General features: G+C 44.5%; 1 protein-coding gene across 4 annotated transcripts; it reads right to left on the reverse strand.

Annotated features, from left to right (window-relative positions):
* Positions 1-4,712: 4,712 nt before the first annotated feature.
* On the reverse strand, positions 4,713-91,608 carry LOC311131330 (myosin-10; the record flags this gene model as incomplete). Of its 4 annotated transcripts, none has more annotated exons than XM_084164254.1 (40): positions 4,713-4,920; positions 5,144-5,316; positions 9,531-9,639; positions 10,445-10,653; positions 11,095-11,218; positions 11,674-11,891; positions 13,249-13,410; positions 13,706-13,918; positions 14,305-14,517; positions 14,757-15,005; positions 15,769-15,921; positions 16,177-16,281; positions 16,448-16,654; positions 17,492-17,636; positions 17,913-18,125; positions 20,653-20,824; positions 21,271-21,394; positions 21,779-21,916; positions 22,131-22,337; positions 22,579-22,710; positions 22,872-22,980; positions 23,359-23,519; positions 23,694-23,763; positions 23,902-24,023; positions 24,262-24,455; positions 31,536-31,650; positions 32,601-32,774; positions 32,986-33,159; positions 34,153-34,305; positions 34,657-34,775; positions 36,150-36,245; positions 36,466-36,609; positions 36,891-36,989; positions 37,185-37,248; positions 38,496-38,588; positions 44,087-44,116; positions 49,642-49,744; positions 51,722-51,749; positions 75,715-75,871; positions 91,264-91,608. In XM_084164254.1, the coding sequence occupies 40 exons, from the start codon at positions 91,606-91,608 to the stop codon at positions 4,770-4,772; spliced, it is 5,967 nt and encodes a 1,988-aa protein (XP_084020380.1). In that variant the 3' UTR covers positions 4,713-4,769. The 4 variants fall into 4 exon arrangements, with proteins under 4 accessions (XP_084020380.1, XP_084020378.1, XP_084020381.1 ...); XM_084164252.1 differs by having other exon boundaries at positions 38,496-38,620; positions 44,083-44,116; XM_084164255.1 differs by lacking the exon at positions 44,087-44,116.
* Positions 91,609-111,557: the final 19,949 nt, after the last annotated feature.

Here is a 111,557-nt window from a genome sequence, read left to right on the forward strand (position 1 = left end):
CAATTTTACATGTAGAATCAGTTTGCAAATTATGGCTGGCACTCTGTGTTCAGAGGTGCTAAGTGCTCTCTTCCGGCAAACGCTACCGGTGTGTCCGTTCCTTAATGAAAACGACCCAGGAGAGGGAGTACGCTGTTTGCTAAGTAATTTAATTTGAATTAAGTCAGTGTTTTATTTTTTCTCGTCTAAAGCAGATTTGAGCATTTAATTTTTTTCGTTGTCTTGACTGTCTGAGAAAGGTAACGTTGTTTGTTAACTTGTCTCCGATGTGGGATAGTGTGTCCATAGAGTTGTACTGTTTTAAAGTCGCCTCTGCTCCCCACAACTGACTGTTAAGGTAGTATAGCTAATATTGATAAATTATTTGTAATTTACACAGGGATAAAAAAAAAAATGTTTGTGCCGGTGAGATTGAATGTGTGTGTGTGTGTACATAACCTACATATATTATTATATATTGTATTTTCTTTCCAGGTCAGTCTGTGCTATGTGTGAGTGTGTGCGAATTGCATATCCCCCTTTTCTCTGTTGTGTGTGTGTGTGTGTGTCTGCGCGCGCGTGTGTGTTTGAGAGTGAGTATTCCCCTCTCTTGCTCAGCGTGTCTTTGGTGCTGTATAATCACACTGGACCTTTTCTGGAGAAAAAACTTGAACTGTAAAAGCTAGACTCCTCTTTTGGAAAGAGGAGTGGAGCGTGAGAGAGGGGACAAAGATTGGAGATTGTAGCCTACTTGAACTTTTTTTTTAAATAAATAAATTGTAATTAATTTACTTTGTAAAAACCGCTTATCAACTCAAACACAGTCAAAACTCAATATAACAAAACGCCTTAGTTTGTAAGTTTCATTAAAGAACTATGCAGGACTATAAATGCTTCAATGCAAAAGTGCAAGTCGTCGCTTGGCTTTCAACCTCTTACTCAACTGTCAATGTATTTCTGGGAGTTGTTTATGTTTGTGTGTACCTATGTCTGACTCCTTTTCCCATCCCCCCAGACCTCTCCCTTCTCACCTACTGAATACCTCTCTTGAAACAGTTCTTACATACTCTCTTCCTATATCTGGGAAGATCTCAATAGCATACTCCTCATGTCCTCTCCTAGTCTTCTTCTCAAAACCCATTGGAGGAGAAGGTCAGAGGGGAGGGACCTCTGGCTTTCTTCCCGCTGTCTATCTCTTATCATCCTTCATCTCTCCTTCCAATGTCAGTATGAATGTCGACCAACTGCACCAAGAATGGCGCCAAAGATGAGTTTCCTAGCATATAGATGGGGTGCCTTGGTCAGTGTGCATGTGTTCGTACCAACCTTCTCTTTGAAATGTACCCATGACTGTTGTCGATCTGTGGTCTGTCAGGATGTCATGGTGAAAAGTTGTTTATTTCTGTGACTGGAGCAGGAGGTGACATTTTGAAGCTTTAGTGCTTTTGGAGCGGGTAAAGATTACATTTCATTGTACTGGTTACTTAATTCGGTCTCTTTTGTAGATTATTTTTGTGTGTCAATTATGGAATAAAATACAGTTGGTTTTCAGTAGGGCCGGAGTCATTTCTTTGTGGTCCCTTTCTTCCGTTCTCCATTGTGACAGCTGTCTTTCAAAAGAACACTACTCTAGTTCTGAAGGTAGGGAAAAACTACACCCTCGAGACACAATGAGACACCTAAAGGAAGTAAGGGCTCTATTCAATTCGTTTGCGGGTTTCAGCGTTTTTTTGTAACAATTTAAAGACAATGTTCCCGCGTTAAAGGTAATTTCCAGATTGAATAAAGCCTTAAGATGCTGCACATTTTTTTCTTCATACATTTGTCATAAATCCATGTTTTGTTCAGTCCCTCAATTATGTCAACATTCGTGTTCATTCGTGCCCAGGCCCACCCACTCAGATTGAGCAAAAAATCTGCTCTTGTCAAATGTTCCAAACAGGACATTGTCTTTTTACCTAAATATGCATCAGATAGAATTCATAGCAAGCAGTGCACTGGGTTTGTCAGATTTCATTAAATATAACAGAACAGATTTGGATTTATATTCACTCTCACCGGATGGGTTGCCAAAAAGAACTAACTGATAAGCAACAAATATGACTGCATTGAGGCATTTGCCACTGTGCTTCGATGGCTGTATGCACCATGCTACTGCCTATTTCATTTGTTCATTTAGCAAACAAGACATCACATAATCCAGTGTCTTTATCACAGTCAACACACCTATATTTGAGCTGTAATTTGCTTTAAAAATGCAACATTTTCTCAGAATAGCATGAGATGAGCTATAAAACTGCACATTTCCCTCTCTGCCCAATGGCAAAATTGCTAGAAGTTAGCTGCCCAGATTTATGCAGGCCCACCCGACAACACATGTCTGGTTATGCCGAAAATGTTGCATACCCCCAACATGGTGGAGAGTATAACATTTGGGTTCCCATGCAGCAGGTCCCTGGTTCGAATCCAAGAGTAGTTTTTGAATTGAATTGAAAGTCTCTAGGGGCTCCTCCGCTCAGGACAAACTGCAATCACATTATTTCTACAATGAATATGTTTTATTTTCTTTTACAAAAAATCACTGTAGTCTAGAAATACCGGAGGCATACAAGAAATAAAATGGCGGGGGGTATTTGCAGATGAATGAAAGCCTGGTCGTCAACAGCCAGTCTGAGAATAATAATAATACAAACACCAGTAAAACTACATCATGGATGTTAAAGCTTTTAACCAAATGAAATCACATTCTGCTCTTGAAGGGGGAGAAGAAGGCTCCACATCTCACATAGTTAATAGTAACACTGATTTCTGACCCCCACACACACACACACTACCTATGGAGAGATTACTACCAGTGTATGAACGGGAGAGAAGGTACGCACTGGGTATGATATGACGCACAGCAAAAATACACAAGACAAAGGGTTAGAAGAAGAAAAAGTCGTGTTTTGTTTTCCTTTCACCAGGTTTGCCTCGTAAGGTTTGTGTGTAATACATCCAGCATGTACACGTCTTTCTTTTTAATACAGGAGCACACCATGCATTACCCACTAATGCTCTTTTCTAGTGTCTAAGGCACTTTAAAGAAACATGTCATTACAGCTGAGCTAACATTGGAGTAAAAGTCAATGAAAGTGGCAGTTTCCATACATTACCCTCTTTTTTTGAACACTGAACAGAGATGCTAAAGGAAGAATAGAGAGCGCTGATGGATATGGACATTCTGCTATGTTAAGAGTCCACATGACTAGATGTAGTCACAGAGATATATCTCTATGGTTGTAGTGGCTTAATAGTTTTAGAGCTTTGAGATGCTATCCCCAGTAGAAGGCTGTCATATCTAGGAATACTAAGTGCTTGGTAGTTGGTGTGTCAGCGCATTATAAGAGAGTTGGCGGTCCTACTGTACTACCAAACCATGGCACAAACAGTGAGATGGCTGCCTCCCTTGCTCTGAGCGGTAGGCTTTACCTAGTCAAACTACACGTTCAATCGAAGCTCACACCATTAGTGTTGGACTAAGGGGCTGTACTGTACATCATGTGACCACTCAGAGAGAAGCATGGGGTTTCCTGGCTCCAGTTACAGGGGCATATGAATACTCATTGTGCAGTTACGTGCAGTTTCCAGCGATTCTCTGTGATACGTATGCCAGCGACCATCTATCTAAGCATACCACACTTCTCTGCTTTCAACCCTTCTTCCTGAACAACAGGAAAAATAATAGTGTTCCAATTGGTCAAAATACAACAACAAAAAACGTCAATCATGACCTATGCGATTCCTATAAGAAGTCAGTTACCAATTGTTTTTAAAGTGTTGTGACAAGATGCTGTAGCAAGTGGATAAAAGCTTTTCACAATTAAAACATTCTTTCCATTCCATTGTTTTCTTCCAGAACCGGTCAGATTGTGTGAATCCACCATCTTGTTTCACAGTAGTGTTTAGAAGCGGAATAATAGTCTGTACATCAGGAAGAGACTCATGCAATGAGAGAAGCGGAGGCAGTCCATTGGCTGGCCATTGACCTCTGCCCTATCGTTGAGTAGGACTATCATTGGAGAGGACAGTTTAGTTAGGCCTGCTTTAAGCTAGGGGAGAGATGATGGCTTTAGATTTGGTAACACACTTGTATTACAAGACAATGTTTTGTTTCATGTGTGAGGAGGACGACAAAACGTTACCGAGTTTCACTCCTTTCCTTGCAGTTTGGCGTGTAGGTGGATACACATACCATACATACTCATATGTACACACACGCACATACGCATAGTTCATAAGTAAAAAGCACTTGTACATAAGTTTACATATTCATTTAAGCGGAGCACATAATTCCACGCCTAGGGAGGACTATATTAAGATGCTTCAGATCGTTGGGACACTCGCCGGGCCGAGCAGCTAGCCAGAGTAGAGTAGGAATAATGTTAGAGTAATGTTAGAGTAAGGCAGAGTAAACTGCCCAAGTGGGAGTAATTGTTTTGTCATCCCCAGGAAGAGAGCATTTCTGAGGGGGTGGGTGGTCTGGGTCGTAATCATTAGAACACACCGTAGCAAAACATTTGAAAACGTCTTTCAACGGAAAATGAAAACAAGCGGTTTTTATTGGACAAGTCCAGGTAGTCCCTCCCCGTTTCTGACTGTTTTCTTCTGTTTTGGTGTCTGATGAACACAACCCTGGTTCTCCCTGCTGTTGACTCGTGGACAGGGACAGATGGAGAGGCTGAAGTGTTGTTGTCACCATGATGCCAGACAGGATAATCGATAGGGTTGGTAGGATTAGCAGGGTGCGTCTATTCAGTCTGGTTGGAGGCTTGCGTGTCGTTGTGGTCGCTGGAGCGGCTGTCGGCGTCATCATCAGAATTGTCCACGGAGGCTCCGTCGATCTGGAGCTGCCGGCTGCGGCCTGAACGGCTAGACGAGAAGCTGATGGGGCCTCCACGCCTGAGGAGGACAGGCAAATACATACATGGTTATTTATCACACCCACAGATCTATGTCAGTGTGTGTGTCCTGTTGCATCTATAGGCACGTTGATGAACATGTATGGGCAGTGATAACAATGAATGTCTTCTTTGTTTTAAAGAAACTGTCAGAGGGAATGCCGACAGGCATAAATAACTACAGTATGTGAAGTGTATATACAGCGTGTTATGAGAGGCTATACCTCAGGCGGTTCTTGAGTGTGTTGACCTCGCGGTTCAGGCCCTCGCTGGCTTCGGTGGCGTCGTCCAGCTCCCTCTGTAGTTTCCTACGGGAGGCGTTGGCCCTGGTAGCCTCCTCCTCAGCCTCCTCCAGCTGACGCTTCAGCTGCTTCATACGAGAGTTGGCCTTCTCCATCTGACGGGGAGAATTTGAATTTTATTGGCACAATTCAACGTATTTACATAGCAAATTCATAGGCCAATTCAAAATGAAAACACTGCAAGTGCAAGAGAGAGAGAGAGAGAGAGAGAGAGAGAGAGAGAGAGAGAGAGAGAGAGAGAGAGAGAGAGAGATAGCAAGAGAGGGATAGAGAGAGAGAGAGAGAGAGAGAGAGAGAGAGAGAGAGAGAGAGAGAGAGAGAGAGAGAGAGAGAGAGAGAGAGAGAGAGAGAGAGAGAGAGAGAGAGAGAGAGAGAGAATCTGGACTTCACCAAAGAAATCGGAAATACAGACATTGTCATCCTACAAGAAACATGGTATAGAGGAGACGGACCCACTGGTTGCCCTCTAGGTTACAGAGAGCTGGTAGTCCCATCCACCAAACTACCAGGTGTGAAACAGGGAAGGGACTCAGGGGGTATGCTAATTTGGTATAGAGCAGACCTAACTCACTCTATTAAATTAATCAAAACAGGAACATTTTACATTTGGTTAGAAATTCAAAAGGAAATTATCTCAACTGAGAAAAATGTCCTCCTGTGTGCTACCTATATCCCCCCACTAGAATCCCCATACTTTAATGAAGACAGTTTCTCCATCCTGGAGGGGGAAATCAATCATTTCCAGACCCAGGGACATGTACTAGTCTGTGGCGACCTAAATGCCAGAACTGGACAAGAACCTGACACCCTCAGCACACAGGGGGACAAACACCTACCTGGAGGTGACAGCATTCCCTCCCCCATATGCCCCCCTAGGCACAACTACGACAACATAACCAACAAAAACGGGTCACGACTCCTGCAGCTCTGTCGCACACTGGGTATGTACATAGTCAATGGTAGGCTTTGAGGGGACTCCTATGGTAGGTACACCTATAGCTCATCTCTTGGCAGTAGTACTGTAGACTACTTTATCACTGACCTCAACCCAGAGTCTCTCAGAGCGTTCAGTCAGCCCACTGACACCCCTATCAGACCACAGCAAAATCACAGTCTACTTGAACAGAGCAATACTCAATCATGAGGCATCAAAGCCAAAGGAACTGAATAATATTAAGAAATGCTATAGATGGAAGGAAAAAAACAATTAGGAAACAACAAATTCAATCCATTCTAGACAACTTCCTGGACAAAACGTTCCACTGTAATAGTGAAGGTGTAAACTTGGCAGTAGAAAACCTAAACAGTATATTTGACCTCTCAGCTTCCCTATCAAATCTAAAAATCTCTAACAGAAAACCAAAGAAAAGTAATAACAGTGATAAATGGTTTGATGAAGAATGCAAAAACCTAAGAAAGAAATTGAGAAACCTATCCAACCAAAAACATAGAGACCCAGAAAACCTGAACCTACGCCTTCACTATGGCGAATCACTAAAACAATACAGAAATACACTACGGAAAAAGAAGGAACAGCATGTCAGAAATCAGCTCAATGTAATTGAAGAATCCATAGACTCTAACCACTTCTGGGAAAATTGGAAAACACTAAACAAACAACAACACGAAGAGCTATCTATCCAAAACGGAGATGTATGGGTAAACCACTTCTCCAATCTTTTTGGCCCTATAACAGAGAACAAACAGCAAAAAAATATACATGATCAAATGCAAATCTTAGAATCAACTATTAAAGACTACCAGAACCCACTGGATTCTCCAATTACATTGAATGAACTACAGGACAAAATACAAACCCTCCAACACAAAAAGTCCTGTGGTGTTGATGGTATCCTCAATGAAATGATAAAATATACAGACCACAAATTTCAATTAGCTATACTTAAACTCTTTAACATCATCCTTAGCTCTGGCATCTTCCCCAATATTTGGAACCAAGGACTGATCACCCCAATCCACAAAAGTGGAGACAAATTTGACCCTAATAACTACCGTGGGATATGCGTCAACAGCAACCTTGGGAAAATCCTCTGCATTATCATTAACAGCAGACTAGTTCATTTCCTCAGTGAAAACAATGTACTGAGCAAATGTCAAATTGGCTTTTTACCAAATTACCGTACGACAGACCACGTATTCACCCTGCACACCCTAATTGACAAACAAACAAACCAAAACAAAGGCAAAGTCTTCTCATGCTTTGTTGATTTCAAAAATGCTTTTGACTCAATTTGGCATGAGGGTCTGCTATACAAATTGATGGAAAGTGGGGTTGGGGGAAAAACATACAACATTATAAAATCCATGTACACAAACAACAAGTGTGCGGTTAAAATTGGCAAAAAACACACACATTTCTTTCCACAGGGCCGTGGGGTGAGACAGGGATGCAGTTTAAGCCCCACCCTCTTCAATATATATATCAACGAATTGGCGAGGGCACTAGAACAGTCTGCAGCACCCGGCCTCACCCTACTAGAATCTGAAGTCAAATGTCTTCTGTTTGCTGATGATCTGGTGCTTCTGTCACCAACCAAGGAGGGCCTACAGCAGCACCTAGATCTTCTGCACAGATTCTGTCAGACCTGACAGTAAATCTCAGTAAGACAAAAATAATGGTGTTCCAAAAAAGGTCCAGTTGCCAGGACCACAAATACAAATTCCATCTAGACACCGTTGCCCTAGCGCACACAAAAAACTATACATACCTCGGCCTAAACATCAGCGCCACAGGTAACTTCCACAAAGCTGTGAACGATCTGAGAGACAAGGCAAGAAGGGCCTTCTATGCCATCAAAAGGAACATAAAATTTGACATACCAATTAGGATCTGGCTAAAAATACTTGAATCAGTTATAGAACCCATTGCCCTTTATGGTTCTGAGGTCTGGGGTCCGCTCACCAACCAAGAATTCACAAAATGGGACAAACACCAAATTGAGACTCTGCATGCAGAATTCTGCAAAAACATCCTCCGTGTACAACGTAAAACACCAAATAATGCATGCAGAGCAGAATTAGGCCAATACCCGCTAATTATCAAAATCCAGAAAAGAGCCGTTAAATTCTATAACCACTTAAAAGGAAGCGATTCCCAAACCTTCCATAACAAAGCCATCACCTACAGAGAGATGAACTTGGAGAAGAGTCCCCTAAGTAAGCTTGTCCTGGGGCTCTGTTCACAAACACAAACAGACCCCACACAGCCCCAGGACAACAACAACAACAACACAACTAGATCCAACCAAATCATGAGAAAACAAAAAGAGAATTACTTGACACATTGGAAAGAACAAACAAAAAAACAGAGCAAACTAGAATGCTATTTGGCCCTAAACAGAGAGTACACAGTGGCAGAATACCTGACCACTGTGACTGACCCAAACTTAAGGAAAGCTTTGACTATGTACAGACTCAGTGAGCATAGCCTTGCTATTGAGAAAGGCCGCCGTAGGCAGACCTGGCTCTAAAGAGAAGACAGGCTATGTGCACACTGCCCACAAAATGAGGTGGAAACTGAGCTGCACTTCCTAACCTCCTGCCAAATGTATGACCATATTAGAGACACATATTTCCCTCAGATTACAGCGATCCACAAAGAATTCGAAAACAAACCCAATTTTGATAAACTCCCTTATCTACTGGGTGAAAAACCACAGTGTGCCATCACAGCTGCAAGATTTGTGACCTGTTGCCACAAGAAAAGGGCAACCAGTGAAGAACAAACACCATTGTAAATACAACCCATATTTATGTTTATTTATTTTCCCATTTGTACTTTAACTATTTGCACATTGTTACAACACTGTATATATACATAATATGACATTTGAAATGTCTTTATTCTTTTGAAACTTCTGAGTGTAATGTTTACTGTTAATATTTATTGTTTATTTCACTTTTGTTTACTATCTACTTCACTCGCTTTGGCACTGTTAACACACGTTTCCCATGCCAATAAAGCCCTTAAATTGAAATTGAATTGAATTGAGAGAGAGAGAGAGAGAGAGAGAGAGAGAGAGAGAGAGATGAAGGGCAAAAGTTGATAGAAACTAGAAAAACAAGGATGGAGAAAGGAGACAAAAGTTTGGGACAGAGAAGAATTGAGAGAGAACCAAAGCTACAGAAGAGCGTTGGGTGGGAAGAGGAGAGAGAGGGGTTCAGCACAGATGACACAGAGACACTCCGATTATAGTGAATTCGTAGCTAACATGGCCTTTTACTCACCCTTTCTAAATGTCAGAACAGATTGTTCCCGGTTCCCGGGGGACCCGAGATGACCACTCACCTGCTCCTTGTACTGGTCGGCATGGCGACGCTCGTCCTCCACCTGAATCACCACCTCTTTCAGCTTCTTCTCCGTGCGTCGGACGATCTTATTGGCTGCTGCCCTCTCCCTTGTAGGAAAAAGTGATAACGGGAAAGTGTGTAAATAGTGTCACCCTGACTGACTCATATCTGATGGGGACATACATTTGCATCAGGATGCAGTAAAATATTCCACTCTTGGCAACCTCATATATTTTCAGCCCCCTAATGTTAAAGGTCCAATACAGTTGTATTTATCTCAATATCAAATTATTTCTGGGTAACAATAAAGTACCTTCCTGTGATTGTTTTCAATTAAAATGGTCAAAAACGAAACAAAAATAACTTCTTAGCAAAGAGCAATTTCTCAAGCAAGAAATTTGCTAGGACTATCAGGGAGTGCTCTGAGTGGGGAGGGGAATACTAGCTGTTATTGGCAGAGAAGTTTGGAACTCTTTCTTATTGGTCTATTAACTCATTTACCATCTGGTGATGTCACCAGGCAGGCCAAAACTCCATCCCACCAAACAGGCTGAAATTTAATGTCTTTATACTAAATGAGCATTACTATCATTTTCACAATTTCACAGTATTACTCCAACCTCAGTGTGGAAATATATATACACAGCATAGGAAAATCACGTTTTTGACTGCACTGGGGCTTTAAAGGTCCAGATTTTGAGTAGTTTGTAATCTGATTCTAGATCTCTGGTTAGGGGAAACTCCTACCTCTAGCGGTCTATCGAGTAGGGGTAAATCATTACAATGAGTGTATGAGCTAGAGACCACCTATTCGAGCCTACATTTAATTCTAGGTGACCTCCCATCTTTAAACTCTGACCCCCATTATGATGTCTATTTAGTACAGTATATCAGGTATAGAAGGCTTCTCACTTGGCCTCCTGCTCCAGTTGCTCCTCAAGCTGCAGTATCTTGGCGTCCAGGGTGGTGATGGCAGCCTTGAACTTGGACTTGACTGCCCCCTCCAGCTCTCCCAGCTTGGCCTTCAGCTCCTTGTTCTGCCTCTCCATCCCTTGACGGGCGTTCTCACTCTTCTGGGCCGCGCTGCGCTCCCCAGCCAGCTCCGTGTTCAGGGTGTCCACCTTGGGAGAGAAATGGGGATGAAGGGAGAGACGGTGACTCTTTGTCCATCTCTATATAAAACCGTTAGCTGTGGGTCCCAGAAAGTAGTCTGGTGAGGTACTTGTAATTAGAGTCTATAATAGACTACTCTCCAGGCCACAGAGAGAGTACTCTCTAGGCCACAGAGAGAGTACTCTCCAGGCCACAGAGATAGTACTCTCTAGGCCACAGAGAGAGTACTCTCCAGGCCACAGAGAGAGTACTCTCCAGCCAACAGAGAGAGTACATTCTATGGTCCAGGAATCGTCTCTGTGTATGAGTGAATCTCAAAAGTACTTTCCTCTTGTCCGATCTCCTCCTTAAAACGTCAAGAGACAATGCCGGTTTAAGGAGAGTTTTACCTGTTTTGTACCTGCATGATCTGTGTGTATGTGTTTGACAATGTGAGAGTTGTACTCTACCTGCATGGTGGTCTTGCGGAAGCGGTCGTTGAGCAGCTCCATGTTGCTCTGTTCCTCCTCTAGTTCCTCCTCTAGCTGCGAGATGCGGGCCTCCAGCCTCCTCTTCTCATCCAGCAGGGCCGACCTGACACAAACAAATGCATGATTCAGTGATGTGGTTGGTACAGAACACAGCATAAAGCTGCAATATCTAACTTTTTGGGCGACCTGACCAAATTCAGATAGAAATGTGAGTTATAGGTCTGTCATTCTCATTGAAAGTAAGTCTAAGAAGCGGTAGATCTGTTCTATGTGTGCTATTTCTATGCTTCCCATTCTCAGCCTCGTTTTTTGCGTCTTTTACTTTCAGTTTTGTACACCAGCTTCAAACAGCTGAAAATACAAGATTTTGGATAGATAGTAGATAGTACAATGATTCTCTACACAATGATTCTCTACATTGCTTGTTTTGTCACATAAACTGAAATTAGGCAAACTATAAAAATTTGAGCAACCAGTGATTTCTGCATATTGCACCATTAAATCTGTAAAAGATCATGCTTGAATTTGATCATTAATCAGGAAAATTTAGCTACTCACTTTCCAGAGGTGCTATTTGAGATCTCGTCGGCCAGCTCGTCTCTCTCCTGCTCAGCGTGTCTACGGGCCCTCTCTGAAGCCGCCAGGTCCTCCTGCAGCTGTAGGATCTCAGCTTCCAGGCCCTTGAGTTTCTTCTCGTTCTCCTTAGACTGGGCAAAGATCTCGTCACGGGATGCTCTGGCCTCCTCCAGCTCCCTCTGGTAGTCCTTCATCTGGGCCTGCAGGTGGCAGCAGCAAGACAAAGAGTAAGACCAACTGTCTGAGGCAACTATACAGGGTTAGGGATGAACTCCATTTCCTCAATGCTCCTCTATGGCAGCATTTACACAGGCAGCCCAATTCTGATATTTCTTGCCACTAATTGGTATTTTGACCAATCAGATCAATCTGTTGTCCATAATTGGGCTGCCTGTGTAAACGCAGCCTATCAGATTTTTTTTTAAATTCAGTTTTTCTTCCCAAATTGAATTGAAATGGAATCGACCCCAACCCCGCAGCTATACTGAATATAATAGTGTAAGGCCAGCGGGGAAGCTACAAATGAGACCAGACCAACTGGGACAACTAGAGTTTACAGCATCAGGGATGTAATCTGAATACAGACGTTGGTAGTGCTGGGCATATTGTGGTGAATTATTATTAATGAACTGTATAGTTTAATGGACTATGAGGTAGAACTGGGTTAATCAAGAGCATAAAGTTAGAATTCTTTGTTACTGGGCCAGGAATTGTATTGGGTCATTTAATTTCACTGTGTGGGTGAGTAGAGAGGGAATCTGCCCTAGGGTCAGATTGCTTGCTCTTACTTAGATCCATGGTTGTCTTATCATATCAAAGACTGAAACGGGCTTGGGACGTTTGTTTTTGTCTTCAAACACAGTGAAAAGAGCCAGGGTTGAACAGAGTTTAAACTAAACATGAGTGTTTTTGCAAGATAATGATTGATTGATTGTAGTACTCTGAACTTAATGAAAGTTGAGTTTAGCCGCTCTCAGAGACAAAGGAAGTGGGCGGAGCAATAAAAGAGCGGGAAAAAGGAAGAGGACTATATAAGATGGAGGGAGACCGTAAGGGGGTGTGCCACTCTGCAGACGGGTATCGGCTTTGTTGAAACTTTAATAAAGTCATTTTCTTGATGCAACAAAAACTCTGTAAGACCTTATTTGTAATAAAGTATAGTGGTTATTTTCCACAACATAATTCTAATCTAGGCTACATTAAAGCTGACTACACAGGACAGGTATGTAGTTGGTGGACAGACAGGCACAGATACCATACCTGTAGAGGCTACCGGTCCATTTTATTGATAAAAGGATACAGGTGTAATAAATAATATTGCTGATTATCAGAGATCAGACAACCAGGAGTTCCTAATTAATCAGGCAAAAAATATTAACATTTTCGGGTCGCAAAATTCTGGTAACTTTCCCAAACTTCCCAGAATTCCTGGTTGGAAGATTCTTGGAATTCTGGGAAAGTTACCAGAATTTTGCAACACTATTTATAATCTATTAATAGCTCAACAACACAATTTGAGGATGGACATGCAAACCCAAATCCTGTATGAAGTCTCACCTGTAGTTTTCTGAGCTGTTTGATGGCTTCATCTCTGGCCTTGTTGGATGCTTCTATCTGCCCCTCCAGGTCCTTGAGGTCCATCTCCAGCTTCTTCTTAGCCGCCACAGCCAGGGCTCTCTGCTTCCTCTCATCCTCCAGCTCTGCCTCCATCTCACGAACCTGGGGAAGGGGTCAGACAACAAGATATTGCAGAGAGGGTTGAAAACACCAAGTAAGTGATGAAACCTAGTGAAGTTTGGGTTCTATCTTGCTCGGATACAATAACAGTTAGGGTGAAGATAGATGGGGAGTCCACAATGAGTCCATAAGTTAAAGTTTTAGTCCTGAAGGGCCATATAATAAGGTGGTGATTATTTTCTCAGAGCTGTTGGCCTAGCTAAATCAAACACCTGAGTTTCTATTGGAGGTGTGCATGTTACTCCCCAAAAAGGGTCCTCTCTGCTTGCCTCTGTACCTGTTTGACCAGCGTCCTCTTCTTCTCCTCGTTCTGTTCGTCTCTGGCCTGCAGGTCCCTGTCAAACTGGGCCTTCATGGCCTGCATGTTGACCTCCAGACGCAGCTTGCCGTCCTCCGTGGCCTGCAGCTCGTCCTCCAGCTCCTCCAGCTGGGTCCTCATCTCCTCCACCTGCTGCTCCAGGGTGCGCTTCGACTTCTCCAGCTCATGGACCTACACACAGGGGGACGTAGAGAGACTGGTAGCAACAACATCTCTTTCTGAGTCTAAACTGTCATAAGGAAGCTATCCCATAGGATTAGTCAAACAAATTCTCACTCAAAGCAACATTCTTAGGTGGGTAGACAGCGTTCTTTCAGAAAGCTTTATGTGTGTAAGGTCTCCAACAAAGTTTGGGAACCACCATCAGCTCCAGTAACACCGCATTCTCACTCATTCTGTGGTGGGTGGATTGGTGGCCATATTGGAAGAAACCTACCAAAACCTGTACATTTTGGTTCTATCAATTCTCATTGGATGAGCCAAGTCTAGGTTTAGGACTGGGTTGTATAAGGTATTTGAGAAGCTTCAGCTCCTGTACGGGGGTTTAAACTACGTACGCTCTTGCCCACGTCGTCCTTGGAGCTCATCAAATCCTCCATCTCAGTCCTCAGCTGCTTGTTGAGCCTCTCAAACTCCTCCTTGGCCTCCAGGGCCTCGTCCAGAGCCCGGGCCATAGACAGAGCCTTGGTCTCCTTCTCCCTGGCCTCAGCCTCGGCCTTGTCACGCTCCTCAGCATAGCGGGCAGAGATGGTCTTCTCCTCAGCCAGGAGCTAACATAGAGGGAGAAGATTGTGATGAAGAAGGATAGCAAGTAAAGCCTTACCGGTAAGTTACGTTAACGAAGGCAATCATTTAAATCAAGAAATCACAAAAACTCAGCCATTACTTCATTAATGGCAGGTCAACTTTTATTTTGCAGAGAGGGGAGAAGGAGATAAGCAAAGATGAGAGGAGGGAGAAAAGGAAGAGAGATAGAGGAAAGGTGAGACAAATGGAGATGATACGATACCTGGTCGAACTTCTTCTGCTTCTTCTCCAGGTTGGAGACGATGGTCCTCTGGTGGTCCAGGTCCACCATGAGGTCATCCAGCTCCTGCTGCAGGCGGGTCTTGGTCTTCTCCATCTTGTCGAAGGCGGAGGCCTTCTCCTCTAGCCTCTGGCTAGTCAGCTCCATGTCCTTCTGCAGCTTCCTCTTCACCTCCTCCAGAGACTCCAGGGTCCCCACGTCCTCATCCAGCTTCTTCCTAGACTCAAACAGCTAGGTAGAGAAGTTCTTACATGAGGAAATAATGTTCACAGCTTTATGAGTGAGCATTTGATATACAGAAAATGACAGTGGTCTTTAAAAAAAAACCACATTACTGATATTATATTCAACCAGTGTTAGGGAAGCTACTATGAAAATATATTTTACCAAGCTACCAATTACTTCACACTGAAAGAAGTTAAGCTACACCAAAACTACCCTACTTTAAAAAGGTAGTTGACTACATCCAAACTACTTTGTGAAAAAGTATATCTAAATCTGAAATGTCATAGACTACAAATTGCAAGAATAGATCACTTTTGGGTCATATGTTAACAGAATGTGTTATTTAGCCTATTAAACAAAAACGACGTTCCAAGAGAAAATTAGGCAGGTCTAATGCCGAAAAATATAATAAATTATGGCCTACTTCACCCATATTTTATTTTTGCAAAATAAGTACTGTGTAGTTCCAGTACTTAGCTACACCACTATATGGCAAAAAGTAATTAACTACTGACAACACTACCTAGATTTGAATTTAGTTCAACTACCACCAAGCTACTGCAAAATGTACTTAAATTACTAGTTGAACTACATGTAGTTTACTTCTCCCCGACACTGTATTCAACTTATATCCAATACCTATTTCGTGAGTAAGGAATCTAGCTACCACAACCTGTAATGAATATCAATGGTGTGTGTACACAGACGGAAATCCTGTCCAGTCCTTCTATTGGCAGTGAAACAATAAGAATGCTAGTGGGGTCCATACCTGTGCCTGCAGCGTGGCCAGTTGTTTCTCCAGGTTCCTGCGGGCCTCCTCGTCCTCCTCCTGCTGCTCCTGCAGGGTGCTCTTGTCCTCCTCCAGTTGACGGATACGACCGCTCAGGTTCAGCTTCTGACGAGTCTCCTCCTGGAGCAGCTCCTACACACACACACACACACACACACACACACACACACACACACACACACACACACACACACACACACACACACACACACACACAATAAGACTCTGGAAATTAAGTTGTTTTTACAGATTGCCATTAGCTACAAGTGTCTCCAATAATGAAGTGTCATCAAAGGACATTTGCTTCCATAGCATATTACAATATCTACAACTTCGATTTAAACTATTAGAGCATGTAATGGCTTGGTGACGTATATGGTGTCTCACCTGTGTGTCCTGTAGAGTACTCTCCAGGCTGGCTGAATCCTTGGCCAGCTTGATTCCCTTTTTCTCAGCGTCCTCCAGCAGGGCGGAGACAGTGTCCAGCTCCGTCTACAGACAGAGGTCTATTAATATCTCTTCATATTCAAATGAAAACATATTTACTCAAATTTTGAGAAACCAATTGACTTCATCACATAGTCCCAGTGGTCTCCCCCCCTATGAGGGGTGTGATGACGACAGACAGACAGTGTGGTCCATTGACTTGCCCTCTAACCTGTAGTTTGTGTGTGCGGTCGGCCAGCTCTACTTTAGCCCTCTCTCCCTCGGTGGCTCGGGCCATGAACTCCTGCAGCTGAGCCTCCATCTTCTTCCTCTTGTGTTCTGACTCTGTCTTGGCCTGCTGTAGCCCCTTCACCTCGCTCAACAGCTCCTTGTTGTCACTCTCCAGGGTACACTTGTTCTTCTCCAGGTTGGACTTGAACTGCAGCGGAAAGAGGGGAGAGAGGGGTTGTGTTATACATTGGGGAGACAAGAGAATTTTACAGGGTATGTTGGGGAGATGGATGTTGGGTAGGCCCACCCTCTTGGCCTGCTTAGCAAAGTAGTGATAGTGTAGTGTTACTACTGTATGAGATGACGTTATGTTGACAGGTGTATTTTCTCAGGTGGCGACCAATGATTTATATATACACTAGATGACTGATAGAGGGCGCTGTGTTGAAGCCACCTTCCCGCCATCTTGGCACTCCCCCACCATTGTAAAAAATAATATTTTGGAAGCTATAGAAATGCATTTATTAATGTCTACATTCATGTTTGCCACGTTTATTCTATTACAGACACCTTAATGCATACCTTTACATTATATTATGAGCTAAACATAAAAAATGTAAATTAAATATAAAAACACGTAGTATACTTTTTAGAGTTTACTAATGTTACTGTCCCCATGACAACACATACATACTTAAATACATGTAATTCTGTCCTTGAAACATTTAATTTAAATACTGTAGAATTCCATTAATTCCTATGGAGGACTGCTCCTACTGGGGATTGTCAATATGGCTGACCGCTGGCTTCAAAGCCTCTCAATGGCCAATTCATAGTGTCAACAATCCAGGGTTTATATACATCATTGGAAGAGATCCACCCTCTTGACCTGCTAAACATGTATGTAGTGTTACTACTGTATAATGACGTTATGGTTGGTAGGTGTCATGTCTGATGGTGGACCTAGCCTCTTGGCCTGCTAAACATGTAATGAGATATGTTATTAGATGATTGACAGGTGTATTGTCTCTGATTATAGACCCACCCTCTTGGCTTGCTCCAAATTCTCAGACAGCTCTTCCAGGGCGGTGGAGTGTCTCTGTCTCATCTCCTGGACCTGAGACTCGTGGTTCTTGGTCTCCTCGTCGATGGCCTTCTTCAGCTCAGCCACCTCCTGCTCTCGCTTGGTCCTGAGAGGAGAGAAGGAGAGGAGAGGGGGGTTAGGAAGGTAGACCCATAAAAGACACCTCACTGAGGGGCTGTGTCTCTCCATAGCCCCATACAGATACACACGCAGGTACTTTGCTAAACTATGACAGTGCCACTTTTTCAGTGCGACCCTACAATGGTTCTTTATCAATTTCTAAAAGCACTGAATAAACATATTGGGACTACAGTAAACATATAAACGTATCACCGCAGCAGAGAGCAGTACATCTGAGGCTTGACAAGCAGTGTTCAAGTACCTGAGCTCCTGCTGGGCGGCGGTGGTATCCAGAGTGTCCTCCAGCTCAGTCTTCAGAGCCTCCAGCTCCTCACTGAGGTCCCTCTTGAGTTTCTCGGCCTTGTTCCTGGACACCTTCTCTGACTCCAGGTCCTCCTGCAGCTCTGACAGCTGGGCCTGCAGCTCCCGCACAGCTTTCAGGGCGTTGTTCTTCTGGGCCGCCTCGTCATCACCCCTGGTACACACACACACACACACACAGCAAACCATTAGCAAAATCAACATGGAAATCATTAGACTAGTTAGCTAATGCCAGGATACATTCCATTTGAATGAAGAGGTGAGAAATCATGTTAACTGTGGGGCGTTCATCTGAGCAGTAATTTGACAGTACCAGAGATATCCAAATGTTAGGATCATTTTGGGTAAAACCATGGAAACACAAAACTGGTACATAAAATCACTACACATTCTCTAAATCCCCCAAAATGTCTGATCATTTCAAAATCATACAGGCCCTAGCAAGTGAGACTGCAGTCTGGTAACAAAACCCCAGTGAACACAGGGTGGCAGTGTGATCGACCTTACAGCGGGTGAGCTCATGGAGGACCAGTGTGTGTTAGTCAGCCTGCCGTGTGTGTTTGTGTGTGTGTCTGAGAAGTGAGTTTCTTGAATGTGTCCGTCTGTGCCTTTCTCTGTCAGTAGAAATGCCATTGAGAGCGAAGCCATAATGAGATTGAATATGTGTTCTTGCTAGCAGTCAGGCTAGATTAAACTATTACTATTATTCTGGATTCACTCTAATATATCTACTCTGGATTGTTAATTGGATTTGTTCTGTCATTTCTTGATTAGAATTTTGATTATTTGTGTATTTGTATTGTTTTTGTAAGACATTCTACTGCACTGTTGGAGCTAGTAACATAAGCATTTCGCTGCACCTGCTATAACACCTGCAAATCTGTGTACGTAACCAATACACCTTGATTTGACTCCTGAGTCCTGCCTGCATTCCTTAGACATTCCTGTGTTACAGCTTCTGAAGAGGCCTGTCCCTTTGCCAGGACCAAATAATGACTCCATGTCCAATTAGGTATTACACACTGATGAAACCATGGATAACAATATAATAGCTACTAATGAGTCATTATAGTCAAATAGCAACTGTCCAGACTTTGGTAATACAATAGCCCCACAATTATAAACATTCATAGAATTCCAACTGAAATACTTTAGCCTAAGTGTAATGGTTTAATCCACTAGCCTATGACCAAGTGATGATTTCAGAAGGTCATATAGGACTGACTGTTTCCCATTGGCCTACAGTCTACACCTGAATTCGCCACATCCAAATGATTGGACTTCACCTTCATGCCAATGACCTCTTGTAGCCAGAGGAGGAACTCATTAGTATGTGGTCTCAGTTTCCCTAATCAAAAGGGACTTAATTGAATGTGACACCAAACGTGTTGCTTATGAATATTTTCCACTAAATTAGGTCTGAATTGGCTTTGGATTACAAAGAATGTTAAATTAACAATCAAGCTAGATTGAGGTAATACTTGGATGCAAGTTGACACTCTTTCTCCTTCTTCCAAGAGACAGGCCTTTTTCAAGCCATATCTGGTAATGTTTTCTTTTAATCCAGCAGCCCTGTTCAGAAGCTATTCAAAATAAACATCTGTGAAGTACAAACAGATTTCGTGACCAATTCCCTCTGAGGTGTGAGACGATCCGTCATGGCCAAGCTGAAATTCCTTTTCCTTTCCGTTGGAAAATGTAGTGAGAGACTTGGATGGGGCACATCATCAATCTCTATCAATCTGCCTCGGAGTGTGAGTGTGTCTCTAGTGAGGATGATAGCCAGCATACCAGCACACACTGCACTAAGGAAGGCATTGGTTTAGTTTAGAGTGAACCCATGCCACTGAACAACTAAGCAGTTGGACTGTGTGGCTGCTTTTAAATATTTAGTTCAAAGCCAACATGAGGGTATGTGCCCACATGAAAAAATACTATAGTATACTATGGTTAAATAATATTGTATTCACTGTAGTGTTTTTGCAGACTTTACTGTAGTATACTGTAGTATTTACAATCTACTGTACTGTTGGAACTAGTAACATAAGCATTTCGCTGCACCTGCTATAACACCTGCAAATCTGTGTATATACTATAGTAATTACTGTAGTGTTTTTGTGGCCTGTAGTATACTGTAGTATTTACTATAGTATCCTATAATATACTACAACATTATATAGTAAGTACTATACATGATTGAGGTATACTACAGTGTGTAGTATAGTATTCTACAGTATACTACAGAATTCTATAGTAAGTACTGTAGTATTCTATAGTAAACTGTGGTATTTTTAAATGTATGTGTGTGTGTGTGTGTGTGTGTGCCCGCTGGGTCTCAACTGCTTGCCCTGTAGAGTGGTCTGTTGCTATGGGGACAGGCGATGGAAGTGGGAGTATATGTGTGGGTGCACATTTAGCCGGTATGGTTTACTGGACCACAGTAGTGGCCGGGCAGGTTGCCATAGGAACAGGCAACCCCAGCGGTACAGGCTTGCATGGTGGGCAAACCTTATCTATTCATAATCTATTCCCCTTATTGATCCAGGTAACGTTCAGATAGTATATCCTCCATTTCATTTCATTTCACCATTTCAAAACATTTTATCTTGTATCGTGCAAACTGAACACAACCCATGAACGTTATTGAGAATCCATTTTGGGGCTGGAGGGGAGTATCTCACCTGGCCAGAGCGGCCTGTAGCTCCTCCTCCTTCTTGGCCAGCTGGATCTTGAGCTCCTCTATCTGGGCCTGCAGCTCAGCTATCTGGTCCTGGAGGTCAGTGGTCTCAGCGTCTAGCTTCCTCTTGGCCTTCTCCAGCTCCTGGCGAGTCTTCTCCTCCTTCTTCAGGCACTCTGATGAGACACACACACACACACACACACACACACAATGAAAATAGATGTTGGCCCAGCACTCAAAAGTATCCACTCCAACATTCCACTCAAGCAGTAGTAACCAGATTCTTCAGCTTGGTAAGCCATTAAGTCATTGTGGTGTCCGAACTGAAATGGAACTCCTATGCATATGCAGAATCACATTACCAGGGAAGTCTTAATCTTATCTAGTCTGTAGTCTTATCTTAATCTTATTTTATGCAGTTGAATGTCTGCCATGTTGAGGGAGTTACAGTAAGTTCTACAATTAATCTTTCCTGCATCCTCAAAACGCATTGGAGAAGAATGCCTGACGGGAAGGACCTCGGACCTTCTCCTCCAACACAGTTTGAGAAGACAGCGAAGAGAAAGAGAGCAAGGAATCGAGGAGACCAATTGAGGAAGAGCCACAGTGAAGCCTTTACCTTCCAGGTCCACCATCATCATCTCCTGCTTGTTCTTGACCTTGCCCAGGTTCTTGGCCTTCTCCTCCTCCTCCGTCAACTGGGAGGTCATCTCGGCCACACGGTCGTCCAGCAGCTTCTTCTCCTGTTGGGTGGAGAGAGGAGAGGAGAGATGTTAAACCTCTCTACAGTTTTCTACAACAGGGGTCTACAACGTGTGGCTCCAGAGCCGCATGTGGTTCTTCAGCTTCCCCTTTATGGCATCCTCTAATAAATCATTTGTATCAGATTAAGATCATCTTAAACATCTCTACTATCCCCTGTACCCTTTAGGGCTCTATACATTTCCAATGCCTAATTTATGCCTTTCGCTTCAATCAAACGCCCATTCCCATCCGCACAGGGTTCCGCGTTCAGTGTTGGGAGGGGACATTCGATATTGCGTCTTCTGGTTTCGTTCGAGAGGACCTAGCGGACGGTGTGGAAGCAGAGGGTGTAGATTAGGCTTAAGTGTGCCCTCTTCTCTGACCTTGAGGAACTTGGAGTTCTGGTCCTCCAGCAGTAGAATGTCCTCCTCCATCTTCTTGATCTTGGCCTCTGCCGTCACCTTCTCCAGCTGCAGCTTCTGCCTGGCTGCCTCCTCCTCATCTAACTGCTCCTCTAGATCCTATGGATAGACAATGGACATACATACATTCAACCAAAAGACACTCAGTATCTTCAGCACAAGGATATGTATTGCAATGCTGAAGTTATCAATAGTTTTAGTTAGAATGAATTCCATCTAAACCAACATTAACTCATCAACTGATGGTGTGTGTGTGCGCGCATATGTCCATGCTGCATCCATATGTGCATATATGTCTCTCTCTCTCTCTGACCTGGATGTGGGACTGCATCTTCTTCTTCTCGTTCTGCATGCTCTGGTTCCTCTCCTCCTCCTCCTCCACTCTGGACTCCAGGTCATGGAGGATCTCCTCCAGCTCCTGCTTCTTAGCGGCCAGGCGGGCCCTCATCTCCTCCGCCTCGGCAAACAGCTCTGTCTCCGCCTGCAACTGCTCTGCTAGGATGTTCTTCTCTTCTAGGAGCTGTGGGGGACACACAGGATAGAGAGGAAAGTTTACCTAAGCTACTTTATCCTATTAGAATGTCAAAGGTCAAATCTCCCCAAGCCCACTACTCAACCATCCAACCCAACCATCAAAGTTAATATGTTGTTTTATCTTCTGCGGTGTATATTTCAGAAGAATAGCTAGATTTATGTATGGAGTCATGGGAAGGGGTTCCATCCCTCTAGCAGGAGGACAGGCGCAGGAACTAGTAACTCACCTGTTGGTGTTTCCTCTCCATCTCCACCAGCTCTCCCTCCACCTTGCTCTGTCTCTCCTTCACCTTGACCAGCTCCTCGTCTTTGGCCAGCATCTCCTCCTCCTGCCTGGTCACCTGGAGCAGAGGCTTCACCTGGAAGACAAAAATAAAAAGAGGGTCACATCAAGGTCAGGGAAGGGAGGAAAGGAAGAAAGGAATAGAACAGGATTGAGAGAAATGGTCATTTGAATCCGGTTAACACTGGGTGTAGATGAGCTCTCACAGCACTCTCCATCAGTAAAACCCCCACTCACCTTGGTGAAGAGTCTCCACCACTGCCAGTGGCGCAGCTTGAGGTAGGCAGCACAGTTCCTCTGGAGGACCTTCAGAGCACTCAGCTGCTGCTGCTTCTTAGCAAATGCCCTGACGAGAGGAACAGATCCATAATTAAGAGAATGATATCACAAAGCTTTACTTAAGCTACTTAACTTGACCATAGCTGTATCCCAAACCATAACACATACAGTATCATTTTTACTTTATACAGTTTTAGCAACTTCATAATGTATCTGTACTTATGCCCAATTTTTTGTGAGTTGCATTGAAATCAAAGGGCATGAACATGCCTCAGTAAGGAGGGGGAAATTGAAACATACTTGACTGAGTGATAGGGGACAGAAAGTTGGGCTGCTGAGTCATGGTATTTACTACGCAAAGTGATTTGAAGTCTGGAAGTCTGGAAAGTCTGGCTATATAAATATTAATTCAGTTATGAATCAATTATTAATCCTAATGACTCACTTGCGTGCCAGGTAGCCGCGGCAGACGGACTGGAAGTAGATGATGATATCGGTGATCTTCAGGTCTCTCTCCTCCTCCAGGTGGGCCAGGACTCCGGTCCTGAAGAAGATCTTACTCTGGCCGATACGGAACAGGTTGGGGTCCAGTTCCAACGCTTGGATCTGTTCCAATACACAGGAGAATATGAGGAAATGGGGAAAATCAGCATGCAAATCAGATAATTTTTTTAATTGTATAATTTAAAACAGGGTGGTGCATTGACACAACTAATCTGTTCATGAGTTTGAACACTTTGCTCATTGTGTTAGTTAATAGATAACATCGGAAGCCCTTACCATCCTCTCACAGGCCTGTTTCCCGTCCATGAAGCCCTTGGGGATGGCATTAGGGGTCAGGATCTCGTACCTGGGAAATAGGGAGGTATTAGGAGTTAACACACTGGCATATACCCAGAGACCACTGTAATTGAAGGCAGTCTAGTCTGCTCACAGTGAAGACAAAGAACACAAGAACAATAGTTATGTGTCCTGTTTCCGTGGTTACCTCTGTCTGAACTCCTGGAAGACGATGCGGTTGGGGAAGCCCTGTCTGCAGATACGGATCCCCTCCAGAACTCCATTACACCTCAGCTGGTCCAGAACCAGGTGGGGCTCCAGCTTACCAGCCTAACAGGGGAGACAGATGAAGTGAAGCGTTAGAAATAAATACAAAATTCTGGTACAGGTGCAAAGACCATTACCTATTAACCTCATGTCTACAGAAGGTCTAGCGATCTATACTCAGAGAAAACCCTCAAATTAAGAGATCAATTCAAGTCTCCGCCCTTCTGTTGGCTATAGTATCAAACAGGAGGCCTGGTATGGTTAGACTGACATGTACAGTATGACAGGATATACTACTCACCCTCTTCTCGTGGTTAGGGATTATGCAGCGGACGAAATTGGGGTTGGTGTTCCTCAAGGTGGCCATGAGCTTGGTGAGGGACTCCTTGTAGAGCTGGCCCACCGTGCGGAACATGCCCTTCTTGGTCTTGTAGGTGGCTCCGAACGTTGTCTCCGCCATGCCCGCCACCTGGTCCAGGCCCACGATGCGGTCCACTGGTGAGGAGAGAGAGAAAGGGGTTAGAAGAGGGGGGTCGGACTTGGAGAGAGGTGTTGGGCGCTAGATCCCAGACAGACAGACACAGGATGCTGGAAGTAGCAGCAGCCAGCAGCAATGTGTGTCAGCTGCAGGTGTAGATTGATGAGGACCTCTAGGTATGACTGGCAGCCTCTGTGGATTTGTGGGTATGGGGCAAGGACAGGGCAAGAGGATCACCTAAAACTGACACTATACAGTAGTTTCCCAACTCCGGTCCTCCAGTACCCCCAACAGTACACATGTTTATTGTAGCCCCGGACAAGCATAACTGATTCAACATGTCAACTAACCATCAAGCCATCAATGAGTTGAATTAGGCCGTTTTTGTCCGTGGCTACAACAAAGATGTGTGCTGTTGGGGTTAATGGAGGATACTGCTATACAGTATACATGCTTGGTTCAAGGGTCTGTATTCTTAAACGTTCTTCAGGCTAGGTACAGCTGATGAGGGGAGAGGGATGGTTGCTAACGGCAAAAGCAGCTATTCTTGAGCACTATGTTCCCATACTACTCCTTTCAGCAATCATTCAAAGTGACAACCTTTTAGGATAACAAAACATTTAAGGCCTATTCTTTGGTATGAAACTAAAGGCATTTCACAGCCTGGGACATTTCCTACACATTGGCTTTTTTCATCATATTAGCACAATCTGCCAGTCAGTCACACAGGGCCATATCATATCCATAACTTCAGATTCACTACATGCCTTGTTTCATTTTGGCGTGTTATTATTGCTGGGCTTGCGTGTTGACAAGTGTCATATTTCCAACACGTTGCGTTGTTTATCCAAGAGTCCGTATGGGTAATTTATCAAAATTAAACCTCCGTCTATGTTATTAGGCTCCTAGGGTTTCAGGCAGACAGAACTCCAGGAATGTCCTACAAAGTTCCAGACTAGTATTCAGTCTGTAGATATTGTACCACTGTCACACCTGCTGTGTATCAATGTCTATAGTAATGTAAAATCGGGCCAAGAGAAATGCCAAATACTACATGTGGTTCCAATTCTCTGCTACATTGAAAAAATATAGGGGGAAATGAATGCCATTAATCTTTCCTCAGTCAAGCCTCAATTCTTTAATTCCCTTTACGCTTAAATATATGCCCTTGAATGGGATTAAAACCCTTAAGAAAAATACAGATTCCAGAAAGGAGCATTGGCTCTTAACCTTTCCACCATACCGCAAGGCCATAGACCATTTCTTCTGCCTCTCTTGAAATCAGTGACTTCAGAAGCTTTTCCTTTAGTTAGCCTGAGTTGGCTAAAGGCCTTCCCACACTGTACGTCGGATTCAGGCTTTTACGGTTATTACATTACAAATTAAAATGTTGATATCCACCTGGCCAGATTATATGATTTGCTTCAGTTCAGTTGTCACATTCTGCGATTGGCATGCAAGGCTTTGTCAGCCGACGTAGGCTACGTCAACTGCAGCGGTGTATTTGAGATGCACATGTGCCAGCACCAGCAGAACAAGCCTCCCTCTATGCTTATGTGCGAGTGAAGTGAGTTCTGAAAAACTGAAAGTATGCCTCTTATAAATAGTTTTCACATACGAACTTCATACACTACCGGTCAAAAGTTTTAGAACACCTACTCATTCAAGGGTTTTTCTTTATTTTTACTATTTTCTACATTGTAGAATAATAGTGAAGATATCAAAACTATGAAATAACACATATGGAATCATGTAGTAAACGTGAAAAAGTGTTAAACAAATACAAATATATATTTTGTATTTGAGATTCTTCAAATAGCCACCCTTTGCCTTGATGACAGCTTTAAACGCTCTTGGCATTCTCTCAACCAGCTTCATGAGGTAGTCAACTGGAATGCATTTAAATTAACAGGTGTGCCTTCTTAAAAGTTAATTTGTGGAACGTCTTTCCTTCTTAATGCGTTTGAGCCGATCAGTTGTGTTGTGACAAGGTAGGTGGGGTATACAGAAGATATTCCTATTTGGTAAAAGATCAAGTCCATATTATGGCAAGAACAGCTCCAATAAGCAAAGAGAAATGACAGTCCATCATTACTTTAAGACATGAAGGTCAGTCAATACGGAAAATCTCAAGAACTTTGAAAGTTAAATAAATGCTTCACAGAGTTCAAGTAACAGACACATCTCAACATCAACTGTTCAGAGGAGACTGTGTGAATCAGGCCTTCATGGTCGAATTGCTGCAAAGAAACCACTACTAAAGGACACCAATAAGAAGAAGAGACTTGCTTGGGCCAAGAAACACGAGCAATGGACATTAGACCGGTGGAAATGTGTCCTTTGGTCTGGAGTCCAAATTGGAGATTTTTGGTTTCAACCGCCGTGTCTTTGTGAGACGCGGTGTGGGTGTACGGATGAGCATGTGTATTTCCCACCGTAAAGCATGGAGGAGGAAGTGTTATGGTGTGGGGGTGCTTTGCTGGTGACACTGTCTGTGATTTATTTAGAATTCAAGGCACATTTAACCCTTGAATGAGTGGGTGTTCTAAATATTTTGACTGGTAGTGTATGTACGAACTCAGAATGAATTATGCCTCCCAAAAATAACATGGTCGCTGTAGTAGAACGTTTATTTTGATTGGAGATTTTGTGCATTTATCAAAATCCCATCAGGTAGCCTGATTCCAGATGTGTCATGTAACCACAATTATTAGGGAAATCGTTCTTCTTGCAAAGCATGTAAACGTTTAAATCAAACTATTATATTAATCGGACTATTCAGAATAATCGTATTATTGTGTGCATACTCAGTGCCGGCCGTGTTCCTATTGGCAGGGGCGGTGTGTTCAATAGGGCGATATGGGCGACGCACTGCCAAACGGGAAAAGGAAGGGATTTTTTTTCTAATCAATTATATCACGGCAACAGTAGTTATCAGTGTTGTAATGTCCAATCAGGCTAAAGTCGTGCTTCAAATGGCTCCCCCCCCTTTTGGGGCGATTTCAGTCAGGTTGAAAATCGCCCAGAAGTCTGTCATAGACTCCCATGTAAAATCTATTTTTTTCAAATTTCAGAGCTTTCAATACAATCTCTATGGGTGTCTGAGGGCTTGCACTTACGCGCTTTCGTCATACGTAACGTAACCATGAACGTAACTAAGAAAAGAGCGGATTGTGTCTTTGAAAGAAGTTCCTTTTTGTCGGCGAACAAATGAAGATAAATTGGCAACGAAACAATTAGGACCTCCCAGACCAAATTTAATAATTCAACAGGTTTCTACTAAAGGCGGAAAGTCCTACACCCGAGGATTTTCCAAAAATTGGTACGAACGAAAAAATAACATTGCCACTCAACTGGATGAGGGATACAGGCTAGCTGTCCGCCGCCACAACGATGAGGTTAGTGTTGATAATCACAAGTTTACTGGAGAACTGAGACCAAGTAGAGACTTTGGACAGGGTGGATATGGTATAATAAAGGCAGTTTATTCAGAGGTAAAGATATCTGGAATCGCGTGCACGGACCCGTTCGTCAAACTCTTAGGGAGCTATACATTAAGCCCCATTACTTACCATATCAGATAAGAGAAATTGCTGCAGCTACATATATTTTACATCCTGGCCCTACATAGTTCACTATTTGCATCACTTACCAAAATATTACATGTGGTCATATATGCTTGGAAAGTGGAGATGCCATAGAACGTCAAAAAAGTAAACATTGCTGGAGACACATTGCCGTTTTGGAGAAGACATCGCGTTTGCTAGCGAAGAGATTTGTTGTGGCAAATGAACTTGGGCTGGGAATTGCCAGGAACCTCACGATAAGATATATGCATTGCGAGTCTCATGATTCTATACGTATTGCGATTCGATACTGTGATTTTATTGCGCACCATATGTCTGTTGCAGAGGGATCAGAAAGCCATGAGAACGAGTTTTGATCAGTCATGGAAATAAAAGTGCTGAAAACAAATTGGCTCCCAATGTGAAAAGATTGAGAACAAGCTATGAAGGAACAATAATGGTGTTTTGGTGCAGGTACAGCCAACTAGCGCTAAAATATTGCGATATTGTCAATACAGTATATCGTAAAGTATCACTATGTAACTCGATTTCTTTCACCCCAATCCCTCAAATTAACGGTAAATAACTGAATTGTTTGCCCCACATTTAGCTAAGATGATTAGCTAGCCAGCTAAAATGTTTTATTTAGTTAGCAGTCGCATCTACAATAGTTTACTGTCAATAACATGTCTCCAAAAATGACGTGGTGTCTCCAATTGTGTTGACATTTTACAATTGCGATGCGCATCCATGAGTATCCACTTTCTGTAGCTCAGCTGGTAGAGCACGGCGCTTGTAACGCCAAGGTAGTGGGTTCGATCCCCGGGACCACCCATACACAAAAATGTATGCACGCATGACTGTAAGTCGCTTTGGATAAAAGCGTCTGCTAAATGGCATATTATTATTATTATTATTATTATCTGAAGAGAGCCCCGAAACATTGTGTGCAGACATTTTATGCAATAAATGAAGTAGGTTGAATCTAGTAGTTCTGATCTTCTGATTGGTCCTGATGAGTTGGGCGAGGTCCCCTCCAGGCTACTGTCACTGTTGCATTGGCTCTGAGTCGGGTTCTCTGTCTTCAAATGTTCAGCCTAAGAGAGGGGATTTTTGTGTGTGTGTGTGTGTGTGTGTGTGTTTAACAGTGATGATGTGTGTGTGTGTGTGTGTGTGTGTGTGTGTGTGTGTTTAACAGTGATGATGTGTGTGTGTGTGTGTGTTTGTGTGTGTGTGTGTGTGTGTCCTCAGAGCAAGAACTCGTGAGTTGGAAGAACTGAGAGGCCTATGGCGTGGGTGTTGTCCTTGGCCACCTGCTGACAAGGCTGACAAGATAGGACCCTTTTGTCCATTGTTATTGGATAGGAACAGAACTTATAACCAGCTCCTGACCTAAATAGATCTTAGCACAACATTTTACTCAACATATCATATTCCATATTCACTATAACAAATATATTTACTACGACATTAGCAAGAACCGCCACATCCTCAGCCGGCTAATCCAGTGTGTGAAGTTTTGCGGAGTGTTTGAGTTAGCTTTGCGAGGCAAAGATGAAACTGAGGGCTCCACCAACCCTGGTAAGCCAACACTTTTGAGATCAGTCAATAAATGCTTCTGGTATTGACTTATATGCTGCCCCTGTCTTCATGTTGTTGCTGGACATATCTTTTTTAAAATGTGTGTAGGTCACCTAAATCATCAGAAAAATTGCCCCCCCCTGAGAATTTTTTCAGGAGCCGCCACTGCCTATTGGTCAGTAACTGGAATCGGCTCGTAACACCAGCAACGCTGCACGATAAAGGCAAAACAATTCTGACACTGCCAGAACTTTGTCAGAGCCTACGACCGCATGTAGTGGTACTTCATCGTCAGACCTAGACCCTGTCACACTAAACGAGCCAAGACGTCCGACAATTGTTTACGACCTAAGAATATGCCCACGACGTGGACATTTTGTCTGCGACGGCAAAATCGTGGCATAAGACGGCTAAAATCACACAGTCTGTGCGGGCCTTAAGGCATAGCTGTGAGAACACAAGTCCCTTGTTGTTCCAGAGAGCAGAGTGTCTTTCTACCAGCGACCAGGCAAACTCTGATAACATTTTCCTTGTTGAACGACACCGATCTTAAAAAAGGATTACCGTATTTTCCGCACTATAAGGCGCACCGGAGTATAAGCCGCAGCAGCTAAATTGAATGATATTGAATGATCTGTACATATATAAGCCGCACTGGACTATAAGCCGCAGGTGTTTTAATGTTTAATTACCATATGTAAGGGTTCGTGCACAGAGGGGATTGTCGGGAAAGAGACAAACTGTCTCGCTCTCGTAATGTCTGTCTGTCTTGCTCTCGTTCTGTCTCTCGTTCTGTCACTCGTACCACTCTCGGTTCCACTTTTACTTTTGCGCGCTACCTGTCTCACTCTTTTCCGGCCTCCAGCTTTTCCTGCTGGAGCCCGCCGCTTAAAGGTGGGGTGCGCGGACCGGTCATAGAGCCCATAGAGTTAAAGTTGGTGGACTGTAACCTGTAAAATCCATAGATTTAGGAGGTCTTCTAGTGGCCGTTAGCTGTAAAAATCCATAGATTAGCTGCACCGTTATATAAGCCGCAGAGTCGAAAAATGGGAAAAAAGGCGCGGCTTATAGTCCGAAAATTACGGTAAATGGAATTGACCATACGGAACTGATAGAGAGGGTTATGAACACTGCTGGTTCGTTCTGACCATTTCCATCTGTCAAAAGGGTGGAACTTAATACAACGTCAGAGTCAATATCCCACTAGAATCAAGAACGGTCATCACACACATTTCGGAGTAGAAATTGTATTTTCTTCATGGTGTAATCATAAAATAATTAGAATTGAAAAACAACAATATGGGCTTTCAGACCAATTTAGTCTCAGTAGGCACTATCTTACGCTAGCAGGAGAAGAGCATTGCTGAAAGGTATTGCCGTCCATTGGCCTAATGACTACTATACTAGTACTGAGACATAGGCGACGACCAACAATGGCATGCAGCCTAGAAGCAACGGGAGCCTCTATATGGAGGTAGGCTACACCATGCTGCACTGCTAAGCCATGGACCTACATCAGCATGTCATAACATACAACTTAATCTATCTCTATGGACAACACCATGCTGCGCTGGTAAGCATGGAACCTTCTACAGCTACATTCATAACATTCACCTGGAGGCTCATCAAGACTAGTGACATTGTTCTGTATCTCTACGATACAGAGAGACAGGGGGATAAAAACACCTGACAGAAGAGAAAATAAAAACAGAAAAAGGCGAAAACAGAAAACAGAGGTTAGTAGGCTGAAGTCCGATTGATTATTATTAGCACCATGTTAGCTAAATAAGTAGCAAACATTGTACATTGACAATCCCTAAAACAAATATGCCTAAATGATGATGAATTAACCAATCTAACTAATAATAACTGTTAATCATCAAGCCAGTGCTAACACATTCCTTCTCTGTTAACCATCTGGACAGGACAGGGACCGGGGACTTAACTTACCATCTTTCCAGAGCTCGGCCACAAACTTGTCAGTGGACTGGTTGAGCAGCGAGGCCACGTTGTCATTCAGGGGGTCCATGTTCTTCATCAGCCACTCATCTGCCTTGTAGTCCACCTGAGAAGAGGAGAGAAGGTCAGAACCATCCAGGCCTAGAGAGATATTAGCAATAATTGCCCTTCAGGGATGAATAAAGTTTATTGAATTGAACTGTTGGAGAGTGGTGATATACAACAAAATGACTGTTGAGGTTCCAAATTCATGTTAGAAAGCGAAGGTGAGAGTTTAATGAGTTCAGACTGATATTGACTAAACACATTTTGACATAGACTTAAGTTTTATATTCTCATTGATTCATGGATTCACTAGGGGTGACATACGATTCCAAATCATTCCAGAAAAGTGTGTTGTTTAAAGACAACGTCTACATAATATTGAACAGATGCGGTTACGTTGTACAGCAGGACTGCCTGTACTGGAAAGGGTAGGGTCTCTATTGCGCAACACTGACTGGACGCTAGAGATACTACCCAAACCTCCTCCCACATATCTGATACATAAAACCAGGATCTGATACTCCTGCAGAATTGGAATACCATAGAGGAGAAGTAGTGCATCATCCTCTAAGTGTGAGTGCTGACGGCAGAGTGATCCAGCAGTCAGAGGTTGATAGGAACAGAATAGGGGCTAGTGATGGAACAGACAACGCCTCAGGACACATTATAACGGTGGCTTTCCAAAAGGACCTGGTGTGCCTCCAAGAACACTACAGGGGAAGGGCTCTGGGGTCTACAAGTACTGCAGATGACGTAATCCAAAATAACTTGTAAGTGCATACAATACGAGCGGGGAAAACATGAAAAATTGCATAAAAATAGCCCGAAACCTGTCTATAATACATCCCAGTGCATTGTACATGTTTAATCTTTGACTCAAGGAATATGGCAGAGCCATAAGTGGTTAAAGGGATAGTTTTCTGGATTTTACACCAATCTTTGGGTTAAAACCCAGAAAACTATCCTTTTAACTATCCTCCACCACCTATATGTAATCTCACCGGTCCGTACCTTGCCAGCGTAGTGGATGATGCAGAAGTCAGCCTTGTCCTTTAGCTGTCTGGGCTTCTGGAACTTGGGGTGGGTGCCCTGCTCCTGGACCAGCTTGTCTATGAACGTCTTGTCTGTGGCCTTGGGGAACCAGCACTCTTCATCCAACAGAGCCAGCACACCAGGAGGGTTTGCCTGCAGGATGACAGTACACAACAGGGCCGTGTTCAATAGGACACAGGAAGAAGTTAATCAACGGAAAACTAATTGTTTTAGTTAACTTTGTTTCTCACCGATTCACTCTGTTTCAAAACGTTAGCTGATCATTGAACATGACCCAAGTATTGACAACAGAACAACACCACAGGAGGACACACACACACACACTCACTAAACGGATACTGACCGGCCTCTCGATGAGGTCGATGCAGGGCTGCAGGTCCAGGCCAAAGTCGATGAAGCTCCACTCGATGCCCTCCCTCTGGTACTCCTCCTGCTCCAGGACGAACATGGTGTGGTTGAACAGCTGCTGCAGCTTCTCGTTGGTGTAGTTGATGCACAGCTGCTCAAACGAATTCAGCTACAGGAGAAAGGCATACAAATTGATTTGATATTTTCAGAACTCAGAAACTCAAGGAACTTTGTCTCAAAAGTGAAGAAAGCAGTAAGATGGATAATTTATTCATTCATCCCTAGGGGGAAATTGATTTGTACGGAGTTTCAGATATGTAAAATCAACAAGACTACATTATTTAATTTATGAAACACCAATGAATACCACTTCTCTATAGCCAAGTTGCTGAGATGCCTTCAGCTCAAACTGGCACCGGTAACCTACTGCTTTTTTCAGTCTTCATTTGAACTATGAGGGTTTTGTCTTTTTAACAAATAAGCCAAAACAATAACTGCAGCTGTTTGATTTTTGTTTGTTATGATTATAAATGATCCCAGGGATCGTGATTTATTTTCCGGTTCTTTTGGCTCAACATTACAACGCTGCAGCCAAGGCTCTTAGTGGGGAAATAAACAGCTGTCACAAATCAGAAGGGAAACAGAGAGTTTGGGTTGGAGATTTCAACACAAGATTTAGTGATCTTGGGCTATCGAGTGTTCTATCGACGACAAGGTTCATGTTAACAATGTCTGAACCGTCTGAACTCGCCTGTTGTTGAACTAGCATCGCATGATAACTATCGTCTATCAAGTCATAGATCAATTAATGACCTTGCTGTGAATGATATAAAACTAAATGAGGACAACACCCAATAGGCATTTTTAGAAGTGCTGAGATTCCCATAACTGCCCCTGAGGAGGGAATGGGTTCAAAGTGCAATTGGTCCACAGGATAAATTATCAGCTGTTCCCCAAAAATTTATATCAGATCATTTTCCCACGAAAAGCGTCCTTAGACCATTCAGATGACCAATTCCATAGACAGGATGAACTAAGCCAAACCAAGTCCCCTCTCTCTTCTCTAGCTATTTTCTCTGTATCTGGAAGAGATAGAGGGACCTTGTTTAGGTCTTATTTGCCATGTATTTAAGTACCTGTGGAGGCCTACGCATTTAAGTACCTGGAAGATCTCAAAGCCAGCGATGTCCAGGATGCCGATGAAGGAGGCCCCCTGGCGTTTGGTGCGGTCCAGGGCCTTGTTGATGCGGTGGACCAGCCAGCGAAACAGACGCTCGTATGTGGCCTTGGCCAGAGCCTCTACTGCAAAGTCAGCCTAGAGAGAGAGAGAAAGAGAGGTGGAGTGAGGGGTGGGTGAGAGGTGGAGCGAGAGAGAGAGAGAGAGAGAGAGGGGTGTGGGAGAGGTGGAGAGAGAGAGACAGAGAAATATGCATTCCTTATTAGATTGTCTTTCTCTGGTATGATTTGGCAAGTGAGTCTGCCATTCTCAGCCTTGGGGTCTCAGGGCTAGACATCTCTATTGTTGTAAATCTAACACAGAGGTGGACAGGAACCACACCCCACAGTACTAACATTATCCTGATCCAAAGTCAGCAGTACAGTGAGTCCATAGAGGGGTGATGAGTGAAGCAAGGAGAGCTTCTGTTATAGTGTGTGTGTGTTTTACCTGTTCTTTGGTCTGGGCCTTCTGGACGTAGTCTCGTCCCACCTTGATCCTCGGAGAAAGGATGGCCCGGGTGAACTCCATCACGTTCAGCCCCAACAGGTGGCACAACTTCTGGGCCGCTGGTAGAGGAGAGGAGGAGGAGGAGGAGGAAGATAAAGGAGGGGGTGAAAAAAGGGAAAACAGTAGTAACATTAAACGTTAGTGCTCAAGATGTGATTACAGTCAACACAAATAACTTTACAATACTCAAATATCCCTTACATAGACTCAAAGCAGTAGCAGGGAAAGAAGTAGCAACATTTGAGGAGTTAAACGTTATTAGGATATGATTATATATATATATATATTTTATAGACCCGACGGATAACCCTATAATCCTCCAATTCCCATAAACGCCATTGCGTTGGAAAACACACAGTAAAAGCCATAAAGACTTTCCATATGTGGGACCACCGCTTGAGACCACCAGAAAAGACATACCACTGGCAGCAGGCCACATCTCTACATGGTCAGTAGCTATGAATTACATTCTCCCCCTTCTGCCAGAAGTTGCTCACATTTGACCGTTAATGGTAAAGAATAATAAGTAAGAACTGAACTGAGTGACTGCCTACCCCTGCCAGTCCAGTACCTCTAAGGTATGCCTGGAGCAGACCTGGATCCAAATACTATTTGAAATATTTCAAGTACTTTGAGCATTTGCTCTAGTCTGTCTGGAGTGCCAGGTGAATGGGGTTCGCAATTTTGGGACTTTTCTATTGGTTCCATTGCAAAAGGCAAGCTCAACCAACCACAGCTTAAGTATTTGAAATAACTTAAATAGTATTTGAACCCAGGTCTGGACTAGAGCTCAGGGTAGGGGGTAGTTAAACGCACAGCTGTTTAGAACACCTGTGGGTTAAAAACACAGACTTGATTTAAGATGTGTCAAAACGGCTTTTATGATATTTGTCTTTTGGAACTGGGGAGATGTTTGAATTTTAAATATTTGTCACGGCGGGAGCTTCTGGAGAAGTAAGAATGATAAATCTGTATCATTTCCAGCGCAGAGCCTGCTAAAAACATCTGCTTCTGTCCTAGATCTGTTTTCCACATTTGGTAATAACTGGCTGAGCCACGTCATTGGCACTCACTTGTTACCCTCTCCTCTTTAAATACCAGAAATGCAGCAGTAACATATGCGGTTGAGTAGGCAATGTTTTATTTGTTTTTTTCTTAGAAGTAAAGTAGGGTAGTAAATATGAATAATGATGTTGTTTGAAGGTGGGTGACAGGGCCAGGAGAGATGGGAAGGTTAAATTGTTAGAGCTCTGACATCTGACTCAGGGTGGTTAGCACAAGTCTGGGAGGAAAATGAGGAAGGGGAAGATAAGGTCTGAACTTGAAAATGTGAGGAGCTTCCTTGACATCAATATATGTGACAACTGACAGGTGTAATGGGTGTGTGGCTGTACGTGTGTGTGCCGAGGGCACAGCTGGTCAATGTCAGCTACCTGTGTTCTCAGGCATAGAGGCCTGGTCTGAGTTCCTCTCCTTCTTGAAGATGATGTTCCCAAACTGAAGCACGGAGGAGACCACCTTCAGCATGGCTGCAAGCACAGAGAGATGAGAGAAATATTATCATAAACTTACCATGAACACCACACACTACTCTGTGTTTGTTGGAATACATAGAACTGTTATGAGCATGTATAGTTATAATAATGACGTAAAGCCCTTTCTGACAAGTGTTGATGTAAAAAGGGCTTTAAAAATAACAGTTGACAGACAGACAGATAGTCAGACAGATGAGAGTGAAGATCGTAGTACCCAGGATCTCATCGTGGGAGAAGCTCATGATGTTCATGGCCTCCATGGTCTCCTGGAAGTTATCTTTGTCCTGCTGACCAGGGACGGTAATGTTGCCGTTGGACAGGAAGCGGTAGCTGTTGAAGCCCTCCAGGAGCAGGTCCGCTAAACAGAGGAAAGGGAAATTATGTTGAGATAGGTGGTTAAAGGTCACAAAGGACAAAAAGCAAACATGCATTTTTGATAGTCGGCCCACTGACAGGTGATGTTATTGTGATACTAGGTAGTGAACAACACTGAGTCTGAGTGGGTTTCAAGACACTTCAGGCCAACGGCTAGAGAAACAATGTTCTGCATTTCAGAGGATGGCCTATTTTTTACAGAGGCCATATGGGTCCGGGTCATTGAAGTTATGCTGATGGTACATATCAGACTGATGTCCTTACACTTGAGATGTTCTCCTGCCCCACACAGCAGCTGGTAGAAGATGTGGAAGGTGCGCTCGTCTTTGGCTTGGCGAATAGCTCTGGATTTCTCCAGTAGATCTGTCCCATCACAGTCAAGGAAGTGCAGCCTTTATACAGTAAAATAAAATATTAACCCCCTTAGAGTCAATTTACGCAGCCCCGTGGAAATCTAATTAGCATAATAAAAAAATCCCCATAAAGATCTGTCAGTTTTGTAAATGATTCATATCAAAGCTTTTATGGAAAATTTAAGCTAGCTGTATGGAAGGATACAAGTTTCAATGTTGGCCCCAACGATGTATCCGGTGACATCAAAGTTGATCCGGATGAACTTTCCCTGCAGGGAGAGAGAAATGGGGGGTGAGAAAAGCAGACAAACCATATCACTGCATCCACATCTGCCTCAACCAGGTCTCACACTGTGCTGCAAGGCGTGCCTTTGTCTTCCTCTGAGTCACATCAAATCAAATCAAATTTCATTTGTCACATGCGCCGAATACAACAGGTGTAGACCTTACAGTGAAATGCTTACTTACAAGCCTTTAACCAACAATGCAGTTTTAAGAAAGAATACCAAAACAAATCACACAAAAATACAATATAAAATAATACGAAATAAAAGTAACAAATAATTAAAGAGCAGTAAGGCTACTGCTTACTGATTTAAGGCTACATTTAAGGCTACATTTGATTAGTCTGGTCCCAGAACTGTAAGTGCTTTCGTCAACTACTATTGTTGTGATACAATAGTCATATGAGTTGGCTAAAGCACATACACAGATCTGGGACCAGTCCAGGCCATTGTATTTTATACTCATTTGGCCACATCCCTCTTGGTCTCTACTGTCCTGGGGTCTGGAGTAGACTAAATTCCTCTTGGTCTCTACTGTTCTGGGGTCTGGAATAGACTACATTAATATTGGTCTCTACTGTTCTGGGGTCTGGAGTAAACTACATTCCTCTTGGTCTCTACTGTTCTGGGGTCTGGAGTAGACTACATTCCTCTTGGTCTCTACTGTTCTGGGGTCTGGAGTAGACTACATTCCTCTTGGTCTCTACTGTTCTGGGGTCTGGAGTAGACTACATTCCTCTTGGTCTCTACTGTTCTGGGGTCTGGAGTAGACTACATTCCTCTTGGTCTCTACTGTTCTGGGGTCTGGAGTAGACTACCCATGTGCATGAGGCTGTGATCTGACTGTGCTGAACAAAATAACCCTCTCTAATCTAAACTGGATCCAGAATCAAAGCAGGCAATAATGATTAGCAGAAATGTTGTGTCCTGCTGGAATGCTCCTCACGTAATAATAGGAGGATAATCCAATAAATTCCTCTCCATTGATTTCTCTTCCTTATCACATCAAGTTTCCAGGAATTTTTGGCAGTCTCCAACAAACAAACATGCCAGCTAAATCTGTTTCAAGTGCCAGTTGTTTGACCAAGAGATAGTGAGTGAGATGGCATTAGTGGCTTTTAGTAAGCCACAGAGGAACATACATTATAAACATAGGGAAGACTTCAAATTAAGCTCGATACTGTCTGAGAATGGCATTATTTTGGGGAAATATGTATACATTCTTTACTTACGAATCGTGACGAGTTGTCATTCTTCACTGTCTTGGCGTTGCCGAAGGACTCAAGGATGGGGTTGGCTTGTAAGAGTTGACGTTCCAATTCACCCTGAAAAACAAGAGAGATATTACAGCAAAGCACTGGGTCCAAACCAAATATACCCCCTTTCCCCAACTCAACTTTTTACAAATAACAAACACTAAAAAATGTAGACACAGGAGAAACATTTTTTCCAATACACACAATGACTGATCACCCTTCTAAAGTTTGTCAATGTCAATCCAACAATCAGATAGTGTCACACAGACTAAAGATCATGAAACATATGTCGGTGGACGGACACTGTTTCCCCAGTAATGTTTATGACCATAAAAACTAGTAGAAAAGAGAGTGAAACGACAGGTATTGTAACGCTGTAAAAGACAGATGTGATCAATGGAGCATGTTCAGGAAACCACTTTACAGTCTCTCTGCTCAATATCCTACAACAGTACGTACAACTAAAACTAAAGAGATGGGGGGATAGGGAGAGAGAGAGAGAGAGAAGAGAGAGAGAATCTCATTTCTCTGAATAAATTGGGCCTGTTCTGTGCGTTAATGACATGTGTTTCCTGTTGTCTGGTCACTCAGTATAGACCCTCTGGGTTTGGAATGGAATGGATTAGAACCTTGTTGCTCAGTGGTGGAACAGAACAGAACAAAACTGCAATGACTCTCTCCACACTGCATATGGTTCAGTTGAAGCTCAACACATTCACAAGTGAATGTTCAAACCCATCTGGACTCTGGGTTTGCATTTCCTTTTTCTATTGTGAGACCAACATCAAAGACATCAAATCAAATGTTATTCGTCACATACACATATTTAGCAGATGTTATTGCGGGTGTAGCGAAATGCTTGTCAAGAAAAATAAATACTGCAAAGTTGCTTAGGAGCTAGAAGCAGAGCTGCCATGTCTGTCGGCACCATCTTGATGATTGAAGCCATAGTCTAACCATCAAGCCTCCAAAATAACCTAATCAAATCAATCCCTGTTTACACTGTTGAAGTACACAGTACAATCATAAAAAGTACCAGTATACTTGTGCAACAGACAAACCAATAAATCTATCCACAGATGCTTCAAATCCACAGATGCCTCATATATTCCACAGTACACAGCTGTATTTCAGCATGGTGGTTCAGGACCTGTGGAGCGCTAGCTGCTGTGAGCCAGGCGGATGGATGGGTGCTGGATGAGTTGGGGCTAATGAGGCGACTCAGAGAGGAAGGCCATAGCTCTCCAGTTAGTGATTGAGATAGAGATCCTGAGGAAATGGACTCAACCGTTTAGCACACTGACAGATACTGGGGAAACAGACCTGTTTAACACACTGACACAAGCCAGAGACACACTCTATCCTATTGGCCAGAGACACAATATGTCCTATTGGCCAGAGACACACACAATCCTATAAGGAAGAATCAGTCATCATTAGAGATCCCGTTAAGGGAGGGAGGGAGCGGTGCTCTGTTCACTTCTCACACCTATCGTAGACCCTATCTGGCTGACTGTCAGGGCTGAATAGAATGTCCAATAAGAAACACTCGTTTTCTTCTTCCGTTGCTACAGTGTACCCTAATGGACATGACCCTGAGATGTTTAGATAGGTGGCTCATTATGATCCAATCCAGACCTCATTCTAGGCTTAGTCATGACCGGGGAATCCAAGATGGCCCACCAAAAAAATAACATGGCCCGTACTTTGAGTTTTTGTTTTCTGCGGCTAGGTGGGAATGGGATTTTCCCATTACGTCAAGCTCACCAGACACATTTTGATCGCTCAAGACTGAGGTGTTTTTCCAGGGATGTCTGTGGGATGAGTTAGGGGTTAGGAAATCAGCATTGCGTTCAGAAGTGAGACGCGTAATGTGATCTTTGGCTGCCAGAGCTGGGCCAGAAAGCCGACTGCTGTTTTAATTGAGCTTTCGTGCTGCTGAAAATTAGGCAGGAATGAATTGAATAAGCCCGTTCCATCCTCGTCCTGCCAGTGGCAGATTGCACAGAGGGTAAATTATAGCATGGTCCCAGATCTGTTAGTGCGGTCTTAACATTTCCTATAGTCATTGTCACACGCTGTCTCTATGACAACTTGAAAACACCACACACTTTAGAACAAACTAGAACAGAGGACATAATGGAGACTGTTTAATGTCCACAAGCTGCCAATCTCTGCCAAAGCTCAGTCTACAGACTGGGACCAGACTGGGGAGAGGGTAGGAACAAAGGGGTGATTACAAAACACCAGCAGGGGTCCACTTTAGGAGCATTAGAAGCTGACCCAGATTCCAGCGTTCCAGAGTGTGTTACTCTTGTTCTGACAGATTCCAGAAACCATCATTGCCATGTAAGGAGGCTAATCACTAGCCGTGCCAACAACTGACAGGCCTGGAAGACCTCCGGAACATGTATTGTACCACATAATCAGGTTTATGTGAACAAGAAGACCATAAAATTAATGTGGATGGAATGCGTTACACTTATTCTGACTGACAGTGTCTGGAAACCATCATAGCCACGTTAAGAGGCTAATCACTACAGTGACAACTACTGTATGAGGCCTGGAAGAACTCAGGGACATATAGTTGTTGTTGTTGTTAGTGTGACTGTGGACAATGCTATCGTGTACCACTAAATATCACGTTAACATTGACACGACTATGAAATTAATGTATATTTCGTGAAATAACTCCTCTCTATTCTCAATCTTTCCTCTGGAACTTGGGAAACATCCTTTGTAGCGTGTTCAACCTCACTTGTTATCAGTGTTAGGGCCTTTGGCAGTGCTTTGGCCCAGATTGTGGAGACTGGAGAGCCAGAGGAACAGTAAAAACTGTCCCATTAAATCTTCAAGGAAGAGGCCAGTTGGGGATGTGTGCTCACATCTGCTCCACAGACTAGAGTCAATGGACAGACATTACAAATCTCTCCAAGTCCACAAGCAGAGTCACTGCTGGACAGACATTACAAAACTCTTCAAGTCCACAAGCAGAATCACTGCTGGACAGACATTACAAAACTCTTCAAGTCCACAAGCAGAATCACTGCTGGACAGACATTACAAGTCATGTCAAGAGTTGCTCCAAGTCCACAAGCAGAATACTACTTCAGTGACTGTTGGAACAGTGCGACTTGTGTTTGTGGTTTGGGGAACAGGAACTCCTGCAGGGGAAGTGAGAATAACTTTTTATCTGTGTAAACTCATCCCTCATGGCAAAGCCGGGAGAGGATGAAAGGCTTGCAAAGACAGGAAGAAGCAGTTCTAAGGGGATTCATTAGTGATCTAAGTAGCACTGCCACTGAGATGACACGAATGGCAAAATCCACAGTCAACACCCCATGGTGAATTCAATAAAGTACGAAGATTAAAATCCCCATTATTGTCCCTGCTGGGCGGTCTGTGGCTGGGTCTGAGTAGACTAAGCAGAGGGGAGGATGTTGTAGGTCTTGGACCATGTCACGGCCCTCTCTCCCTGGGGGAGTCCGTCCAGCTGAGCTCTGGGCAGTGGTCCTCTTGGCTCTCCCTCCCTAGCTGCTCTCCTCCAGAGTCCTACTCCAGCTCCAGCTAGCTGGAAGCCAACTGACTATTTAGTAAAGCCTGCTATTTGGCAACACCAGCACCTCGCGAGTGAAAAGCTCTCCAGCAGGCTCACCGGGAGCCAAATTGGATGCGGGAGAGAAGTTTGTGACGAGCTCAATGTTATGACTGGAGGTCATATTGTTTAAATGGGATATGTCAGTTAGGAAGTGGGAAACGTGTTTATTAGTATGTATTAAACTAGTAAGTAATGTTTATTTCCCCGAATCTGAGATATTTGAAAGAAGCAGAGCCTACTATAGGTAAGAACAGGGACGCCATACAGTGCATGGAGTGGATTAAAACTAAACTAGTTTAGTGTCCCAAAAGTGATAGAAACAGAAGCTGCTATTGGGCCCCCATTGACACCCATAAAAGGGACAGATATACAGTATAGTACACAGAGACAACAGCAGTCCCTTCACAGTATATTGTGCCCATTGTGTTTTGAGCTAGTCTAGTGAGTGGAGTGCGGTGGGTGAGAGAGAGGTGAGGGAAGGGCTACATGCTACTCACATAGAACAGGGCTCCACTCTGTAGTCAATGGGCAGATTGTCAAATGTTACCATGGAAATAAACAGGTAGTGTTAATGGTCATGGATACTAAACACACATACAGGATATACATACAGTACATACACACCTTCTAAGACAATTACAGGTAGTACTCAATTCGGACTAGACTAAATAATGCATAAAGGCAAATGGTTTAAATGAACAGGGTAAAGAAGCTAGTTCATCACTAAATGAAATATACAGTAGTACACTAAAACAGGAAGCAGGGGAATGGATGGGGAATGGATATGTTATTCTGAAAGGCTCTATTCCAAGAAGCTATCTCACTGACGGGTGCAGTTCAATATGTTTCTCATATTAGCCTTGGGGCAGTGTGCCATAGTAAGCATCACATCTTTATTCAGAATACCGCTCATCTGCCCTCATGTGCCGTTTGCATTATCTTAACTGTATAAACAAGACCTACAGCAGCTGTTTGAAAAGCAAATAGTGAGTGCCCTGAGTAATATTAAACTAGTGAACAAACTACTGTAATGACAACCATAGCCAGACAGTCTGCTTTTCAGTAATGTCCATGAATTGACCCTGTGGGTGTGGTCTTGTTCTTCTATCCTCGTGGGGAACTGAAATGCCCAAATGTCCCCACAAGGATAGTAAAACAAGGAAAATTATCCCTTGTGGGGACATTTCCCACATCCCCATGAGGACAACGGCTACTTTAAGCTTAGAGGTTAGGTTTAGGGTAAGAATTAGGGTTAGGGTTAGAATTAGGGGTTAGGGGTTAGGTTTAGGGTTAGGCGTTAGAGTTTAAGGTTAGGTTTAGGGAAAATAGGATTTATAATGAAAATACATTTTAGGTCCCCACGAGGATAGAATAACAGGTGTGTGTGTGTGTGTGTGTGTGTGTGTGTGTCAGTTCCATCTTCAGAATATATGCCTTCATCTCTTTTTCAACGTCTTACTGCTCAACTTCTACTCTGCATTGTACTGTACAAAAATAGCCCACATAGTCCTGCCAAGCCTTGACTGGTGGCGACCAAACACTACAAAGGCATGCATTTGATTATGTTTAATCTAGTGTGGAATAACAACATTTACAAGCACATTTTACAGTACAGTACAGTGGATTGGCCAACAGATATACATGAAAAAGCTGCATTCACATAAATATTCATGCCAGATTTAAAGTTTACTTACAATATGATTATTTTCCGCCTGATAGAAAGAGAATCTGGGTCAATACCCAATATTTGTTTGTCTAATTTTTGCACAGATGTCAACATTTCACATACATGCTTCACAGTGTGCAAGAAAATAACCAAAGGCACCATTTCACAAAACAGGCTGTTGTCACAAAGAAATATATTAAATTGCCACTAGCTTTACATTACAGTAGGTCCATCTGAGAATAGAAAGTTAGTGAAGCAACATGCACATGAACATGGTGTTAATAAGAAAGTGTAAAGACTTGCCTGTAGTTTTACTGGTTTAGGCGACTCTGGCTGTTTGTTGCAAATAAACAAATGCAAATATGTTAGAGGGTTGTGCACGCCTGCACAAGCTACAGGAGGATGCGTTCACTTTGGCAGCTCACACATCATCATGGGATTGGAGCTTGTGTATATGGCTTCTTAACACATTTACAGGCATGTTATGCAAAAAACATCTATATATTGGCACATTTTATGAATGGGTTAATAATTATTATAAACTGGGTGGTTTGAGCTCTGAATGCTGATTGGCTGAAAGCCATGTTATATCAGACCGTATACCACGGGTATGACAAAACATTGATTTGTACTATTCTAATTACATTGTTAACCAGTTTATAATAGCTCCGGGTTGCGTCAGGCCTAAGAACAGTCCTTAGCTGTGGTATATTGGCCATATACCACACCCCCTCATGGATTATTGCTTAATGAGCCTACAGTGCCTTGCAAAAGTATTCATCCCCCTTGGCGTTTTTCCTATTTTGTTGCATTACAATGTGTAATTTAAATTGACTTTTATTTGGATTTCATGTAATGGACATACACAAAATAGTCCAAATTGGTGAAGTGAAATGAAAAAAATAACTTGTTTAAAAAAATTCTAAAAAATAAATAACGGAAAAGTGGTGCGTGCATATGTATTCACCCCCTTTGCTATGAAGCCCCTAAATATGATCTGGTGCAATCAATTACTGTCACGCCCTGACTCAAGGGACTTGTATTTGTTGAGTCAGGGTGTGTATTTTCTGTGTTGTGTTTGGCTATGTTGATTCTCTGTCAGATTTTAGTATGTCTAGATCTATGTTGGCCTGTGTGGTTCCCAATCAGAGGCAGCTGTTGCTCGTTGTCTCTGATTGGGGACCATACTTAGGCAGCCTTTTGACACCTGTTAGTTGTGGGATCTTGTTCCGTGTAAGGTATTGTTGTGTGTATGCTACCTTGGACTTCACGTTTCGTTTGTTGCTTTGTCGTGTGTTTAGTCGTCAATAAACATGAACGCATATCACGCTGCGCCTTGGTCCGTCTCGTCCGTAAATGATCGTGACAGAAGATCCCACCAAAATAGGACCAAGCAGCGTGTTCAGGAGCAAACGCCGGGAATTAAACAGGAGGTTACGTTAGTAGATGTCCTCCTCGGTTGGGGGAGAATCACGGAGGAGGAGGCCGTCCGTTACCGGAGGGCGATGAATGAGGATGCCCAGGTAGGAGAGGAGAAACGGCGCCAACAGTGCCGACGACGGAGACCCGAGAGGTAACCCACGGTGTGGACGACGAGGCAGCAGGAGGCAGCGACAGGGCGAATCTGCAGGTTAGGAGAGGAGGCCACCAGGTTACGGGGGCTATTGGTCCAGAGGGAGCAGGAGTTATTTGGTCAGAGGGAGGAGCTACAGGAGGCAATAAGGGAGAAGGAGAGTGTAGAGGCACGGCGAGAGGAGCTGGTTAGGCAGCAGAAGGAGCGGGGGTTTATAAGGGAACCCAGTCCCGCTCCTCGCACCAAGCAAGTGGTGCGTGTCGCCAGTCCGGTCCGGCCCGTTCCTGATCCCCGTACTAAGCCAGTGGTGCGTGTTCCCAGTACGGCCCGACCCATTCCTGCTTCCCGCACAAGGCCAGTGGTGTGTGTTCCCAGTACGGTCCGGCCCGTTCCTGATCCCCGCACTAAGACAGTGGTGCGTGTTCCCAGTCCGGCCCGACCCGTTCCTGCTCCCCGCACTAAGCCAGTGGTGTGTGTTCCCAGTACGGTCCGGCTCGTTCCTGCTCCCCGCACTAAGCCAGTGGTGCGCGTCGCCAGCCCGGTCCGGCCTGTTCCTGTCCCTCGCACCAAGCCAGTGGTGCGCGTTGCCAGCCCGGTCTGTTCCGGCCCCTCGCACCAAACCAATGGTGCACATTGCCAGCCCGGCCCAGCCTGTTCCTGCCCCTCGCACCAAACCAGTGGTGCGCGTCGCCAGCCCGGTCCGGCCTGTACCTGCCCCTCGCACCAAGCCAGTGGTGCGCGTCGCCAGCCCGGTCCGGTCTGTTCCTGCCCCTCGCACCAAGCCAGTGGTGCGCGTCGCCAGTCCGGCCCGGCCTGTTCCTGCTCCCCGCACCAGGCCAGTGGTGCGCGTCGCCAGTCCGGTACGGCCCGTTCCTGCTCCCCGCACCAAGCCAGTGGTGCGCGTCGTCAGCCCGGTCCGGCCCGTTCCTGCTCCCCGCACCAAGCCAGTGGTGCGTGTGTCCAGTCCAGCACGGCCCGTGCCTGTTCCACCGGTGCCTGGTCCGGCACCGGTCAGCTGCTCCACTCCGGAGCCAGAGCAATCCGCTCCACCGGGGTCCAGTCCTACTCCGGTCAGCGGATCCACTCCGGAGCCAGAGAAATCCGCTCCACCGGGGTCCAGTCCAGCTCCGGTCAGCCGCTCCACTCCGGAGCCAGAGCAGTCCGCTCCACCGGTGCCTGATCCAGCTCCGGTCAGCGGCTCCACTCCGGAGCCAGAGCAGTTCGATCCACCGTCGTCGGGTCCAGCTCCAGTCAGTGGTTCCAGTCCAGACCCAGACGTCAGCCCCTCTCCAGGTTCGGGGTCTCCCACACCAGGGTCCAGACAGGGCTTGGTACGTCGTGGGAGGAAGGAGAGGGGAAGCAGCGCGCCGAGGTCCAGACCAGACCAGGGGCGCAACAGGGAGGTGGAGAGTAAGTGGTGGTCACGCCCGGAGCCGGATCCGCCTCCGAGGCGGAATGCCCACCCGGCCCCTACCCTGTTAGGTTTATGTGGCGCGGTCGGAGTCCGCACCTTTGGGGGGGGGTACTGTCACGCCCTGACTCAAGGGACTTGTATTTGTTGAGTCAGGGTGTGTATTTTCTGTGTTGTGTTTGGCTATGTTGATTGTCTGTTAGATTCTAGTATGTCTACACCTATGTTGGCCTGTGTGGTTCCCAATCAGAGGCAGCTGTTGCTCGTTGTCTCTGATTGGGGACCATACTTAGGCAGCCTTTTGACACCTGTTAGTTGTGGGATCTGTGTAAGGTATTGTAAGGTATTGTTGTGTGTATGCTACCTTGGACTTCACGTTTCGTTTGTTGTTTTGTCGTGTGTTTAGTCGTCAATAAACATGAACGCATATCACGCTGCGCCTTGGTCCGTCTCGTCCGTAAACGATCGTGACAATTACCTTCAGAAGTCACATAATTAGTTAAATCAAGTCCACCTGTGTGCAATCTAAGTGTCACCACTAAGCAAGGGGCACCACCAAGCAAGCGGCACCATGAAGACCAAGGACCTCTCCAAACAGGTCAGGGACAAAGTTGTGGAGAAGTACAGATCAGGGTTGGGTTATAAAAAAAATATCAGAAACTTTGAACATCCCACGGAGCACCATTGAATCCATTATTAAACAATGGAAAGAATATGGCACCACAACAAACCTGCCAAGAGAGGGCCGCCCACCAAAACTCACGGACCAGGCAAGGAGGGCATTAATCAGAGAGGCAACAAAGATACCAAAGATAACCCAGAAGGAGCTGCAAAGCTCCACCACAGAGATTGGAGTATCTGTCCATAGGACCACTTTAAGCCGTACACTCCACAGAGCTGGGCTTTACGGAATAGTGGCCAGAAAAAAGCCATTGCTTAAAGAAAAAAATAAGCAAACACGTTTGGTGTTTGCCAAAAGCCATGTGGGAGACTCCCCAAACATATGGAAGAAGGTACTCTGGTCAGATGAGACTAAATTTGAGCTTTTTGGCCATCAAGGAAAACGCTATGTCTGGCGCAAACCCAACACCTCTCATCACCCCGAGAACACCATCCCCATAGCGAAGCATGGTGGTGGCAGCATCATGCTGTGGGGATGTTTTTCATCGGCAGGGACTAGGAAACTGGTCAGAATTGAAGGAATGATGGATGGCGCTAAATACAGGGAAATTCTTGAGGGAAACCTGTTTCAGTCTTCCAGAGATTTGAGACTGGGACGGAGGTTCACCTTCCAGCAGGACAATGACCCTAAGCATACTGCTAAAGCAACACTCGAGTGGTTTAAGGGGAAACATTTAAATGTCTTGGAATGGCCTAGTCAAAGCCCAGACCTCAATCCAATTGAGAATCTGTGGTATGACTTAAAGATTGCTGTACACCAGCGGAACCCATCCAACTTGAAGGAGCTGGAGCAGTTTTGCCTTGAAGAATGGGAAAAAATCCCAGTGGCTAGATGTGCTAAGCTTATAGAGACATACCCCAAGAGACTTGCAGCTGTAATTGCTGCAAAAGGTGGCTCTACATAGTTATGAATAGTTATGCAAGTTCAAGTCTTCTGATTCTTTGTCTTATTTCTTGTTTGTTTCACCCAAAAATATATTTTGCATCTTCAAAGGGGTAGGCATGTTGTGTAAATCAAATGATACAAACCCCCAAAAAATCCATTTTAATTCCAGGTTGTAAGGCAACAACATAGGGAAAATGCCAAGGGGGGGGTGAATACTTTCGCAAGCCATTGTATGTTTGACTGCCATGGTAATGTACCAGCATCATATCTGCATAACTACAGAAGAACCTGACCCTTTGGTGACCTCATGACATCACACAGCCCATGTCCACTGTCAGACACTGTTGTCCACTAATCATTACCCCCCATTATCATATGGATCTATCTGATATGAATTAACTAAGGTTGGAGTTAATCAACAAAGTACTGTAAATACCAGTGGATCAGACTGGCCTGGTTTTAGAGGGACATTGTGGATCAGACTGGCCTGGTGTTAGGGGGACATTGTGGATCAGACTGGCCTGGTACTTGGGGGACATTGTGGATCAAACTGTCCTGGTATTAGGGGGACATTGTGGATCAGACTGGCCTGGTATTAGGGGGACATTGTGGATCAAACCGTCCTGGTATTAGGGGGACATTGTGGATCAGACTGGACTGGTATTAGGGGGACATTGTGGATCAGACTGGCCTGGTATTAGGGGGACATTGTGGATCAGACTGACCTTGTATTAGGGGGACATTGTGGATCAGACTGGCCTGGTATTAGGGGGGCATTGTGGATCAGACTGGCCTGGTATTAGAGGTGCATTGTGGATCAGACTGGACTGATATTAGGGGGGCATTGTGGATCAGACTGGCCTGGTATTAGAGGTGCATTGTGGATCAGACTGGACTGGTATTAGGGGGGCATTGTGGATCAGACTGGCCTGGTATTAGGGGGACATTGTGGATCAGACTGGCCTGGTATTAGGGGGACATTGTGGATCAGACTGGCCTGGTATTAGGGGACATTGTGGATCAGACTGGACTGGTATTAGGGGGGCATTGTGGATCAGACTGGCCTGGTATTAGAGGGGCATTGTGGATCAGACTGGCCTGGTATTAGGGGGACATTGTGGGCCATACAAGTTGTTAACTCTCCTCTTTCATCAGTTATCCCTCATTAGAAAGACATACTGTTACTGTGACACAATTGATATGTATGGCCTTTAGAACAGGGCTTAGGAGGAGATCTAGCGGTGTGGTAGGGAGATAAATATGGGAGGGGGAATATAGAGAAAGAAAAGAGAGAAACTTACACTTACAGGAAGGCTGTGGTCTCTTTTTCCTTTATGGGAGGAAGCGACATGTGCAAGGTACTGGATGACCTTTTTAGTGTTTTCCGTCTTGCCAGCACCAGATTCACCTCTGAGAAGAGAGAAAACATACAAGACAGCTTCCTGGGTTAGTAAAGGGAAGGAATGACGTGTGTGTGTGTGTGTGTGTGTGTGTGTGTGTGTGTGTCAGAACTGTCTTTCTGACCGGCAGATGTTTTTCTGAGGAGATTATGGCACTTGGGAAACTCCATAAACAGTCTTGAGCTGGGGGTGAGAGAGCTAGCCAAGCTCTTCTCCCTGCAACTCCGCTAATCAACAAATTAAGTGAAAATAAACCACAGTTGAGTGGTTTATCGGATGAGGCGGTGTAGCAGGGCTTTTGTGTATTTATATGTGCTGTTTATTTTCTGTGAGCTAGTTTAGTTCAGCGGCTGTGGTTGAGGGTGGGACTCACGGACCCACAGCGATGACAGCTTTAGAGCTAGGAAGTGCGTTTTTGCAAGCTCGGCAAGCTGCAGACAGAATCCTATCCCCAAGTGACACTTACTGCACAGTAACATCAACACACAATGCATACCAGTGGTTTACCAATAGGTACTCATTCTACGTAATTGCTGGTGGTTAACATTGAACTTTCTTCCCGATCTCAAGCTCAATGCTAGGCTGCAAAATAAAACAAATGACATTGTGATTTTCAAATAAATGACAAGGCCCCTGAATCCTCACTGAGTGCAAAACCAATTACTATAACAAAGTCACATGTTGTTTTTCTTTCAGATTCCCCTTACCTGGCCATGTGGTGAAGTAATATGGTGGTCTAGATAGTACTATGAATATGCTGTATGGCTGATGAGTTGTGTGTTAGTGTTGAGCTCAATAACCACCGGGAGCAGAGGGTATTTGTGGCTGTGTCTGAAATGATGGGCTCTGGTCAAAAGTAGTGCACTATATAGGCAATTGGTTGCCATTTTGGACACAGCCCATGAGTGAGTGATTGCGTCAATGTCACTGAGGCGGTTGATATTCTCAGGGACTGACTTATAATCACATGGCATCTCTGTGCAGCGTTTACATTGCTATGACCACCGTCTCCTACAGTGTGTGTGTCACAGTCACAGAAACAAACAGTTGGCATATAAATGCATCATAACAGATGTGAGATTTTATGATAGTGTTCAAGCCACACTTCCGACATCCATCCAAATTCTTCCATGATCCCCCAGACTTAGTCATGTATGATGTGAAGCTATGAAAATATTTGTTGACTGGTGGCTTGTAGCCCTGGAGGCTCAAGGGACATTTTGAGTGCTGGTGGATCGGGTTCAGACCAGGGCAGGGAGAGAACACACACACTCTTGGAGACACTTTTCCATGAATACTCTTTCGCACATCATCGGTGTAGGCCTGTCACAGGGGCTTACGATGAGATGCCACGCTGACATTTGTCTTTGCAGCATTCCAGTCATCTGTAGATATTGGGCGCTAGACTGGAATACAGCCAGCGGGTAGGGGTTGTGTGTGTGTGTGTGTGTGTGTGTGTGTGTGTGTACCAGACATTTTCCAGATTCCATGCTCCAAGCCGAAGTCTCTTTCCCGTAAGTGTCTGTCTCACTGTTCTGTGTCACTGAGTTGCTCCTTTTAAAATAGCTATAGAGGCCTCTGGCCCTGGTCTAGTTCAATTCAATTGATTCCTCTTTCAACCTACTATCAGTGCTAAGTACATTAATGTCAGCTTCAATAGGCTACACTTTATTCTTAGTTGAATAGAGCTTCTGCAGGAATGCAATGCATCAGGTATTCTCCCATTTCATTTTCGGTACTACTAAGTGAGGAGGAGATGTGCATAACTAAGATAACTGAATCGTGAATGTTATGCAATTAAGCTGGTCCTGCATGGCCTTTCTAAAAAATCTGGTCCAAACTAGTGACGTGTGGTATGATACTATGCAGGCTGGATGCAGGGCATCAAACTGAGAATACATTTTCCTGTAAATGCAGCAACCCATGCAACACAACACAGACTGAGAGAAGAAAAGGGCTGAGCAGACATGGCTCAGAGGTTACTCACGTGCAAAGAATTGATTGGTCCTCTCGATCTGTGGAAGAGAGCGAGAGGAAGAGAGAGAAAGAGGGCGAGGGAGAGGGAGAGAGAGAGGGAAATGGGGGAGAGAGAGAAATTATACACAGTGTCATCATTTAGCAGACTCATCGGCAATGGCCCATTCCCAAAAATCCCTTCTTCAAACTGAAATGAGGCCTAGTACCAAATGTATCACTGGCTGACAGTGAAGTAATTTTAACAGAACATAGCCAACTTTACTGAGCTTGCCATCAAATGAGATACTATCTTCAAACCGGTTGAAGGTCATTCTCTGCACCAGGAACTAAATCTAATTTCACTAAACATTTCAAAAGCCTCAGGATGCAGACATTTCCCAGGTGTTCTGGGGCACACAAAATGGATGAGGAATCGAGCACTCTTTCAAAGGAAAGCTTTGTAGTGCCAAACCTCTGCATTAGAGAGATAAGGGTTGATAGTGTCCCTTGTCAGAAATTGAGGGAAGCTGAGCGTAAAACTGCTGAAAGCTACACTTAGAAAAAAGGGTTCCAAAAGGGTTCTTCGGCTGTCCCCATAGGAGAACCCTTTTTGGTTCCAGGTAGAACTCTTTTTGGTTCCATGTAGAACCTTCTTGTCAGAGTGCTGTGTGTGGATGAGTGAAAGGAATCAAGCGCAGGAACAAGGATGACTTCAACAGACTTTAGTAAGGTCCAACACAGGAAAAATGAGTCGCCAACCCAACCGGGCGGCGCGAACAATTACGCACAAACACAGTGCGGAAAAAACAAGAAAAGCGCACGCAGTGCGAACTCTCGAAAAATACAACAACGAGAGATACAAACTCCTCGGAGGCAGGCTGACAATTAACAATCACGCATAACACCTGACCCAAACAAACGAAACTAAATAGGGAACACAATCAAACACAAACAAGGGACAGGTGTTACAAAGAGACAAAACCAAACGAACATGAAACATAGAACGGTGGCAGCTAGTACTCCGGAGACGACGACCGCCGAAGTCCGCCCGAACAAGGAGAAGGAGCAGCCTCGGCCGAAACCGTGACAGTACCCCCCCCTTGACGCGCGGCTCCAGCCGTGCGCCGACCCGGGGCTCGGGGACGACCCGGACGACGCGGAGCAGGGCGCGCAGGATGACCCCGATGGAACTCGGTCAGCAGGGACTGGTCCAATATGTCCCTCCTTGGCACCCAGCACCGCTCCTCCGGGCCGTACCCCTCCCACTCCACGAGATATTGAAGACCCCCCATCCGGCGTCTCGAATCAAGGATGGACCTCACGGTGTACGCCGGAGCCCCCTCGATGTCCAACGGGGGCGGAGGAGTCTCCTCTATCTCATACTCCTGGAGTGGACCAGCTACCACCGGCCTGAGGAGAGACACATGGAATGAGGGGTTAATATTCCTATAGTCAATAGGCAGTTCTAACCTGTAACACACCTCGTTCAACCTCCTCAGGACTTTGAATGGCCCCACAAACCGCCGACCCAGCTTCCGGCAGGGCAGGCGGAGGGGCAGGTTTCTGGTCGAGAGCCAGACTCGATCTCCAGGTGCGTACACAGGCCCCTCACTGCGGTGGAGATCGGCGCTCGTTTTCTGCCGACGGATGGCCCGCTGCAGATGTACGTGGGCAGCGTTCCATGTTTCCTCCGAGCGCCGTACCCATTCATCCACCGCAGGGGCCTCGATCTGGCTCTCGTGCCAAGGTGCCAGAACCGGCTGGTACCCTAACACACACTGGAAAGGGGTTAGTTGGGTGGAGGAGTGGCGGAGAGAGTTCTGTGCCATTTCGGCCCACGGAACGTATCTCGCCCACTCCTCCGGCCGGCCCTGGCAATAAGACCTCAGAAACCTACCCACCTCCTGGTTAACACGTTCAACCTGCCCATTACTCTCCGGGTGGTAACCCGAGGTAAGGCTTACCGACACCCCCAACCGTTCCATAAACGCTCTCCACACTCTGGAGGTGAACTGGGGGCCTCGGTCAGACACTATATCCTCGGGTACCCCGTAATGCCGGAAGACATGGGTAAACAGAGCCTCAGCGGTCTGTAGGGCAGTGGGTAGACCCGGCATGGGAAGGAGACGACAGGCCTTCGAGAACCGATCCACAACGACCAGGATGGTAGTATTCCCCTGTGAGGGGGGAAGGTCGGTAACAAAATCCACCGAGAGGTGGGACCAGGGTCGTTGTGGAATAGGCAGGGGTTGTAGCTTACCCCTGGGCAAATGTCTGGGCGCCTTACACTGGGCACACACCGAACAGGAGGAGACATAAATCCTCACATCCCTAGCTAACGTTGGCCACCAGTACTTCGTGCTAAGGCAGTGCACTGTCCGGCCGATACCCGGATGGCCAGAGGAGGGGGACGTATGAGCCCAACAAATGAGGCGATCGCGTACCTCGAGCGGAACGTACGTCCGACCCACTGGACACTGTGGAGGACTTGGGTCGGTGCGTAACGCCCGCTCGATCTCGGCATCAACCTCCCACACCACCGGTGCAACCAGACAAGACTCTGGTAGTATGGGCGTGGGCTCAACGGACCTCTCCTCCGCGTCATACCGCCGAGACAGAGCATCTGCCTTCCCGTTCTGGGACCCAGGGATGTACGTGATTTTAAACACAAACCGGGCTAGACACATAGTCCAGCGGGCCTGGCGAGGGTTCAGTCTCCTAGCTTCCCGGATGTACTCCAGGTTACGATGGTCAGTTAGAATGAGGAAAGGGTGTTGAGCCCCCTCGAGCCAATGCCGCCACACCTTTAGGGCCTGTACCACGGCTAACAGCTCCCTGTCTCCTACGTCATAATTCCGCTCCGCCGGACTGAGCTTTTTAGAATAAAACGCACAGGGACGGAGTTTAGGTGGTGTGCCAGAACGTTGGGAAAGAACGGCCCCTATACCGGCCTCTGACGCGTCCACCTCTACCTGGAAAGGTAAAGAGGGATCCGGATGCGCCAACACCGGCGCCGAGGTAAACAGGTCCTTCAGTCTCCCAAAAGCCCTGTCCGCCTCAGCTGACCACCGCAAGCGCACCGGACCCCCCTTTAACAGAGACGTTATGGGAGCTGCCACCTGTCCAAAACCCCGGATAAACCTCCGGTAATAATTTGCAAAACCCAAGAACTGTTGCACCTCCTTCACAGTGGTTGGGGTCTGCCAATTACGCACAGCTGACACCCGGTCTACCTCCATCTTCACCCCTGACGCAGACAACTGGTAACCCAGAAAGGAGACCGACTTCTGAAAAAACAGACATTTCTCTGCCTTGACATATAGGTCATGCTCCAACAGCCTCCTCAATACTCGGCGCACCAGGGCTACATGCTCTGCTCGGGTAGGACTGTACACCAGAATGTCGTCGATGTACACGACTACTCCCTGTCCCTGCATGTCCCGGAAAATCTCATCGACGAAGGATTGGAAGACTGAGGGAGCATTCATTAACCCATATGGCATGACTAGATACTCGTAGTGTCCGGAAGTCGTGCTAAACGCTGTCTTCCATTCATCGCCCTCTCTAATGCGCACCAAGTTATATGCGCTCCTGAGATCCAATTTTGTAAAGAACTGCGCACCGTGCAGTGACTCCGTCATAGTCGCAATCAGAGGAAGTGGATAGCTGTACTTCACCGTAATCTGATTGAGACCGCGGTAATCAATACACGGGCGCAGACCTCCATCCTTTTTCTTCACAAAAAAGAAACTCGAGGAAGCGGGTGAAGTGGAGGCCCGTATGTATCCCTGTCTCAGAGACTCAGCGATGTACGTCTCCATTGCCTTCCTCTCCTCTTGAGACAAGGGATACACATGGCTCCGCGGGAGAGCTGCTCCTGACTGGAGATCTATCGCACAATCCCCCCGTCTATGAGGCGGCAGCTGCGCCGCCCTAGTTTTACTAAACACCAGTTTCAAATCCTCATACTCGGGGGGAATATGCAGTGCTGTCATTAGATTCGGACTTTCCACCGAGGTTGCCCCTATGGAAACACCCAGACACCGCCCCTCACACTGGGCAGACCACCCTTTAAGAGCTTTCTCTCGCCACATAATAGTAGGGTCATGGGTCATCAACCAGGGAAGGCCCAGCACTACCGGATACGCAGGAGAGTCAATCAGATAGAGCTGAATCGTCTCCTCATGACCCTCCTGCGCCATCATTTGAAGGGGTGCTGTGACCTCCCTAATCAACCCAGACCCTAACGGACGGCTATCTAGGGCATGAACAGGGAAAGGCTTATCAACTGGAAGGAGGGGAATCCCTAACTCAATACAAAACTGGCGATCTACAAAATTCCCAGCTGCGCCTGAATCTACCAGCGCCTTATGCTGGGAACGAGGTGCAACCTGTGGAAAACAAACAGGCAAGGTTAGGTGAACGACAGAAAGCTCTGGGTGAGTAGGGCGCCTACTCACCTGGGGGGACCCCCCAATGCGTGACCTGCCTTCTCCTCCACCGGGGGACCCTCCCCAACACCTAGCCGCGGTGTGCCCTCCACGGCCACAGTTAGTGCAGGGAACGGCCCCCCTCGGGTTCCTACTCCTCCGTTCTCTAGCGCCAGCACCCCCGAGCTCCATAGGGCTCGGCTCGGAGGTGCTGGAGAGTGGAATGGGCGAACCCCACCCGGGACGTCCACGGGTGGCGAGCAGGGTATCCAGCCGAATGGCCATGTCGACAAGTTGGTCAAAGGTCAACGAGGTGTCCCTGCACGCCAACTCTCGCTGGACGTCCTCCCGGAGGCTGCAACGGAAGTGGTCTATAAGGGCCCGCTCATTCCACCCTGCATCGGCCGCTAGAGTCCGAAATTCCAAGGCAAAGTCCTGGGCGCTCCTCATCCCCTGTCGGAGGTAGAACAGACGCTCCCCCGCCGCCTTCCCCTCTGGTGGATGGTCAAACACAGCACGGAAGCGGCGGGAGAACTCCGCATAGGTAGTGGTAGCGGCGTCCATTCTCCTCCATTCGGCGTTGGCCCACTCCAACGCCTTGCCGGTGAGACAGGAGATGAGGGCTGAGACGCTCTCGTGTCCCGAGGGCGCCGGGTGTACGGTGGCGAGGTAGAGCTCCACTTGCAGCAGGAACCCTTGACACCCGGCAGCGGAGCCGTCGTACGCCCTCGGGAGCGAGAGCCGAATCCCACTGGGTTCCGGAGATGGGACAGGAGGACTGACCGATGGGGATGGTTCGGTAGGTGGGGTCGTGGGTACCCCGCTGGTTTCCCATCGGTGGAGAGTGTTCATCACCCCCTCCAGGGCATGACAGACCTGGTTAATCCGGTCCTCCTGCCCACGAAGACGTTCCTCCATACCTGCTGTTGGCGCGGTCGCTCCTGCTGATTCCATGGAATGATGCGTGATTCTGTCAGAGTGCTGTGTGTGGATGAGTGAAAGGAATCAAGCGCAGGAACAAGGATGACTTCAACAGACTTTAGTAAGGTCCAACACAGGAAAAATGAGTCGCCAACCCAACCGGGCGGCGCGAACAATTACGCACAAACACAGTGCGGAAAAAACAAGAAAAGCGCACGCAGTGCGAACTCTCGAAAAATACAACAACGAGAGATACAAACTCCTCGGAGGCAGGCTGACAATTAACAATCACGCATAACACCTGACCCAAACAAACGAAACTAAATAGGGAACACAATCAAACACAAACAAGGGACAGGTGTTACAAAGAGACAAAACCAAACGAACATGAAACATAGAACGGTGGCAGCTAGTACTCCGGAGACGACGACCGCCGAAGTCCGCCCGAACAAGGAGAAGGAGCAGCCTCGGCCGAAACCGTGACACTTCTGTGGAAAGGGTTCTACATGGAACCCAAAAGGGTTCTACCTGGAACCAACAAGGGTTGGTTCCTTTTAGGGTCTAGATAGCAACTTTTTTTCTAAGACTGTATGTATGCTATGTCCTTCATGTGTATGTAGCCTATGTGAAAACAGTTTACACATGAACTCATCGAACTCAGTCAGACCACGGTAGGCGTAATACTGCAACCAAAGGCCATCTTTCCCTGTATTTACAGTCTTGTTATTTTAGAGCCCTGTATCACTGAACTGCAGGGCTGATGACAGAAACACAGCTCTCTAGGAAGAAGGCAGAGCATCAGTGTGATTTACAGCCAGGTGGAAAGAGAGGAGAGAGAGAGAGAGAGAGAGAGAGAGAGAGAGAGAGAGAGAGAGAGAGAGAGAGGTTACAGGTACAATATACAAATTCATATTCAGTTCATATTGTATTTACCTGTGGGCTGCCACTCCAAAAAGAAAGAAAATAATATTTAGAAAAAAGGTACATAAATACAAAGTATTGATCATTATGATCAAACTACAGAGTAAAACAGTTATAATACATTTAGTATGTAAAGAATGATTGCTAGTAGTCCAAGTGATTGCCACCAGATCATGTTTCTAAGACTTAATTCCTCGCACTCCTATAACACCACATAAAGCACTGTCTACAGAACGCCACCAGACCAAACTGACACAATGGGAGGCATCCGATCAGTCCCCGGAAGCAGTGAGCTCCAAATGAACCCAAGGTCGTGGCTGCCGGCCAGGTTAGGACCAGAGAGTGGCAATAGAGAGGAGCGTAGGAGGGTGGTGAGGTGTGAGGTCATGGGAACCAACTGTGGTTTGGCTGCCAGCATCCGCGCTGGGCCTCCAGTGTTAGGCAGGATCTCCTCCTCAGGCCTCTCAGCTGTGTCACATGCCTGGCAGAGCTGGAGTACCACAGATAAGACAAAGGCCATCAGCTCCCTTCCCTTCTGGAGTGAGTCCCTCCCCCGGGCTCCGGTGGCTGGCCACTGACGCCAGATAGACCTTTGTGGTCAGTTCTGGCCGTGAGGTTGACGAGGGCTGGGCACTTGTCACCGAGGCAGAGCATGGGGCTGACCCACAGTAAGGGGCATGGGGGTGACCCACAGTAAGAGGCATAGCATGGGGCTGACCCACAGTAAGAGGCAGAGCATGGGGCTGACCCACAGTAAGAGGCAGAGCATGGGGCTGACCCACAGTAAGAGGCAGAGCATGGGGCTGACCCACAGTAAGAGGCATAGCATGGGGCTGACCCACAGTAAGAGGCAGAGCATGGGGCTGACCCACAGTAAGGGCCCAGAAGTACAGTTTGGGACTGTACATAACCCATCGTATTTACTAGCAGCGAGCTAGTTTAGAGAGGGAAAGGTGGGAACATAACTGACCAGATTTCCCATATGAAGTTTCATAGCCTAAGTGCCATTTGCCGAGTTATCAGATTGGACTATATAAAAAAAAAAAATAGACCATGACTGATACAGCATAAGAGAGAGAGAGAGCTGCTCACGCAGTCAATGACTCATCAGAAGCAGAACAGCATCATAGCCCTGAAGACAGCCTTCTGTCCAATCTGTATCTGTACCGAGGAGGAGAACCTCTATGTTAGATCGGCTTTACCCCTGAAGACATCAATAACCCGATGGTGTCTGGGAATACATGCCAATCCAATCTGGGAGAATCATGATGCACAGTGGAAAGGTGAATGGAAAGGATTGTGGTGCATTATTATTATATTGGCTCCTATGAGGTACCACAGTCAATAATTCAAGATAGGGGTGCATCTTTTCACCAAAGGAGTAACACTTGTCTCTAGACTAAACCTCATCAGCTTTTCATGGACATCAATGACTCAAATGATTTCATTTCCAAATATTATTTGATTTGAGGATTATTCATACACATCATGCATTTTTCTGTTGTTTATTATTTGTATACTTGTTTGACCTTTTACTGCATTGTTAGGAGCTAGTTACATAAGTATTTAGCTGCACCCGCTCTAACATAAACTGTACGTGACCAATAAACGTTGATTTGATTAGATTTCTTCATTATCTCAGGAATTTCACCCCGAGCTACGAGATGGCTAGATGAGTGCACAACAAAGCATTCCGATGAATTCATGTGACATTTGGAATTGTCGCTGTGATGTAACAAGTGATGAATTTAACGTGTCATGTTCAAATCTAGCAGGTCTTCACCATCTCTTAGGAACAGAGACAGAGGTGCTACTGGTTTCCATCTTTGTCTGACACAGTGAGTTTGGGCTGCTGCTGGGCATGCAAGTAGGTACTGTACATCTCCTCTCCATTCATCCTCACTTAGCGGGTTAAAAGGGGTGTGGAGAAAAGTCTTGACGTGCAATAAAAGTAGTTCTACAACGAAAGTAGCAAAACAGGAATCTGCTTATTGTGGGCAGCCAGTCATATTAATGTTTGCTTTGCATTATATTAATTATTTGACGTAATACCATAATCATGTTTTTGACCACATCTGAAGAACTACATTGGAAACAGGTTGATATTAAACCAGACGCAGAAGCGGGACATGTTTTATTTGTTTCTCCCTCCTCCAAATGGGATTTCCCCTCTTCCTTCTGAGCTGAGGCCAACAGCCTTCCACCGTCTCCGCTACAGATTCTACAGATGGTGGCTGGCCACTGACATTTCCCATGACCTCTTCCTGAGTCACTGGAAGTGACACTCTCTCTCGGATATTAAGGTCTTTCACACCCCTGGACACGGTAACGACACAAGCCTGGACGCTCTCGAATTCCATTAATTCATGCCAATGTTTCGACCTCAACAACCTCTCCAAGATCGTAAAACTCTGATGACTATTTGAGGGGTAGAAGCCATGGTGGGCATAAATAGGGAACCAAGCAGAGCTGTTATTTCTGTAACATTGCTTTATAGCCTAGTCATAAGAACCGTTGTGTGGGATTCACATGATTGGTAGTGTTCTTTCCAGCTTCACATGACTTGATTATTTTGGATAGCCTCAAGAGGCTGCTCCATGGAATAGGATAGGATTGGTTGTTAAAATATTTGAAGAGAGTATAAAAATGATTATAAAACCTATTCAGTTGTACAGTGTTTGGCCAATTATTTAGTAATGGACTGTCTCATGGGAAGGAAAAAGGCAGTACCAAAAGTTTTGTTATTAATGTTCAAAATAATATAATAATTACTTAATAATTGATAACCTAATTAACAAGTTAACCACTAGGCTTGGCTGGATGACTCCACTTGAGCTCCTCCATACACCATAGACCAAAAAAAAAAAAAACATACACACGTCACTGTCTTTCAAACCTGTGACAAAGTGAAAAATTTGAGGACATTTTGGGCTTTGACGGGAACACAGTGGCTCTGCATGTGGCGTTTGCAATGGAGAGGAGAGAAGGGTAGTCCCGTGTAGCTCAGTTGGTAGAGCATGGCGTTTGCAACGCCAGGGTTGTGGGTTCGTTTCCCATGGGGGGCTAGTATGGAAAAAAAAGAGTGTCTGCTAAATGACGTAAATGTAAGGGAGGATAGGAAGAGGGAGAGAAGAGCAGAGAGGGGCAGAGGGAGCAGATCTCAGCCCACGGACAGTGAACTCATTGTGAGCCTGTGGTCTGCTGGGCCTGGGCCAGCCTCCGCTATTGAAGGCTGATGTCGGCATTAAAGAGAGGCAATGGAGTAGAAACACTCGCCTCAGAAAACCCAGCTCCAGAGGTCGCTTTTGCTGTTAACAAAGTGGCTTTGAAGGAGGATGACCTCAGAAACCAGTTTGATATAAATAGAGGTACAACACATCAACTGGGCCGTGGTGGATAATGAAGACAAACTGGTGGTCTGTAGCTTTAATTGAGGATAGTCTAGTTTTCATCAGTTTAAGAAAAAAGAGAGAGGAAAGTCTCACAATGAACTCTGATAACTTATAGCAGATGTACTCTGCAACAAATAAAGGCATCATCCAAGTGTTGTGTGGTGAGAAGCAGTATGTCAGTCAGCAGATACCAGAGTCCAAACCAGAGTAAAATGAAGATCATTGTTGGTTGGCCTGGCTCCTCCAGGGGAAGTCCCAACCGGCCACGAGACAGTGTGGACAGGGCCTATCTCACACTGTGGACTGTAGGCAGACTGCTTCACCATTACTACACCCCCTTCAGATCCCCCCTGCTGGATTAATGTAGCGACCAGACTCATTCCACACATTCCAGTTCACATCCCTGCCAGCCACGAGCCTCAAGCTCAATTCTAATGGAAAGTGTGCTCATGCTGGAATTAGAACGCATATGAGTGAGAGAAAACAGACGGGCCACGAGCATCAAAGGCATCATAGCGCGTCAAATTAGAAAGCAAGTCTATTTTTCTTGTGTCTACGTGGAGCAATTCTGGTAAAATAAGCGGATAGATTGCGTGGGGTCATTTGTAGAAAAGGGAAGATCATTACAGTTCCTCTATGCTAAGTAGACTAAAGATGTAGTTTAAAATGTATTGAGCAGTAAGCTAAGGTTTATCAGTCAAATAGGCTACATATTTGAAAACAATTGCAGCCTAACTGTGTTGATTGCGATCATAGGCATATAGACAGGCTACAGCTGGAAAACTTGAGGACTGTTTACGTAGAAGAATAAGACTTGGTTGTTTATAAACAACTCGGGTTTAGCACAGGCACGGTGGCTCCCGTAGGACATCTAAGGTGAGTCAAAAGTAACTAACAACAATAATTCCCAGGGGCTTCACAGCGAACATATATAACTGTTTATTATGGATTTTCGTTGGCATACGCTATGCCGTGTGCCCAAATTCCACGCCGTTGACGGGCGTCTCTCCATGTGATTTCGGCTTCACTCTAGACTCGAAGGCAGAATGCAAGCCTTTCGTTCACATTTACTATATGGATGGACGACACTTGTACTGATCATGTATGGACAAATACCTGGCCATGTACGAAGAACACCTGTACTGACCATGAATGGACAAATACCTGGCCATGTACGAAGAAAACCTGTACTGACCATGTATTGACAAATACCTGGCCATGTACGAAGAACACCTGTACTGACCATGTATGGACAAATACCTGGCCATGTACAAAGAACACCTGTACTGACCATGTATGGACAAATACCTGGCCATGTACGAAGAACACCTGTACTGACCATGTATGGACAAATACCTGGCCATGTAGAAGAACACCTGTACTGACCATGTATTGACAAATACCTGGCCATGTACGAAGAACACCTGTACTGACCATGTATGGACAAATACCTGGCCATGTAGAAGAACACCTGTGCTGACCATATATTGACAAATACCTGGCCATGTACAAAGAACACCTGTACTGACCATGTATGGACAAATACCTGGCCATGTAGAAGAACACCTGTGCTGACCATATATTGACAAATACCTGGCCATGTACGAAGAACACCTGTACTGACCATGTATTGACAAATACCTGGCCATGTAAAAAGAACACCTGTGCTGACCATATATGGACAAATACCTGGCCATATATGGAAAACACCTGTGCTGAACATGTGTGGACTGCTCCATCCATTTGACTGACTGAGGAACATTGGGTGTTTACAGCCTTTCCACATTAAAATGAGATGTGGGTTTTGTTGCCTTGGCGTGCACATTCAGAAGGACTAGGCCCAACATCATAAAACTTTGTTGACAGTTTGACTGTAATTCAGCAAGCTGGGGAGCGAAGGATTGCTGGAATTGGCCAATTTTGCAGTCTACAATGTGTGTAGAGGCATGGAAAACCTATCCCATTAAAGCATTAGAGTGGCCTGTTTATTAGTATAACACCTCAGGAGCAGTTATAAGCCTGTATATCGGGCAGGACTCCAGCAGTTCTTAAGGGTCTAGTAAAATTATACTGTATTTACACTGAGTGTACAAAACATTACACTTTCCATGACATAAGACTAACCAAGTGAATCCAGGTGAAAGCTATGATCCCTTATTGATGTCACCTGTTAAATCCACGTCAATCAATGTAGATGAAGGGGAAGAGACAGGTTAAAGAAGGAATTTTAAGCATTGCGACAATTGATACATGGATTGTGAATGTGTGCCATTCAGCGGGTGAATGGGCAAGACAAAATATTTAAGTGCCTTTGAACAGGGTATGGTAATAGGTGCCAGGTGCACCGGTTTGAGTGTGTCAAGGACTGCATTGCTGCTGGGTTTTTCACACTCAACAGTTTCCCGTGTGTATCAAGAATGGTCCACCACCCAAAGAACATCCAGTCAACTTGACGCAACGGTGGGAAGCATTGGAGTCAACATGGGCCAGCATTCCTGTGGAACGTTTTCGACACCTAATACAGTGAGGGAAAAAAGTATTTGATCCCCTGCTGATTTTGTACGTTTGCCCACTGACAAAGAAATGATCAGTCTATAATTTTAATGGTAGGTTTATTTGAACAGTGAGAGACAGAATAACAACAAAGAAATCATGTCAAAAATGTTATAAATTGATTTGCATTTTAATGAGGGAAATAAGTATTTGACCCCTCTGCAAAACATGACTTAGTACTTGGTGGCAAAACCCTTGTTGGCAATCACAGAGGTCAGACGTTTCTTGTAGTTGGCCACCAGGTTTGCACACATCTCAGGAGGGATTTTGTCCCACTCCTCTTTGCAGATCTTCTCCAAGTCATTAAGGTTTCGAGGCTGACGTTTGGCAACTCGAACCTTCAACTCCCTCCACAGATTTTCTATGGGATTAAGGTCTGGAGACTGGCTAGGCCACTCCAGGACCATAATGTGCTTCTTCTTGAGCCACTCCTTTGTTGCCTTGGCCGTGTGTTATGGGTCATTGTCATGCTGGAATACCCACCCACGACCCATTTTCAATGCCCTGGCTGAGGGAAGGAGGTTCTCACCCAAGATTTGATGGTACATGGCCCCGTCAATCGTCCCTTTGATGCGGTGAAGTTGTCCTGTCCCCTTAGCAGAAAAACACTCCCAAAGGCATAATGGTTCCACCTCCATGTTTGACGGTGGGGATGGTGTTCTTGGGGTCATGGGCAGCATTCCTCCTCCTCCAAACACAGCGAGTTGAGTTGATGCCAAAGAGCTCCATTTTGGTCTCATCTGACCACAACACTTTCACCCAGTTCTCCTCTGAATCATTCAGATGTTCATAGGCAAACTTCAGACGAGCATGTACAGTGAGGGAAACATGTATTTGATCCCCTGCTGATTTTGTACGTTTGCCCACTGACAAAGATATGATCAGTCTATAATTTTAATGGTAGGTTTATTTGAACAGTGAGAGACAGAATAACAACAAAAATATCCAGAAAAACGCATGTCAAAAATGTTATAAATTGATTTGCATTTTAATGAGGGAAATAAGTATTTGACCCCTCTGCAAAACATGACTTAGTACTTGGTGGCAAAACCCTTGTTGGCAATCACAGAGGTCAGACGTTTCTTGTAGTTGGCCACCAGGTTTGCACACATCTCAGGAGGGATTTTGTCCCACTCCTCTTTGCAGATGTTCTCCTAGTCATTAAGGTTTCGAGGATGACGTTTGGCAACTCGAACCTTCAGCTCCCTCCACAGATTTTCTATGGGATTAAGGTCTGGAGACTGGCTAGGCCACTCCAGGACCTTAATGTGCTTCTTCTTGAGCCACTCCTTTGTTGCCTTGGCCGTGTGTTTTGGGTCATTGTCATGCTGGAATACCCATCCACGACCCATTTTCAATGCCCTGGATGAGTGAAGGAGGTTCTCACCCAAGATTTGACGGTACATGGCCTCGTCCCTTTGATGCGGTGAAGTTGTCCTGTCCCATTAGCAGAAAAACACCCCCAAAGCATAATGTTTCCACCTCCATGTTTGACGGTGGGGATGGTGTTCTTGGGGTCATAGGCAGTATTTCTTCTCATCCAAACACGGCGAGTTGAGTTGATGCCAAAGAGCTTGATTTTGTTCTCATCTGACCACAACACTTTCACCCAGTTCTCCTCTGAATCATTCAGATGTTCATTGGCAAACTTCAGACGGCCCTGTATATGTGCTATCTTGAGCAGGGGGACCTTGCGGGCGCTGCAGGATTTCAGTCCTTCACGGCGTAGTGTGTTACCAATTGTTTCTTGGTGACTATGGTCCCAGCTGCCTTGAGATCATTGACAAGATCCTCCCGTGTAGTTCTGGGCTGATTCCTCACCGTTCTCATGATCATTGCAACTCCACGAGGTGAGATCTTGCATGGAGCCCCAGGCCGAGGGAGATTGACAGTTATTTTGTGTTTCTTCCATTTGCGAATAATTGCACCAACTGTTTTCACCTTCTCACCAAGCTGCTTGGCGATGGTAAGCTGCTTGGCGATGGTCTTGTAGCCCATTCCAGCCTTGTTTAGGTCTACAATCTTGTCCCTGACATCCTTGGAGAGCTCTTTGGTCTTGGCCATGGTGGAGAGTTTGGAATCTGATTGATTGATTGCCTCTGTGGACAGGTGTCTTTTATACAGGTAACAAACTGAGATTAGGAGCACTCCCTTTAAGAGTGTGCTCCTAATCTCAGCTCGTTACCTGTATAAAAGACACCTGGGAGCCAGAAATCTTTCTGATTGAGAGGGGGTGAAATACTTATTTCCCTCATTAACATGGAAATCAATTTATAACATTTTTGACATCCATTTTTCTGGATTTTTTTGTTGTTATTCTGTCTCTCACTGTTCAAATTAACCTACCATTAAAATTATAGACTGATCATTTCTTTGTCAGTGGGCAAACGTACAAAATCAGCAGGGGATCAAATACTTTTTTCCCTCACTGTATAGGTCATGCCCTGACAAATTGAGGCTGTTCTGAGAGCAAAAGGGGGTGGAAATCAATATTAGGAAGGTTTTCCTAATGTTTTGTAAACTCAGTGTATGTTCTCTTTGACATAGCCTTCATGCACCAATCATCTCCCCTTTCTGTTACTGTCTCATTATAAAACTGTGATTGGTTGAGGCATTATGATTGGTTGAGAGGCGTTCTAAGCCTGCAAAGCTGTCTTCGACAGCAAACAGCTGGCAGGCGGTAGGGATTTTTGCACTGTTCCTCTGTGCCTGGTCCCTGTTAGCCGTCATCTGTGCTTAAAGCAGTCAAGATAACACTCACAAAGACAAACACTGAAGAGTGGCTGCTTGTGAATGGGGTCTAAGAGGCAAAGCCCTTGGCCCCTGAAACGGCCATTAAACAGCAGTGGCAGGGCTTCTGATATGGGCAGAACCAGGAGTTGGTCCTCAGCCACTGACATCGACTTACAGATGGGAAAAAAATAAATAATAATATAACATTTTTGACATGCGTTTTTCTGGATTTTGTTGTTGTTATTCTGTCTCTCACTGTTCAAATAAATCTACTATTAAAATTATAGACTGATCATTTCTTTGTCAGTGGGCAAACGTACAAAATCAGCAGGGGATCAAATACCTTTTTCCCTCACTGTATCTTTTCCCCTATTGCAAGACTGACCTGAGGGAAAGACCCAGCAGTTGAAAGTCTGTGACAAAAAAGTTGCCTATTATTAAGAGCTTACCAAGGCCCTGAGGACATTGAACAGGGCTCATTTACTGTATGCTAGCTCTGCCAAAAGCCAATCCATGCTGGATGACAACACAGAGAGGAATTCTCACTGTGAGCACGGCACATTGCATATTTCTTTCAGATGAGTGGACAGCCAATGTGGCTCAGGCCACATGAGAAACAGAACCAGCTGTCCCGAGACGGGACATCGACCAACCGCACCGCGCAGGAATTTGGCGGGTAGTGGTTTGAAGTGATGTTTCATTAGTCACACAAACTGAGGGACTGATTGTGACCTCATCTACAGCCTCCCGGAGAGAGGCCAGCCACAAGACTACCTGCCGGACCGTCAGAAAGGCCCCCTTAGAGCACTGGAGACCGCATTCCTTTAACAACCAGGGCTCAGTCCAAGCCAAGGCCAAAACAAATGGGAGAAAGAGGGTCTGGGGCTCCTGATAGGAATACAATGGCTTCAGGAGCCAAGATGAAAGGTGCTTCAAAGGGAGAAGCATATGTAGCATACTGAACACTTTGGACGCCATGGAACGTTGAGAGGGTTCTTGTGGACGTCACTTAGACAGAGGTGACATTTCCCATCCCTTGTATCGTTCAATCCAGCCCTGACCGAGGCTGAATTCCACAGGTGAGATCAAACGCATTCCTCAATGTTCTACCATCATTCCTCTCTCTCTATCCTCAAATTGTCACTACAGAACCCAAATCCTTACACAACAGAAAAGGGATGACTTGGCTATAGCTGCAGTCAGTCTCACCCTGCCCAGGACAGAAAAGGAAACGGGTAATCGGCAAGTCTTGCCTTCTCAGTGTCCTGTGTGGCTTCCTTCCTCCCACGCCCAGGGTCATTAGGAGTCCACTCAGCCTCCTCCCGCCTCCGCAGACAATGATTTATTCTTAATTCACCCAGAGGATATACAGCACCCCAATGGCCACCCCTGAATCCCTTGCCATTTACAGTGGGGGAAAAAAGTATTTAGTCAGCCACCAATTGTGCAAGTTCTCCCACTTAAAAAGATGAGAGAGGCCTGTAATTTTCATCATAGGTACACGTCAACTATGACAGACAAATTGAGGAAAAAAAATCCAGAAAATCACATTGTAGGATTTTTAATGAATTTATTTGCAAATTATGGTGGAAAATAAGTATTTGGTCACCTACAAACAAGCAAGATTTCTGGCTCTCACAGACCTGTAACTTCTTCTTTAAGAGGCTCCTCTGTCCTCCACTCGTTACCTGTATTAATGGCACCTGTTTGAACTTGTTATCAGTATAAAAGACACCTGTCCACAACCTCAAACAGTCACACTCCAAACTCCACTATGGCCAAGACCAAAGAGCTGTCAAAGGACACCAGAAACAAAATTGTAGACCTGCACCAGGCTGGGAAGACTGAATCTGCAATAGGTAAGCAGCTTGGTTTGAAGAAATCAACTGTGGGAGCAATTATTAGGAAATGGAAGACATACAAGACCACTGATAATCTCCCTCGATCTGGGGCTCCACACAAGATCTCACCCCGTGGGGTCAAAATGATCACAAGAACGGTGAGCAAAAATCCCAGAACCACATGGGGGGACCTAGTGAATGACCTGCAGAGAGCTGGGACCAAAAGTAACAAAGCCTACCATCAGTAACACACTACGCCGCCAGGGACTCAAATCCTGCAGTGCCAGACGTGTCCCCCTGCTTAAGCCAGTACATGTCCAGGCCCGTCTGAAGTTTGCTAGAGTGCATTTGGATGATCCAGAAGAGGATTGGGAGAATGTCATATGGTCAGATGAAACCAAAATAGAACTTTTTGGTCAAAACTCAACTCGTCGTGTTTGGAGGACAAAGAATGCTGAGTTGCATCCAAAGAACACCATACCTACTGTGAAGCATGGGGGTGGAAACATCATGCTTTGGGGCTGTTTTTCTGCAAAGGGACCAGGACGACTGATCCGTGTAAAGGAAAGAATGAATGGGGCCATGTATCGTGAGATTTTGAGAGAAAACCTCCTTCCATCAGCAAGGGCATTGAAGATGAAACGTGGCTGGGTCTTTCAGCATGACAATGATCCCAAACACACCGCCCGGGCAACGAAGGAGTGGCTTCGTAAGAAGCATTTCAAGGTCCTGGAGTGGCCTAGCCAGTCTCCAGATCTCAACCCCATAGAAAATCTTTGGAGGGAGTTGAAAGTCCGTGTTGCCCAGCGACAGCCCCAAAACATCACTGCTCTAGAGGAGATCTGCATGGAGGAATGGGCCATAATACCAGCAACAGTGTGTGAAAACCTTGTGAAGACTTACAGAAAACGTTTGACCTGTGTCATTGCCAACAAAGGGTATATAACAAAGTATTGAGAAACTTTTGTTATTGACCAAATACTTATTTTCCACCATAATTTGCAAATAAATTCATAAAAAATCCTACAATGTGATTTTCTGGATTTATTTTTCTCATTTTGTCTGTCATAGTTGACATGTACCTATGATGAAAATTACAGGCCTCTCTCATCTTTTTAAGTGGGAGAACTTGCACAATTGGTGGCTGACTAAATACTTTTTTCCCCACTGTAACTGTAATGGCCAGCAGAGAGAGGTTTGGTCACCGCAATAAACACTTAAAAGTTCAAGGGGATATTCTCTAGCTTCATCAATGTGGTACAAAGTAGCGTTAGTATAATGATGGTGGAGTGTTGGCATAGTGATGATGGATAATTTGGCTCCGCTGGCTTAATGCCAGCTTTTTTGAAGAACCTTAGAGGAGAAGGGCCATAGAAATAGATCATTGTCAGCATATTCCAGAACTTTATAGGTTTATGACATCAACCACGCTCGTATTATATCTCTAGGGAAAATGGCTGTGTGCTGCAGTATTGCCGGGCCTGCCGTGGATCTCAGGGGAGGCTATAGAAACAGCTAGACCTCTGCTCTGTCTGGAGGGCACGGTCATTCAGGTGCTCAGACTGCAGAGTGTCTGCAGGGACATCCTTCCCATGTTTGGCTGGAAAAATCAGAGGAGTGCTGAATCTGCTGAATCCATAACATATGAGAAAAGCAACAGAGCAGGCTAACTCAATCCATGCTGTTCCAACTATTAGGCTAATAAAAATCCCATGGTCCACTCTTGGGAAAAAAGGTGCTATCTAGAACCTAAAAGGGTTATTCAGCTGTGCCCATAGGAGAACCCTTTGAAGAACCCTTGTTGGTTCCAGGTAGAACCCGTTTGGTTCCAACTAGAACCGCTTTGGGTTCCATGTAGAACCCTTTCCACAGAGGTTTCTACATGGAACCAAAAATGGTTCTACATGGAACCAAAAAGGTTTCTCCTATGGGGACAGCCGAAGAACCCTCTTGGAACCCTTTTTTCTAAGTGTAGAGGAAATTAGGGATTGAATTTGATTAATTACATTAAACAGTACCATAATTCATCTAGTACTTTCAGCATCCAGAACTGCAACTGGTCAATGTTCTTCTGAACCAGGTAAAAGCAAGAGAACAATCACCAAAACAACAGATTCAGAAAATTGTATCAAGCCTGTATTTTCTTGGCTCCACTTGGAATTCCTTAAAAAAATGTAGCAGGTCTGTTTTTCAATAGATTAACAATAATCTCTGTGTGTACTCAGTGTGTTCTAGTACTCACAGGATGGACGAGGCGGGCTAGGCACAAAGCCTTGGATTTTTTTCAAAATAACTTTGGCCATGAAAACCATTACAGGTCTTATTGGTACCAGGTGGATCAAGGGATGCAATGGGTCCAAGATCGTACACACTAGGCCTACATTGTAATAACACAGCCACAATCACTTTGAGTCTAGACCGTACATTGTACATGAGGTCTCCATCCACAGAAACGTTCCTCCACACCATTTACTTAACATTTCTTAATCTTTGAGACTATTATCAAAAGACATTAGTTATTGTCCTTTGCACACATTTTATTTGATTGATTCATTTAGTGATGGAGAGGGTTCCTATGAGAGAAATGTAGGCTTATTGCTCAAAGCTTATGAGAATATAGATCTGCCTTGAGTAGACCTAATGGCCTATTCAAAAACAAGGGAGAGTCCTTACAGAGGCCATTCTTCTCTTCACTCTCACAAAGCCTTTCTGTTGGACAACTATGTTGCTGAGGGACAGTGTTGCCGTTGATGCAAGTCGAGTCCACTCTTGAAATCCCCATGCTGACATGGCCGTTTCTTCTCCCAACTAACACATGGTTTCATTCAAGAGAACATCAGCGCTTTGCGTTTCTTAAGTTCCAGAAATGTTCAAATTAGCCCCTTTTTAACTGACTGGACGCCATCAGTCCAGAGCAACGAGGGAGATTATGGAAAGTATCTGGAGAAGTAATCAATGGCAGATGTGTGGGTCTAGTTGTGGTGGGGGGAGGCCAAGTTAAACAACCCAGACTTTGTAACGTTACACCTCATTTAACCCTCCATCTGGCCATAGACTGGCATCTCAGAAATGCTGGGATAATGACTGGACAATTTAGCCATTAACTTGATTTGACTATCTGGAAGTTGACTTCCTTGGATGAAGATGTGAGGCCTAAAAACTGTGAAGATGACAAACTGCCCAGGGACTACAGATGAAAATTTGCCGGCTGGCTAAATCTGGCACAGTTGCAGAAATGTTGACCAATGTGCATTGTTCATGTTAAGTACACTTAACCTAATAAATGACATGAAGCAAATGCCTGTTCCTCGTGGCTAAATTTGAATGTCCAAAGTGGTGTGATACTATCACCACAATCACAACATTTAGGGATGCAATCATGGCACTGAGATAATGCTGTGATGATATCCATAACACTATGCAGTGATCCAGTGACATTTTCATACAATCAGTACATTTACATTTACATTTTAGTCATTTAGCAGACGCTCTTATCCAGAGCGACTTACAGTTAGTGAGTGCATACATTATTTTAATTTTTATTTTTTCATACTGGCCCCCCGTGGGAATCGAACCCACAACCCTGGCGTTGCAAACGCCATGCTCTACCATCCCTGCCGGCCATTCCCTCCCCTACCCTGGACGACGCTGGGCCAATTGTGCGCCGCCCCATGGGTCTCCCGGTCACGGCCGGCTACGACAGAGCCTGGATTCGAACCAGGATCTCTAGTGCCACAGCTAGCACTACGATGCAGTGCCTTAGACCACTGCGCCAGGGTACCAGCGCCTAATCACTGAACTGAATCAGGTTATAGACCTGCTCAGGGGCAGAGCAGCAGCTGGCATCCGCTAATCTCCAACCTACAAACCTCCTTTTGAGCCAAACCGCTGGTTGGTCCTCTGTAGCTCAGCTGGTAGAGCACGGCGCTTGTAACGCCAAGGTAGTGGGTTCGATCCCCGGGACCACCCATACACAAAAATGTATGCACGCATGACTGTAAGTCGCTTTGGATAAAAGCGTCTGCTAAATGGCATATTATTATTATTATATTATTATTGGCTGGTTAGCCATGATGACTATACTTGCGATGACTACCACTGCGACAAGCCTGCATAAAAGTGCATAGGAACTGCAGGTCCTGAGAGGTATCCTTTCATTTCTAAATTGGTTATTGGTAGAAACCGATGCCTCATTTAAATGGGTGAAATGAAGCGAAAAAAAAACAAATTATTTGGATTTGGAATGGCACTTATTCCAAGTCCAAGTCTCCAGTCCCTGCCCCCCACCCCTGCATCCATGCAGATGCTCAGGGTGAGAGAAAGCTGGAAGGTGTGAAGGGGGTAATGGGAAAAACTCACTGGGTCATGGGAAAGGCAACAAAAGTATGATTGGGGAAGCACTATGTATTTGCATGCACATGCAATGCCCGATAGTGGCATTACCACATGAGGTAAAGTACTTCCAACCAGTGTCTTTGGAGAGATTCTTCAGAGGACACTACTTGAGGTGTCAATGCACACATTCTCCACACTGAGAGGGAGCTTCCTCCTTGTCTACACTGACACTAGGCAGGGCCTGCATGACGGGACTGCCCAACTCGTCAAAACCAACCCCCACTGGACGGACAAGCCCTCGCCACAAAAGGTCCCATTGTCCCATTGTGCTGCCAAATGCAGGTCACCCTCTCTGCTCTCACTGGTCTGGTCCCAGTCACAGCTCCCAGCCTGGGGTGCCTCCCAGCTATTTCAGGCAGAGGGAAAGAGAGACAACTCTCTCAGACATCTCTCTATGATGTCTGTTGTGACAGTCATGGGATGGTGCTCCATGATGTGCATTCACACCAATCGCACAGCCTTATTGACATCCAGAGTTTGTCCATTGATAGTGTAGCTGGGGAGCTGCCCCTCACCCCAAGATCCAGAAAAAGAGTTAAGAGGTCAAGAGGAGCTGTGCAAATACAAACACACGCTGGTGTAAAAGATGGGGATACATTTGAGTGGGAGAGAAAGGTGGACTGGGAAGGATTGTTTGCTGCCTGGAATGATATGTTGGTTTAGTCAGGTGTCTGGGACAGGACAGATAACAGGTGTCTGGGACAGGACAGATAATGTGGCTATTTCTACTTGGAGTATCAAATACAAAAGACATCAAATAAACCAAATGCCAACGGACAAAAATGTGATCAACAAATTCCAAGAAAAAAACGAGCTGTTCAGAGAAAGCCAAGAACCTTGGCAATTAGGGTGTAAAGCAATGGAAAAAGATGGAGCATGTGGTTTGAAAGTACCGATAGGTTATTGGCACTAGAATGGTGGAGTGAGATAGAGAAATGGGTGCTTTCTTTAAGCAGCTTCTTGTAAATCAGTTCTGCCCGTCCCTATTTTTCCACTGATGTGAGGAATATGAGCTTATGCAGGCTTCTCCTGCTGGGAAGAACCTATAGGCTAGTTGACGCTGTAGGAGATAAGTTCTCGCTCATCACGAACCCCTGGAAGACTTATGGTTGAGAAAAACCAACCCAAATTGGATGAAGTATATTATAAACTGGATTTAACATCACATATAGGATTGTGAATCTACTTAAGTCACATGGATTCGACCTTCTTGAGTTCTGAAATCAGATGCAATTCTAATAAAGCTTTTGGTGTATGTTTTTCTTCACTCAACACTTGCAGTGTATCAACATACTCTGACCATGCCAGAGACAAAGTCAAGGCCTCTGGCAATCTGAAGAGGTCTGAAGTGGATTATCTCTGCAGTGACTAAAGGCTTTGGGTTCTCAGGCTGATATTTAGACCCAGGACCTCTCATTGGTGCTTATAGCCCATAGTGGTGCTGATAGCCAGAAGTGCATAGTTCTGAGGTTCTGAGGTATCAGAAGAAAAAACTGTCGTCCTTCACTTCCCCTTTCCACTGTGCTCCCCACGTTCCAGACATTGCTTGCAAAATTAATTTCTCTCTGGAGGTGGAAATATAAACAGAGAAATAAGACCAGCTCCTTTGGAACAGTTTCCACAGAGGCCTTTTGATGCCATTTGATACCATAACGCTTGAGATGCATGAATTTAGGGCAACTACTACATAATACAGAGTTGGCCAGTGCACTAAATCAAAATAATTGGGGGTGACTTTAGTATGCAACAAACCATGGTTCAGCTGATGGTTTCAATTTAGCCTTCTAGTGAAATGAATGGCCCTAAAGTTGTTGAGACTGAGTAGTAATCCCTTCAATCACAGGGCGACTGTTAAACAACTTTTACGAGCATTGGCGACACGTGGTGTGTTTTGTTTTGGTAACTTGAGATCGAAAGCCTTGAGTATTGTAACAGTAGAGCTAACGGAGATGCCCTGCCAAATGCAACAGGGGGAAAAGTTACATTTTGACAATTTACAGAAGGACAAATAAAATCAAATACAACTAAAATGATGATATAAAAGGCCTAATACCTGTTCATCCCTGTCACCTCCTTGTTCGGGCAGGTTTCGGCGTTCGTCGTCACCGGCTTACTAACCACTGCCGCTCCATATATCATCATTCCATTTGTCTTGTCTTGTGAATTACACACACCTGGTTCTTATCCCCTCATTAGTCTGTGTATAAGTGTTCTCTCTGCCCCCCTTGTCCTGTGATTGTTATTTGTGAGAATAGTGTAGCTCGGTGGAGCTACTCTCCCTTTGTATTGCCGGGGTAGATATTTCCCTTGTGCCTTTATATTGTTGGAGTATCCCATACTGTGTATTGCCAGGGTAGATAGCTTCCCCTGTGCCTGTTTCCGTGTGTCGCTATCCAGCGTATTTGTGTACGACGGAATAAACTTTGTATTCAGTGATTTACCCTCCTGCGCCTGACTCCTTCTATCACACTCATCACAATCCCCTAGCAACAGTTTAAATTGAAACACAACAACAACATCTAGCCCTTGGGGAACCGGCAATGTACAATTAACATGACAAATTATCCAATCAGGCTCCACTTAACATCACAGACCTGGGAGATAAGTGCACCTGCCACAGTGGAAACAAGGCTGTCCTAATACCTCCCGGTTGAGTGCCTCTCAACCGAACAATAACAACAGCCTTAATCCCAATACAACCGGTTAAATTGGCTTTGACTTTCTGGTTCCAGTAGACTGAATCAGATCATTCATACAATTTCACTGTGTAGCAAACATATGCGCATATTTTGTGCATTGAGATAAAGGGAGGGATATCCATAACCAATTGAGACTTACCTTGGAGCATGCATCTGTACGCAGACTCTGAGATGGCGTAGATGTGAGGGGGCATCTCGTGTCTCTTCTTGCCCCTGTACATCTCAATGATGTTCTCCGAGTAGATGGGCAGGTTTTTGTAGGGGTTTATCACCACACAGAAGAGGCCAGAGTACGTCTGCAGGAGAGAGAAGATAATGTCATTCAGTGTGAAAAACGGGAATCTGAAGACGCATATATATCGTATATATCACGTTTTTTTTTTTACATTTAATAATACAGGTTTGCCAGGTAAAGAGAAACCATCTGAAACAATTGTGGGCTAGTCAGCCTTCATGTAATGAGAAAGATCTAACAAATCCCTTCAGTCCCCCACAGGGAATCACTACTATCACTAGTCGCTAATGATGATGAAGCAATCATTGCCCTTTTTTCCCTCTCCCTTGTGGGGTTGAAAAGGAGTGTGAACTGCTTAGTGGACAGAGACTACGCACAAACAGAGTAATAGCCTGACCTTGGCTTGTATGGTGGTGGACGGACAGTGAAGATGTGAAAAGATACATACAGGTAGAGTAGAGGGAGAGCGAGAACAAAGATCGTTGCTGGGCTGTATCCAAATAGCCTAATGATCAGTTTGCTGCTACAGGCACTGAGTTTAAAACATTATCATCATAATGATTATGCATCATAAAGCCACTGTGCCCAATGGCTGGGATTTATTTTCCCTTATCTCTCACTTTCCCCCTGACCTCCAAAAACTGGTCATTCAGAAGCAGTCACTGTGATATAGATGCTGCTAGGTGGATGGCTGCCAAAGTCCTGTACCATTTAAGATTCCTCCCACATGGCACTCTCGGCTTCCTCCTCCTCTGCCTCCAACTCATTGCATCCGGCTGAGAGGGTGGCTCCTTATTCAGTGCAGTGAGGGATGCTGCTGCGCACAGTCCAATGCACTCAAGTCAAGGAATGAGTTACGCTGTTTGTGATGCATTGTAATAACCCTAAATGGAGAGCAACAAATCTGATCTCTTTAACAGTAATGCAGATCTCTAAATGGGGGTCGAGGCAGTTGCGTACAAAACTGCCATATCATCCCTGCAGTGTCAGAGTCAGACGGGGGGGGGGGTGGCAGGCCGGTGGGCAGGCCAGGAGAGGGTTAATCCCCGTCTACAGTCTGCCGGCTGGGATATTGCATTAACCGAGTCAGAGAGGGGGGACGGGTGACTATGCAAAAGGGTCCATTACCCAATCAGCCTTTCTCTCTCTGTCCATGCACCCTTTCTCTCCATCTCTCAGTCCCTCTCTCTTGGTCAGCCCAAGCTTGGCTGGGCGGCAGAGACACATTCCTGTAATCATGTTGTCTGTGTGTTGGGGTAGGGGAGGAAGAAGACAGGGGGCTGCAGAGGGGCCCAAGGTCGGCTAACCCAGTTGCTGAGCTGGAGCAATGGCGGTGTGGCCGCGGCATGCTGGTGGGGGTGGGGGGGGGTGTAGCGGCGGGTTCCTAGCCTAAAGCCCCTTGCAAAGCTTAACGCCACGGCTGTCGCCTGGCTGGAGCGGGCAGTGCGATTGTGAGTCATACACACTCCTTCTCCTCAGGGAGAAAAAAAACAACGTGTCTGCTCGCAAGCTACAGTTGAAGTCGGATGTTTACATACACTTAGGTTGGAGTCATTAAAACTTGTTTTTCAACCACTCCACAAATTTCCTGTTAACAAACTATAGTTTTGGCAAGTCAGTTAGGACATCTACTTTGTGGATGACAAAAGTAATTTTTCCAACAATTGTTTACAGACAGATTATTTCACTTATAATTCACTGTATCACAATTCCAGTGGATCAGATGTTTACATACACTAAGTTGACTGTGCCTTTAAACAGCTTGGAAAATTCCAGAAAATGATGTCATGGCTTTAGAAGCTTCTGATAGGCTAATTGACATAATTTTTGTCAATTGGAGGTGGACCTGTGGATGTATTTCAAGGCCTACCATCAAACTCAGTGCCTCTTTGCTTGACATCATGGGAAAATCTAAAGAAATAAGACCTCCACAAGTCTGGTTCATCCTTGGGAGCAATTTCCAAACGCCTGAAGGTACCACGTTCATCTGTAAAAACAATAGTATGCAAGTATAAACACCATGGGACCAGGCAGCCGGCATACCGCTCAGGAAGGAGACGCGTTCTGTCTCCTAGAGATGAACGTTCTTTGATGCGAAAAGTGCAAATCAATCTCAGAACAACAGCAAAGGACCTTGTGAAGATGCTGGAGGAAACCGGTATAAAAGTATCTATATCCACAGTAAAACGAGTCCTATATCGACATAACCGGAAAGGCCGCTCAGAAAGGAAGAAGCCACTACTCCAAAACCGCCATAAAAAAGCCAGACTATGGTTTGCAACTGCACATGGGGAAAAATATCGTACTTTTTGGAGAAATGTCCTCTGTCCTAATGAAACAAAAATAGAACTGTTTGGCCATAATGACCATCGTTTTGTTTGGAGGAAACAGGGGGTATCTTGCAAGCCGAAGAACACCATCCCAACCGTGAAGCACGGGGGTGGCAGCATCAAAAAATTGATGGCATCATGAGGAAGGAAAATGATGTGGATATATTGAAAAAACATCTCAAGACATCAGTCAGGAAGTTAAAGCTTGGTCGCAAATGGGTCTTCCAAATGGACAATGACCCCAAGCATACTTCCAAAGTTGTGGCAAAATGGCTTAAGGACAACAAAGTCAAGGTATTGGAGTGGCCATCACAAAGCCCTGACCTCAATCCTATAGAAAATTTGTCGGCAGAACTGAAAAGGTGTGTGCGAGCAAGGAGGCCTACAAACCTGACTCAGTTACACTAGCTCTGTCAGGAGGAATGGGCCAAAATTCACCCAACTTATTGTGGAAAGCTTGTGGAAGGCTACCCGAAACGTTTGACCCAAATTAAACAATTAAAAGCCAATGCTACCAAATACTAATTGAGTGTATGTAAACTTCTGACCCACTGGGAATGTGATGAAAGAAATAAAAGCTGCAATAAATCATTCTCTCTACTATTATTCTGACATTTCACATTCTTAAAATAAAGTGGTGATCCTAACTGACCTAAGACAGGGAATTTTTACTAGGATTAAATGTCAGGAATTGTGAAAAACTTAGTTTAAATGCATTTGGCTAAGGTGTATGTAAACTTCCGACTTCAACTGTAGCTGCTACGCCTCTTACCACAGGGGACTTTTATTGTACTGTATTTGGCTGCAGCATGACTGGTGCTTGTGGAATTGTGTTATATGGTATAAAAATAATGCCAATATGCTGAAGGTCATGGTGAATGGAAATGAGCCAATCACCATCACCATGCAGAATGTGATGAACGGTCACTTTGAGACGACACGTGGTGCAGTGATTTTGGGGGATATCATGGTGTGCATTAGGGGAGGGGTGGGTAGGTCACCAGATGGCCAGTCTTTCATATGTACACAGACAGATCCCTCCGACAGACAGAGATATGCTCTAGCCTGGTCATGGGTCAGCCACAGCAACAACAAGCTCAGGAGGAAGCAGAGATTTGTTGTTCAACCAAAATCAAATCAATGTTTACGCAGGTGTTATAGCGGTGCAGTGAAATGCTTATGTTACTAGCTCCTAACAATGCAGTCAAATGTCAAACAATAAAAATGTAAAGAAAAATACACAAACAAAAAGGAAGTAATCAAGAACGGCGGGATGAATGTTCTTGAGTCACATTGGGGGACTAGGTAGCTTTTTGGAGAGAAAAAAATTATGGATGCAAGGGTCACTAGCAGGGGGTATGTGGCTACACAGGGGTAACTAACATTCTAGTGCGATTAATCTTGGTGCACTGGTCGAGGAGTATGGAGTTATGGAAGAGATTCCTGCGGAATCCACAGATCCCCACATATTTGGAAGCCTCACCTTTAGCTGGAAGCAGAGTAGGGCAAGGTGGCACACCACACCACCTTTAACCCCTTCCCCTTGCCCCCCACAGTGGGCACAGCGCCAGGCAGACGGATCAGCGCCCCGGCCGGCCGGCGCAGCCTAGACCAGACCCACAGGCAGCAGCAGGGTCGGGGAGAGAGATGACTCAGCTGCCCAGTACTGGATGGCAGCCCCTGGGGAGTACTTGGGGGATTAGTGGGGCTCTGGGTCTGCAAACGGGGGCAAGACGTGTAGGAGGTATATGAAGGGAGGGAGGCCTGGGCCAAGAACCTGTCCCTCGCTCTCTCAATACAGTACAGACCGGGGTGAGACGCCTAGCTACAAGAGCCCCAGCCAAGAGCATATATGTCTCACACAGCACAGTGCCGTAGATGGAGGGAGGCGTGGGCCAAGAACCTGTCTCTCAGTACAGCAAAGTATTGTACCCAGATAGCCAGGCTGTGGTTAACAACAGAGAACTCTGACACAGTTGACTAGGTTCCCAGTTCTCCGGAAATGTCCAAGTGGTCCCCCATGCCAAGCCCAAGCTGAGCGTAGCTGAGCAACGGCAAGAGTTGAGGGCCTCTTCATTGAGAGAGTGGATGTTTCATTCTCATTCTCAACATTGTTCCGTCTGTGAAGCTTAGCTCAGTGCCACTCCGTTTTTATTGTCATAGCATATTGAAAAGAGGCGATGATTATGGAGAATAGGATTTTCAAAGGGTTTAGAGAGAGTATGGTCTAATTTCGTTCACAATGAGCAGTGCTTCATTTCCAGTGCTCCAATAGCATTGGGGTCTGAGTGTGGGAGGAGACCAACGGCGCACTAGCGCAGAGCAAGCAGTTCTGCTCCATCTACACAGTGTGTGTGTGTGTGTGTGTGTGCACGCGCAGTGTTTGCATACTGATCTCTACCTCATACTAATCCCAGCGGGCCTGTGACCAGGCTGCGGTCTGAGGCATGAGGCAAGAAAGGAGTGGTTTGGGTCCCATCTGTCTGCTTATGGGGACTCAAAGAAAATATTATCTTAATATTTTTTGTGTGAAAAACATAACTGACGCACTGGTTTCAATTGAGAACAGAGAGACCCATGTTCCAGTGAAAGCCAGGCTTAGGGGAGACTGAAGAGGGGATGTCTGCAGATGAAGTTAACCAAGCATCAACTCAAAGTTCCAGGCCTTGGGCCATCTTCCCAGTCTGCATTTCGGTTTTAGACTAATCTTTTAAAACATTAAATGCACTATGCATTATGTGGGTTGAATGATGTAACAACAATTAGTAAAAGTCCCAAGATGGTAGTGACTGCCCATTCCTGCTTATCACTTATTAACCATAATTTATTCACATTACTTTAATAAAACATTTCAGTTGTTGTGTATATTACGTTTGTTTTATTTGACTTTATTATTTAATTCCAAGTCATCATCTCATCTCTATAGAGCTGCTGCCTATGCTGTCTGTTAAACTTACTATTTTAGTAGTTCTTCAAAGTAAATAAGGCATGCTTTTATGACTGCTGAATACCAACTATCAATCATAGATCATGTATTTTCAAGTAGAGATACCTCGCCAAGCAACAGCTACTCTCTATATGCCCTCACAATCGCACAATCGCTCAGCACTACCAAAAACACATCTGGAGGCAAGTGTCCTTCCTTACCCTTCAACAGCCTCTGTTCACTACGCACTTGGGCACATCAGCTTTGAGGGTTGAGTCAGCGGCAGTTTCAAAGTGGGACTCTTCCCTATGAAATGTCCCTGGCCTCTACTGTATTGGATTGCAGGGAGGGGACCTTGACCTGGTCGGCACACTTCATGCTTATTAACATTCTTTGGCTGAGAGTTCTACAGTTCTCAGCCTCTGACATCCTATCTCATTAGCATAGGGCTGCCAGGAGTCAAGAACCTGTGGCACCAGGAGAGTTTAGGATTGGCAGAGCTCCCTGTGAGGCTCTGTGTTGATGTTTTATGAATGGAGTGCATATAGAACCTATTTTACAAGAATGAAACTGCAATGTACAGCCTCACAAAAACAAACCACTATCCATCAGCCCCACCAGAGAGACAGAAGAGCTTGGTTCTTTTACACTGTGACCTGAGAGTCATTAAAGTCACAGGATCAAACAACAACCAAAACCTAGGCCTATATAATATCCTCTATACAATATCTATATCTATATCTATATATATATATAATATCCTCTATATAATATCTATATATATAATATCTATATATAATATCTATATATATATAATATCCTCTATATAATATCCATAAAAGGAGGCTGGATTACAATTTTAAAAGAGATGGAGGGAGAGAAAGAGATGGAGGGAGAGAAAGAGGGAGAGAGTGAGAGACAGGGAAATGGGAGAGCGATAAAGACATCCAAATTAGGCTTGGGCAGTATACCGTATATACAGCGCCTTCGGAAAGTATTCAGACTCTTGACTTTTTCCACAAAGGGTCTGTAAATAAGGTATTTTTATTTTATTTTATAAATTTGCAACAATTTCTAAAAACCTGTTTTCGCTTTGTCATTATGGGGTATTGATTTACAGTCTTATTACAGCCTTATCAATCTACACACAATACCCCATAATGACAAAGTGAAAACAGGTTTTTAGAAATTGTTGCACATTTATAAAATAAAATAAAAATACCTTATTTACAGAGTCGGAAGTTTACATACACTTAGGTTGGAGTCATTAAAACTTGTTTTTCAACCACTCCACAAATTTCTTGTTAACAAACTATAGTTTTGGCAAGTCGGTTAGGACATCTACTTTGTGCATGACACAAGTAATTTTTCCAACAATTGTTTACAGACAGACTATTTCACTTATAATTCACTGTATCACAATTCCAGTGGGTCACCCAATTTATTGTGGGAAGCTTATGGAAGGCTACCCGAATCGTTTGACCCAAGTTAAACAATTTAAAGGCAATGCTACCAAATACTAATTGAGTGTATGTAAACTTCTGACCCACTGGGAATGTGATGAAAGAAATAAAAGCTGGAATAAATCATTCTCTCTACTATTATTCTGACATTTCACATTCTTAAAATAAAGTGGTGATCCTAACTGACCTAAGACAGGGAATTATTACTAGGATTAAATGTCAGGAATTGTGAAAAACTGAGTTTAAATGTATTTGGCTAAGGTGTATGTAAACTTCCGACTTCAACTGTATATATATTTGGAAGACCCATTTGCGACCAAGCATTAACTTCCTGAATGATGTCTTGAGATGATGCTTCAATATGTTGACATAATTTTCCTTCCTCATGATGCCATCTATTTTGTGAAGTGCACCAGTCCCTCCTGCAGCAAAGCACCCCCACAGCATGATGCCGCCACCCCCGTGCCTCACGATTGGGATGGTGTTCTTCGGCATGAAAGCCTTCCCCTTTTTCCTCCAAACATAACGATGGTCATTATGGCCAAACACTTCTATTTTTGTTTCATCAGACCAGAGGACATTTCTCCAAAAAGTACGATCTTTGTCCCCATGTGCAGTTGCAAACCGTAGTCTGGTTTTTTTTATGGTGGTTTTGGAGCAGTGGCTTCTTCCTTGCTGAGCGGCCTTTCAAGTTATGTTGATATAGGACTCGTTTTACTGTGGATATAGATACTTTTGTACCTGTTTCCTCTAGCATCTTCACAAGGTAATTTTCTGTTGTTCTGGGATTGATTTGCACTTTTCGCACCAAAGTACATTCATCTCTAGGAGACAGAACGCATCTCCTTCCTGAGCGGTATGACGGCTGCGTGGTCCCATGGTGTTTATACTTGCATACTATTGTTTGTACAGATGAACGTGGTACCTTCAGGCATTTGGAAATTGCTCCCAATGATGAACCAGACTTGTGGAGGTCTACAATTTTTTTTCTGAGGTCTTGCCTGATTTATTTTGATTTTCCCATGATGTCAAGCAAAGAGGCACTGAGTTTGATGGTAGGCCTTGAAATACATCTACAGGTACACCTCCAATTGACTCAAATGATATCAATTAGCCTATCAGAAGCTTCTAAAGCCATGACATCATTTTCTGGAATTTTCCAAGCTGTTTAAAGGCAGAGTGAACTTAGTTTATGTAAACTTCTGACCCACTGGAATTGTGATACAGTGAATTATAAGTGAAATAATCTGTCTGTAAACAACTGTTGGAAAAATTACTTGTGTCATGCAAAAAGTGCATGTCCTAACCGACTTGCCAAAACTATAGTTTGTTTACAAGAAATGTATGGAGTGGTTGAAAAACGAGTTTTAATGACTCCAACCTAAGTGTATGTAAACTTCCAACTTCAACTGTATACATATAAAATAAAAATAAAAATGTTTTTACATAATTATTCAGACCCTTTGCTGTGAGACTCGAAATTGAGCTCAGGTGCATCCTGTTTCCATTGATCATCCTTGAGATGTTTCTACAACTTGATTGGAGTCCACCTGTGGTAAATTCAATTGATTGGACATGATTTGGAAAGGTACACAGCTGTCTATATAAGGTCCCACAGTTGACAGTGCATGTCAGAGCAAAAACCAAGCCATGAGGTCGAAGGAATTGTCTGTAGAGCTCCGAGACAGGATTGTGTCGAGGCACATATCTGGGGAAGGGTACCAAAAAATGTCTGCAGCTTTGAAGGTCCCCAAAAACACAGTGGCCTCCATCATTCTTAAATGGAAGAAGTTTGGAACCACCAAGACTCTTCCTACAGCTGGCCGCCCAGCCAAACTGAGCAATCGTGGAAGAAGGGACCTTGGTTAGGGAGGTGACCAAGAACCCGATTGTCACTCTGACAGAGCTCGTAGAGTTCCTCTGTGGAGATGGGAGAACCTTCCAGAAGGACAACCATCTCTGCAGCACTCCACCAATCAGGCCTTTATTGTAGTGGCCAGAAGGAAGCCACTTCTCATGACAGCCCGCTTGGATTTTAAAGACTCTCAGACCATGAGAAACAAGATTCTCTGGTCTGATGAAACCAAGATTGAACTCTTTGGCCTGAATGCCAAGCGTCACGTCTGGAGGAAACCTGGCACCATCCCTACGGTGAAGCATGGTGGTGGCAGCATCATGCCGTGGGGATGTTTTTCAGCGGCAGGGACTGGGAGACTAGTCAGGATCAAGGCAAAGATGAACAGAGCGAAGTACAGAGAGATCCTTAATGAAAACCTGCTCCAGAGCGCTCAGGACCTCAGACTGGGGCGAATGTTGACCTTCCAACAGGACAACGACCCTAAGCACACTGCCAAGACAACGCAGGAGTGGCTTCGGGACAAGTCTCTGAGTGTCCTTGAGTGGCCCAGCCAGTGCCCGGACTTGAACCCGATCTAGCATCTCTGGAGAGACCTGAAAATAGCTGTGCAGCAAAGCTCCCCATCCAACCTGACAGAGCATGAGTGGATCTACAGACAAGAATGGGAGAAACTCCCCAAATACAGGTGTGCCAAGCTTGTAGCGTCATACACAAGAAGACTTGAGGCTGTAATCGCTGCCAAAGGTGCTTCAACAAAGCACTGAGTAAAGGGTCTGAATACTTACGTAAATGTGATATTTCCATTTTTTCTTTTTTATAAATTAGCAAACATTTCATTATGGGGTATTGTGTGTAGATTGATGAGGGAAAAAGAGTAAGGCTGTAACGTAACAAAATGTGGAAAAAGTCAAGGGATCTGAATACTTTCTGAATGTATGCACTGTACATATACCGGGGTATTTGGAAATAGCTCACAGGATGGTTTTTCAATCCCGTCAATACTATTGAAACTATTTCTATGAAGTTTAATACATTTGTATATTTGTAGCTACTTTTTAAGTTAATACCTGCACTCAACTTGTGCAATACGTTAGGAGATAAAGAAGATTGCGTTCTTCATTTCACCTGTCACATAAATTTTCATTATGAAGCTTACCCGTAGTCCCCAGTCACGTGGTGTTTGTTTACAAGCACACAACAATGACAGACCGGAGCCTTGTGAGTCACTCACTGTTGTGCAGCACACGCCAGGCGATCTAGTTACATTCACAACTAAATGTTTGCCAGCTAGATATTTTATAACTATTAAGTTAACTGTCTACAATGTGCTAAATGCACTGCAGTTGTGCATTTGGTTTGCTAATTTAGTGGTTTGCTTCTTTGTTGAGTAACAGCAGAAAATCCCCGCCTGGATCAAGAGCAGGGTTTCCGTTAGGAAAATGTGGCGTTGGACATTTGACCGGCACCATTTTAATTTACTGGACATTTGATAAATTTACCGGACCCATATCCATTGGGTGCATAACCTGATTAGGGCGTCCACCCATGGTGCTCAGAATGACAGAAATAATATTTATATTATGGTAATTCATTTTAACAGAACATGCAAGTTGAGGATGCAACGACGTGCGTCCTTCTTACTGAATTCCAATGAGCACTTTGAAGATTTACTTTTCCTCAGCCAACAAGATGAGTAACAAACAGCAAAATCAAAAGCCCCTTTCAATCTACTACCCCCCATACTAGAAAGGTTTACCTATTCTATTGGTCAGCTTGTAGAGAAAGAAATAGCCCATTCCACTCTGGGACAGTTGTGAGACGATAGATCCTAAATTCATACAACCAGTACTAGGCTACATAAAAATAAAAAAACATCTAAAGCAATGAGTCTGATGCAACAGATCAAAACATTTTGCGTAAAATGTTGATAAACTATTATTTCTTCACATTATAAGCACAGCAATGCGCACAAGGCAGTAGACTACGTGTGATTCTTTGTTTCATAATGCAATTAGCGGGAAAATACTGTTCTCAAACTGATAGAGATGAAAATATATGTTAGAAATTTAGAAATAGGGGAGATCTAATCCAACTAGCATGGGTTGCTAAGATCTAATATGCAACAACTAGCATGGGTTGCTAATATGACTAGGATTGTGCCTTTGGCTACTGGACAATGAAAGAAAGTTGAAAACCAATAGAACATGAGAGAAATAGGCTACTGGTTTCAATGGCATATGGAAGTCTTTATAAAATAATTGCCTCCACGGATATGGTCGGATTTTGCCTAGGCTACTTTGAAGCAAGGTAAAACATGCCTCATAATATGTAGTAAAACGTTCAGGTTTTAAACAACTAAGTATATGTTTTCAAAATGCATACTGGCTACAGCTCATTGTAAAGTGTTGTGTGACGCACTGATGAAGCCTGCCTTCCGTTGCCTAATTATTTGAATGGCGAATGGGAAGTGCGCTTCAATTACCGGCTGAGAAATAAAAATAGTAGCTCTTTTGAATTTTGGCCATCAAAGCTATTTTCAACACACGATTGCATTTAGAATTGTTGCGCAATGATTGGGCTTATAAAAGCGTTGTCTGACAGATTTTCCGCTCAAAGGCTCTGTATCTGTATGCTATGCGTGCTAAATAAGTTATATAACAAATATACACAAGCGGCAATTTCATTGCACTAAATTATGCAAATTAACCTATAGATCGATAAGCATAACCAGTCAAATGTATTTCCATCGTCTAGTATTTCTATCAATGAATAGGCTAAAAATGTCGCTATGGGATTTTTTTTCTTCTCCTGGCCAAGGACAATTGGCCGGTGCCAATTTTATTTATCGGCTTTTCTATTTTTGTATCGGCCAAAAGCCGGCTATTACCAGCTAACGCAAACCCTGATCAAGAGCCTTGCTGTCTAATGTTTGTTTTGTGCGTGCAGCAAACTGTGAGTAGCATTTTTTTGTAAGTTGTATAACTTTATGAGCTGGGATGGCTGTCCTGCAAATAGTTTAGGACAGAAACTGTATATAATGTTTGCAATGCTCTCGTTAGCATTTAGTTAGCATTCTCTATAGGATTTTACATGTACCTGTTAGCATTGCTAACCTTCGGTTTAAAAGGCTCAGTTGCGTAGCCTAGTGGTAGCCTAGTGGTTAAGAGCGTTGGGCTCTTAACCTTGCCCGAGCCGGCAAGGTGGAAAAATCTGCCGTTCTGCCCCGAGCTTGTCTGATACTGTTTGATGAATTATTAAGACACACAAATGACTTAAGAGGGAGCCTGATGGCCACGCTGTGTTAAAACAATATGACAGCGTGTGCCTTTGTGATGGGCGCATGTTGTCTCTCTCGCTCCTCCCTGCTGCAGCGAACAGGCAGCACAGCAAGTGTTTATTGCGCTGAAGCTGCAACATAATTACAGCCATTTTGTTTCTCTGACTGAAGAGTTATATTACCAAAATACCTAATTTGTATTAAAAATAAAAACATTCCCTGTTCCCTCAACCCTTGCTCTCTTTACGTGAAACATGTATGCATTGCATGCACGTGACCAATAGGTTCTGACCTATAGCCTATCATAATCACATAAATAAATTGGTTATAACAAACTCCGAACATCGTAACACGTAACAGCCAAATGGATGCGGAGGACATGAAAAAGAAAATCAAAACACGGGAATGTTTACTGGTTGCTCAGGAGGGAAAAGGGAATTCAGATGTGTGGAAGACATTTGACTTAGTTGTGAAAACTACTGGAAATCAAGAAAAAGGAGGGTATAGGAGCAAGCGCTGTGTGAGTATTGTGTACCAAACAGGTACTGTTAGATTACAATATTATAATTTTTTCTGACCATTTGGAAAAGTGTAAACGACACTAAATAAATTATAAATGTACCAGAGTCTGTTCTAACAAGAAAATAAATAAATATATAAAGCCTTTAATACAGCAAAGAGTAAAAACAGTTGCATGCATTCGTAAATTGTGGTTTATTTATTGTTTAGGCTAATTATCCAAAGCTCCCTTTGTTATTTCATTTAAAAACTAAAATGCTTGATTGCATTTCAAAGCATGAATGACTCGTATGCTGTGTGATGACATGAATGAACAATTGATTGATTGATACTGTGGCCTATATATTGAAATATAAGTTACGGTATTAAGACTAAACAGGACCCGCTATTAGGCCTATAGCGCGATGGTGGTTATACAAGGCTACTACTATAAGAAGCCTACATTTGTTTTGATTTTAGTCATCCAGAGCAACTTACAGTTGCATTCATCTTAAGATAGCTAGGTGGACAACCACATATCACAGGCATAGAAAGTACATTTTTCCTCAATAAAGTAGCTATAAGTAGAGTCAGAGCTAGAAAGGGGGGGGGTCAGGTTTTCTTTGGTGGGGGGGAGGGTGTCGAGGTAAGGAGGATGATTATTTAAGATACTGTTTGAAGAGGTATGGTTTCAGATGATAATGACATTACTTATTATAATGGTGACCATAATAATAATTGTAATAATAACAATAAGAAGAAGGATATCAAGAAAAAGGAGGGTATAGGAGCGAGAGCTGCGTGCACATTATGTGTGACAAACAGGTGCTGTTTGATTACCATATAATTTTTCAGCCCGTTTGGAACAGTGTAAACAACAGTAAATAAATGAAAAGTAATACCAGAGAATCTGTTCTAACGAAAAAAGTGTTGTAAAGCCTTTATTACAGCATAGCAAAGATTAAAAACAGCCGAATTTGTGAAATTGCTTTATTCTACATTTTGAGGTTCCGTGAGGCTTGGTGTTCACGGAATCAGTAGGCTATTAAATAAACACTCATTCTGGCAACAGAAGCAGGATCTGTCTTATTGGTTATATAATGTAGATATATATGGATGATTTATAAAGCCAGGCACGTTTAACAGTTAGGCTATTGATTATAGACCTAATTAAGTTGGGGTTTCCTCTCTCCTCAATTTTCTTAGACAATTAAGCCAAGGGATGTTTCCTCATTTCCTCACTCCGCTGCTGCCTCCGCCGCATTGTTCTCAACACCAATATGCATGGTTAACTTCGCCATTATTCAAATAGCAACATATAGGGAAAGATGCCAATTCAACGGCACGCTGAAGATTACGTTTTAGAACCACGGACAGCGACCGCTATCCCTCACGGGAGAAAGCGCATTTGTTATAAAATTATATTTATTAGTGTTGCACCATTATTCTTACATTATATAACCATTTACAATTTCAGTAGCACATGTCTTAAGAGTGATGGACTGTGCCATCTCCGTGGCCTCCGCAATGGATTAGTCCACTGAGACAGGCGCAAAATAGACAGGTGTCTTGTGCACCATGAAAAATAAAATCTATTTACGACCAAACAATCGACCAGTCGACTAAATGGGGTCAGCCCTACTTGACAGGGAGTTATTTTCTAATCAAGTAGTGGGTTTGGTACAGTACTACTGAAGGTCAAAAATATGCCAGTTATTCAGGGACAGCTGTTGCTTATCTGCTGAGAGACAAAGAGCCCTGTGATGGCGGTACGGTTAGTCTGTGTGAATGATTCAGCATGGGCCTCCCTCCCTGGCTGGCTGATTACTGCATAGACCAGGCCCATTGGCAGGGAGCCATTACATTAGCACTACTAGCCACATGGATGGATGGAGCACCGACAGGGCCTCACTAAAGCCTGGAGCTCGCTTAGCAATCCAGCCCCAGCCGGGGAGTGTGTTGGACGGGGCATAGGGTTTGGGTCGAGAGGCCTTCTTGTCATTTCTAGCAGGGCAATTACTATGACAACATGGCCCGCTTTGTTACTAGTAGTAGTAACCTCCCTAGCCCTAAATCAGGGATCAACAAAAAATTTTATTGAGCGGCTGGTACATAATTACAAATCATTTATAGCAAGAAGCTCAAACTGATATAATATTTGACTAAAACATAATCATTTCAAACCTTGCTTACATTTGTATAGGATCCCATGTGTCTCTCTATTATGTGTGGGAATACTTTAACAGATTTCCAAAATTAAAATGACTTGGAGCTGATTTCCTGGTGTTTTAACAGTATTTTAGCTATGTCCAACAATAAAACAAAATAAAAAATAAAAACCACATTTCTTTTTTTATCGGGCCGCCAGTTGGTTAACCCTGCCTTAGAGCATTGGAGCGTGTTAATGTTTGTTATTGAGAGCAGTCAGGGTTAAAGGGCTTATAATGCAACCCATGGGAACTAATGACATATTCCCACATCAGCCAACATGCCATTAACTAGGACCACTCCACAAGCCTCAGAATCCATTAAAAAATAAACATTAAATCCCTCATACATCCCCTCATATTGCACCTTGCAGTGAGTCAATGTGAGTGTGAAAATAAAACCTCTGCTTCATTAACATTCCAAAATGACCTCATCCCCCAAGCTCTCTTACTGCCTCTTATTGCAGCCACCTGGGGAGAGAACCACAGGAATAGCTGGTGCCGTGGAATTGTGGAGGCAATCACAGTTGTCCTCCCTTCTCTCTGGGTCTCAGGCGGCCAACTGACATTCCATCTATTCCAGGAATGCATGTCATGTCACTAAGTGGGCCGTAATCACAGGGGAAACACTGGTTATCTGGGACATTGCTTATACCATTGCCAACTTATTAGAACCTGGAGTATGGTGGTATATCTAAGGACAAATGGTTTTGGGGGTCTCTGTGGGTTTGGTATTGGACAATGCTGATTGAAGTGATGGGTAGTTGGGTACAATATCCCAAAAAGGGGAGGGGAAAGGCTACTGGTCCACTTCAATAAGATACCAATGTAAGGTAAAGAAGCCTACTCCTGATTTTCTCAAGTCAGAAAAAGCAGGACTTCTATCCTACTTACGTAGATGAGGCCCGAGTAGTAGCGGTCCTTCAGGTTGTGCAGCACTGAGGCCTCGTTCAAACACGTGAGCTCGGCCATGTCCTCCACCTTACTGAACTTGGGAGGGTTCATCTTCTGGATATCATCCTTGTTCACCATGGCCTTCTTGCTGTTCTCAGCCAGCTCCACCACCACCTCGTCGCCGCGCTCCTCACGGATGCTGGCCGCCTCGAAGCCGTGGCGCTCCGATGGGATCCATACAAGTTTCTTGGCCGTCCAGTCGGCCTGCGTGGCCGGGTTGTAGACCACGGCGCGGTCCACAAAAAGGTACCGCTCCGGGTCCTCCTGCCCGCTCCGCTGTGCCATCTCTGGGGTAGAACCAGAACACACTAGGACACCTGGACGGAAGACACAAACAGTTAACACATTGGTTGAGTTATACACATTATTTTAAAGACTCAGGTTGACCCCTAGCCCCTACCTAAAGCTCTCCTGTAGATCTATTGATGAATATAATAATGTGATGCCCAGGGGTAGATTTGGGATACAAAGTACCGGTAATCCTCAATAGAGGAACAGTTTAAGGCATTCTCAAGTTACTGATTGAAGAGGTCTAAAATGAGCCTGGATCTCCTGCTTCCTGGATTGTGGCATCCTACCAGAACACTGTCCAAGATGAGAGGGGACTGCAGGAGTAGTAGACCCTGTGTTATTATGGTATTATTACACTAAATCCACCATTGAGTAAAGAAAATCCTCTTCCTTTAAGGGTTAGTAACAGGAATTCCAATGTCTGGAAGGTGATTCTTCACACACTATCTTTCCTGTATTGCTACTACACACGCCCTGCATGGTCTCTTATCATTGCATATAGCCTATCTGAAAAGCAATAAGGCACACTGCATAGTTTCTCCCATCTAGCACAAAACCAACAGCCTTGTAAATCCAAACCAAGTCAAATGTGATACAAACATGTGAAGCCAGCTGGGATTTCTGGCTGTAGGTGTCTAGTTAATCTGGAGCTTAAATACCAGAACAATAGACAGTTTAGCTGAGTTCTGAGGTTAGTCTCCTTGTAAATCAGACTCTCTCCTACAGTAACACACTCCCAGTCCCAGTACAGTACCCTCAGTGTGTCCCTCTCACCAACTCCCTCAAAAAGAGAATTTCCTCAGACAGAACACATGAACAGTTATCTCCCTGATGTCTGAGCCAAGCTATGTGTGGGTAGACTAGAGGCTCTCCCTCTACAGAGATAGATCCACGGTCTGTCTGTCATACACTGCATATGTATGACTTCTTCCAGTTCAGCTAGGCTAGGGATTGGAAGGGAAAGCCAAGAGGGAAAGCTGACCCTAGGTCAGTGTTTGGAGAACACTTCAGCCTCCTTTGCATCATGACTGCAGAAAAACAACAGCATGTATCCTCGACTGAAGCATCTAGGGAGGAGTGGAGGAATTACACAGTCTTCCATGCAGCCCAGCCCTGCTGAAATGCTTCACAGACCACCACCGCCAACTTCTGTATCAGTATCTAGTGTTTACAGAGGCTGATTATGCATACTAGACCAGAGTAAATAGGAAGAGGCAACCAAGCACACTTCCTGATCCAGGTAGTAGCCCTGTGCCATGTGATCTCTTACTGCGATAAGAATGATTGGGATATGATGTAATCAACTCCGATAACACTATCTTATTGTAATAGTCTATTACTGCTGATATGAGATTTTCATCATTTCTGGACTGATAGCGGGAGAATTTTCTGAAAAATATATGAACTTTTGATAAGCTTGCCTATGGCTTGAGTAGATTAGTCTATACTTGAGAATATTGATAGAAAATCAAGAGATGTGTTGACGCCTGTCACTCAACTGGGCAAGCCAGCTCCAGCTGATGATGGCTAGCAGGGTGTTTACACGGTGTTGTTTAAACCCGAACCTGGGCCAGATCACTGGATAGAGGAATCAGGGTACTGATAAACGCAATGTCGTGCCACTGCTTAAAGCCGAAACTGGGCCAGATCATTGGATAGAGGAATCAGGGTGCTGCTAAACGCACTGTCGTGCCACTGCATCCCCGTCTCAGAAAACCGCTATGATATTATGCTGACCGCAAGCCAAAGCAAGTCATCCAGCCAAGGCATTGCCAGCCCTTGTTGAAACTACCAAGCCCTTCGCTGATAAACGTGCAGAATAAACGTGGTTAGAAGAATATGCATTGCCCACATCAAACTGATTATTGCTGTACCTAATGTTAGCTAGGTAAGTTCACGTTAGCTAACATAGTCGCGGCAAGCTCTGTATTTAGCTGCATTGATGAGCATAGTTTTTACAATATTGCATTTCTAAATAAAAGTGAAACTTCTATTATCATAACCGAGCAGTACCTTAAATATTTAAAATTGTATTAGCAGCTACTTTAGCATATGTTTAGCATGAGCTAAAGCAATGAACATCAACAGGACTCAGGAGTTCTGATGCAGTTTAGGCTCCTCGCGCTGCATGCATAATCACTGTCTGTGGTGTGGCGGGTGGCTAAAACGTATAGCTGGAAAGAAATGCATGAATTTTTCCTTTAATGAGCATATCAATTAGTTTGTTATTATGAAAACGATAACTTAATTCAATTGATGATTATATATTTTTTAAATCTAGAAGATTACATTGAAACAATTGAGCATGTTAGCTAGCTAGCTAGTTTAGTGTCAGCTAGCCAGCAAGGTTGAGGTCCTCCATCGTTGAAAAGTCATGGCAAAATAATCCGTTAGCCAACTAGCCACCCCGGCATCCCTCAGAAAACGACTCTAATAAACTCACCTGGTGCAGTTGATAATGAAAGTCAGACACTTTTATGAATACACTGATAGTAAGCAGAACAATGTAATATTCCTCAGTATTCTTTGAATTTTCTGCAAATATTCCCTTTTTTCGGCCGCTTCTCATCAGTGGTACACCCGCACCATCCAACTTCTTCTCAACCAAACTCGCCATGCAGCACTTTTCTATTCCCGCCTCTAGGACCAGCCGTGTGGCACACCCACTATTCAAAGATAAAATATGATTGGATTCCACCGCCTGAAGTCTACAGGCGATTGGTAGAAATTCCTCTCATTTGAAAACCTTGATCTAATTGATCGTCTGCTCGAGCCATGACATTTCACCTGCAGACCGGTGGATGCTGCCCTGAGAAACTTGCAATGAATAAATTGGATAATAATTGGATAATATCAAACGAAAAAGGCACATTCACTGTTCTTTGACATGTCAATCACACATCACATCCTTTGAATATGAATTCTCCATCCCATCAATTTTGTTTGCACCTTTCGACTCAAATTATTGTGATGAAGTGGTCAAGCATCTCCCACATCAAAAGGACTTTCAATTGATTATTACACCCAAATTACGATATTCTTCCGTGAACAGCAAGGTACATGTATTTGTGGGATTTGTAGCATATCAAGTAATGTGATATGGACCAACAACTATGTCCCCATTTATTGTGTAGACTTTATAACCCTTTATAATCCCCTATGTTAGACTAGTCTGGTCTGGATTAGCTAATAATGTAGCTAATACATTTGTATAAAACGATGAGAAAGCAACATCCCATCATCACAAACCAGAAGTGTTTTGTCCACTCCTTGACTACTATACTGAACATAAATATAAACGCAACATGCAACAAATTTAATGATTTTACTGAGTTACAGTTCATATAAGGAAAATAGTCAATTGAAATAAATAAATTAGGCCCTAATCTATGGATTTCACATGACCACCCAATCAGAATGAGTTTTTCTCCCACAGAAGGGCTTTATTACAGACAGAAATACTCCTCAGACGATCCTGCAGGTGAAAAAGCCAGATGTGGAGCTCCTGGGCTGGTGTGGTTACCCGAGGCCGGTTGGACATACTGCCAAATTCTCTAAAACAACATTGGAGGCGGCTTATGGTAGAGAACGTAACATGAAATTCCCTGGCAACAGCTCTGGTGGACATTCCTGCAGTCAGCATGCCAATTGAACACTCCCTCAAAACTTGAGACATCTGTGGCATTGTGTTGAGTGACAAAACTTCACATTTTAGAGTGGCCTTTTATTTTCCCCAGCACAAGGTGTAATGATCATGCTGTTTAATCAGTTTCTTGATATGCCACACCTGTCAGGTGGATGGATTATCTTGGCAAAGGAGAAAAGTTCACTAATAGGGATGTAAACACATTTCTGCACAGAATTTGAGAGAAATAAGCTTTTTGTGCGTAAGGACATTTGCTGAGATCGTTTATTTCAGCTCATAAAACATGGGACCAACACTATATTTTTGTTCAGTATACATTACCAGCCACAGGCATGCAGTGAATGAACGTTTGCCACCCTCTAGTGGAAAAAAGCTAAAATTTACACCGTTCTGTAAATGTTGGAAATAAACTGAAAACTGACGTGACTTTACACCTTACTGTCAGTAGAGGTCAGAGTAACTTTAGAAATGGAGAGAGAAACAGCTTGAGACTCAGTGAATCTGAAACACAGAGACTTGGTAGGCTACTATTACTTCCTATAATAAGTGGTCTACAGTATCATTAGTGTTTTACAACAAATGTGGATATGCCTGATTGGCGAGTCTAGTCGAAACCTGAAGCAGTTGCACCTGCAGGCTTTACAGTGCTCAGTCACTTACACACCTCGCTAAACAGGAGTGTCTGTATCTTGTCCATCTACAACTGTTTAATGAATACTAATTGGCAGGTGTTGTACCTGTTGTACTAGTTCACAGGAGCCGGTTAGTAACACATGTTTAAACGCAGACGTCCCTTTGTTCATAGGTCATTTCATACGTTGTAGGCTATCAACTGTGTACTTACCTGCCTACTGTTGTTTAAGTCTCTCTCTCTTTCTCTCTCTCTCTCTCTCTCTCTCGCTCCTCTCTCTCTCTCTCTCTCTCTCTCTCTCTCTCTCTCTCTCTCCATTCAGATGACGCAGATGGGTGGATGACTCACCATGGTCTCTCAGGACCAGATATTTTCTTGCCGTTCATTCTTTCATCCTCCTCACCGGGCCCTGCGTCACTGGCCTCTACATGATGTGCAGTCATTAAGCTCAAGCCCCGGCAATCGTTGAGAAATGCCATTCGTTAAGGCCACCAAATCCCTGTTCTCTCTCTCTCTCTCTCTCTCTCTCTCTCTCTCTCTCTCTCTCTCTCTCTCTCTCTCTCTCTCTCTCTCTCTCTCTCTCTCTCTCTCTCTCTCGCTCTCTCGCTCTCTCTCTCTCTCTCTCTCGCTCTCTCTCTCTCTCTCTCTCTCTCTCTCTCTCTCTCTCTCTCTCGTCTCTCTCTCTCTCTCTCTCTCTCTCTCTCTCTCTCTCTCTCTCTCTCTCTCTCTCTCTCTCTCTCTCTCTGTCTCTCTCTCTCTCTCTCTCTCTCTCTCTCTCTCTCTCTCTCTCTCTCTCTCTCTCTCTCTATCTCTCTCTCTCTCTCTCTCTCCTATCACTCAATAACTCAAGGAAGCATTACCATTCCTTTGCCATTAGTGTTCAGTTCTCCACGTCTGAAACATGGTCCAACTGAAAAGTACTGAACTAAAGACTAAAGTACCAACTAAAGTACTGCCTCCCTACTGTGCTAAGAACAATCTAAAGGAGCGTTTTGTGTTTTTCTCTTTCAGGTTTGCTGTGTTTTGATGTGTGTTTTGTCCATCGATGAGGTAAGGACAGGGTAACAGAAGATTTCTGTGTAAGACTCTTTCTCGTCCGATTCCATCCAATGGTTGAACCACAGAGACTAGACTGTTCACGCCTCTTCTTTCTTTAACCACATGGTTTTTGTTTTCCCAGTAAGCACGGATTTTACCAGGTCCTCCTCTCTGTGACAGGTTTCTTATCAGGACATGGTCTCCGGGTTCCAGTACTGAACTCCATGCACTTTGATTGCAGTAAACTTCCTGCATCAAAGTCTTCAATTTCTCTGCATATCCTGCACGAGACTGTGTTCTTCCTTCTTCTTCTCTCTGTAATATCAGGCCGATTGGCAGTATAGAATCTAGTCCAAAGAGAAAGAAAAAGGGTTGACTCATGTACAGTTGAGTTATAGGCATGAACAACTTTGTTGAGGTAATCCTTCCAGTTCGGTTTCTGAATTTCTTCCAGTTTACTCAGCATACCTAACAAGGTTTTGTTGAAGCATTCTGCTAGATTTGATTGTGGATGGCATGGGGTCGTTCTTGAGTGATGTATCCCACTGTAGTTTTGCAACGTTCTGAACAGTTCATTTTCGAACTCCCTCCCCTGATGGGTAGCCGAAACAAATAATTATGTCATCGAAGAGCTTGCGTGCTGCAGTCTTGCTGGACTTGTTCGGTGTAGCGTAAGCCTTGGCAAACTTTGTGAAGTGGTCTACCATAAACAGAATACATTCAATACCACCTTGCTTCTCTCCAGGTGAAGGTAGTCGATTGAGATCATCTCAAATGGAGCAGATGTTTTGATGCTTTGCAATGGTGTTCTTGTCGTTCTGTTTGGTTTCTTTTGCTTCAGACAGCGGCAGACTCTTGTCACACAGTGTTCCATTTCTTCTCTCATCTTCGGCCAAAGGAAGCGTTCTCTGGCAAGAGAAACCAAAAAAGTGGCGTGCCAGAACTGGTGTGCCGGGATTGCCTTTTGCAAGAACTCTCCGATGTGCGTCCGTGTTCAGTCAAGAACTCCTATGACTTGACTCCACCCGACCCAACTTGGAGATAGCTTGTCCCTGGTTGGGCTGCTATAGACACTAAGCCATATAGGCCTTGTTAATGAACATTCTGAAAAAGTTTTACTGTGTCTCTCTCCACACGTCTTTCTCCACATTCAGTGTAAAACAAAGCATGTGACAACAACATAGGTGAGATGTGAGATAAACATGTAGAAGACAGTCGGCGTGAATGTCCCTGCATTACCTGCAGGGACATTGGAGAGAAAATGGGATGTGCTTTATTTGTGTCTATTTATGAATTGTGAGCTGTAACTGCCAGCTCGTAAATATGGCTTCTGCCCTTTACTATTGTGCTATCACTGTGAGATGGAATTATACTAGTAGAGCTCTGCTGTGTTGATGCACCCAGTAGGCTGCTGTTGATGCACCCAGTACTGTAATTAAAACCCATGGAGCCTACAAAGAGTTAAAGTTTGCGAGAAGCTAAATGTATTATAATTCCGTTTTTATATGCCTGGTTTTATCAAGTACATATATCATTCATAAATGTTGATCTCCTCTGAATTTTAAACGATAGACCAAAGCAGAGAAAATGCAGAAAATCACATTCAAAATCACATTCAACAATCTGACCCTGTCCTGAAACACAATTTCAGATTTCTCCATCAGATTAATGTCAGTTCATGTTCAATTTCCCCTGAGCCACAGCTATGCCTGAGTTTCCTTTTTTGCCACCAGAATTAATGAAACTGAATCAGTTTAATCATTAAGCCACAATGAGCCGCGACAGGGACATTTTAGTCAGGCACCGCTTAGGACGGCCTGAACGAGAACAACGCCACCTCTTTTGTGCATTAGGGCTTTTTAAAATAAAAACCCACATTTGTTTCTCATTGAACTCCCCTGTAAAATAGACAAGATAATAAATGTTCATGATCTTGATGATAATCTCAACCTTAGTGTGGAAAGGTTAAAGTATGAGTGCCTTTTAGTTTCCACATGTGTGTGTGAACTTTGAAACAAATTGAAAAAGTCATTAAGCATAAACATTAAAATTGATCATTTCAAACATATGATTGCATATGACAAGTTGTGTGTGCTGTGGGCATGCAATATCTGTAGTAGGCTTACCATTGGGCAAACAAATGCACCTTAAATCTAACTGACAGCTAAGACATCTCCATCAACTAAACCATGAATGACATGCAGGCAAGCCTATACATAGCAGCATCTTGTTCCCTGATGAAAAATAATGACTTTCCCAGATACATGTTAACGTCGCCGGTTGTTGGCGTGTTGCTAAGGAACAGTGGGGAGTAGGAGCCGGGTGTGAAGGCAGCTAATTGCAAAATGCACATAAAGTAAGTACATGTTCCTAGAAGGTTAATGCCCCCCGTAGTGTGTGTGTGTGTGTGTGTGTGTGTGTGTGTGTGTGTGTGTGTGTGTGTGTGTGTGTGTGTGTAAGAGAGAGAGAGAGAGAGAGGTCTCTCTATCCTTCCTCTTTAATAGTGGCAAAAGGATGCATTATGGTGAGGAAATCAGCAATGTAATCTAACTCCATTTACTCTACTGTATTTTAAGACATCTAGGATAGTAAGACGTTTTCTCTTCTTCCATAAATACATCTGGAGAATGAATGTATAGAGAATGTATACTAATAGTAATCTAACTTCTTTAGAAAGAAAAGGATTTATCACAAATTTACAAAAAAAGAAATAAACTCAAGACTGAAGGTTTGAGCGAAACAGGGTCTGTCTTTGTACAATCGATTGGATGAAAAATACATACATTTTTAATGTCAGCTGATCAGAATCTTCAACCAAGATTCTGATTGAGGCACACTGAACAGAAGTCAAGCCAGAACCAAGGTCGCTAGCTGGAGGGAGGGAGGGCGAGAGAGAGAGAGAGAGAGAGAGAGAGAGAGAGAGAGAGAGAGAGGAAGAGAGAAAGAGAGAGGGGGGGGGGTGGAGGTAGAGAGAATCAATCAGATAGTTGAATTACCCAGCACGGTACTGAGGTAGAGGGGGTTTGCATCGCTTTTTTACTCATGCAGCGTAGCCAGATCATTTAAGATTAGCCTCCAACAAAATAAAATCTAAGATAATGCATTGGTGCAACACGTGGTCAATTATATGCTTTTATCAGATAATTAAATTAGTTGAGGTAGGAGGGGTACTCAACAGTTAGGAAAGCTAACTCTGAAATTGTCCACAGGAATCAATAGCTCAAATAAGTGACTCATGTACATGACATGACTAATGTACATGTACACAGCAAGGGCATGTGGGTTCTGGTACCCATGGCGATGCAAAGTGTGTTTGCCTGAGACCTGAGGATGAGTCATCCACCGTCACTGCAATGCAGCACACTTCAGGAGAGACGTGTCGAGGAGTGTGTGTGTGTTTGTGTGTTGTGTGTGTGTGTGTGTGTGTGTGTGTGTGTGTGTGTAAGACAGAGTAACTACCTCTGTGTGTGTGTGTGTGTGTGTGTGTGTGTGTGTGTGTGTGTGTGTGTGTGTGTGTGTGTGTGTGTGTGTGTGTGTGTGTGTGTGTGTGTGTGTGTGTGTGTGTGTGTGTGTGTGTGTGTGTGTGCGTGCGTGCGGGCGGTGTGTGTGTGTGTGGCATGCCTTAGCACACCATATACACTCTTTTCTCATGCCTGTTGTCATGACAATCACAGACACCGTCAGGACCCCAGGATACTATAGAGGTTGGGTCAAGGGTCAGATGGTAACACTTGATGGCCAATCACCATCAAGACTGTTCCCTGTAATTTGTTGACATCTCCATTAGGCCACCCACCTTGACAGTGTAAACACAGATACAAAACACATCTACAACTATCGTCTGGCAATGCACGGCCTCGTAAGCCATTATCCATGTGAAATACTGATCAGGTGAAGAGTTGTAAGAGAAACCCAGCATAGTGAACACCAACACTAGTCTAAAGGATCTAACTAGCGACTCTGGCTATGGAGGATATAACAGAGACTGGACCACACACACACACACAACACACACAACACACACACACACACACACACAACACTGAAATCATATTATTCAAGACACTTCATTCACATAGACTCATCGCCCAATACCCTCCTGCCTATATAAATGAAATGAATCTATATTATTCAAGGGACTTCATTCTCCTGTAAATGATAGTCACATCTCTTAATGATCCAAGGTGATATCCAGTGCATATCAGAGAGATACCCAGTGTTCTAATGATGACACCACTCATTGAATGATAATAGCGTATTCAATGATTAGAGCAGCCAAATGGCTCATTACCTGGTTGACTTCAATAGAAGATTTCCATAAATGTCAAGGACATAATACAAATAGGGAGATGAATGTAGAGTTATATATTTGCAAACAAAGCAACAGTAGGCAGGCAGGCATGCGGCACACACACAACACACACAACAGATGTTTTCGGAAGATGGGCAGGGACTCTGCTGTCCTAGCTTCAGGGGGAAGCTGGTTCCACCATTGGGGTGCCAGGACAGAGAAGAGCTTGGACTGGGCTGTGCTGATTAGGAGCACACACACACACAACACACACACACACACAACACACACACAACACTGAAATCATATTATTCAAGACACTTCATTCATATAGACTCATCGCCCAATACCCTCCTGCCTATATAAATGAAATGAATCTATATTATTCAAGGCTCTTCATTCTCCTATAAATGACAGTCACATCTCTTAATGATCCAAGGTGATATCCAGTGCCTATCATAAGTATTCACCCCCTTGGATTTCTTCACTTTTCATTGTGTTACAAAGTGGGATTGAAATGGATTTTATTGTCATTTTTGTCAACGAACTACAAAGAAGACACTGTAATGTCAAAGTGGAAGACAAATTATAATATTTTATAAATATTAATGAAAATAAAACACTAATGTACTTTGATAAGATGAGATTGAATCAAACTACACCGGCGATGATGCTCGTCGGATGTGGTAGGGCTTGAAAACTATTACAGACTACAAAGGTAAGCACAGCCGCGAGCTGCCCAGTGACACAAGACTTCCAGACGAGCTAAACCACTTCTATGCTCGCTTCGAGGAAAGCAACACTGAAGCATGCATGAGAGCACCAGCTGTTCCGGATGACTGTGTGATCACGCTCTCCGTAGCCGATGTGAGTAAGACTTTTAAGCAGGTCAACATTCACAAGGCCGCAGGGCCAGACGGATTACCAGGACGTGTACTCCGAGCATGTGCTTACCAACTGGCAAGTGTCTTCACTGACATTTTCAACATGTCCCTGACTGAGTCTGTAATACCAACATGTTTCAAGCAGACCACCATAGTCCCCGTGCCCAAGGACTCTAAGATAACCTGCCTAAATGACTGCCGACCCGTAGCACTGACGTCTGTAGCCATGAAGTGCTTTGAAAGGCTGGTCATGGCTCACATCAACATCATTATCCCAGAAACCCTAGAACCACTCCAATTTGCATACCGCTCCAACAGATCCACAGATGATGCAATCTCTATTGCACTCCACACTGCCCTTTCCCACCTGGACAAGAGGAACACCTACGTGAGAATGCTATTCATTGACTACAGCTCAGCATTCAACACCATAGTGCCCTCAAAGCTCATCACTAAGCTAAGGATCCTGGGAATAAACACCTCCCTCTGCAACTGGATCCTGGACATCCTGACGGGCCGCCCCCAGGTGGTAAGGGTAGGTAACAACACATCTGCCTCACTGATCCTCAACACGGGGGCCCCTCAGGGGTGCGTGCTCAGTCCCCTCCTGTACTCCCTGTTCACCCATGACTGCATGGCCAGGCACGACTCCAACACCATCATTAAGTCTGCCGACGACACAACAGTGGTAGGCCTGATCACTGACAACGATGAGACAGCCTATAGGGAGGAGGTCAGAGACCTGGCCGTGTGGTGCCAGGATAACAACCTCTCCCTCAACGTGACCAAGACAAAGGAGATGATTGTGGACTACAGGAAAAAAAAGAGGACTGAGCACGCCCCCATTCTCATCGACGGGGCTGTAGTGGAACAGGTTGAGAGCTTCAAGTACCTTGGTGTCCACATCACCAACAAACTATCATGGTCCAAACACACCAAGACAGTCGTGAAGAGTTCACGACAAAGCCTATTCCCCCTCAGGAGACTGAAAAGATTTGGCATGGGTCCTCAGATCCTCAAAAAATTATACAGCTGCACCATCGAGAGCATCCTGACTGGTTGCATCACCACCTGGTATGGCAACTGCTTGGCCTCCGACCGCAAGGCACTACAGAGGGTAGTGCGTACGGCCCAGTACATCACTGGGGCCAAGCTTCCTGCCATCCAGGACCTCTATACCAGGCGGTGTCAGAGGAAGGCCCTCAAAATTGTCAAAGACTCCAGCCACCCTAGTCATAGACTGTTCTCTCTGCTACCGCACGGCAAGTTGTACCAGAGTGCCAAGTCTAGGTCCAAAAGACTTCTCAACAGCTTCTACCCCCAAGCCATAAGACTCCTGAACAGCTAATCATGGCTACCCGGACTATTTGCACTGCCCCCCCCCCACCCCATCTTTTTACGCTGCTGCTACTCTGTTAATTATTTATGCATAGTCACTTTAATTCTACCCACATGTACATATTACTTCAACTACCTCTACTAGCCGGTGCCCCCGCACATTGACTCTGCACCGGTACCCCCCTGCATATATAGCCTCCCTAATGTTATTTTATTTTACTTCTGCTCTTTTTTTCTCAAATATTTTTTGTTGTTTTATTCTACTTTTTCATAAAAAATAAATGCACTGTTGGTTAAGGGCTGTAAGTAAGCATTTCACTGTAATGTCTGCACCTGTTGTATGCAGCGAATGTGGCCAATAAAATGTGATTTGATTTGATTCGATTCGATTCGATATTCACCCCCCTGAGTCAATACATGTAGTCTACTTGGGTAAGTCTCTAAAAGCTTTCCACACCTGGATTGTGCAATATTTGCCTATTATTCTTTTCAAAATTCTTCAAGCAAGGTCTTGCCATAGATTTTCAAGCAGATTTATGTCACAACTTAATCACTTAGGAACATTCACTGAATTCTTGGTAAGCCACTCCAGTGTAGATTTGGCCTTGTGTTAGGTTATTGTTCTGCTGAAAGGTGAATTCCTTTCCCAGTGTCTGGTGTAAAGCAGACTGAAGCTGGTTTTCCTCTAGGATTTTGCCTGTGCTTAGCTCCATCCCATTTAATTTCATCCTGAAATACTCCCCAGTCTTTGCCGATGTCAAGCATTCCAATACCATGATGCAGCCACCACCATACTTGAAAATAAGGAGGCAGTTACTCTGTGATGTATTGTGTTGGATTTGCCCCAAGCATAAGGCTTTGCATTTAGGCCAAAAAGTGTATTCATTTACCATGTTTATTTTTATACTTATTTTCATTCTGTAATTGAGGTCATTATCGTGGAGTCACTTCAATGTTATTGATCCATCCTCAGTTTTCCTATAACAGCCATTGTAGCGGTTTTAAAATCACCAATGGCCTTACGGTGACATCCCTAAGCAGTTTCCTTCCTGTCTTGCAGCTCAGTTCAGAAGGATGACTGTATCTTTGATGTGTCTGGGTTGTTTAATACATCATCCACAGCCTAATTATTACCTTGACCATGCTTAAACAGATATTCAATGTCTGATTTGTTATTGTTACTCATCTACCAATCACTCCCAACTTTTGAGGCTTTCGAAAAGCTCCCTGGTATTTGTAGTTAAATCTGTGCTTGCAACTCAATACTTGACCGTGGGACCTTACAGATGTTGTATGTATGGGGGACAGAGGAAGTGGTAGTCATTCAAATATCATGTCAACCCTTATTATTTTACAGAGAGTCCATGTAACATATTCTGTGATTTGTTAAGTCATATCTTGTACATTTTACTAATTTATGCTTGCCTAACAAAGGGGTTGAATGCTTATTCAACGACTAGATTTTAGTTATACATTTTTTATTAATTTGTAAACAATTGTAGAATTTTCTTTTCACTGACATTATGAAGCATTTTTTTTTATTTCAATGACAATTAAATCTATTTCAGTTTCACTTTGTACTGCAACAAAATGTGAAAAACTTAAAGGGGGGTGAATACTTATGATACCCACTGTACTTCAATTACCAGTAACTCTCTGAGTCACTCAGTTCTTCTGCAGACCTGTGTGAATATTGCATTCTTGTGACCAAAACAACATTTGCATTTAGGTGTTGATATAATGAGAAGAAGGTAAGCAGTGATGCGGTGTCTGTGCTGCTTGGCAACTCGCTGCATATTAATCACCTGATTATTTAGATGACGTGTGTGTATGTGTGTGTGTGTGTGTGTGTGTGTGTGTGTGTGTGTGTGTGTGTGTGTGTGTGTGTGTGTGTGTGTGTCGTAAAGGGGATGTAGGATAGATGGATGTATGGAAGATAACTCATATATTTTTTGTATTAAATTAGGAAATTCCATTTGTCCCATTTGAGTGTCTTTAGCAAAGCCAGAGCACAGTACACTGAATGGACTTTGGCCCCTGCCACACCACAACTGCAACCATTAGCACTCAACACTTGTTACAACAGTTTATTCCTCAACACTTGTTACAATATGTTAACACAACACTTTTCACAATGTTTTAAACCCTCAACACTTGTTACAGCAGTTTAACCATGGAGTTGGTGTAGCACGGTTTACATTTGCATTCAATCTATTATGTAACCCACCAGGTCTCTCCATCAGCCTGAGTAACTCTTAAACAAACCCATCAGGGCATATATTTTGTAAATCATGAAACAGCAAAGCCCAAGGTGCTAATGCTCCAGCAATTACCATCCTGATAGCAGTAGATGCCACTGTGCCGTTAATTAGCAATGTTGGCCTGGCCCTGCAGAGATAAAATAACTCTCTAGGGCAGTGGTGCAGGGCAGGTCGAACTCTGCAGCTGAGGCAAATGGACACACAAGAGCACAAGTTAGTAGAAATAATTCTCTTATTACCGTTTTATTCTCAATATTTATTTTTCAATGTACAGTATTTAAATCCATAGCTTGATTTGTTATGCTATACAATTTCACACAATTCCCAAATATTTGGCACACATTATACATACACAATCTTTCAATATATCATCTTACAGTTATGCTTTGTCCTGTTCCACTTGGGTTCTTTGGAAATTGAATTATAACCCTGTTACGACACATATTTCAGTGAAGCAAATATGTTGACATTCAATACACATAAATATAGTAAGTTACACGATTCAATAAAAAATTGCTACAATATGCATGCAATAAATCCAGCTGCTGAAGCATTTACTATACACACTATTTTAAGGATATTCATACATCTAATAAATACATACTGTACAATCAATGAACACAGAATAATGAAACCTTTCTAACAATAGCAAGTCTGTCAAATACAAAAATACTTGCTTTTACTGTTTTCTCCATTCTATGAAATAGCCAATGTCCTGATAAAACATTATCCACACATACAAATTCCCCGAAACAAGAAAAAACTAAGCACAACACTGTTTTGGTTGACAGATTTCATGAGAAGCCGTATGACTGTGGACCATGGAGCTAAGCTGACAGCAACATAGCATTAGACACATCCTGCTCCCTAACACCCACAAAGAGAGACAGGAGAGAGAGAGAGACACAGAAACAGAGAGACAGAGCGAGAGAAAGAGCTATAAAGAGATGAAGCGAGTGATACATCAGGCTCCAGTGACCTCATCAAAGAGGGAGAGAAAGAGGGAGGGGGAAAAGAAGAGAGGGATGGAGAGAAAGTGACAAAAGAGGGATATGTGTGGAGGAGGAGTAATAAAAGATCATTGAAGAGTGTCTCCATCTCATCGCTCTTTAAAGTAGGACCTGATCACATCCTCTTGAAATTCCGCTCTGGATTTGACACACTGATGCACAAACACTCACACAAATGCAAGTATTTCTGTGCACGCTTGTGCGCACACACACACACACACACACTGTATACATAGCGATACAAAGGAGAGACAAACTAGAGTGCATTCTGGAATCGTCAAGTAAGATAAACCCTTTGGGCTACACTCAATATCCCATCAACATCGACTTGCTTAAAGTGTGCAACCTCTTCAACAGTAACGATTATGTACAAAATATGGTATAATGTCTGATATCTTGAAAAGAACACAAACTACTATTTTCTCTTTTTTTATTTCATCCTACTAACGGATGATATTAAGGGGGCACATGTCCCTCAGTTTCAGTGGGTATGATGCCTCTGGAGGGCACTGTTATGTGAATATACTGGGTTGACAGATTCGGATTAGGTGGGAGAGCAATGCAGAAGTATTGAGTTGTGGTCAACCACCTCAGCTGCATTCTATAACCCTGATTCAGGATTTTCTTGACAACTAACACTAGAATCCAGCATTGTTGCTGTGATACAAGGAGAGAGAACCAACTCAGGGGGAGGTATGCTGTCAAAACAAGGGTGGTCATAGCAACCTTGTGATGACAGTTACCTATCACCCGCGTGTCACTTCCCCTGTGTCCCCCCTGCTCGGAGGAAAGCGGTGTGAGGTGCAGAGCTAGAGCGTGGGGGTCACCGGATTATGCTCGCTGCTTGTTTGTTTGACAAAGCCTACTTTTCTGGCAGCTCACCAAGGACACTCGCGACAACAACAGGAACTTTGTCTGGGCTCTCACCTCTCTCTACTACTGATGACTCATACCAGCTTATCATTCCTCTCCTCCCTCTCTCTTGGTCTGGCTGACACCAGCTTTCGAAGTCCTCCAGACACCAGCTTTCGAAGTCCTCGAAGTGGGTCACAGCTCTTCGATGTGTAGTCATGTGGGTCGTGTCAACCAGACTACCCCTCTCCTTGCCTCCCCTCGCTAACACAAAATGACCAAACTGTTCTATATGGGAATAAGGGATGAGCATGGAAAATGGTGCATGATGAAATTGTGTTTTATAATTGAGGTGTGGTGACGGTATCAATGATCAATAGCTTGTCATAGGGGCTGCCTGGGAAAGAAAAGGTTAAGACCCTTGATTTCAGAGGAGACTTCAGAGGAACCTTGATTTCAGAGAAGAAGAAAGAATACAGCGTGTGTGGAATGCAGCGCTTTTTTCTCATTGTATACCATCGGACTGCCTACGCCGTGGTTGCTATGGTGACGGCTCGCTGCGATGAAGAGTCCTTGATCCCTGTGTGTGGAGTGTACACTCACGACTCCAATTCTGGGTGCTTGGCTAACTCGTCCTGGACCATTGTCATCACCATCACACACTGGAGTGCCCTACTAAGTGCCCTATTAAGTACCCACTGTGTTATACAGGCAAGACACAAGAGGAGTCTATGGCTGAAAAGTTAACATCTCCATTTCCACTGAGTAGCCATGGAGAGGCTTGACACTGAACTGTGGTTCCATGTAGTAATTACTGACAATTACTGACACTGGATATGGCCAGTTTACAGTAGGCCTATACAGTTTACCATGTTGTCAGTAATAACATGTTATAGTGTAACAATGTTAGCTGCAGTTCCACTTAAAATGACTGTTGTTAAGGTGGAAACCTTTTCTGCTGATTGGTATACTCTACACTAAACTTTAGTGTGTAAAGTCAGCAATGTGGAAGGGTGAGTCATTTTGTAGATTCCATAAAATATATACTTTGAGCGTATGTATTGAACAACATCAACATCGATAAAAACAACAACAACAACAAGAAAGGAAGTGAGTGATGACTCATCTGTTGAGCTCTGTTGGTCGGTATGTTGAGTCACTCCTAAAGGCCTCTTAATTGGACAGGGTTGTCAAATCAGTGACTAATGACTTATTTTTAGTGAGTTGCTTAAAGTCTGACATTAGTGTCATGTTATCATGAAACCATAATCTTATCACGAAATGTTAATTAGACCATCAGTGTCACGACTTCCGCCGAAGTTGGTGCCTCTCCTTGTTCGGGCGGCGTTCGGCGTTCGTCGTCACCAGCTTTCTAGCTGCCACCGATCTACGTTTCTTTTTCCATTTGTTTTGTCTTGATTGTACACACCTGGTTCCCATTACATTATATTATTTCCCTATTTAATCCTCTGGTTCCCACATGGTTTTGTGCGTGTTTGTTCTTTGTTTTGTGTCTGAGACTTATGTGAGCTGGTGTGTTTTCCCTGCGTGGAAATTAGTGTTGTTTATTTTTCGAGTAAAGTACGTTGTTTACTCAGTTCTGTGTCCTGCGCCTGACTCCGTCCTACCACTGCACATTGACACCTGACAATCAGTTGCATGTCTGGCTAACATTGACCTGGCAGCATGATTAAGCTGCCATCAATTAGCGCTGACTATGAATTATTGAGGCAGTGGGAAGTCTGTTCAAAGGCATCTACAGTAATTTGAAAAGTAAAAGAGTTAGGGAGGTTGAACAGGGCTTAAAGAGATGTATGTATGATGTTCCAATTGACAAATACTGTACAGTACATCTTCACTGTTGGGTTTAGTCTCATGCATCATAAAAAATAATCTACACTGGGGCAGCAATATTTAACATCTGTCACTGGTAGACAAGCATCGCTTTGTACGTCATTTGATAGCAATATCTGACTCATGCAAATTACGTTTACATCCAATCTCAATGAAGGGACAGGTTCTAGGTACAGAGGTACCAAAGCCAGTGAGATAGACCAGAAGGAAATGCTCTGAGAGCATTAGTGACACCATTGAGAGGCGGGGAGAGGCAGGGGGAGGGACTCTGATTATGATGAATGAGAATAGTCTGACACTTCACGACTTCCTCCGAAGTTGCCTCCTCTCCTTGTTCGGGCAGGCTTCGGCGTTTCGTCGTCACTGGCCTTCCAGCCACTGCCACTCCTCATCTCATCATTCCATTTGTTTTATCTTATTTATTACACACACCTGGTCATATCCCCTCATCAGTACCTGTATAAGTGTTCCCTCTGCCCCCTTGTCTTTGTGTGTGATTGTTTATTGTGGAGGTTAGTTTAGCTCGGTGGAGCTCCTTGTATTTTGTATCGCCGGGATATTTTCCTGTGTGCCTAGTTGTTTCCCAGTGCGCCTGATTTACGCACTGGAGTGTTTGACACATTGCTGCGTACCACTGTGTTTTCGGAATAAACCCTTTTATTCTGTGATTTACCCTCCTGTGCCTGACTCCTTCAAATCACTCACCACAGAATCACACACCAAGACATGGAGAAGAGCACATGCCTGGAGTCGTGGCACGGGTCCGGGAGCGTTATACGATGTTAGCCAGCTTGGGAGAAGCGATGGATCGGGTTCTCCAGGTCGTCCAACGCCTGGAAAGGAGAGGACCCGACCCGTCGGGACCAGCTGAGCGACCGGATCAAGCCACCCACACCCCAGCACCCAGAGGGATTAATCTATCCCGACCGAGGGATTATGACAGGACAGCTGCCCGCTGCCAGGGATTCCTCCTGCAGCTGGACCTCTACTTCTTTACCATCAGCCAGGCTCCATCGGAGCGGGAGAAGGTGTCCGCCCTCATCTCCTGCCTCTCGGGGAAAGCCCTGGAGTGGGCCAACGCGGTCTGGAGTGAAGGAGGAGCCGCGTTGGACAAGTACGGGGAGTTCGCTCACCTCTTCCGAGCAGTCTTCGATAACCCGCCCGAAGGAAGAGAGGCGGGCGAGCGGCTGGTCCAACTGAGGCAGGGGACGAGGACCGCGCGGGCCTTTGCCCTGGAGTTTCGTACTCTAGCGGCTGGGTCCGGGTGGAACGAGCGGGCCCTCATAGACAGCTTTCGGTGCAGCCTGCGAGAGGACGTCTGAAGAGAGCTAACCTGCCGGGATACCATGTTGACTTTCGACCAGCTGGTGGACTTGGCCATCCGGTTGGACAACCTGCTAGCTGCAAGAGGACATCCTGGAAGGGGCCTGCCCGTTTCATCCCCCCCCGCAACCCGGATTCAGTTCCGATGGAGCTGGTTGGTGCAGCAATCTGGGAGAATGGAGGATGACAGCTCCAGTGTCACTCTTGTGGCAGGAGAGGACATTCGGCTGCACGTTGTCATCAGGGTTCTTCCGGGTCTGGAGGCGGCAGGCAGGGCACTCTCGCATCACCCCAGGTAGCGCAAACCCACACTCGTTCAGAGCCCTCTGCTGCGCACCGCACCATACACGTCACCTTCCCTGATTACACAGTAGTTTCCCAGTGTAAGGCGCTGGTCGATTCAGGCGCAGCTGGGAACTTTATGGACAGGTCGATAGCTCATAGTCTAGGTATTACGTTGGTTCCCCTATCCATTCCACTGCCCATCAAAGCACTTGACAGTCGACCATTAGGGTGAGGGTTCGTTAGGGAAGTTACAGCACCAGTCACGATGGTTACGCACGAGACCCATAGAGAGCAAGTCACCTTTTTTATTATTGAGTCTCCTGATTTCCCTGTTGTGTTGGGTCTTACCTGGTTAGCACTACACAACCCCATCTTTTCATGGCCGCAGAGGGTTCTCACAGGGTGGTCGCGAGAGTGTCAGGGTAGGTGTCTAGCTGTTTCCGTTGGTGCGACCACAGCGGAAAGTCCAGACACTACCTCCACCGTGCGCATTCCCCCCGAATACCTCGGTTTGGCGCACGTGTTTTCCA

This window comes from Coregonus lavaretus (assembly GCF_964263955.1).
Source record: "Coregonus lavaretus genome assembly, chromosome: 6".
NCBI classification, from domain to species: domain Eukaryota; kingdom Metazoa; phylum Chordata; class Actinopteri; order Salmoniformes; family Salmonidae; genus Coregonus; species Coregonus lavaretus.